Raw genomic sequence first — 144,179 nt, forward strand, 5'->3', positions numbered from 1 at the left:
CTAACTGATAGACTAATGATCTGTGATGTAGGTCATAGGGCTTGAAAAGATGAAGTAATTCGGGTGCTCTGTGTCAGAAATTTGAATCACAGTCCTAAGTGAATTTGCCCAAAATGAGTCTGAAAAAGAAGTTGCGAGGTTTAATTAAGCTGGATACTGACAAGCTGAATGAATGGGAGAGCCGAAAAGATACACAGAGTGAGTGAGGAAGATAGACAATAGAGAATGGACAAATGAGCTCTGAGAAGAATAGAGGCTGGCAGTTAGACCAATTAATTCTTGGAGCTGCCTCAGCACCTAATGACCTTCCATTTTTAATTCACATGCATCTTATATTAAACCCCCTTTCTCAAGGTAACTTAGAAGGATATCTGTCCCTTACATTTGAAGGTTCTATTCAGATCATTTGACATTGATGAATAAGGAAATAAGAATGAAACACAAGTTTATGAATATTAGGGACTAAATTCAGAAAGTAGAATTAATCGCTAACTTCTGCCTCCCTAAATGAGACAAAGTAATTGTCAATAAAAAAAAAATAGGGTTTTACTTCTAACGAGTAGGACATTAGGGAACTGGATGGCAGTCTTGAGAAATGAGGATCCTTCTCCTTTTGTCATACACAGGTGGGGTTGAAAAGTCTGTTTCAATCTAAATTGTACATAACCAAATATCAGTCTACGCTGTAGCATGTGACACTTTTCTGAGAGCTGAGTGTTAAGACTACTTAATTTGATCAATACACACAGACACTTTAGGGTGAAACGGACAACAGCTATTTCCTCTTGCCTTTTATTTTGCACTAATTTAGGGGTCAAAGAACATATATAGAGATTATATGTCTAAGCCAGATCATGTCATTCCCTGATTCCTATCTTACTGAGTAAGCCAAAATCATTTCAGTGGCCTCTAAAGCATATACAATCTGACTGCTGCATTACCGGACTTAATTTTCTAATCTCTTCCTTCCTCAAACCATTCTAGAGGTACTGGGCTCCCACTTCAGAGCCTTTGTACTTTTTACCCTCTGCAAAAAATACTCTTTCCTCTCTTTCCCACTTACATGCTTCAACCACATTGAATGTTCTTCTTAGCAGAAAACACTGACCATTAGGGTGAACAGTCTAATAAACAATGCAATACACGAAAGAGATGAACAATAATGCCTCACTCCTCTTTCAGGTCTGTGCTCAAATACCACTCTCTCGATGAAATCATCCCTGAATTACCCTATTTAAAATTGCAACCCACTTCCACTCTCCCTCCTGTCTCTCTCTAACCACCTCTTCCCCATTTATTTTACTCCATAGCACTTGTCACATTCTAATAGTAAATATGTTTACTAATTTATCTGCTATATTTTCATAATCCTCCACTAGAATGTGAACTTCAAAGGGACAGGGATTTTCAACTGTTTCATTCACTGCATGTAGAACAGTGCCTGACACATCATAGGAATTAAAATATTTGATGAACATGTAATATACATATATATCCAAAATTATTAATACTACTAAATAATTGATGCCATTTACTGATAGCCTGTTAAGTGTCAAACATTGCACAGAGATTTTAGGCACATTTCTGATAATTCTCAAATTAGCCCTGCCCAATAGGTATAATTATGCTTACAGCATATTTCTTAAAATTCAGTTTCTGCCTTGAGAGACTCTTGACTCCAAGAAACAAACTCAGGGTTGTGGAAAGGGAGGTGGGTGGGGGGATGGGGTAACTGGGTGATGGGTATTAAGGAAGGCACGTGATGTGATGAGCACTGAGTGTTATATGCAACTGATGAATCGTTGACTACTACATCAAAAACTAATGATATACTATATGTTGGCTAACTGAATTTTTTTTTAACATACACTGTATTATTTGTTTCAGAGGTACAGGTCTGTGATTCAACAGTCTTACACAATTCACAGTGCTCACCATAGCACATACCCTCCCCAATGTCTATCACCCAGCCACCCCATCCCTCCCACCCCCCACCACTCCAGCAACCCTCAGTTTGTTTCCTGAGATTAAGAATTCCTCATATCAGTGAGGTCATATGATACGTGTCTTATACAATGGAATATTATGCAGCCATCAAAAGGAATGAAATCTTGCCATTTGCAACGACATGGATGGAACTGGAAGGTATTATGCTAAGCGAAATAAGTCAATCAGAGAATTTAAATAAAAAATAAAAATAAAGGCTGTCTATCTTCATGAAAAAAAAATTCAGTTTGTGATTATTTAACACCATAATTGGGATAAGGAAAAGTATCTTGATTCAATGTGTTGAAGATTCCCTCCTATAGAATATGATTGTAAGCACTTTTCCCATTACCATGGCCATTATAAAAGGGAAGCATGAAGTCAGGTCAAATTTTATCACTGAATTGTTTTTAAGTACAAATAAGAAATCTCAGTCCAGTTAGCTTAAGCAAAAAGGTATCTATTAAAAGCTGTTGGGTAATTCACAGAATCTCTAGGAGAGCCAGATAATCAAGACTAGTGGCTCCATAGCCAGAAACAAGGCCCAGCTTAGACTGACAGACTACTCCAGAGGAGGAAACTCAGCTCAAGTGCTACCACAGGGCATAAGTCACATCTTGACTCTGCCACTGCTACCCTTGAAGCTCGCTGCCTCTCCAGCAGACTTCACCATCCCCACTGGAAAACAGATCCTGCTGCTTCTGTGGCTGCTTCTTCACGTTGCTTGTTTCAGAATCCAAGTCTGTGCAGTCGTCAGATGATATGACTACTCCCTAGCTGCGAGAAAGGATGGAAAACTAAACTCTGGTATGATCTTTTTGAGGCAGTGGGATTCAAACGAAAAACTTAACCACACACACAGCAGAGGATTTCCAAAAGATGCTAGCCACAAATGTAAACAATGCCCATTACAGACAGTAACAAAATTTATATTTAAAATAGGTCAAAATCTCTCACTACTAGGTACGACTTGGACAGTTTTTAATTTCTAGTACTGTTCAATGTTTTCTACTTAAACTACAGTAAAGTATTTAAGGCAATGAATAACTGCCCCTCTTCTTCATACAAGTTTTCTGGTAACGGCATCAGTGACATATACTGATACAAGAGGGAGAACTATACCAGTGTTGACCAAGGGAAGACCATGTGAACACAGTGCCTTACCGAGGATAAACAGCTGGTCTAGCATACATGCGGCTCATTCAAAAGGAGTTTTGATTTTATCTGTAGTGAGACATATTAAAAAACAAACCTATTGTTTTAAATTTATAAATTAATTGTTAATTGAACAGTATGTTTCCAAAGAGAATCACCCTTGAGGAATTAGGGTTTAAAATAAAAAATTCCAAATGTTTCTTGTGGGGTTCATATGAGTTTTCCCCAGGAGTCTAAGTTTGGCAATATTAGCAAAAATTTTTTAAACTTACTGATTCTAAAATTATTGTTCTTGACTAAAATAACTACAAGAAAATAAGAAGATAACATTAAACACATTTTAAAGTTTAAAAGATAAGCCTATAGGTAAACATGTGAAAGTGGATGTATTTCAGATATATACATATATATCCCCCTCCAGCTTAACAATAAAGTGGTCTTAAATATTTAGACCAGTTTAGTTTTTATGTTCCGCGAAGTAAAAATTCACTTGCATACCATGGACTCTTCAAATCATATGGGTAATAATTAGAAAGGGGAAAGGGACTATGTTAGAATGTTGTTTGGGGCGCCTGCGTGGCTCAGTCATTAAGTGCCTGCCTTCAGCTCAGGTCATGATCCCGGGGTTCTGGGATCGAGCCCCGCATCAGGCTCCCTGCTCCTTGGGAGCCTGCTTCTCCCTCTCCCACTCCCCCTGCTTGTGTTCCCTCTCTTGCTGTGTCTGTCAAATAAATAAATAAAATCTTTTAAAAAAATGTCCTTTGTATGAAATACAGGAAAAATAATCTCATGAAAATTATACCTGCAGTTAAGATACCTTTCAGCAACCAAGGTATTTATAAAAACAAACTAGCTTAACTTGATCACAAGGGTTACCATCTATATTTTGTGAATGCTACAACATAACTCAAGATGAGGTCGTGACTTTAAACAAACTACTGCTATCACATGCAAGTGATTTGAAAACATAACCCTATTTTTAAAAGATCATTATATATTCATTTAAAAATTAACAGTATAAAAAATATAAAGAAAATATAAAAACATCAAAAATCCTTCTAGTAGAAATAAGTACAATATACTGAGGAATGTATTTCAAGCCTTCATCTGTGCAGTTCTTTACATATGCGCTCTTTTAGACTGTTTGTCTTAGTGGTAAAACATAACATTGTTATACCATTAAAAATTATTTGAAAGTGCTAAACTTACTAAATGATTAATTTTTGTGGTTTCAACTGGTCTTTTATTATTTTTTTATTTTTTATTTAAGTATGGTGGACACACAATATTACATTAGTTTCAGGTGTACAACATAGTGACTCAACTTCTCTATCCATTATGCCATGCTCACCGTAAGTGTAGCTACCGTCTGTCACCGTGCAACACGTCATCACTGACTATATTTCATATGCTGTCCCTTTTATTGCTGTGACTTATTCATTCCATAACTGGAGGCCTAGATCTCCCACTCCCCTTCACCCGTTTTGCCCAACTCCCCACTCCTCTCCCCACTGGCAACTATCAGTGTGTTCTCTGTGTTTATAGGTCAGCTAAATGGTTTAATTTTTGTCACAACAAATAATAGTACTATTAAACACAGTCTGCCTAAGTATTTTTCTGTACTTCAGATTACTTCAAGAATCAGTATGTGTCTTGGAAACAAAATTACTAGGTTATGAGGCATGACTATTTTAAAGGCTTTTAAAAAGGATAAAATTAGTCAACTTTTCAAAAAGTATTATCAATTTTTATTTCCACCATTAGTGGATAAGGGCATTCATCCTGGTGCACCATGAAGTTTTCGGTTTTATTATAATTTAAGATTGTTGATTTGATGAATGAAAATCAGCATTTCATTGTTAAGCATACTCACCACTACTCAGAACTATTGGCAATCTCCAACCTTATCAGCGCAATTCAAAATAGGCATAGAAACAAGTGTTGGAGCAGAGAAAAAAGGACAATGAAAGTGGAGAGTTACGTGAGGTGAGATGAACAGTTGGAATTAGTAATTTTTACTCAGCATCATTTTTCCTCAGTCCTGACAGTCCCCCGTAGTTCACACTTTACATTCCAATAGACCCCACTGCACACACACATCCTTTCCACTGTCACTTGCCTTTTCCCCAGGAAAGGTGGGGAAAGTGCAGCTCTTGGTCCCATTCTACCAGGCCTCCTCCTAAGCATTGGGATAGAGAAGAAAAGAAAAAAAGCAAGAAATGGTCAGCTGTATAACTTGTGGTGATGAGAAGCTCTATCTTCAACATTTCTGCAGTTTTTGTATTACAATAAAATTTCATGAAAATGAATCCTTTTTGTCCTAAGTTGTAATTGTTTGTATGTATATCAGCTTCTCCAAACAAGTTCCATCAAGTTTATAGCATAAGGACTTAATCACATCTTACTTATTGCTCTCAATCCCTAGTTTATCAGAGAAGGAAGAACATGTAAAGTTTTTTTTTTAATATTTGTAAGTATAACGTTTTAGTTTAAAGTATAAAGTAAGTGTAAGTTAAAGTTTAGTTTTGTTTGGTCTAACAACTTACTTAGCTCTTAATTTAAATGGATGTCACTCTCAATCTTTCCATTTGCAACATGGATGGAGTATAATGATCAGCAAAATAAGTCAATCAGAGAAAGACAAGTACCATAGGATTTTGCTCATATGTGGAATTTAAGAAATAAAACAAATGAACAAAGGGGAAAAAAGAGAGAGAAAGAGAGACCAATCAAGAAACAGACTTTTTTTTTTTTTTGAAGATTTTATTTTATTTGACAGAGAGATAGAGAGCACAAGTAAGCAGAGAGGCAGGCAGAGAGGGAGAAGCAGGCTCTCTGCTGAGCAGGGAGCTTGACGCGGGGCTTGATCCCAGGACCCCAGGATCATGACCTGAGTTGAAGGCAACCGCTTAACCGACTGAGCCACCCAGGCGCCCCAAGAAACAGACTCTTAACTATAGAGAATTGATGCTTACCAGAGGGGAGGTGTGGGGGGGGGCAGGTAATGGGTGAAACAAGTGATGGGAATTAAGAAGGGCACATGTGATGAGCACCAGGTGATGTACAGAAGTGTTCAATCCCTCCCTGTATTGTACACCTGAAACTAATATAACATTGTATGTTAACTGGAATTAAAATAAAAACTTAAAAAATAATAAAAAATAAATAAGTAGATGTCACTCTATTAGGTATCATTAGTTAGGTTAAAAGATTGAAAAAAGATCATGAAAACTCTTGTACAGCTAAGATGAAATATTAAAGCAATAGTACAAAGAATATCTGGTAATTGAGTAATATGTTTGAGATGCACAAATTTGCTAACAAAATATTGTGAAGAGTAAGTATTAAACATTTCTATTATTTACTACCACCCTGGTACCCAAAACGAGCTAAAGTTCTTAAAAATCAACATATGAGGGGCGCCTGGGTGGCTCAGTCGTTAAGCATCTGCCTTCGGCTCAGGTCATGATCCCAGGATCCTGGGATCGAGCCCTACATCAGGCTCTCCGCTCTGCGGGAAGCCTGCTTCTCCCTCTCCCACTCCCCCTGCTTGTGTTCCCTCTCTCGCTGTGTCTCTGTCAAATAAATAAATAAAATCTTTAAAAAAAAATCAACCTATGAATTGTTAAAATCACAACAAAATAAACAAAAACAATCCTTTATAAATCTCTGTAAGGTCATGTATATATGCATCTCATACCTACACTGCTGAGAAGCCTTTAAAATAAGAATTGAAAGCTGGTAATATTAAATTATCTAAAAGCACCCTCTAGTGGCAAAAAAAAAAGCAGTTTACCTATAAGACAGACAAAATCATCTATGAGTATCCTGACAGTAATAACCTGAAAACTTTCTAAATGAAAATAAGTGTGGCTATCATTAACTTGGTTTTAATGATTTTTCCACTGCTCTATTCAATAATATAGTCCATTAGAAAAGTTAACCTATCTTAGTACTAAAAATATATCCACCATATAAAATACATATACCTGCAATGCAAATAAAGACAAAAGAGTTCTGCTAACTTTGTAGTTATGTACCTCTTCTATTATTTTTCATTCCCTGAGCTTCTATTCACGGTAAAAGTATTCGTCTCTAGAACAGGGAAGATTGAGTACAAACCAAACATGTCTAATTTGATTGTATTTTTACTAGAGACAGCTACTGTTTAAAATTTTAAATATGATAGTCTAAATCACTAAGTATTGATCACAAACCAATACTATTTGCCATTAAACTGTATATTTCCTAACTAGAAATATCCACAATGTTTCCTATCAACGTTGACTTCACTCATGTTTTCGACTGCCATATTTTATTGGACATAAAGAGAATTTTTCTATGTCTTAGAAATCTTGTAATGAAACATATTTATAATACTTGATGCCATAAAACACTTCAATTCAAAAAATAATAGCACTCTCTTTAAAAGCTGATGGCACAAAAACCCTGCCAGTGAAAAGCTATTATCTCATTTAAAAAATCTGTATTTTAACTTTGAATATTTTCTTCATATTTCAGTGTGCTCTTATCTTTCTATTACCTATGTGTGGCTAAAAGCTAAGACATCAATAAAGACCAATTGAAAATTTTTTTTGCTATATGTCTTTATTGAATTGGTTCAGAAATGAAGACAGTATTTGTAATAAAAAACAGTGAACAAGAGACAACAGCAACCATAATAATCTTACTTATTCAAGCTAATGACTTTCAGAATAATATATAAGCAATTTTTACATTTTTAATTTAAGCTTACAGTCATTTATTTTATTCTACCACACTAGCAAATACTTGTGAAAATAAATAAAAATAAAGTAAATGATGCATAGATCTAGGAAAATTTCTTATTAACTGAACTATTGCACAACAAATCAATGTGAGAATAATATATGTAAGTAATACAAAAATGCATTTAAATACATTGTCACAACATGTTTCATAATTCATAAGTATACTTCACCTACTTACTCTTTATAACAATCTCTGGGTTCTAGAATTGGATGATTTTTTACCAACTCATTTTCCATGTAGTACATTATTAACATTTACTGGCTACTGCAAAATTCTGTGAGGAACAAACATGTGCCACTGCATTTAAGTTCATTTACCTACCCCTTCCTTGGGCAAAAATTATGTGGTTTTAAAAAAAAAAAAACAAAAAACAAAAAACTTGGAAAAAGAAAAATAATGCTGAGTTCCAGGGAAAACAAAGTTTAAAGTTCTTCATATGATTCATAACAGGACAGAGTAACATATATTATTGAAATGAAAATCTAATATGTACATTATTCTAAATTAATTACAGCTTATTCTAGCTAATGGATTCCTTTTTTAGACCAATATGTCTGAATAAAGAAAACCAGATTTTAAAAAGTTAATGAAAAGTCAGGAAAGAAACTATAAGGTAAATAAAACGACAATTCCCATTACCTCAAAGTTTATATCCCCTGCCCGAATGAAAAAACAAAACAAAACAAAACCACAAAAAAACTAATGATACAATTATAAAGTATAAGCGCAAATAAATTTCAGAGAAAATTAAAAGCCACAAATTTCTACATTAACCCTTACAGTTGATCACAATCATAAACGAGAAGCTAAAAATGGCCTACAAAAGATTTGCTTACACCTTTATAATAAGATCAAAGCTCTTTTCTTTCCATTCAACAGAAATTACTAAGGAGTTACTGAACCTGGCTGCACAGGCCATCAAAGATTCTACTACTAAATACTGTCACACTGAAAGTGACAATGATTAAAAGCTATATTTTAGCCAAAGTTAAAGTATAATTTTTTGTGAATGTTTAATTACATAAGTCAGCTGTGCATTAAAGCAGTGCATTTTCAGTGGGTTTTTTTTTACTGTGATGTGAATGGTGTTTCAGTATTAAACACTAAAAAGAAAATATAAGAGGAAACATTAGTCTCTTAACCAACTCATCGTTACATCTAAATATACTTCAAGGGAAATTAAAATTAAAAAATTAAAATACTTTTTACCTGCATTCCCTGTAGTAATTATTAATTATCCAAATTATTTATTAGGGTGAGGTGGTTTATTTTAAAATCCATTAAAATAATTTTTTCTAAATTCAGACACAGAAATAAACATGTAGAATTTTGCAAGGAATTTTGTGCCTCTTATATTAAATAATTATTTTCAAACTTTGCAAAAATAAGGAAGTAGTAAATTAAAACTCCTCAGACATGAGGTTATGAAAAAGAAAAAAGTGAAATGTGGAGACACAGTTAGAAATAGAAAGAATATACATTCAACTAAACACAGAGGTAAAAAAAAAAAACCTTCAGTTATAACTGGAATAAAATACATTTGTATTTTTCAGTCTTGTGTCTCTGAAAAGGAAACTGCATAATTACATTTTGAGGAATGAATAAAGATGTCTAAATTGTATAATTAATGATATACCAAGTAAAGGACATCATAGACCGATAGGGGTTTAATTCCTTTCTTTTTTTAATATTTATAAAATTAATTGTTAAAGAGCTCTACAGGAAAATGACCTTATATAACTGTAACTGAAAATACTCTCTTCATTTCCAAAATTCCAAGCATCCCATCCTATACTATGTGAAAATAGGCACCGATAATAAATATGTTTGTTCTGATTTTTTGCTCAAAGTAATGATCATCCTAAAGCTTGAAGGGCTGAGCACTAGCATTTGATTTTGTGAAGGTATGCTTAATGTGCAATAACAACAGAAACATTAATGATTCCACTTGAAATTATTTTCTGACAGATGAGTATTTCCATAAATGGCACAGTCTAGGGTATCAGGTATTTATTATATACAGTATATGTACACATTTATATACACACACACATTACACAGCCAAAGAACTATGCTCCAAAAATTGCTGAAAAAAGTATTTTGAATAATTTTAGCATAAAATCACTAAAGGAAGTGCTTTAGCTGTCCAAGCTGCAACAGTCATAAAATTCTGGACTTAGCTTTTTCTTTTGGGCTCTATTCACAGAACCATTCTTCGAATGCCACATTCACAGCAAAACTTTGCCCATTCTACAGGGTATTTAGTCCCACACTCATGGCAGAATTTTGGTAAGTGTCCTGTTGAATTTCCTTCCATGCCTTTAACGTTTCCGCCATTAAGTGAAGATGTATAGTCTCCATCTGGCCTGAAGGAGTACAGGAAGAAAAGTAGAAACACAAAGTTCTTGTCAGTAATTTTCATAACCCTTTTCTAAGGGTTACAGTGACATTAAGTATACTTAGGTCTCCCAAGAAAGAGAAACACCTGACACTTCCTGCTTACAGTACTTAAGTATAAGCAAAAACTTGCTTGCAAACCTCAGTTTTAATATTTTTCTAGTTCAGATTTTTAAAATCCCTTTTAGTTAATAATGAAATTCTAAATATTTTCTTTGGCACTATATTTGTCCCTGTTTATGAGAATTTTTCATGGGCAAATACTACCACACTTTCCATTTGTTCAATGTACTAGGCATATACTACAATGGAAATAGAATGGAAATTTATAGTGTCCCTTCTGCAAAACCATTTCTAAGGAGAAAACTAGAACCTCACCCTGAGGAAAGATGGACGTCTTTCCTCCAAATATATACTGTAATAAATATGTACATATTATTGTACATATTATAAAACAACATATACATAACTTCTCCCAATGTGTCATGCTATTTTTCACTGTATCCATGGAGTCTTTTCACTCGAATTCTCATCACTAGCATCAGGCTAAATCTTGTTAGGTCCTTTGCTCTAATTTAGTTATACATACTCAAATTCTCTCATCCTTCATCCCCTGTACTGTAACCCTCATGGCTCTGGACACTCTCCCTGCCACCCTAAATTGTGTCCTCCTTTGCTTTCTTGTTTTCCATCTGACATGCAGTGTATGTCATTTCTGTTATGTCTTGTCTTCTCCATAAGACTGTGAGCTCCCCCAAGTGCAGTGATTTTTATCTGTTTTGTTATGCTCTATGTCTGGGATCAAGAGAAGTACCTGACATAAATTCATCTCTCAGCAAATATTTTTTAATGAGTCAGTGAATGAATGAGTAATATATGAAGAAGATAAACAAAGCAAAATATTTGGTCCTTTTAAAATGATAAACTCTCAAGATTGAGCAAAAGAAAAGGAATAAACAATATTCAGAATGAAAGAAGGCTATAACTACAGATATAGCAGAGATTTAAAATTATAAGCACAAGGGGCGCCTGGGTGGCTCAGTCATTAGGCGTCTGCCTTCGGCTCAGGTCACGGTCCCAGGGCCCTGGGATCAAGCCCCACATCAGGCTCCCTGCTCTGCGGGACGCCTGCTTCTCCCTCTCCCACTCCCTTGGCTTGTGTTTCCTCTCTCACTGTGTCTCTGTCAAATAGATAAAATTAAAAAAAAAAATTACAAGGACAATTCTATGCTAATAATTTGAAACTTAGATGAAATGAAACATTTCCTAGAAAAATATCTTATGAAAACTGATTTCAAACAAACTGTAACACTAAACAGACATAATCATTAAAGTGATTGAATCAGTAATTAACATACTACTCCTTATCACGTGGGCACGTGCAGACACACACACACACACACACACACACACACACAGTGGACTCATGATAATTTTACATCACAAGTTCTAGGGCGCCTGAGTGGCTCAGTCGGTTAAGTGTCTGCCCCCGGCCCAGGTCATGATCCCAGGGTCCTGGGACTGAGCCCAGCATCAGGCTCCCTGCTCAGTGGGGAGTCTGCTTGTCCCTCTTCTTCAGCCCCTCACCCTACTTGGGTTTTCTCTCTATCAAATAAATAAACAAAATATTTTAAAGAAAAAGACATGGTAAGTTCTACTAAACTTTTCCAGCAGAGGGTGGTGAAAAACAACATTCTGCAATTTCTTTTCAAAGGTCAGTAAAACCTTGATATTCAGACTAATAAGAGAATATAAAATTATAATCAATTTTACCTATTAACTTGGAAATACATATAAATCTCCAAGAATTTTAGCAAACACAATCTACAGACATATGCAATTCAAAACACTTTGGATTTATTCCAGAAAGTAAGATTGGTTTAACATTAGAAAATCTACTAATATAATTTAAAACACAAATAGATTAAAGGATTTAAAATACTGGTTTTATATATATGATATCCAGTAAGATTCACACCTATTTTTTATTAAAAAAAAAAACACTTAGAAAATTAGGAATAGAAAGGAATTTCATTGACAAAATGTATTTAACAGAATCCTTTATCAGTCTTCATATTTAATGGTGACATTTAAGAAGCATTTTCTTTAAAAGCAGAAATGTCACAAGAATGTCAGCTATAATCACTTCTATTTTAATAAATAATATAAGGAGAATTCTTTCTCCGTTTCTGTGGACACATCTGACGTTGGGATAACTGCCTAGCTTTCTTTAATGAGAACCTTTAAAAAGGTGGAATGCCAGCTGTGTTTCCAGGCAGCAGTGCTTGTACGCAATCCACGGGAATTAGACATCCCTGAGGACAACCTGAAAGCTATGTCTACGGGGCTGTTACAAGAGAAACTGGTTCCCTTTGGGGACACAGAATTTCCAATTAAAGTATCCTACACCCACCTATTAAGATCTTGTTCTCTCACACCCAAGCTGTCACTTGGACGGCCAAAGAAAATCAGCTCCAGGACCGGGGCAAGGGCTCCCAGGAAAGAGAAACACCTGACACTTCCTGCTTTCATTCCCTATTTCCCATAAATAATCCCACTGTCATATTTTAGCATGTGATTACCTCTAGCCGAGCCCAAGACAACCTCTTGATGGACATTTCAAGAGTACTGGCTTAGAGGAAGAGGCATGAGGAGAGGGGAAGGAAAAGTTGAGTTTCTAAAGCTCCACTCTGTACAAGTCCAAGAAATCACCTCCTCTCTCCCACAGTGACATTAAAATCCAAGCCTTTAAGTAGGGAAGATCAGTCAAAACCTCAAATGTAAGTTCAGTGTCAGGGTTAATTTACCAATCTGACCCCTAGTTTCCTTTATTTACTTACCTGTGGAAGTTTGTCTAACTTTTCTGAGAGCTAAGCTACACATTCAAAAGGATATTTGTTCCATTTTGTGTAGCATTTTTAGGTGTTTTGGGTTGGAAGGACCATCCAGAAAATGTAGTCTATCACACTTCCAGAAAAAGAAATCTGTGAGATTTCTTCATCTGTTATGGTTATAATTATTCCATCTGGGTAGGGTAGTAAGTCAAGTGAACAAGGTTTACTATCACCTATCAACCATTTAAAAAGAAAGAAAAGAAACAAACAAAAAAAGAATTCAAACTCATTTTTAATGTGATTTTTGCCCCTGCACTCCTTTTGTTGTCACTTCTTTGTCTACCTCTTTAGAAAGATAAGATGTGCTTTTTATTCAAGCACATGTATTTATTAAGTTTTCCATTTTGTAAGAGAATGTTAATCCTACATTCAGCATGTATCCAAAACACATGGCTCCACACACATACAACAACATAGTACAGCCAACTTCAGGACTCCAAGAAACATTACTTCTTTAATATTTAAAATGTATCAAAACCTTAGGTGAAACAAACAGTATTCATTAAAGAATCTACCTGCAAAGGTAGCAATTCACCTAGTCTTTTATGGTTCTCACCCCTTGTTATGCATGAGCATCACTCTTAAAATTTTAAAAATCCAAACCAAAGAAATCAAAACCTCTCTGGGAGGCACGTGGACGTGTTCATTTTTAGAAAGTTCCACAGGAGAAAGGGGAACCCTCTTACACTGTTGGTGGGAATGCAAGTTGGTACAGCCACTGTAGAAAACAGCGTGGAGGTGCCTCAAAAGATTAAAAATAGAGCTACCCTATGACCCAGCAATTGCACTCCTGGGTATTTACCCCAAAGACACAGATGTAGTGAAAAGAAGGGCCATATGCACCTCAATGTTCATAGCAGCAATGTCCGCAATAGCCACACTGTGGAAAGAGCTGAGATGCCCTTCAACAGACGAATGGATAAAGATGTGGTCCATATATACAATGGAGTATTACTCAGCCATCAGAAAGGATGAATACCCAACTTTTACATCAACATGGATGGGACTGGAGGAGATGATGCTAAGTGAAATAAGTCAAGCAGAGAAAGTCAATTATCATATGGTTTCACTTATTTGTGGAACATAAGGAATAGCGTGGAGGACATTAGGAGAAGGAAGGGGAAAATGAAGGGGGTGGAAATCGGAGGGGAAGATGAACCATGAGAGACTATGGACTCTGAGAAACAAACTGAGGGTTCTAGAGGGGCGGGGGTGGGGGAATGGGTTAGCCTGGTGATGGGTATTAAAGAGGGCATGTACTGCATGGAGCACTGGGTGTTATATGCAAACAATGAATCATGGAACACTACATCAAAAACTAATGACGTACTGTATGTTGACATAACATAAATAAAGTTAAATTAAATTAAAAAAAAAAGAAAAGAAAACCAAAACTGGTGGTATCACAATTCAGGACATCAAGCTATATTACAAAGCTGTAATCATCAAGACAGTATGGTACGGGCACAAAAACAGACACATAGCTCAAAGAAACAGAATAGAGAGTCCAGAAATGGACCCTCAACTCTATGGTCAACTAATCTTCAAAAAGCAGGAAACAATATCCAATGGAAAAAAGACAGTCTCTTCAACAAATGGTGTTGGGAAAATTGGACAGCCACATGCAGAAGAAGAATGAATCTGGACCATTTCCTTACACCACACACAAAAGTAGACTCAAAATGGATGAAAGACCAAAATGGATAAAAGACCTAAATGTGAGACAGGAATCCATTAAAATCCTAGAGGACAACACAGGCAGCAACCTCTCTGATCTCAGCCATAGCAACTTCTTACTAGACACATCTCTGAAGGCAAGGGAAACAAAGACAAAAATGAACTATTGGGACTTCATCAAGATAAAAAGATTTTGCACAGCAAAGGAAACAGTCGACAAAACCAAAAGACATCCAACAGAATGGGAGAAGATATTTGCAAATGACAAATCAGATAAAGGTCTAGTATCCAAAATCTATAAAGAACTTATCAAACTCAACACCCAAAGAACAAATAATCCAATCAAGAAATGGGCAGATGACATGAACAGACATTTCTCCAAAGAAGACATCCAAATGGCCAACAGACACATGAAAAAGTGCTCCACATCACTCAGCATCAGGGAAATCCAAATCAAAACCACAATGATATATCACCTCACACTGGTCAGGATGGCTAAAATTAACAAGTTAGGAAATGACAGATGTTGGCGGGGATGTGGAGAAAGGGGAACCCTCCCACACTGTTGGTGGGAATGCAAGCTAGTATAACCATTCTGGAAAACAGTATGGAGGTTCCTCAAAAAGCTGAAAATAGAGCTACCCTATGACCCAGCAATTGCACTGCTGGGTATTTACCCCAAAGATACAAATGTAGTGATCTGAAGGGGTACGTGCACCCCGATCTTTATAGCAGCAATGTCCAGAATAGCCAAACTATGGAAAGAGCCCAGAAGTCCAACAACAGGTGAATGGATAAAGAAGATGTGGTGTACACACACACACACACACACACACACACACACACACACACACACACACACACACAATTGGAATATTACTCAGCCATCAAAAAAATGAAATCTTGCTATTTGCAATGATGTGGATGGAACTAGAGGGTATTATGCTAAGTGAAATAAGTCAATCAGAGAGAGACAATTATATGATCTCACTCCTATGTGGAATTTAAGAAACAAAACAGAGGATTATAAAAGAAGAGAGGGAAAAATAAAACAAGATGAAATCAGAGAGGGAGACAAACAATAAGAGACTCTTAATCAAAGGAAACAAACTGAGGGTTGCTGGAGGGGAGGTGGGTAGGGGGATGGAGTAACTGGGTGATGGACATTAGGGAGGGCACAGGATGTAATGAGCACTGGGTGTTATATGAGACTGATGAATCACTGAACTCTACCTCTGAAACTAATAATATACTATATGTTAATTAATTGAAAGTAAATAAAATAAAATTTAAAAAATAGTAATAAATTATCCAGTGACTATGAGAACTCATAGGCAGATTTTTGAAGTCTCAGGACTAGGTGTGCTTTCACAGAGAAATGATTTTTTTTTTTTTTTAATACAACACGAATCATGTAACTAACTACTCTTATCTTCTCCCGTACTCTGGCCACTACAAAGTTTGGATCCAATTTATGGGCAAAGGCTAGCCTATAGACAGCATCTTATGACACGTATTTTGTGGACTACGCATATTTTGTGGACTAACTTCATCCCTTTTTTTCCTTTATCTTTTAATTCTCATTTTTTCTTTTCATATTCATTTTTATAAAATATTGTATCTCACTGTATGTCGTGGATCTCTGTATATTGCCTTATACTTTCTGGAATAAGGATATATGTAAGATCTATAACTAGAATGATTTGTTTTATGCTTAAAAACACAGTGAATGTCAAAGCTGTACAAATACTGTGACAGATAAGAAAGGGAAGTACACGGATAATCACAAGCTCAGCAGGGAATTTAAATATATTTAAATGCTGCTGAAAATTACAATACCAGTTTAAAGGGTCTATTACTCAATTTGCAGAGGTAAAAATAATCATGTTGCACTTAAAATTAAGATATAAAACACAAATGAATGCAGTGAAACTGAACAGTCCTTGAGCATTTACAACAATAATAACTACAAGGTCTAGAAAAATATTATTTATGCCCAAACTATTTAGTGTACAGCTTAAAGCCAAAATAAATCATATAGCAAAGGAAAAATCAGATTTTCTATTAATAAGCCTGATAAATATTTTTGCATTTGGTCCTTAGAAAACTATATACATTATTTTTGTTTTAGTTATTAGAATCTCAGAGCTAAACATACCTGGCTATGTAGCTCTCAGTATATGTTTTTCTTTTGTTTGTAAGCACACCTGAGGAAGGATTTCGTGCCAAACTAGGTGGTGTGGAATTTCGAGGTTTGATGTTAGTTCTAGAAGAGAGAAAGAGATGGCATAATGAAAAGCATACTGAATAGCAAGCATTTATTTCTTATATTGCTTATTTACATGATTAGAATAATAATTTGAAGCTGCAGAAAGGTGAATTCAAAAGAGTAAAATCCAAATAATTATTTTAAATCTGAAAACAACAGTAAACTAAGGATAAACCAAAGCATTTTGCATTTACTAACAAACAATAACCTGATGGTAAATAAAATCAATGAAAAGAAAATATATGCTTTACATGAAATTTTAAGTTAATAATTCTGAAAGGCTTCAGGTTTTTAAAAGTTTAACTCTATAATTCCCTCAAAATAGGTGTTTTGTTAAATGCCTATGAATAACGGTTAAATAATATGTTATACATTATGAGATACGGTTAAAAACAAACAAAAAACATTAGCTAACCACTTCAATAATTTTCAATTTATGAAAGCCTGTTTTTGGAAGTAGCAACTAAAATAAATGAGTTAATATAATCTTCCCTTTTAAGACTTAATCTCAACAACTATACAGCCTGGGCTATCTGCTATCAGTAGAATTGTTCTGGTTGGATCATCACTTAATTCCCTTTATGAAACTTCAGGAATCAAAGAAAGCTTAGAGGGCTGAATGATGGTACAATGGTAAAAGCACAGGATTTGGGATTCAGATGATTCTGGATTCAAATCCCAACTGCTACAGACTAATGTGGAGGTAGTGGCCAAACTGTATCCAAGTGTCCCCATTTCTAAAATATGACTATCATCACTTATCTTAGAGGAAGTTATGGATACCAATTGCAATTTATATAAACATTCAGAATAGTTGATGATGATGATGATATTATTACTATTATGGCTATTGTTACTGTTCCTAGTTAACATTTACAAAATGGTGCTTATTACTACATTTGGTATAGATTTCTAATTGCTTTCATATATAAACTTACTTAATCCTCATAATAATCCAATGGATTAAGTAGTATTAATAACTCCATTTTAGAATGAGGCAATTGAGGCAAAGAGTGGTTAAGTAACTAAACCAAGGTGACATCTAGTATGTTGCGTAACTGAGGGTCATATGGTGAATAAAAAGCTAGTTCCCTCCCCCTTTAGAGATTTAGTCAAATCTTTTCATTTCAGAGATACGCAATATTGTGTTATATGTATAAGCAGAATACTTTTTAAAATTCCTTTAGATTGTAAGTTTTTAAACTATGGCTGAAATTCTTCCTCCTTATAAAGCAAAGTTGGAAAGTCTGAAAATTCTAAATAGCTACCTCCAAAATATATGCAGGTAATAACTACATTTACTATTTTTCAAATGTCAAATATGATGCCAGGTACTACGCATACTTCACTTGGTTTAATCTTCACAGGAATCTAAGAAGATATTATTCCCATTTTAAAGTTGAAGAAGAAAATCATATTAGAGAAATTAAGTAAGCTGAAAATCTATTACAAGGCCACAGTATTTGAAATTAGGTGGGTCATATTACAAATCTTATTATATTCAATATGCAATGCTGTCTGTTGTTCAGAGAGAGGCTGCTTTGAATAGTTACTTTAAATTTGTTCTAAACTTTGACAACAATCACCTTGGTGCATGAATGGGTTACCCTGGCCCTCTTCAAATGGCCACTGACAGTCTAACCATGAGGTATACTCTACTCAACTCTTAAACAGCCCCCCTAGGGATGTTGTTGAATTGCTACGTACTGTTTTAGGAATTCAATCTCTAAAAAATCATTGCCAAACAATGGCGGTTCCTCCAGTAAGAGTCGTTGTTAAGAGGAATAGGAAGGACCCATTTTTTTATTTTTTGGCTCTAAAACAAAGCCTTGTTAGAAATCCTATCACTTTCATTTAACATGTACATGAGATACACGGATAATACAAACACACCTATGGATATACACACATAACCTCACCATATCAATGAAGTTATTCAAATAATTAGAAAATAAAAATTAGAGAAAAATAAGATTGTCAACAGTAACGATCATTACTAAGTATCTATCATGTACTTTTAGTAACAATTTTAAGAGGTGGAATCTGAATGTCAAGAACCATTCTTAAGAGACAGGGAAGAACAGTCTTGATTAGTACTTAAAACATGTTGTCCCATTCTCACATGGTCAACACATTTTTGCTCCTGTTCAGATTTTGAAAAGCGCCACCCTTATTCTGTTATCTGCAATCTGCTTGTTCTAGGTCAAAAACAACAAAAGAAGGTTTAATTTTACTCTACCTTACTGCTAATCAGTGTTTCTTTGAAATACGCTTCAGAGGGAATAGAGAACAACAGTACTAAGAAAAATGGCTCAGGGCACAAATTCTTCCTTCTATGATTTATCACTAACTACTTAAAAATAATGCACAGGTGCTGCTAATATTTTAAAGACTTCTCCCATTTTTATCTTAGATTTAGCTAAATTAATCCTTCTTTTCATATGTGGTAAAGACAATGCCATAGTAGGAGTTGTTTTAAAAGTTAACTAAGTGAACTCTGTTTAATAATATATTTTTCAACTTTAATAAGTAATTTATCTTGATTCAAATTTCATCGTTTTAATCAGAGAGGTAGACTTGGTATTGGAGCCCAATCTAGAAAACCCTGAAGACTTCTGTGGAAGAGTTCCAAGGTGACTGTTATTGCCACTCACCTCTCTTTGCAGCTTTTTGGGCCAGTACAGAGAGGAGAGTGCCCTTGGCAGTATCTTATCCTTTCCCCGTTTTATGTGGAATTTGTAGCAATTTGACCAAAAGACTGAGAATCCCTGGATTGAATATTTTCTAAAAATCTGTTTTCTGCCTTTTTATAATAATTAATCATCTTAACTAAAAAATAATACAGCAATATTACATATTATGTATGGCATAAAATCCCCTACACTCTTCTCTTTAAACATATTACTCCTAAGGGGCGCCTGGGTGGTGCAGTCAGTTAAGCATCCGACTCTTGATTTCAGCTCAGGTTGTGATCTTGGGGTCGTGGGATCAAGAACTGCGTCAGGCTCCATGCAAGGATGGGGTCTGCGTGGGATTCTCTCTCCCTCTTCCTCTGCCCCTTTTGCCCCGTGCTCTCTCTCTCTCAAATAAATAAATCTTTAAAAATATATATACATACACGCCTAAAAGAAAGCTTCATAAAGATAACAATCATTGACGGTGACTGCTATTTCACCCCTCTACAAGTTAAAATTTAATAGAAATAAATGTATGCTAAAAACAGCTTTATTTAGAACAGAAACGTTCATCTAACATCAAAGTGTTTTAAATCCTATAAGATTATTAAGCACTTCTTGGCTTATAAATGATTAAAATAAGATTTTTTTAAAATATAGGAATGTATAAGTTTATAGTATTCAATTATATAAAGCCTTTAAGGAAATACCTGAAAAAGATTAACCAAACTGAGTTACAAATACTTACTTGTAAATGGGTAATAACTCATGTCTTTTGATGGCACTGTCTGATTTTGTATCACTGTCATACAACGTTTGCACATATCTTCCAGTTCGAAGTGGAGGGCCTAACTTGTCCATCTTACTATTAAAATATATAAAGGTGTACCCATAAGGAGATTGCTACTGTTTGTTTCTTTATATTTAAAAAAAAAGTTTTAAACATTATTCTGGTTCTTCAAAAATCTCTCCCCAAGCTCTTAATTATTGGACTGTCAGGGTTAAGCGCTCTCAAAAAGAATCCTAATCCTCAGATAGTTCATACAATGTCCACTATTAGATATGAAAATTCTGACGATGCAGGCACCTGCCAGTTGTAATGAACATCCAAAAAAATGCCACATTTATACACAGCAGGGCAACGGAATCAACAAAGAAACTTAAGGACAACACTGTTTAAAATAAAATTTGTGAAGCTAGAAGCGACCTTAAAGTTATTATCCTGGTAAATAAGACTGATCTGATGTTTCTTCTCATTGAGTTCACAAATAATCTAATTTTTCTCCTTCCCTGATGTCATAGTACCTTTCTCTTTTCTCTTATTATTTTATGATTTCCCCTGCACTAATATAAAGTAAGGAATCAAATAAATGATATTTATATCTTTAACTCTTTCTAACAAAGAATGACTATTTATGAAGTTTATGCAGAGAAATATAAAGCATGATGTATGGAAAAAAACAGCGATGGCAATCTGAAAAATCACATGTAGAAATGTTAAGTGGCCATGCCATCTGAAGTTTTCTTTAAAAAAAACAAAACAAAACAAAACCAAAAAGTATAAAGGAGCTCCATCTGGAGGAAAACAGGAAAAACTGCAGGTCTGTAGAGATGTCATTGTTTTCCATCAACAAAATAACTGAATCCTATATACTATTAACAACCAATATTCATTCATTGTAGGGAGCAGTGAAAATTAAATTAGGAGGGTAGGAGAACTATTTTAAATGACTAGTGAATAACACGACTGCTCATTAACTTAAAAAGGATACTCTTTTTAAGGGATGCTTGTTTGCTCCAATGCATTCTTCCACTAATTCATTAACTCTACAAATCCTGAGCACCTACTATGTATCAGGCACTCTGCTACATTCTGCAGGTATCGTGGTAAATGAAACAGACCTGATGCTTGTTCTTTTGGAATTTAGTGTCTAAAAAGAAGCTGTTCATTGCTCTAGATTATAAGGGTCACTATAGAGGAACACATTTTATTCATTTTTATGTTCTTTCAGTATCCAATACAAAATAGGTATTTTATTACAAAAGTTGTTACTAATACTTTGCAGATGGTGGTGCTTGCATTAGACGTTTACATCACATTATTTAAAACATTTTAAAGTCTTTAAAAAATGCCTTCATTAGGATGTGGTGTATAGACACACACACACACAAGCACGCACACACATGCACATACACACACACACACACAGGAATATTACACAGCCATAAAAAGGATGAGATTGTGCCATTTGGGACAACATGGACCTAGAGGGTATTATGATGCTAAATGAAATAAGTTAGACCAAGAAAGACAAATACCATATCACTTTACTCATATGTGGAATCTAAAAAACAAATGAATGCACAAAGAACAGAATCAAACCTATAAATACAGAAAATGAACTGATGGTTGCCAGAGGGGATAGAGGTGGGGAAAAGGGCAAATGGGTGAAGGAAATTGGGCTCCCAGTTAAGGAATGAATAAGTCATGGGAATAAAAGGCACAGTGTCAGGAATATAGTCACTGGTACTGTAATAGTGTTGCATAGTGACAGATGGTAGCTACACCTGCAGTGAGCATAGTATAACATATTGAGAAGCTGAATCGCTACAATGTACACCTGAAACTAACATAACATTCTGTGTCAACTATACTCAAAAAACTTTTTTAAAAATGCCTTCATTAAATACATGTATTTTATATAATTTCAAAAATATTTGAGATTAAAACTTGATAGGTTTTTATTTGTAAAAGATTACTAGAAATTTTACCTATTGAGTAAAAGTCAGTAAAAATTTAGTAAAAATCAGATTTTTCTTTGAATTGCTTAACAATTATCAAAACACTATTGTTCCAAACAGTGGTTATCTTACAAAAGATATACGTGGCTTTGGAATAAGGAATAAAAATCGTATTTTCTTTTTCAGAAGTGACTGAAAATAAGATTTAGAAAATTTTAAACTACATTTTTAAAACACTTCTCTAATATGATAAGAACTACTCAATCTTACATATGACACAACAAAGTTCAATTTGAGAAAGGAGATGTGTAAAATCTAATAAAAATATAAAAATAATTATCTAATGCAAGTATTACATATTTTCTATATATGAGAGAATTAATCGGTATTTTCAAATTTTGAAAACCTAATTGAACGGCAGGTTCCAAAGATGATGTTTCGTTGTCCATATAGCTGTGTTATAAAATTCAACTCAGATGATCTATCTACCTATGTATAAGTATATGTGATACACATATACACACACAATTCAAATGTTACTTAGGCTAAATGTCAGTAAATGTTATTCTTAATTTCAAATCACTTAAACTATGTTCTTGTATAATTTGCTACTGTTATGCTACATTGTTATCAAGGTGTAACCAAACTAAAACAAAATTTATAAGTCTCAATAATGTAATCAAGATTATATATTCTTTATAAAAATTTATATATAGTATATTTTTATAAGCTAAATATAATTTTTGTATAAATCTATTTATATATAAATTTATATACTTGAATATATCTTTATATATAAAATCCTGATTACATATGTATATATATTTTTTGCCATGCAATAATAATCTACATTGGGGTGTTTATGTAAATTTAAAAATTTTTAGTTTATGAAAGAAGACCGTTCAAATATTTAAATCTTTCCCTAAACTAACCCAGATCATAAGATATGACAGACCATTTCTCATGTACCATCTTCATATTTATTTTAGTGAGCATGAACACTTCCTTGCTCACCATTTCCTTTTCTATCAAATCCCTTCACTTCTGTTCCTCAATCTCCAACAGCATTAAAGATAAAGTCAAAGCAGCAACAAGATGAAGGATATTTGGAAAGAAATTAAAATCTTTGCAAAAGTAGTAAATGTGTTTTCAAAAGGAATTCAAAGGCTTCAATCCAACAGACTGATCCTTGAAGTTTCTTCTCTTTGCCTTTCTTGGTCTTACAAATCATCAGTAACTGACTTAATGAGGGAAATAAAATGAGTATAAGAACCAGGAAGCCTGTGTCTATTTCATGTTTTGTTCAGACCTCAGGGGCAACGGGTGTTTCAAGCTGTGAAAAAAAAAAATCACCTTTACTGATGTTAACATTGAATTTATATACCTGGAGTTACTCTGAGAATTAATAAATTTGGGGAAAGTACAATAAAAAATCTACTTTGTTATGTATTTTTCAATTATTCACGAAGTCTGAGGAAATTATTTCAACCTGGCAGTAATCCATTATGGAACTATCAATATCAATGTTTTTAGAGTGTGCTTCTATGCTATTTTTCTTTTAAAAGTTTCAATTTGGTAATGTTGATTATATACCCAAGTGCTGAAAGAAATTAGGCAGAAATAAATAAATCCATTCAGCAGTAGAAGTAGTCTTGCTACTGCTAAGGAAAACATAAGAGGTTATTTTGAAGTCAACTAAACATATCCACATAGCATACATCTGGTGCAGACTAAGCAATCTGATACACATAATATATGATTTCAATCCATATGAAATTCAAGGATATGTCCTTAAATTGGCACCTAGATTTGGTCAGAGTCAACATCAAAGTTTATTTTTAATTTCTTGCTGTTTTTTTCAATTCAAGCACAGAAATGCACTGGATTAATAAAAGTTTAAAAAGCCTTTGGTTCCATGGACCACTAACCTACAAAGTTTCCAGATACTCCACATGACTTAAAAAAAAAAAAATTTCTATCCTTAAATAAAGAATCCTTAAAATCCATACCTTCAAATTATAATTGTCTAATTCCTATTTTAATTTCCTCATTCTAAAATAGAGAACAGCAAACTTTTTCTGTGAAGGGCCAGACAGTAAGGATTTTAGGCTTTATGGGTTATGCCCTCTCTGTCACAAATACTCATCTGCACCATTGTAGCATGAAAGCAGCCATAGACAATACATAAATACTTGGGTGTGGCCATGTTCCAATAAAACCAGTAGTTGGGCAGGATTTGGCTCTCAGAAGATCACCTGCTCTAAAATATAAAAATTTCATATATGAGAGGATGCCAGTATTTTAAAATTTTGAACAATTTCAGTGATTTCAGTGATGATTTTTAAAGGTTCTCCATATATTAAACAGTTATGATAGATATCACTACATTATCGTGTAATCCCAAATATATATTACTATTTGTCAAGCTAATACAGGTCTACAGATGATAAACTGTAATTCTGACCAAGACTTTTTAATTTAAAATGACTATCGGCAGTTGCATATAATTGCCCCAATATGAACAGTGTATCTAAAAAAAGGAATAATACTTTAGCAAGCTTTCAAAATATTTATAGCTGAGAAGGCATTCACACTTTAAAAGATATCTGGCAATGATATCAACCTACTGGAATAGGTTTTAATTTGAAATAAACTTTAACCTTGGGAAGGTCCTTGTTTATTGTTGATACTGAGAGTGAATTACTCAGGAGCATGCAAGCCACTCAGTCTTGTAAGACTGTAGTGAGCGAAGTAGGTATAATAAAAAGATGACTTCTGAAAGACTATTGGGAAAAATTAACCAGTTCGTATTTTGTATTTTTGTAGACACCCATAGTTATGATGTTCTGAGGCATTCAAAGTTTTGAAATGTGTCATACTTCTATTTTTGATCCTAAACTTATCAAATCCTACACATATGGCAAAACCAATAGCCTCAATCATTGGTATCCATGTAAGAAGCCACACTCTGCAGTTCTAGGTTGTTTTAGACATTTCTGGATCAATAATAAATGATAGAGAAGTTCATAAAAATCTAAACAATGTTCCACATAAATTCAATTCACACACATCAAAAGATTGGCTTATGAGAAAAGCCTGTTTACAGTTACACAAAAATGTACTTAAAAACCAGATATTTGTTTCTTACTTTTGTCAATATAATTAAAGTATGAGAAACCAAATTCAATTTATTATGAAATGCTTCTTAAATTCATTGTTGCTCTAGTTTTGCTATATCCACTGTAGCCTATCTCCAAAGTAAATGTCTGTTTTTCATAATAACTGAACAGAAGTAAATCTTTAATATTTGATATTTTAGCTACTGGAAAATCAGCTAAAATATCCACTTTAGCTGGTAATTAAGCACTAAGAAAACACAAATCTCAAGACATGACTGCGTAAACTCCCCGACACAATTCAAATGTGGTAATGTTTATTTAAAAACTTTGTGCTTCACCATACTTCTAAAATTTCCTAGGATTAAAGATAGTCCTCTTATACATTAAGAGAACATTTTTCCATTGAGGGAATTTTTTGCTTTAAAAAAAATCTGATAAAACTGGTTGACCCACAGGTTATCTAGAAGTTAATCACCAAATAAATGAGAATTTTTCCAAGATAAATTTTTCTGCAGCATGATTCCAACAGATCACTGGTATGCATGATTAAAGCTGGCCACAATAAAGATTATATACACAAGTCTCTAAACAATCCCAAATTACTGAAATGACTCTATTTCACTAATCTCAGAAGGTGATCAATTTCTTGAGCATTACAGCTAACCAGGTATCTTAATTCCACCTTTGCTCAATCCTGAAGCATGTATATCAATAGAAATAATGATTGCCATACAAACTTCAATTATCCCACCAGTACCAGGACTATGGTTCTATGATGTGCCAACAGGTTGACAAATGAGGGATTTGTTAATTCATTATTTGTTTCATTTATTCATCAAAAATTTATTATGTATCTGTATGTCAGGCATTATACTACATTTTATAGTTACATCTGTAAGCAAGGCAGACACACAGAGCTATCACAGAGCTTACAATCCAGCAAAGGAAAAAAAAAACAATATAATTAATAAATAATAAGTCAATACACTCAATAATTCTTTAAAAAAAAAAAGAACTCTGCCACTAAATAGCCATCAATGGTTCTATTTAATATAGTAATATAGTAATGTTCCGGTTAATATGGTAATATACTGGCCATAGGCAAACACCAAGGCTCTTTATAGTAGTTGGAAACATTCTTCTAACACGTAGGGACTCTATATAAAATGTACAATTAGGATTTACACAGTTATGTTTGACAGTTTAATACGATGTGAGACAACCATAAATTTTAAACCTTCATGGCACTGTGAGCAGTGCATAATTTATAAAATTACTGTGCTCAACGTCTTTGCTTGTTAGTAAAAACAAATTTTCTCCTAGGGATTATATAAATGTTGGTCAGATTGTGTTAGATCAGGTGCCGCGGTCTTAGCAGAGTCACAGAATGTTGTGAGTGAGACAAAGGAGATATGCACAAAGTCATATGGCTATTCATTAGCAAAGTAGGATCTAGAAGTCTAATTTTCTAATTCAAAGTCCGTGCCACTTTTCATTACACCAGCCAGCTTAAGACGCCCTATTAAGAGTACAGGGGAAGGTGTGTTGCGAATTGTGTAAGACTGGTGAATCACAGATCTGTACCTCTGAAACAAATAATACATTATATGTTAAAAAAAGAAGAAGAAGAAGAAGAAGAAGATAACAGGAGGGGAAGAATGAAGGGGGGGAAATCGGAAATTGGGAAATCAGACGAACCATGAGAGACTATGGACTCTGAAAAATAAACTGAGGGTTCTAGAGGGGAGGGGGGTGGGGGGATGGGTTAGCCTGGTGATGGGTATTAAAGAGGGCACATTCTGCATGGAGCACTGGGTGTTATATGCAAACAATGAATCATGGAACACTACATCAAAAACTAATGATGTAATGTATGGTGATTAACATAACATTAAAAAAAAAAGAGTACAGGGGAAGGTGTGAGTACAACTTAATATGGCCACCTGATAAAATTACCAGTATGAGAGGAAAGGCACTAAAAAGCATCAGCTTTTAATTCATAATCAACTGTAAATGAAACTATAACATAACATGGAAGGCAATTCTGTGATATGGTAAAAAGGATCTGTAAAAGTTAAAATACAAATTGTCGTCTACACTTTGATTAAAAATGATGAGTCAGCTCAATAAAGAAACTAAAAAAAAATAAAACAAAATCAGTTTTTTACCATTGAAAGATGAGAACATTTTGCTTTTCAACCACCTGTTCTACTGATAATCTGTCTCTTTCTTAAGAATAGCCTGTGTCTTCTTTTTGGAAGCACAACAAAAAGAAAAAACATTTAACTAATCAGATCTTGTTAGTTGATCTTTTTCTTTTTCTGCAATGATAATTACATTAAACTCCTTTCAGATTTTGTACTTTCTGTGTAGTCCAAATTAGGAAACAAGACAGTTGCTCTCACCTCATACAGAACCCTGTGTATATATTTCCTACATTAAAAAAAAGTGATAACCCATATCCGAAAATAATGTGTGCTGTATTTCCTAAATCAACTTTATCAGTATCTGTAAAGTATACACATAAGCCCTCATTCTAAAGATCACATGGTAACCCTTAATTTTCTGATTTACCAAAATGGAAGAGAAAGGGAGTTTTACTGAGATAGGAGGATTTTTTTAAATCTCTAGTATATTACCAACAATTTTTCCCACAATTAAAATAATCGTGGAAAGCTTAATTATGCTACTTTCTTAAAAGCCATGTATATAAAACTGTAGAAAGATTAAAAAGTATTTTTAAAATATTAAGTGGAAAATAATCATCCACTGTTAATATTTCAGCATATTTTGTCTTTTTTGTCTACACACATTTTTATAGTTTCTATCTCAGTATACATGGGAGTTTGTATCCTACATTCTTCTTCTGTTATAGTAGAATCAGCCCTTTAAAAATGTATATACATTTTATGGTTGCCTAACAACCCTGTATAGACTTATAGTTTGCTATTCAAACAAAGCTAGCAATTTAGGTGATTTTATTTTTTTTACATTGTAATAAAACCATGTGAAAGAAACCAATGTTTAGAAGCAAATAGACTCTAATTCGTATCCTGCTTCCAACTCTTAATAGCTGTGTGGCTTTGAGCAAATTTGGTTCTCAGATCCCCTCATCCTATGGTCATGGAGTGGTTTTAATAAAAATATATGAAAAATGTTTAGCACAGTGCCTGATATATAAGGTTTCATAAATAATGGTTATTACAAAAATGTTCTGTATTTCAAATGATTTCCTTAGACTAGATTTCAAGAAGTAAAATTATTCAAAAACTATGAATGTTTTTTGGGCTCCTGATACATGCCACTAGATTTTTTTCCAAAATGGTTATCTTTTCTTTTTAGTTATTATTATGTTACGTTAATCATCATACATTACATCATTAGTTTTTGATGTAGTGTTCTATGATTCATTGTTTGAGTATAACATCCAGTGCTCCATGCAGAACGTGCCCTCTTTAATACCCATCAAAATGGTTATCCTAATTTAGACCCTCAAGAGTAGTAGTGTATGTGCCTCTGACCAGCAATATGTTAAAAGACAAATGAACTTTAGAAAGAAAATCAAGGTTAGTAAAAAAGCTAATTACCTAAATAAAATAAAACCTTAGTATCATTTGCATGTATGTATGTGTGTGTGTGTGTGTGTGTGTGTGTGTGTGTGTGCGTGTCTGTATATCACTAATGAATTAAATTCAAATAGACTTACCCTACATGAGGGGCTGCTACCCCTTTATGCGAGGGAGATAAGGTCTGAAGTTTGTTTCCCAAAGAGCTGCTAACTGAAGACACTTTACCTGAAGGCACACCTTATAATAAAAAAGGTTATTAGTTTTAACGACATTCTGAAAAAGTAAAATCACATAAAACAGAGCATCTGACAAGGAAAACAATGCTTTAGTGGCAATAAATCTTTGTGGCAACAAATCAAAACAAGTTATCAACTAAGAAAAGGTTTTTTAAAAATGGAATTTCCAAAGAACATATAACATCTTTCATTTCTAATTTCCATATTTCTTTATTACAATTTACATATAAATAAAGGTGCACTTCAGTTAGTCAATATCTCCTTCAAGTCATTAAGCATGTGTCTATTAGGACAACTGTCAAGTTCAGAGCAGTATACATGAAAATGAGGGGAAAATACTATGGTCAAAGAATCAAGAAAAGAACTTGGTTGACTACTCTGATATATCAGTAACAACATCAAGGATAGACATTTAAGGTGGGAAAAAAGGACTACGAAGTATCCTAAGTAGAAAGTTATTGAAAGTTACTTTATTTTTACCCAGAAAGAATTACTTAACCTCCACATCTCTTCCTAATTATAAATCTATTTTAATAATCCAAAATACAACACTATCTTCATTTCTGTCTCTAAAAAAAAAAAATCAAGTTATTTGTGGAGCTCATTACCTACAACAGTTTTGCTAGTGCCACTTGGTTGTGGTAATCGTGAAGATCCTGATGGTGCAGTTCCAGGAGAATTTGACTTTTTAAGTGCAGGCGGCTTATACTAAAATAATGAAAATAAAATATTTTATTAACATCACTTTTTGATTATAGGTTGTAAACTAGTATTTCAAAAGCTCACATACCCTTAAATGAGCAATTTTTTTATTAGCTACTGAATTACCCAAATTGAGAAAGTACAGATTAAAATATATTGCCTCAGAGAGAGGTTCCCAAAATATGTTCCATTTCAAAACTAGTGTACTAAGTTTGGCTCAGATGTTCCACTGCTAAAATAAACTAAGAGCAGCTTTGCCCAGTTCACAGAAAAAAAAAAAATAGGTCAAATGGAAAAAATTTCTGCAATGTGAAGATTTTAAATGACGAATATTAATAGAAAAACTTAGAAACACCCAATGATACTCACTTAGCAGTGCAGCTTTAAAGGTCAAATTTTTTACATGTTCCTAGGTATGGTTTTATATTTCATACATATAATCCAGCCATTTTCCTACTGATACTAATTCATAAGATTACAAATAAGTCTGGACAAGTTTTACAATAGCTGCCTTATGGATTTCCTGAATGTGAAGAGAAAGAGCTAATTCTGGCTTCACTATCCTCACCAGATCATGTTAGATGAATATAGAACAAGGGTTGAGGAACGATAGGGTATTTTTTTTTCTCTACTCTCTAGAAAGATATCATTATCAATTTTATTTTACTGTCTCTTACCTGACCAATTTTGCTGTTACTAAATATTAAAGTATCTTATTGATCACCTGCTCCAATATAACAAAATGAATTTGCCTGAGGTTATACCCCAACTTAACAACACAAAAGTAATTAAGACTCATGCCACTTTAGTTCTAGCCCTATGCTTCAACTACAAAGTGATGACTGTACTTGAGATTTAGCCCAATACCATAGTGCGAATGCTTAGGACTTGTGTGAAAAACTGGTTTTAAACATAATCTCCAAAAGTTAAATCAGATTTTATAACCAATAATCAGTATAAAATTTAAGATGCACCACTACTAAAAACTGCTAGCTAAACACAAATTTTAAAGTAAAATATTATGTTATATTTATAAAAAATATTTAACAAAATTTAGTATGTGACCTTTTAAGGAAAATAAATCCTGATAAAAAGGCTTTTCTCTCTCTTTCTTTCTCACACACACACAAATTCCATGCACATTTGGCACTATTATCCCAGAAGTGGAAATTTCTTAAGCACTTGGCAACTAGAAAAACTTCAATAACTGTCTGTCAAATGAACAAGTGACTAGGACCCTTTGGAGATAAGCCATATAGACACTGTTTCTTTGAAAACCTAAGAGGTGTTTCTGGTTTAAAAAGGCAACTAGCAACTGATGAATTACTGAACTCTACCACCAAAACTAGTAACACACTATATGTTAATTGATTTTAAATAAAAATAAATAAATTTTTTAAAAGATTTTATTTATTTGACAGAGAGAGAGATATTGAGAGCAGGAACACAAGCAGGGGGAGTAGGAGAGGGAGAAGCAGACTTCCCGCCGAGCAGAGAGCCCGATGTGGGGCTCAATCCCAGGACCCTGGGATCACGACCTGAGCCGAAGGCAGAGGCTTAACAACTGAGCCACCCAAGCGCCTTATAAATTAATTTTTTTAAAAGGGAAAAAAGTGCATCTGGGGGCACCTGGGTGGCTCAGTAGGTTGAGTGTCAGACTCTTGGTTTTGGCTCAGGTCATGATCTTGGGAATGTGAGATCGCCAGGGTCGGGCTCTGCGCTGAGCAGGGAGTATGCTTGGGGATTCTCTCACTCTGCCCCTTCCCCACTCGCACATCTGTGTGCTGTGTGTCTCTCTCGCTCTCTCTAAAATGAATAAATAAATCTTTAAAAGGGCATCGGATTAATATCAGGGTCTCCCACTAAAATAGCAATGAAGACGTTAGGAAAGATTTTAAAACTAAGAATATGGAAAACAAGCCCTAACAAAGACCTGTTAAAATATCACAGGCATGTCTACTTAAAAATAGGCTCCATAAAACTGGATTAAGAAATAGGATTGGTGAGCCACTCATATTGTGCTAACTACCAAAAAAGAGCAAAATGATTAGCATAAACAAAGAGTGCTGGTACAGCATATATTACATATGCAGAGGTAAAATCTTTAGGCTTTCAGAATGAATCCAGTAATCAACAATTTTGTATAAAGCCATTTTAGTGATCAGAAAAACAAAATCACTTTATTTTTATACAGTTATATTCAATCCATATTTCTTTCATTCATTAAATATGTATTTGTTAGATATTTATTATTTCATGTGCTTTTATATAGATCACAAATCTAATAAATTTCCTTAGTCAAATATTTATGTTTATAAAGACTTTTTCTTGAAATTGGAAAGAGCTTAAAGAACAAGGAGGGCATTCGAGCCACCCAGGCGCCCCGGAGGGCATTCATTTCTGATAAAATAGTAAAAAGGCACTATTTGGACCGACCTTTCAACTAAAAAGTAAAAATGCTCTGGAAAGTATAAAAAATCACTTAAAAGCAATGAATGTCAGATAAGAAGAAAAAAATAAACTGTGGGCCAATAACATTTAAGATTGTAACAATAGACTGGCCATCATGTGGATTTGCTATATAAATCTGCATTACTAGGTGGCCAGGCAAACTAAGCCAAAAATTAAAGTACTTCCAAATTAGTAGTACTCTTAGATACCCGGAAGAAACAAGAAGGCTCTTCACATGAACAATTCTCATGAATAATTTTTTGAGGGCAACAAGTACCAAATGATCAATAATAATTATGTACATAATGATGTAAGAAACCATGATTGAGAAAAAAAAAGCAAGAACGTTATCTACAAAGATCACATGATACAATTATCAGATACATAATATAAAACAATTATGCTTACTAGATTTAAAGAAATAAAAGACAATTTTGAAAATATTAACAGGGAATTAGAAACTATAAAAAGTAACATAGGAAATTAGAAAAATAGACAACCTCAATAAATTAAAAAATGCAGTAAAAGATTACAAACTTAATGGTGGGGGAGTGAAATAGCTGCTTAACTCTCCTATAGACAATACAAAAGGATCCTAAAAAAAAGAAGATTTTAAGAGACTGGAAACCATCCAAAAGCAGTACTTCTAGAAAACTAGTAACTGTGTATTCTGGGTTTAACTGCAGGAAAGAGAAAGAAGGAAGGGGAAGGGTGAGGCAAGGAAAGAAAAGGAAAAAGGAAAGAGAAAAACATGACCTATATTTGGCAGTTATTATGAATATGTTCAAAAAGTAAAGGGATAAATATACAAGAATTAAAGGAAAAGATGGTAATAGTGAATAAACACATAGAAAATCTCAACAGAGAAATAAAGGCAAAATATAGGCATTTTTTTCAGATAACCAAAACTAGAAAATTCCTTGCCAGCAGATCTGCACTCTTAGAAGGCTAAAGAAGCCTCTTCTGATTGAAGGCAAATGACAAAATATGGCAACTGAGATTTAGAAGAAGAAATGAAGAGATATGAAAATGATAATATGGGAGTAAGTAATATGCAAGTAAAATACAAAATACGTGTGTGAGGATGTGGCAGAGGCAGAAGAAAAAAAACCAAAGTATATGTGGGTGTGCATAAACATACATGTGTGTATATGCATGTAAATGATTACATATTTATTTTCTTCTAATTTCTTTAAAAGACAGATGACTTTTAAAGGTGTAAGTATAACACTGTGTAACAACACACATCAAGAATACTGATGGGTTTAGGGGCGCCTGGGTGGCTCAGTCGTTAAGCGACTGCCTTCGGCTCAGGTCATGATCCCAGGGTCTAGGGATCGAGCCCCACATTGGGCTCCCTGCTCAGTGGGAAGCCTGCTTCTCCCTCTCCCACTCCCCCTGCTTGTGTTCCCTCTCTCGCTATGTCTCTCTCTGTCAAATAAATAAAATCTTAAAAAAAAAACGAAAAAAGAATACTGATGGGTTTATAGAGTTACATATATATAACAATAACACTAAGATCGGTGAGAGATATGTGGAAATATCCACAGGTGGGGATAAGTTAAAAAATGCATTTTGTTATTCCTAGAATAACCATTTAAAAAAATATGATGACTGAAAACCAATAGAGAATATAAAATATCTTTTACTAAGACAAAAGAAGCAAGGAAGAAGTATCAAAGGAATAAAAAAAAGACAAAAATAGAAAACAGCAACATGGCCGACTCAACCACAAACATATCAATAAATACACTGAGTGTAAATGCCTAAACACTTCAACCAACAGTTTGAGGTTGTCAGACTGGATTTTAAAAAAGATGAACTAAAAACAGGCTGTCTACAAGAGATGCAAAAACACAAATTTAAGTGAAAGAATTAGAAGGAAATTTAACAGAATTAAGCTGAAATGGTTATTCATTATCAGATGAAACACCTTCTGACAACACAGATTCAAGTTAAAGAACTGAAAGGAAATTAGCATGATCAAACTGAAACAGCAATACACTATCAGATGAAACAACAACACAAAGAATGTTGCCATAGACAAAAAGGCACACTCCATATGATATAAAGGTCAACAAATAGGAAAGATGTAACGAACTGTAAATATAAATACAATTAATAAGAGAAATTCAAAATACTTAAGTGAAAAGCTGGTGAAATTAATGATCCTGAAAAAGTCAACAATCATAGATGAAGATTGTAGGAACATTCACCAAAAAAGACCACATGCTAGGCAATAAAACAAATCTCAAAAGATGAAAGTCTTACCAAGTATGTTCTCAGACCCTAAGAGAATTAAATAAAAAAAAATCAGCAATAAACATCTAGAGGAGCACCAAATATCTGGAAGTAAATGACTCACATTTGAACAAACTATGAGTAAAAGAAGAAATCACACCAATAGGCATTATTTTGCTGTATGCTTTTGATAACTGTTGAGGTAGGTACATATTATCCCCATTTTATAGATGCGAATGTGAAGGAGACCAATTTATCCCTCATCAGGGTGTATTTTAGAGCATGGAGGGAACTAAGTCAGCTGGAAGGGAAGGAAGGTATGGATTACGGAGGGTCGGGAAGATCAGGCAGAGAATATCATACTCCAGTTAAAAAATAAAAACAGGTGCGCCTGCGTGGCTCAGTCGCTAAGCGTCTGCCTTCGGCTCAGGTCATGATCCCAGGACCCCAGGTCCTGATCGAGCCCCACATTGGGCTCCCTGCTTGGCAGGAAGCCTCCTTCTCCCTTTCCCACTCCCCCTGCTTATGTTCTCTCTCTGTGTGTGTCTCTCTCTGTCAAATAAATAAAAAAAAATCTTTAAAATAAATGAATAAATAAATAAATACAAAATAAATACAAACATACAAAAAATACAAAGATAAAAACACCAAAAAAAAAAAATAAAGAAGAAATCACAAATTAGAAAATATTTTCAACTATTTTCAAGTGAGAGAAAATGGAGGAGAAAATAACTACAAATCCATCATGACATCAAGATTTATAAAGCCATAGTAAATAAAAGTGCAATTATGGTCTGGAGACTATATAAAAGGCAAAAACTGATTTATATGTAAAATCAGAATAGTGACTATTTTATGGGGTGAGGGTCTAAGAAGGAGAGAACATTACAATTCTGGGAGTGAAACAGGATAGTAGAGGCTTTATGAGATTGATAATACCCTATTTCTTAACCTTTTTGTGGTTATGCACGTATGTGTATTTTGTGTTTTTTTTTTTACATGTATAATTTACAATAAAATAATTGAGGAAAATAAGGAGGAAAAAATCAGAATAAAAGTGTTGTATAAAATAAGAGGGGCACCTGGGTGGCTCAGTCAGTTAAGCATCTTGACTCTTGATTTCAGCTCAGGTCATGATCTCACTATCATGAGAACGAGCCCTGCACTGGGCTCCACATTGGGTGTGGAGCCTGCTTGGGATTCTCTCTCTCCCTCTGTCCCTCCCTTTCTCTAATAAAAATAAATAAAATTTAAAAATTAAATAAAAGCACAAAATTAAATTTTTTAAATATCAACTAAGATGACTTTTAAAAATTTTTTTTTCAAATTTTCCATAAGGAACAGGAATGCCTTTAATAAGAAAAAAATTCATTAAAAACTGAACACCATCTTTCCAGATTTAAACCTTATTACTTTAGAATGAATAGGGTAATTATCAATCAGAATACTGAAAATTCCTAAATCACAAAATACATACTGAATTGGTTTAAGCTCATAAGGTAACTGAGCCAAGGTGAGAAAAGAATACTTCAGAACCTAAGTTACAAACAGACTATTTCAATATAATATGTTCTTTTAAAATAATAAAATGTTTTAATTTAGTATATACTAGGTAACATTTTGGGTTTTCTATTCTTCATGAGTCGACTTTAATATGCCATGATGGAACTTGATAAAATTCCTAATGAAGAAGAATGATGGAAATTTAACTAAATGGGGGAACTTCTTGGTTTTACCAATAGGAAATAGATCTTCATTATATTTTTTTCATTATTTTGATCAGAGCAGGGTCAAAAAGTGGACTGTAACTGGGTTAGATTATAGTTGCTAAATATAATAAGGATGCATTTTAAGCATCTTTTGGAAAAATATTCTATTTAGTTTACTAATATAGACTCAGTACTTGGTACAGTAGTGCCTCATTCAGAGAGGGTACTCAATAAAATTTTCTTGAATGAATAAAAATGAGAAAATATGGGCTTACATTAAAATGAATATATATGACTGGGCATACAATCAGAACTGATACAGTTTAAAGTGGTAACCATCAGCTACCTGGATTTTACATTTACAATCATTTGGCACCAAGTTGATGGAATATAAACATTCTATTTCTTTTACTCTAATTCTTTTATTATGACAAAAGAAAAATCATATAAATGATCTTAACCATTTAAGTAAAAGATAAATGTTTTTGACATCTGTTTTAGAAATTCTTCAAAATGAATTTTCTTCATTCTTTCCCCACAATGATGATGATCCAATAATATTAACAAAAATTCAATATGGATCCTCTCAAGAAGGCTCCAATTGTAATGGAGTCTTTTAATCCAATATTTGATTCATAAGTAACAAGTGAAATGGATTTGATTATTATTGCCTGCTAGATTTACAGTACTAAAAAAACTGTAAATGAAAGTCTTCTGAAAAATGAAGTTTGCTGAAAAGTATTACATTATCAGGGCCCCTGGGTGGCAACAGTCAGTTAAGCCTCTGACTCTTGGTTTTGGATCAGGTCATGATCTCAGGGTCGTGATCTCAGGGTCCTGAGATGGAGCCCCACGTCGGGCTCCTCACTCAGTGGGGAATCTGCTTGAGAGTTTCTCTCCCTCTCCCTCTGCCCCTCCCACTCGTGTTCTCTTCTCTCTCTCTCACTCTAAAATAAATTTTTTTTAAAAAGTACGAAAGTATCAAAGTTTTTGTGTCACAATATGCTCAATGAAAAACAACAGTACTGTAAAAATTTCATATAACAAAATCCATATATGGTTTATGGCTCTTGAAGTGCTTTCACATATACCATCTCATTTGCTTCTCACAAAAATCATATAGACTACTTCACGGATGAAGAAATAAAGGCTCTCATACATGAAATGTTACTTGCCTAAAAGTTCAGAAGTAACAGTTGGACTTAACCCCAGGATTTCATTCCCTTGGGCGTATGGTCATATGTACCATGGAAACATTCAGGACTTATCTGATTTTCAAATTTGGATTTTTACTGCCATTTTCTCACTCTTCCAAACCCTCTGATTTCCTCTGAATCTGCTTCACCTACTTTTTAACTAGTTTTCTTACCTTTTCCTAATACCTTCTTCAACCTGCATTATTTTCAAGACTCTACTAACTCAAGTCCATTCAATTATTTGTTCTCAATTAAACATTCAAATTTCTTACTAAATCCCTGAACAATATAAAACTTTAAGAAGGTAAGAAAGCTGTAGCTAAATGTTCTGTAAACCAGAAGCAAAAAATTGTGCACCTGAGTCATTTTCTCCTTTATTTGTAGAAATAATTGAACATTTCACCTGTGTCCGAGAAGTCGCCTTTCCTTTGGTATCAGTAGAAAATTTGCCTTTATTACTAATACGTGCTGCCTGTTCTTTACAGAAATTAATATGTCTATCAGCTGCATTTTCATTAAATCTCCTCTGGCAATATGGACACTGAATATAATCTAAAACAGAAAAAAGGAACAGATTAATAACATAATTCTTGAAGTGAAACAAAGAATTATAAGTTTTTATGAACAGTAATTGAAGATGTATGACAAAGTAATAACATTTGATAAGCAAAACTTGTCATTTCCTTATAACCACCCAACCTGACTACTAAATTTAGTAAAGACATTTAAGAAAAAAGTTTGCTAGTATATGATAAATTCCAATTTTCTGCCAGCCTAGAATCAAATTTGAGGGGGGGAAAAAAAAACCCAAAAGATAAATCCTTAGTACAAAAGATGGAATACAGAGAGGAAAAACAGGATTTCTTCTTTGCCTTTATAATATACCATATGTTTTCACCATATCTACATACTTTTATACTAGAGACTAAGTTAAGCAGTAATAACACATTACATTAAAAATGAATTTTAAAATTTGGGCTAATCTGTTAAAATCTTTTATTTTAATTAGAGGAAAACCGTCAAGAAATAGTTTAATCAACTTTATACAGTTGTATTTTCTCTTAGATGAAAAAAAAGATAAAAATATACCTTATTAACTAAGATACTTACTATCTGGGCCTTTATAGAAATAGTTTGTCAACCTCTCTACTACAATAAAATGTTAAAAATGATCGTATCTAGATTTTCTAAAGGATTTATTTTTTTTTAAAAATTACTGAAGTATAGCTGACATACAATGTTACACTAGTTTCAGGTATACAACATGGTGATGCGCCAATTCTATACAATATTCAATCCACACCACCAATCTGTCACCAATGTAATTATAATATTATTGACTATATTCCTTATGCCATGCTTTTCATCTCCCTGACTTATTTTATATAAGAACTTCCCTTTACTAAGAAATAAATCTCAGTCAAGAATAGTAACACAATTTTAGTGCTGCAGCTAACTTCTTTTTTTAATTTTTTTAATTTTTTATTGTTATGTTAATCACCATATATTACATCATTAGTTTTTGATGTAGTGTTCCATGATTCATTGTTTGTGCTACAGCTAACTTCTTATATTAAAATAACTACCTCTTTAAACTACTCTCCTAGCCAATGTCAAATTGTCAATTGTGTATATTTTAAATCTTTCAGTATTTCAGTATCTCATATTGGGTTTCCAGCATCTTGCCTTGCTTTTGGTAATAAATAAGCAACTTTTATACACCTAATGAAGAAACTATATTAACACATGAATTTAAAGCATAATTTAGGTAAATCAATCTATATGGTGGTTTCCCCACATAAACAGGTACCTTTTAGAAACAATATGAGATGTATTTTCCCGGATGAGAAAATACCAAAGAACTAGGCAACAAAACAATCTGAATCTTACCAAATGACTACATTTCAAATGATAGTGAGCTTCTTCAAATATTTCCTGGGATATATTACAATGATTTTTCAAATGATATTAAAATCTTTTATGTTTAAATAAAGTATTGAGATAAAAAGATAAAGTATTTCTATGTTCAACACCAGTGTGTCTTTATAAACCTAAATGCCTAGATTAGCACCATTATTTTATAGTTAAACTTTTTAAAGATTATGTTTCATCAGTTTCCATTATTATAAATTAATTTTATTAACAACTTAAAATTAATAAAAATTCTATCAATATTTTCTCTCCATATGAAGATTCCTGTCAACAATATTCTACATACCAGGATCATAAGAAGGTGGAGGAGGAGGAGGAAGTTTTCCACCCTCTTTCAGTGCCTGATCAAGGCCTTTAGCTGCTCTTATGGTGGCAATGAATTCTTCATGTTTTCTTCTCCAATTAGATGGTTTCTTTGGTGGTTCAGGCTACAAACAAATAAAGAAAAGCCCATTTCAAAACATTTTTATTTTTATTTATTTATTTTTAAAGATTTTATCTATTTATTTGACAGAGAGCAAGAGCAGGAACACAAGTAGGTGGAGTGGGAGAGGGAGAAGAAGGCTTCCCGTGGAGCAGGGAGCCCAATGTGGGGCTTGATCCCAGGACCCTGGGATCAGGACCTGAGCCGAAGGTAGATGCTTAACTGACTGAGCCACCCAGGCATCCCTCAAAACATTTAAAAAAAATTAATTGAAATAGGGCGCCTCAGTGGCTCAGCTGGTAAGCATCTGCTGTTGGCTCAGGTCATGATCTCAGGATCCTGGGATTGAGTCCTGTGTCAGACTCCCTGCTCAGGGGGAAGCTGCTTCTCCCTCTGCCTCTCCCCCCTGCTCGTGCTCTATCTCAAATAAATAAATAAAATCTTTTAAAAAATTAATTGAAATAAAACTTGAGGAAATGCTATATTGTTTTAAATGTTCTCTTATTAGGAGTCCTTAAATTGCTTTCCTTAATTAAAATTTATAATTTTAAAAAGAAACTTCAGGTAATTGTATTATATGCTATTTTTAAAATGCAATTATAATTGGATAAACACTGCTAAATTAACTTCTGTAGATGCTGCATCCATGTAAGCCTCCACTAACCTGGTGTAATTTCCCTATTTTACTACACTTTCTCCAACAGAGTATGTTGGAAAACAAAAAACTTTTGTCTTTTTAACTAACTGGAGAGGTGAAAAATAGTTCTCTCTCTGGTTTTAACCAGCTTTCCTCTTAATAATTAGTTGAGCATCTTTTTGTATCATTAAGAATCATCTGCATTGGGGTGCCTGGGTGGCTCAGTCGTTAAGCATCTGCCTTCGGCTCAGATCATGATCCCAGAGTCCTGGTATCGAGCCCTGCATCCAGCTCCCTGCTCCGCGGGGAGCCTGATTCTCCCTCTTCCACTCCCCCTGCTTGTGTTCCCTCTCTCGCTGTGTCTCTGTCAAATAAATAAAATCTTAAAAAAAAAAAAAAAAGAATCATCTAATGCATTGCCTTTTTTTTTGTGAACTTTTTATGTGCCTGGTCAACTTACCTGTTGGTTACTGGTCTTAATTTTAGCAATTTCTGGTTAATTCTTTATAGACTAGCCTCAGCCCTCCCCTACAATATGGCTGTCTTATAACCTTGTCTAAGGATCTTCTGATATGAAGAATTATTTTTAAAATATAGGTTAATTTACTTGTTTCTTTTATGGTCTGCCGATTTGTAGTCACTGTTAGCAAGGCCCAACCTCACACGACGGTAAAATGGAATTTTCCCATGTTTCCCCCTAGAATTTTCATGGTTTCATTTTAAAATTTTAAAACTTTTATTCATTTGGAATTTATGAGTTATAGTGTGACATATAGATTCAACTTTATTTTTTGTTTTTAACATGGCTATGCAGCTATCTCAGCTCTTTACTGACTTTACTCCCCACTGAACTGTTAACACCTTTACCATATTCTCTTTTGTATTTGGGCCTATTTCTGAACATTCTCTTCTGTTCCACTGTTCTGACTATCCTTGTGTTAGTACCAGTGTTTTAAATATTGAGACTTTATAATAATATTTTAATATCTGATAGGATAACCCTACTTTATGCTGCTTCTTTTTCAATTTCTGGTTATTCTTGTATGTACATTTTTCCATATGAACTTTAGAATCAGCCTAATTTTTTAAACTATATTTTAACTGGAAAACTTAAACATTACATTCATAAACAACTTAAGGAACTTAGTATCTTTATTTTGTTGAATCTACCTATCCAAAAATATATAATATTTCCATTTGAAGAAGTATTTGTGTCCATTTTTTTAAGTATTCTTTGTGAAAGTTTTATACCTTTAAAAGGTTTATCTTTAAATGTTTTTTATTTTGTGTTGTTCTTTTATAAAGAGTCTTTTCTTCTTTTTTGTTTCAAGGGGTTTGTTGAAATATGAAACCTAGTAATTTCTGTATATTATCATTATATCTCATTATTTCACTGGCTTCTCTTATTGTTTGTAATAATTTAGCAGTTGATTATCTTGGGTTTTCCAGGTATATCATCTCCTAATAATGATACCTTTACCTCCACTTTTCTAATTCCTATGCATCTAATATCTAACTGTATCAGTTACAGCAATTACTATATTGCTTGGAGCTTAATCTTGTTCCTGTTTTTAATGGCTACCTCTAAGTATCTTTCCACTACAAATAATGCTGACTCCTGTGCTACCATACATTTATTTTGTTGTATTATTCAAATACCCAACTATCCTTATTATGTCTTTATTTTTTAAATCAAGAATATACGCTGAATCAGCAAAGTCAAAAGATGATTCTTTAAAAACACTAATAAGGCAGGACTAATAAGGGAAAAAAAGAAAACACAAAATGTGGATGGAAAATAGTACATGATACAGTTCTTACAAACATGAGGAAAAAAGAAGACACTATAATGGACCTTTATGCTAATAAATCTGACAACAGTAAGTGGACAATATCCTTGACAAACACCACAAAACAGATACCAGAAGAAACAAAATCCCAAGTCTTAATTTTTTTTTAGTGAACCTATTTTTTAAAAACCTGAAGAAAATTGGCCCAGATGCCTTTACTGTTGAATTCTTGCAGACATTTAGGAAGAAATGGCATCATTTTTTAAAAACCCTTTCAAAAAAAAAAAGAGCAACTTTTTTTTTTTTAAGATTTTATTTATTTATTTGAGAGAGAGAGAGAGAGCACAGTAGGGGGAGCAGCAGAGGGAGAGGGAGAAGCAGGCTTCCCGCCGAGCAGGGAGCCTGATGTGGGGCTCGATCTCAGGACCCTGGGATCATGACCTGAGCTGAAGGCAGACGCTTAAGTGACTGAGCCACCCAGGCACCCCGAGAACAACTTTCTAACTAGTCTTAAGAGAGCAACGAACGTTTGATAAAAAGAAAAATTACAAGTTTACCTCTCGTAAATAGAGATACAAAATCTTAACTAAACACAAGCAAATTCAGATGTTGAATGTGACTGTTTATAGTTTCTTATTTTATGGTGAAAGGTCTGATCACAACATTCATCTGCTCCATAAGTATAACTCATCTACTGATAGGGTCTGCTGCTCTCATCCATCTTTCTTCTCACTGCATCCTTGTGTCAATGCTAAATTAATGCTTTTTTTATTACTCATCATTGAATAAATTAGGTTTTCCTATTACAGCTATTTATAGGAGGTTCTGGGGAGAAGGAGTGGTGCACAGTCCCTGGCCAGGCTACACAAACCGACAGCTAGCTCTCCAGCACTGTACCAAATTCAGATGCAAATAAGGCCTCTCTGTGATCACAGGGACAAACCTCTCGTGCTTCTCTAAAGCAACGTGGGTCCAGGAAGGCTCCTACTGCCAACCATGCTTCCCTCAGTAACCACACTAACCACTTCCAAAAAAAAAAAAAAAAAAAAAAAAGGACCTAGCCCTTTAGATGGGCCCCTTACCTTCAGAAAGGGTATTTTCTTTTCGTTAGTGCTTTTTGGAGAGCTTCTGCCATTGGGCCCCTTCAACTCTCTGTGCCTTACTTATCTCCCTACTTCCTCCTTCCTGGTTTTTGTCCAATTTCAGCCAGGCTCATTCCAATTCCTGGCATTCCAAGTTCTTATACTCACCCCAATTCCTGCATTGGCTGTAGTAAATAAGGGATCTATAATTCCTGATTAGACCCCTCACATTTAAGGAGTCACTTTAAGGCGAGGAGACCCTTCACCTTTAAGGTGACAGGTTCCCATTCTGGGCCATGGGTCCTTCAACTTTCTGCACTTCCTCTGTGGGTAGGTTCTTCTGGAACTCAGTTGCTTTGGGCAGCCATTACATATATTTTGTACTCTGTGGATTAGGCCTGCCTTTAGTTTTTCCCCAAATGGAGTTCGCATCTGCTTTACTCCACTCTGCTTGTGATTTTGTAGGATTTCCTTGACACAGATAGAGAAAATTTCACTATGTTAAAATCTTCTAATACAGGGGCACCTGGTGGCTCAGTCAGTTAAGCAACTGCCTTCAGCTCAGGTCATGATCCCCAGGGTCCTGGGATGGAGCCCTGTGTCAGGCTCCATACTCAGTGGGGAGTCTGCTTTTCCCTCTCCCTCTGCTCCTCCCCCTGCCAATGCTCTCTCTCTCTCTCACTCATTCATTCTCTCTCTCAAATAAATAAATAAAATCTAAAAAAATAAATAAATAAAAATAAATGTTTGGGATCCCTGGGTGGCTCAGTTGGTTAAGCGTCTGCCTTTGGCTCAGGTTATGATCCCAGGATCCTGGGATCGAGTTCTCCATCAGGCTCCTTGCTCAGTGGGGAGCCTGCTTCTCCCTCTGCCTGCTACCCCCCCTGTTTGTGCTCGCTCGCTCTCTGACAAATAAATAAATAAAAGCTTTTTAAAAAAATCTTCTAGGGGTGCCTGGGTGGCTCAGTCGTTAAGCATCTGCCTTCGGCTCGGGTCATGATCCCAGGGTCCTGGGATCGAGCCCCGTGTTGGGCTCCCTGCTCGGCGGGAAGCCTGCTTCTCCCTCTTCCACTCCCCCTGCTTGTGTTCCCTCTCTTGCTGTGTCTCTGTCAGATAAATAAATAAAATCTTTAATTAAATAAAAATTAAAAAATCTTCTAATACACAGTTTTTCAAACTTTAAGGTGCATATGACTCGCCCAAGGATTTTGTTAAAATGCAGATTCTAACTCAGCATTTCTGGGTGGGACCTGAGATTCTGCATTTCTAACAAGTTGCCAAATAGTGCTGGTATTACTGCTCTATGAACCACACTTTTAAGTACCAAGAAATTAAACTACTTCATGCAAAGCAATGGTTTTTACTTTGCTTTTATCTGAAGATTAATTTTTTTCACTATTAGAACCTTTCTCCCTTAGAAAGAAATAGGATAGAGGCACCAGGGTGGCTTAGTTGGTTAAGTGCCCGACTCTTGATGTCAGCCCAGGTCATGATCCCAGGGATGTGGGATCGAGCCCACCCTCAGGCTCTATGCTCAGCACAGAGTCTGCTTGAGATTCTCTCCCCCTTTCCTTCTGCCCCTACCCCTGCTCGTGCACACTCTCTCTCTAATAAGTAAATAAATAAATCTTTTAAAAAAAATAGTATAACTAACATTTATTGACAGATCACTGTGGATAAATTCAATAAGAACCCACAAGACAGACACTACCATTACTACACCATTTTACAGATAAAGAGATGTATAGGTTAAGTAACTTGCCCAACACAGCATGGTAAGTAACAGAGCAAGGGTTAAATCCAGGCAATATGACTCTTGAGCCAGCTGTCATTTTCATACCCACTATATTACACTGTCGAAAAATTTCAATAGTTTATCTCTTGGCTAATTAAAGCCAATATAATCATATATCTGCAGATGTACTAAGAAAAATATCAAATAATGGTTTCTGTACATTATTCAAATTTCACCATCCTTCACTTATACATAGGCTGAAAAAAAAGATGCACATTCGACTTTTCTATTATCAAATGATTTTATTAGTAAGATTAATTACCCCACAGGGAAATGTTTTCCCGTAGCACTGGGAGAAGTTATTATCACTGACGCAGGGTTTATTTCAAAAACCTATTCAATGAGGTACTCAAATTTCGACTATTTCACTGAACTCTTTAAAACTATGTCGAACAAAGTATGTGCTTTATTCTTAGCAATATAACACACCACAGGTAGTATTAAAGAGATTATTAAAGGAGATTCACTGCTTTCAAAGAAAACAAACTGACAACAGCTATACAGGGACAGCTGAGTAACTGACCAAACTTCCCCAGAAAGCCTAAGATCACAATTACTGACAATCAATCAAGCTAATCAATATCTATTATGCTGAGGTATCTGTAAATTATAGCTTTGCTTTTGTAGAGAGGGACTATAGTACTGATAAGAGGCTTAAACTTATACACTACACTTAAATTAGGCTTCAATAATTAACAATGAGTTAAAAAGAACATGTGAGGACTTTTTAATTCTTGCCAGCCTACAGCTAAGCAATTGGCTATCCAATGCTACAAAAACCTCATTATAATAGGTTTTGAGACAGTAGTTTGGTTTCCCCTTAGCAGAAGTTTAAAAATAAACAAGTTTCTGATTGTTTCTAAACTGAAAACACGAAGCAGAATTCTCATTATTCTTCAATCTTAGAACAGATAATTTTTTTTCAATATATATAGCAGCAAAGTTCATACTATTCAAAAAGCTATATAATTACCCTAGGTTTAAGAGGCTTTACTGTTGGAATATCAGTTCCTTCAGCTCTCTGTCTGCTTGAATCAAAAGTCTTCCGTTTTTTAGTGGCAGTTTTCTGGCAAATGGGTCCATGTTTTTTCTGTTAAGATAAAGAAATGCAATGTATCATTTTCTTTTCCATAGAAAGGAAGTCTATAAAACTTCAAATTGTCATCTGAGACCAATTTAAAAACTAGAAGATGAAATAGTAATATATAAGAATATTTTGCTTTAACTAAAATCGTTAGAAAGTATATATAATGCATGCTATAAGTTATCTTTCTCAAGAAAGTATGAATACTATATACAAGAAAGTATAGATAAATACTCTTCCAGTTTTCACACTGCTAAGAATAAGGAAAATAATGTAACCAAGTCAAAGTTATTTGAGTGAAAAAAAGTTATCTTCATTACCAAATACATGAAAACAGATATTGGAAAAAATGTAAACAGAGACTGCATTAGTGTGAGGATTACAAAAGTTAACATAATAGTAGTAGTCTGGGTTACTAAAGTTATTAACATAACCGTAGCATGTTACCATAAAGTTAACATAAAATAATAGGACTTGGTGGTCCGATTTGTGTCCTTCCTCCACAATCATCTCTTTCTTCCCTCCTGGAACAAGTTTACCTTTCTTTACCCATGATTTTTCTTGAGCTATCTAGTGTTCCACTTCTATAGGCTTTTTAAATATGGCTGCCAACTCATTCATTCAATCATTCATGTATTCATTTTAAGGACATTACAATGGACGCTCTCATAACTGACCTCCAATTAACCTACTGGATAAATAATCATTCTCCTTCTTCCAAATAAAACATGTTAATGGATGACCTAAGTGCACTATATGCACTTTTTTCTTTTGTATTTTGATAACACTGAACAAGCTACAACTGTTAAACTTTATCTGAGAAAAGAGGAAACCTCATAACTGGTTGGTTTGATATCATGCAAACTCTTATATTTTCAATACACACTTAGAAATTAATTGTTTTACATACTTGTTTTCAGTTTTCATTTTATTTTTAATTTTTTTAAAGATTTCATTTATTTATTTGACAGAGAGAGACACAGAGAGAGAAAGAGGGAACACAAGCAGGGGGAGTGGGGGAGGGAGAAGCAGGCTTCCCGCCCAGGAGGGAGCCCGATGCAGGGCTCAATCCCAGGACCCTGGGTCCATGACCTGAGCTGAAGGCAGACGCTTAACGACTGAGCCACCCAGGCGCCCCCTTGTTTTCAGTTTTCATTTTAATAAGCAAGTACTATTAATTATAGCTATTAGAATAAAAATCTCTTAAATACAAAAAAAAATTAGAAGTGTGGCTAACAGGCAACTTTCTAATAGATGTCTGTTCTTACAATGAGTTGTGTCAAAAGTATGTAGTACTTGTTCCCAAATCTGATGTATTATATAAGTTGTAGCTGTATAGTGATTACATTATTTAATTAAATATTAAATAAATAAGGGCAAAAGAAGGCATTTTCTTTCCTATGTAAACTGAGCTCAATATTTTGAACATGGTTTGGAAAATAGTGAGATGACATGAAAACAAAAAAAAATCACTGAGTTAAATGTGGGCAAGATGTTTTTAAAGGACAAAGGAAAAAAGCTGTCATTATTTAAAAGGAGTTGATAGTCCAACAGACACTTTGGATCATTAAATCCTTGCTTTGTTTTAAAGAAACAAACTGGAAATAGTAACATGCATTCTGGATAGTGACAGAACTCTAATCAGCATTCATATTCAAAGAAAAGTCTTTATTCTACATCAAAATATTAATAAATGTATTTTTATAATTAAAGTAAGAATAAAATACTATAGGTACATGGGCATTTTTTCCCTTATTCTCTAGTTAGTTGGCTAGTTTATATTAAAATCAATTAAGAGTACTTCTATTTGTGTTACTAAATAAAAGTATCTAAAGAATGCATAATATGTTTTTGGTACACTTTTATTTTTTTTTTTTTAAAGATTTTATTTATTTGACAGAGAGAGCACAAGCAGAAGGAGGGAGAGGGAGAAGCAGGCTCCCTGCTGAGCAAGGAGCCCGATGTGGGACTCGATCCCAGGACCCTGGGATCATGACCCAGGCCGAAGGCAGCCGCTTAACCGACTGAGCCACCCAGGCGTCCCTTAGGTACACTTTTAATTGAACACAATTTTTCTTTGAATATTTCAAATATACATAAGAATTAAGAGAATAGTGTCATGCACTCCCATCTACTCATCAACAATTATCAACAATTTAGCAAACTTGTCATCTATCCCAGCTTTTTTTCCTGAGGTACTTTAAAGCAAATCCCAGACACATACCATTCTTTATCTTTAAATACATAATTATGCATTTCTGAGTTTTTGTTTCATTTTTGTTAATATTCCCACAGAGAAACACTTTAACACTTTAACAGAGTAGTTCTGAAGACCAAACTATGAAGGAAAGAGACCACTCTAGAAGAAAGACATAGATGGAACTGATGCTCTTGAACAAAGAACACTGGTCAGTATCTCTTTAAATTATTCCACAGAGGTTCTTTCCATGAGAGTTGTCCTGAAGTATCAAATAATTATAGATCTAACATAATCCAAAGGAAAAAGGTACTCACTAATGCCACCGGAAAGAACGTTCTTCCACAAATCTTGCAAGGTAACAATTCTCCCACTTGGACACTTCCATTTTCTAAAACAGGAAAGAATTTAATTAATAAATTCTTTGCTCAAATTGTGAAATTTCCGAATTTTAATGTCTTCATATGTAAGTTGTCAGTTCTTGTGGAAAATGTCTTGTTTCATTTTGGAATAAGCAATATTATTAAAATAGGCACAAGACTTAGAGTTACCAGTGGTCAAAAAGGACATGCCAAATACTGAAGTCATGATTTAAGTATCACCAAACTGATATTGTTGGAAATCTTTTGTTTTCTTTAATTTTAACCAAACCAATTTATTATATTCTCTGAACTTATACCCTCTCTCTACTGTAAATTACCAAACTTTAAAACACCAAGTTTACCTTAAGGTTAATATTATATATTATTAATCTTCAAAGCATTAAGATATAACATTGGTGATCAGTGAGATGGCTTCCTGAGATGATCTAAGGATTCTAAGATAAAAAGAATCTTGTTCTGTTTAACAGCAGACAATAGGAAGTATAATGCCTTAAAGAAAGAATCACTTAGTTACTAAGCTACCTTTATTATATGAATTGTTCATTATTTTATACATATAATATTATATAAGAATTCAATGGACCAGCAAACTGAGATATTATGTGCTATGGCACAATTCATTAAATAAGGGACAAGCAGCTGAAACTTTTACTCAGTCAAAACTTAATGCACCTATCATACATTTTCATACAACACATTTTGTTACTAAATTGATTTAAAAGAAACAACTACATTCTTTGGAATTCTACATAGCTGAGTCAATTTGTCATTTTGTTATCTAGCCAATTATCAAACTAAATTTATTTCCATACCTGTAAGTTTCTAAAAATGATACTTGAATCTATACCTTAAACATATTTTCTACTGAATATTTTACTGTTAAAATTCCTTTATCACATGAAAGACAAATAGAAAGCCACTTTGTTTTATAAGTAACCTAAAGAAACTCATGAGAAAAGTACAATTATGACTTCATATAATTTGTTCCAAAGCAATTAGTGAGTTCAAGAAAACTGAAAGAAAAATCAGAATAAACATGGGTGGGAATACAATCCAACCGTAACAGAAAAACTGTTTTGTTCTCTCATTCTCTTAGTACTCCACTGCCCTATTTTAATGGTAGATAGTGACTATCTGTCATCTTAGATGGAGGCAATGTCTCTATGGTGGCAGTTAAGCAGTGGGCACTACAAAAGCAAAGATTTGCCTGAATTGTTCTTCTCCAATACCAGAGGGTAGGTTATTTAGGGAGAGCAACCTCATTTATACGGACTTAATTCCACTACTAAAAAGTTGAGGCAATTGCTGGATAGAATCTGTAGCATACATTAAGAATGTCTTCATATGGGGTGCCTGGGTGGTTCAGTCGTTAAGCGTCTGCCTTCGGCTCAGGTCATGATCCCAGGGTCCTGGGATGGAGCCCTGCATCGGGCTCCCTGCTCCGCGGGAAGCCTGCTCTCCCTCTCCCACTCCCCCTACTTGTGTTCCTTCTCTCCCTCTCTCTCTCTCTGTCAAATAAATAAATAAAATCTTAAAAAAAAAAAAAGAATGTCTTCATAATGACGGGCAAAGTGATGCCACATGATACATAATGTATTGTTTGTTTATTTATAATTTTCATATATTCCTTTAAATTCTAAGAAATGATTTAAAAATTCATCAATACAAAATGTTAAAGAGTATCACATATTTTACTTACACTAAAGTATATTTCAGTTGAATGAATGACAAAGCAAAATTTTATAAAAATTAACTATTGAGAAAAATATTTTCAACCCATGGAAATAAAGTGAGTGCTTGGGCCCCTACCACTTGCCAAGCACATATCAAGTAATAATAATACTAGAGTGGAATAACACAATCATTGTTCTTATAAAGCTAACAGTCTACATAATTTACTTCTTCACTATATATCTAAGAACCAAATCATCTCCCAGTTTTTACTGTAATAGCAACTACAATACCAGCATATAATAAAATCCAATTCTTGGTATTAATTCCTACAAGTCATCAAATATGTTCAAATTGTCTTTAAAAGAAAAAACAATCTTTATCACTAAAAGGCATAAAAAAAAGGAAACAGCATTAAAGAGAAAGCATTTAAGAACAATTATCTCAAAAAAGAAAAAAATAAGTCATTACTTCATTCAAAATAAATAAAGATATAAATTTATAGTCCCCTCCCTCTTATATTAGCTGGTCATACAGTATAGCCCTATAATTCACAAAATATGTGCATGTATGTTAGTGTCAACACCCCCTTCTACCAATAGGTCATGATAAGCAGCTTAGGTTCAGAATCACAAAGGTACATTTTGGTTGTAATGTATTCATGAAAAGACATGAAAGCTTAGCAAAAAAGGCACTGAAATTTGTCTCATAAGTCCCAGCTCTATCACATAGAACTATAAACTCCCTGGGCAAGACATTTAACCTGACTAAGGTTCAGCTTCCTCTTGTATAAAATTTGGAAGGAAGTTAGGTTAAATAACCTACAGGGCCCCCTTCTATCTCTAACACGCCATAATAAATATACTATATGTATTTAATAAAATCTACCTTAAGATCACATTAGCAAGAAAAGTACATGAATGATAACATACCACTCTTACTGGTATTAAATTAAACAAAAATTTGGTCATATATAAGGATGATTAAACCTGTTGACCAATTGCGGTTGGTGGAACGAATGCTTCAGGTAGCATGTAGAATGTTGACAAAATCACTTCCACTTGACTACATACAGAACTGAGAATCTGCAAGGAACTATAGCAAAGAACAAGATGTCTCTCTCCTTGTTGGTAAAGTCTTCACTACATGAATTAGAAGAAAATGTATGACTAATCATATAAATAGCCTCAGTTTAACATTTGTTAAATGAGGATATTATCTGCTCAATCTACCTTAAAATTTAAGGGATCACCTGAGATGTTATACATGAAAATGCTTTTACAACCAATGAAATAAGAAAATACTACTCTCCAGCACATGCAGGCAAACTCCACTAATCTCTCCTGTGTGGCAAAAGCTAGCAAATTGTGAGGCTTATAAAAATATAGTAGAGACAATACGCAAAGGGCTGACTATTGTAGTAGAGAGCAAGCACTGTTGAAAGAAGCACTCAAATTAATGGACAAAACCACATAAATAAAGTACATTAATATTCTAAAACTTTCCAGAAGCTAACCTCTCCTGATAAAATTTATCTCACACACAGTGTTGATTCTGTTACGCATTACTGTATTTAGCAACTTCAAAACCTGCACCATAGGCTTGAAATGGTATCTTTACATAATACTATTATATGTATCTATTATATATAGATGTGAAATAATATGCTGTTATCTAAATAGTTATGACATTCTAAAATGGATATATTTAAGAAATAGGAAAGAACATTTTTTTCTTTTAAGATTTTATTTATTTATTTGACAGAGAGAGACAGCGAGAGAGGGAACACAAGCAGGGGGAGTGGAAGAGGGAGAAAGAAGCAGGCTTCCCGCCGAGCAGGGAGCCCGATGTGGGACTCGATCCCAGGACCCTGGGATCATGACCTGAGCCGAAGGCAGACGCTTAACAACTGAGCCACCCAGGCGCCCAAGAAATAGGAAAGAACATTTTCAAAAGAAAAGAAATCTTAGAAATTAAGAACAGTTCTGGCCTCTGTGTAGCATGTGTATTTCTTCACCACGGGTCACCGCTCATCTGACTTCAACCTTTAAAACAAACCTTCATTTTGAAGCATATAGCATATATTATACCATCCTCTTCCAACAATCCTTTTCAGAATCTAATTACTTTCAGGTCAACAATCCCTAATAATCTCAAAAGATTTTCCTCTTTCAGCTCATCCTAGATTTCAACATTCACACTTAACCTACTCAACACATAGCCTTCACACTCCACTCCTCTTTAGTCTATCACTCCAGTTCAACAAAAATAACGACTGTTAAAATAATTTAGTAACAGTCCACCTTTGGACTCTTAAAATACCCAAGCACCTTCTCTGACCACTTACTTCTACCTCCTACCTCTCTTTAAATCACTTTATTGATCTCAAAATGATTTGCATCTTCTTGATAACCCATTCCTGGTTGCGCTTTCCTTCCTACTCAGTCTGAACCTGACTAGTCATTTCCACTTTTGCCAATCATCCTCAAATCCCTTGCTCTATGGTCACATGTTTGGCAAATGTTAGATTAAACGAATGGATTTTCTTAGAGCAGAACTTCCTCAGTCTTAAAAAAGAGATTTAGTATATTATTATTTCCCGAACATAAATCCTGACCCTAGGACCACCATGAATCTGCCAAATCCAGAGGCACCTGGCTGGCTCTATTGGTAGAGCATATGACTCATAATCTCAGGGTCATGAGTTCAAGCTGTATGCTGGGCATGGAGTCTACTTAAAAATAAATTAATAATAATAATAGCCAAATCCAAAGCCCTCTTTTGAATCCTCATCTACTAGACCTTTCTATAGCATGAGGCACTACTGATCAATCCCTTCCACCTTTAAAGTGCTTTTTCTCTCGGCTTCAATGACATTTCTCCCTCCTAAGCCCAAGTTTTTCACATCTCAGAAGGTAAGCAGCATTTGACCTGGTATTTAGACCTCCAGGTATACCTGGTGCTATAGGCTTTTTCTGACACATATTCACTACTCAGTAAATATTTTCTCATCACTTTCCTTTCTTGATAATTTTTAAAACCCTTTACAGACTTCTTCCTGCTCAACCCTAAAGCATCAATTCCTCCCAAGCTTCTTTTCTCATTTTATTACATAAAACTTTCCTAGGTGAAAGTATCCACTTGCTGTCACTTTTATGTCATGACTACCAAGCTAAAACTCCACATAAACATTTACAAGTAGCTATGAGACATTTCTATTAGATAGCCCCCAAACTGTACAAACACATTTCTAAAGCCAAACTCGTTACCCCTTCTCCCACACTTGGTCTTCCTTCTTGGTTAAAAATATTAATATTACCTCTTAGTCAAAGCTAGACAGCCCTTTATCTTTGATTCTTTTTCTCTCTTATATCCAACAGTCATATCTCACCTCTCTAACTCAGAAATATCTTCTAAATCTATCTTCCCTTTTTAATTCCCACTATCTGTGCCTCAGTTCAAATCCTCATCCCATATATGTATTTCCAGTCTCTTCTCTCTCCAGCCTATCCTGCTGCCATAGCCATCTAGTAAGACTGCCCACAATCCCTTCCAAGCATGCTGTTTTACCTCTATTGAATCACTCCTAAGCTCCTAACACACTTCCTATGAGTTTCCCCATCCAATAAACAAGTACTGAGGGGGCCTCCTATGCACTAGGCACTTTACTGAATGCTTTATATATGTGACATCATTTAGCTCCAGTTTTTATAGCTGAGGAAACTGAAGTTCAGATTTACCAAATCACAGAGCTAAAAAGAAACAAAACAATGATCCAAACATAGGCCTCTCCAACACACTGGCTTTTAAAATAACCTAGCATCCAACTCAGCACCAACAAACAATGAATGCTAGATAAATCAATAAAGATGAAGAATTATTCAGTAAACTAGCAAGTGTTTGGATTAGAGAAAAACAAAACAAAAAGGAAACCCTAATGGGACAGGAATGCTTTCTTCAACTAAATCGAGGGTACACTAGAGAAGAGCAATTAGACTTCCAATGAGGTTTTAGAGGGCAGTATACTAAGATCTGCTAATTTAGTAAACCAAAAAAGGAATGGGCAGCCTGAATCTGTTACAACTGTTAATAACCATTATTAAGATGTTATGAAAGAAATGACAACAGTGTATTTATTAAATCTGCTTAAAGTTTATCATCTCTCCATTTTACAGATGAAAAGCTTAAGAGAGATTAGAACTCTCCCAAGTCTAGAACTAATTCTACTGGCCTTGGTATACCTACAGGGCACAAGAGTTAGGTGAAAAGGAATTAAAGGTTTTGCTCCAATTACACACAGAACACAGAAGTGCTCAAAAATAGGTTACACAAAATCATGAGCGATAATTTATATTTAGTTTTTTTTTTTTTTTAAGATTTCATTTATTTATTTGACAGAGGGAGACATAGCGAGAGAGGGAACACAAGCAGGGGGAGTGGGAGAGGGAGAAGCAGGCTTCCTGCTGAGCAGGGAGCCCGATGCGGAGCTCGATCTCAGGACCATGGGATCATGACCTGAGTGGATGGCAGACGCTTAACGACTGAGCCACCCAGGTGCCCCTATATTTAGTTTTGAAATACAGTGTTCAGCCTAATACCTCATCTCTTAATGACCAGGAAACATGAAAAGCCCCAGAAGACCAAAAATAATACAAGTGGTACATGCTTTATACACAAATAATTTTTAAAAGAGTATGATAATCTTCAATAGAATTTTTTAGGGGTCCATGTATTTTCTGGTTTTGTAATCAAGATTAGTCCAGTAACTGGTTTCAACTAGAAACATGGGTCTAACAACAAACAGTACAACATTTGCTCAATTACTATGATACGGTGAGCAAATTCCTGGAGATTTTCTACTGGACACTGCAATATAAGCAATATAACATTTATTAGAGACTTCAAAGTGCTAGACTTTAGGGGCACCTGGGTGGCTAAGTCGGTTAAAGCCTCTGCCTTTGGCTCAGGCCATGATCCTGGAATCCTGGGATGGAGCCCCTGCATCTGGCTCCCTGCTCCCAGTGGGGATCTGCTTCTCCCTCCCCCTCCCCCACCCCTTGCTCTCTCTCACTCTCTAATAGATAAATAAAATCTTTAAAAAAAAAAAAGTGCTAGACTTTAACTTCCAATAAGGGTAAAACTTTATCTTATTTATCATTGTATCTATGTTTATTAAATGAAGGCATGGGTGAATGAATTAATGAATGGAACCTTAAGATTCAAACTTTTGATCTTTGCAAAACGTGACCTAACAGGGACTGATTTTAAAAAAGAAGAAAGGAAAGAAAGAAAGGCACTGTTCTAACTTCAACAAAAACTCTAGGAGCTTTTATTTTATTAGTTTAAACCACTTGAAATTACTAATATTCAATTGTTTTGCCCTACAAAAAAAACAATTTCATATATTTTAACCTAACCTAATTAGAACTAAACACATTACAGTTAATGATAGTAACTCATTTTGTTAAAAACAAACAAACAATAAAAAAAAAACTGAAAAGTAAGGAGCAAGTACTGTTTACCATGATACATCACAAGCTGGGTCCATAAAACATACCCCTCATAACATATCATATTATATCAGAATACATGTATTTTTCCACCCATGTAATTGAATACTATACAAGGTTTTCATTATATTTTAAAAGCATTCTTAGTAAGATTTCAATAGTAATGTCTTAGTATTGCTAGAATATAAGATTCACTATAACACAGACTCAATGAGAGCAGGGCTTTTGACTTTATTTTTTTTGCTACGTCCCCAGGGCCTAGAATGGTGCCCATCATAGTCAAAGTCATTCATCTAAAAACAAATATTTATTAAGTACCTACTCTGTGTCAGACACTTTTAGGTGCTTAGCATACATAAGTAAAAAAAATGAAGATCTTTGCCTTAATTACAAATGTTAAATAAAATAATATATATCTGCAGAAAAGTTGTGTTAAAGCACTTAATGTGTGTTATGATAACTTCACAAGAATTCCAGAACACATGATCCTACCTACTATGCTACAAGACCACCACACATTTTAAAATTTATTTAAAAAGTAAGGTGCCTCCCGGAGTCCTCTAAAAAACAGTATCTTGAAAGTAAGGAGTACGATCATTACAATTCCTATTTCGTGGAAACTTAATGATCTCCCTGAAATAAATGAAATGATCAGAGAACAGGACCTTCATTTGTCATTATACTACAGCTGCCCACAAATGGAAAATTATCAGAATTCTTACCTACCATTCTCCAGCTCTTTACTATGAGAATAAAAGGGTAAAAAACTATCATATTCATCATTACATTTATTTTTTGGTATGCTTTGGTACCTGCAGAAGTTACCAGTTATTACTTTTCACTTCATAACACAACCTGAAATAATCTGCTCTCTGGCATGCAACAATACAAGGCTCGATGCTTCTGTTTATTTTTAATTCCACCTGAATCTCTGTAAAATAGGAGGGGGAAAAAAAGAGCTAAACCAAAGCAACACGATCTTTCATAGGAAGGATTAACCACAATTTGAAAAATAACCTTGAAACTGTTGTTGCCAATGTTAGCTGGGTTTTTTTTTCCTTTGTTGTTTTTAGGCAAATGTTATACTACAGAGGATAAAATGGACAAAAATAATAGAGAAGTGCAAGAACTGGGAACAAAGCAAAATCTGGAGTCATGGTTACAGCACAAGGATTAACTCAAGATAAGGAATCAATGCCGGCTCTTCCTTACTGAGTCGTCATTAATAAGCTCTTAAATCCTTCTGTTAATCTATTGTCCCGGCTCTGAAGCTGGCCAGTGACTCCTCCTTGGGAGATGCTCTTGGCATCCCTCTGACAGAAGATGCGGTAGAAATAGAAAAACGGTTACCTAGGGAAACTGGCCAAGGAAAGTGTCAGGAGCTAGAGGCTGAAAACACACCCCGGGGCCCCAGCAGAGGCTGGCAGTAGGGAGGCCATGGACATTAACGAAGAGTCCACTTTGCAAGAAAAATGAAATCTGCCCGGAGACTGTGATTACCAAAAGGACACTCAGGAGTCAGGCAAGACCAAAAGATGGTAGGAAGAGAGCTGCAGGCAAATGCCAAAGGCAGTAACAGGCTCGCGCGGGGGGAACCGCAGCTGAAGACCGTCCGAGGCGGGGCAGCCAGAGGATCATTAGCTCCACGGTGTTGGGGGCTGTAAGGGTACTGCCCTCCAGGGCCTCCCGAGGAGCGGCGGGGTCCACCACTTCAGTCCAGCCCTCGCCTCCCCGGCACCGCTGTCCTGGGCACCCCGGGTGCTCCAAGGCCCGCTCTAACCGCCCGGCCCACACCTCTTCACCTCCTCACCTTCCAGTCCCTCCATTGCGCCACCACCTCTGGTTCCGCGAGATTCCTCCCCCAGCACCCGCCGCCACCGCCGCCACCGCCGCCACCGCCGCCGCCACCGCCGCCGCCACCGCCCAGCTCCGGCTGTAGCAACCCGGCCGCACCTCCCACCCGCTAACATCCCGGACTCCCATTGGCCCGATGTTGGTGGGGCGGGGCTCAGGAGAGGCGGGGCTCACCGGGGGGCGAGCCTCCTGCAGCAGCCGCACGGCGGCTTCCCGACTGTGAGCTCTCCTGGTCGTCCTCCCGGTAAGCCTAAACCGCTTCAGGTTGCCTACCGTAGCTAAACGACGCCTTTGTTCTACTGACTGCCGACTTGTTTCCCTCACACACTATCCTTTCATTTAGAATGTCTCAGCACCTCATGGGCATCCCTTCACCAGTCCCTCAGTGAGTCAGTGCAGTTCTGTCTTCTCGTCTCTACCTCTCTGAGGGCTCTAAGCAAACAAGCAAACCAAACACACGCCCTACATGCGTATATGCAGCGCACTCTCCATTTTCCGCTAGTCGGTCACGCGACGTTACCTGAGTGTATGCCCTAGACCTGATAGTCACACACACAGATTTAGGAGTTAAGGCACTCCCCCGCCCCCCAAAATCATACTTTGCGTCTGGGATTGTAGAACGGAGATCGCTCTAAACACTTGGAAACAATTTTCTCAGCATGAAAGCTTGGGCGGAAAATTACAAGTGAAACCCAGCCCTCCCTTCATCTTCATCTACACTGGGCCTACCCAGACCCTATACTTTATCATCCTTTAACTAAAATAGTCTGCTGGCTTCATAACTTATGTACTAATACCAAAATTATGTTTGATCAAGGAGTTTAAGGGCGGAACTAAGTTACGGAATGAGGCCTATTTCTGTCAGAGTAAAAACCTTTTGGGGATGAAGGTAACTTCAAAACTAGCTAAAACTTTTATTTAACAGTCTAACACATTTCACTAGAAGCAAATTTCTTTGAAAGTTTGATTTAGCAGTGATAAACCGTATTTGTTAACTCTAGTAGATCTACTGGCAAGTTATCGGTATTAATATGATTTCGGTAACAAATCTTATAGTAATTTTCTCATTTATCTGTTCAGTTGCAGAGTTTTCACATTATATTTAACTTTGTCTACTGCTAAAAGTATGTATCTTACAAAGCAGTAGGCTTTAGGAAGCAATGGTGAAGGTGTTACGCTTCATCACTCAGATGAAGGTATTACAGTTGACCCTTGAATAACATGGGGGTTGGGGTACTGACACCTGCACAGTGGAAAGTCCACGTATAACTCTTGACTCCTCAAAAACTTAGTAGCCTGCTATTGACCGGAAGCCTTACCAATAGCATAAACAGTCAATTAACACCTATTTTGTCTATTATATGTATTATATACTCTTCTTACAGTAAAGTAAGCTAGAGAAAAAATGTTATTGGGAAAATCATAAGAAAGAAAATACATTTACAATACTGTATTTATACAAAAAAATCCACATGTAAGTGGACTCTCACAGTTCAAACCTGTTCTTTTCAAGGGTCAACTATATAAACTAGAAACAAACACTAGAGGGGGACATCACCTCTCCTTGGGAAAGTTATCTAAGTACAGTTGAATGTGGTATGGTTCATCTCTTACACAGAGTCATGTGAAGGAAAACTTCAACCAGGCCTGTTTCTATTCCTGCCCTTCCCATGGTTCTGCTCTGACTTTTCTGTTCCTCTAACATCTGAGATCCTAGGCCTTAATGGCCAGACCACAGCCACCTCCCACTTAGCCTCCCTGGCCTAAGTGGAAAGGTCCTTTTTCCTTGGTGCTGCTAAAACAAAGCTAGAATTGTGGGGGGCGGGGGGGGGAGTGGATGGGGAGGACTTTTAAAAGAGCACAAAGGAGGAAAAAAATCACACTTGGAAGAAAACCCAAAAATAAAGAAGCAATACTTGGGCACCTGGGTGGCTCAGTCGTTAAGCGTCTGCCTTCGGCTCAGGTCATGATCCCAGGGTCCTGGGTTCGAGCCCCGCATCAGGTTCCCTGCTCGGCAGGAAGCCTGCTTCTCCCTCTCCCGCTCCCCCTGCTTGTGTTCCTGCTCTCGCTGTGTCTCTCTCTCTGTCAAATAAATAAATAAAATAAAAATAATAATAAAGAAGCAATACTTTACAAATTACAAGTTCTTGAACTGAAGTCAAGCCAAAGAGTGAGTTGGCTAATACATACTCTATTATGTATAATAACTATAGTAACAACAAAAACAGTAAGGCAATAATAATGATAATAATACAATTTTAAAAATCATGTTAGGCATATTTTAAGTCCTTTTCATATGTTCACTTATTTACTCTTCAAAACAGTTCTTCAGAGTAGATACTATAATTTTCATTTTTCAGAATTCTTTATTTTCTAGACGTCTCAGATTAATTTTTTTACCATATTTATACTACTAGTGTATGTCTGATTTTACCTATGGCAATTTCATGGGACTCCTCACTTCCCTTCCTCACCTTGCCTTCTAGCTGCCTTAAATATAATTCTAATTGTTCAGACATGTTGTTGAAGGTATACTTGGGTGGGCATTACTACTGTGAATCTTAATTCTTTAAAACATGCCTGCTAATCTCCTGTATAGATAATAGGCTCTCAGCACTTTTATGCTACAGCTATCCTGGCTCCTGCAGCTTTTTTCCTGGTCCTGACCTCTGGGCAAAGAGGCCATTTTCTTATCTGCCTTCCTAAATTCCATCCTCTGCCTCCTATATGCCTGGCCTGAGAGTCTGGTCTTGGTGTTCTCTTCTGACTTTACTTCCTCTTGATTTATTCCATTTTTCTGATGCATCCATTCAACAAATATTTGTTGAGTACCTACTATATTTCAGGCCCATTTCTTTATTAGCCAGTTACTAAAATGATTACTAGCCAGTTATTAAAATGAATGGAGCTCAGTTCCTTCTCTTATGTTCCTTATCTGTTCATATTTTTTTAGCTGCCAAGTGATCTTTTTAGCTGATGGTAACATTCATAGATGAATACAAAATAAAGATTTTCTCACCTCTTTCTCATACAAAAAAGAAAGCAAAGGTTCAGAGATGTTTGTTGACTCAATACAGGTGACAAAATTAGTAAGTAGCTGAAATAGATATCGGACCCTGTCTTATTACATCATATCCCTGATTCTTTATGCCTTGCATTACTTTCTCTTCAACCATTATTTCCTGGAGCCAATCCACTTATCTTTTGCACCTTCCAAAGGGCTGAGCAAGCCACATATATCTTCTTGTTTCAAAGCTCCAACCTCCTGTTGGATCTTACCCAAAGATCAATTTCCCTTTCAGAGACATTTGGCTCTCACTGAAATCATTTTCAGAGAATAGCTAAATGTGATTCTAAATTTCAGTGAGAATCCAACTCAGTTTATCAACTCCCACTATGTAAGGCATTTCTTCTCTCCACAGCCTCCAGAGGAATGGCTCACTATAATTTAGTAATTCACACATTTAGTAATCATAACAAAATGATAATTTTCATCAAAAACAAACGAAGCATATTTCCCCTAAAAGGGGAGAAGGAGCTGTTGAAGTTTTCTAGATTGAGGAAGCACATCCTGAGTTGGCTCTTACTAGTTTTATTTTGTAGATTGAAGTAAAAACAAATTTCTTTAAGTTTTCAGGGAAAAATATAGTGATAGTCCTAAATAAGGAAACACTGAGAAGAGGGGGGAGAAAAAAGGAGGAACTTAAAGCAAGCTTCATCTCCTTCATTGATTGGAAGGCTACTCCATTCACAGTATGATAGTGATTATTCTACTCTTTCTCCTCTAGTTCCAAAAGAATCTCCAGTTCTGAAAGGAATCTCTATTCTCTCCACCTTCAAAATTAATTCTCAGCAGCAATAAGATACATTTTTTCAACCTTCAGTTAGGATCCCATCTATCCATCCCTTGCCACCACAATCCCAAATCTTATCTGAAAATTTGTTAATCCAAATACTCTCACATATACAACTCTGTTCTCGGCACAGAGGGGGACAATGGCATAAGACTTAAAAAATTAATGGAAGTCTGGCATGTTCTGGGATAGTCAGTAAAGAAACAAGAGTAATTAAATATATTTATTCATGATGTAATATTTTTTCCTAACTTACAAAGCATAGGCACTATAGTTATATAATTCATATATTTTTAATCTCAGATGCAGGGTGTTGAGTTAATAATACTTACCAGTGTACAACACATGTGTCAACTGCCTACACAAAGGCATCTTTCTTCCCCCATTTTATTACTTAGACTTTCATCCACCATTTTAACTCTATTTACCAACCTCCTCACTATAAGCACCATTATATTGCATTTAAGTTCCAAAGCTCACAGGTATCTTTGGGTATATGTGGTTCCTTGAAACATATGTGGTATTGTTTTATATGTGCATCTGTTCTTAATTTATATACATGACAGTATACTGTAGCCTTCATTCAATTTGTAATTTTTAAATAAATATTCATTTAGAGATTCACCCATGCTCCTGTATATAGCTAGTTTATTGCTTCTGCATGCTGAATTACTGTATGTATACACCACATTTTGTTTACCCATTTCTATAGTGATGGACACCCAGTTGCCTCTAACCTGCTGCTACAATGAACATCTTTGTGCCTGTCCCCCTATGAACCTGGGCTCAAGTTTCTCTGGGATGCATTCCTGGAATGGATTACTGGATCATATTCATTTCTAGTAAGTATGCCCAGATTGTTCTCTACAATGGCTGTACCAGTATTCACTGCCATTAGCCATGTGCAAGAGCACTCATCTTGCTATAACTCATTAATAGCTGGCTTACCTCAAATTTTTACCAATCTGTTGAAAGTCAAGACTTGGGCATCTCTTTATATACTTGCTAATTCAGATTTGATTTTCAGTGAACTGCCTAGTTTTATCCATATTTTATATTGGGATTCTCATTTATTCTTATGGATTTGTAAATTCCTTGTATATTTTAGATGTTAGCGTCTTGCTGTTTTGGTTATTTTGATAATCTTTTTCCAGTTTGTGACATATTTGATAACTTTGTCTATTATACCTTTCATTGAACGGAAATTTTTAACTTTAATTCTGTCAAGTCCATCAATATATTTTTTCTTATGAATTGTACACTTGAGTTTTTATTAAAGTTCTCTTCATCTCTAGATTATGAGAGTATTTGCTTACACATTTTTCTATTAGTGTAACCAAATCTAATCCTAAAAAAACAGAGACAATGTAGCTACAGATTAGGGAGGACAGCAAAAACATTTTTTTTCCTAGTGTCCTGTGTGTTATGGAATAACTCTAAAAATTCAAATAAGAACCAATGCCTAGAACTGTTTTGACAATTGTGAACTTGAGCTTTTTGCCTATTGTTGCCAGTAGAACCAAGGTTTTTTAGGTGCTCCTTTTCCCACCTGGAGGAACAGAAAAAAAGAAAAAAAAATCATGAGTCCTTTCCCCCTTGCCTTATTATTAATCGTAGCAGCTTCCTAGGACCTTAAAAATGCTGTAACGTATTGCAAATAAATATTATGTAATGTTAATAATGATGTTAGGATATTTATACTAAGGACAGAAAAGGAAAAGTTTCCCACTATAAATCACATAAGTGAGTATCTTGGTACTTCTTTATGATTTTAAAAGCCTATGAGTCTGCTTCTTAAAGCAATTATTAGGTACTATAGTTTCTCCAGCTACCTTTTAATGGAAACAGCTGTATGAGAATTCACCCTATGAATACGTGTAATTACTAATATAATTGATTACTTGGTTTTAAGAACAAACAGGTAAAAGTGAAAAACTAAAGCTCTAATTTTCATTGTAGCTATGCATGTTATTAGTTATCTGCCATTAACTATTTATACAAATGTCCACATTTGCAAACCTATCTTTCTAGAAAAATTGCTTATTACAGTTTTACATTAAAAGTACACTATTCTATTTACTTCTTACTTAGAATGAATTTGGTATATTGTCTATCTAATTTTGTAATATGAATCCAACAGTTGTTTGCTTGCTGTTTCTAAGAAACGGAATTGCTTAAGCCTTAAGTACACTTGGGTCTCTTAGCAGCTAACAGATAATCAAGAAAACAGAAATAAGGATTTCCTCTGGCTCTGTTTTCAAAAGAAAATGGAGTTTATATTTTCATAAGAAAGAGAAATTCCAGATAATAAAATAATAGTATTCATAGGAACTTAATTTATATGTAATTCAAGAAAGGACCAGTTTTCCAAAACTGTAAAAGACTACAGTGAATGTCAGGTCTTTTTTCTTTTTTCTTTTTTTTTTTTTTTTTTGAGAGTTCAGAGAGCTCTTAACACCTTTGCAGTGCCTCTGTTATTATGAACATCCCTGTCCTTTTGTAGCAGAGGTTGTTGTTGCCAGTTTCAAATTCCCTTTACTGCAAGTTGCATCCAGCCCAGCTGTTAAGAATGTTGGCTAATAACCCATAGCTACTTCCTTCTCTAAAGAATTGCCTTCCTTATGAAGAGTACTGCCGTACCTAAGAGGTTATGGCCTTCATCATCAGAAGTGCATCCCACAGCCAAAGACAGACTCTTGGGTACAACAAGCTAGCCTTTGATTCAAGGTGAGCTGAAGCCGGTCTTCATACAGGACCATATCTTGCTTACTTATCTTGTTCTTACTGCCATAACCTGTTTCTCTCACTCAAGAGGAGTCATCTCTAACAAATCACTTATAGGAGAATTCCCCTCTTGGTCCCTGCTTCTAGGGAACCTAACCTAAGATCCCTTTATAGGTATATAGTAATGCCAATTTAATGACCTAGTGCTATTACTAAAAGTTATTCCATCCCATGCCTAGCTGTACTTGAGTCGATAATAACTATACAGAATATTAACTATTCAGTGTTTTTGATAATCTACATTTTCATACGGTATTGTTGTTTTTGAGAAGCCTAGTGTAATACTACAGTCATTGGTATTCAATAAATATTTGCTAAATGACTGAATAGATATGAGTGAATGGTATAGTTTTCAAAATAGTTCTTTTAAGTAGGCAGAGAGATTTTATTTAACACATAATGGTTAGGGTTAATATGTTACTATGCTTACCATTTTCCACAAACTCTCATGTTGTCCTCATAACCTACCTGTGAGGTAGATGTTATTCTTCCCATTTTCATGTTGAAGACACTGAGATTCAATAAGACTAAGTGACTTTTTCAAAGTTACAGTGAATAGTAGTGGGGTTGGAATATGTAAATAGATTATCTGACTTGAGATCCATATACTATAGCAAAACTGCTTTTTCTTAGTAAGAATAGTGAGCCTACTGAGAACGACAAGGGAAGGCATTGGATGTCTACTCTCTCAAGTTTCAGATCAGGAAGGAGAGGACTGATAAACTGTCCGTGGAATGAAATAAAAGCAAATCATATGAATTACTCTTTATTTCTCTTAAGGACAGAATCTATGTGTGATGGTTAATTTTATGTGTCAACTTGGCTAGGCCAGTTTCTGGATAATTGGTCAGAAATTATTCTGGATGTTTCTGTGAAGGTGTTTTCTGGATGAGATTAACATTTAAATTGGTAATCTTTGAATAAGGCAGATTGTCTTCCATATTGTGGGTGGGCCTCATCCAGTCAGTTGAACAAAGACTGTCTTTCCCTGAACAGGAAGGAATTCTGCCTTTGGACTCAAACTATAACTCTACCCTGGATTTCCAACCTTATGGCATAACCCTGCAGATTTTGAACTTGAAACCTTCCACAATCATGTGAGCCAATTGCTTAAAATAAACCTTTCGCTCCATATATATGTATATACACACTCCATATAGACATGTGTTTATGCACATGTATACATACACACATGTACATATGTATTACATAAGTATGTACTATACATATATGTATAGATCATGTATAGGATGGTTCTGTTTCTCTGAAGAACTCTGATTAATACCTCAATATGATTGACCCACATAGGTGGGTAACCAACACCTAAAAAGCAACAAAGTAAAACCAAGAATATTCTCTGGAAGGATTCATAATCTTTATATAACCTTTGCCATATTCACAAACTCCATTGGCTGCTTCTAGTTGTTAGAGGTCTCCTTTGTTCCCATCCTCTTTTTAAAGAGATACGTAATTCATCTCTTAGTGTATCAGTTTGGACTGATACACATAGAGGCAAACTATGGCCCAATTTCAAAAAAGAAATTTTTAAAGATCTTAACAATCTCCTCCCACTACAACTTTATTTTAGAAAGACTCAGAAAGATTTATTAAAAGACTTCTAACATGGGTGGTTGGTTAGCTAAACCAAGGACTAGAACTGAGGTCTTCTGTCTTCTAGCCCTTTGCCCTCCAGGCTATAATTTTATGTCTCACATACACAAAATTTTACATAGTTTAGTTCTAGACTTTAAATGAATAAAAGCCTATGACCTCAAGGGATTTAAAATGTAGTTAATAGAGCAAGAGCATGTGAAGAATATAATAACACATGACAGATAGCAAATTAATAGCATATTAGATATAATTAATGGCCAAATGAAAACTATAGGAAATTCGTACTAGATATTCAAAGTAGAGAGATTATCTGGGGCTGAGTTTCCAGGGAAGGATTGATGAAGAGTACTGGGTATAGAGAATGGAAGCCCTATAGATGTTTACAATCTAGATGAGGTGATAAGATAATTTAAAAAATGCTACAAATACATGCTCACATACCCGATGCATACACTGCTAGAATGAAAAGTTTAGATCAAAAGAAAAGTTTAGGTCAGAGCAATTATAGGGGAAAATGTCCACGTGGTTTGGAATTGGAAAAGTTTCTTGTAAGAAATACATTTTGTATTTGTTCTTGGAAGATGTGTAGGATTATGACAGGCATTTTGGGTAGTGAGTCGATCACAGGATGAACAAAGGGAAAATGCAGGAATGATAATGTCAAGATCAAGGGACAGTGAGAACATGTTGAAAAAGGAAAATTAATTAGATAAGTATTTACTGAGCACTTATTATATGTGGGAAATTTAAATTAGGCCCAGATTATAGAGGATCATGAGCTTTCAAACTAAAACATTTATTTTTTATTTTATTTATTTATTTGACAGAGAGAGACACAGCAAGAGAGGGAACACAAGCAGGGGGAGCAGGAGAAGGGAGAAGCAGGCTTCCTGCCGAGCAGGGAGCCTGATGTGGGGCTCGATCCCAGGACCCCGGGACCACGACCTGAGCCGAAGGCAGATGCCCAATGACTGAGCCACCCAGACACCCCCAGGGTAAAATATTTTTTTAAAAGTATAATTTAAGTTGAATATGTCTGGTAGAGACAGTGAATAAGGTAATCTCTTGGAAGGACCCTGAAATGACCCAAACCTAAAAGGATAATGGTCCGGCCTATTGTAGTAACAGAGTTGGTAGATATAGGGGTATAGTTTTATAATATTTAATATTACTCATCTCCAGGGTACAAGTGCACACATCTTCTCTTGCTAATTACACTAGCCACCAAAGGGTGCCTTTAAGTAGATCACCCACAAAAAATGGTAGCAAAATGTGAAACAAAATGCTACTTTTTTTATTATTGGTCGGGTTACTATCCAATACTTCCATTGTTAGAACTACAATAAAGCATAGTTGGGCTATATAACATAAGTTATTTAGTCAGCTTGGGCTGCCATAGCAAAGTACTGTAGATTAGGCTTAAAGAACAGAATCTTATTTTCTCACAAGTCTGGAGGCTGAAATCTGAGATCAGGGTGCCAGCATAGTCGGGTTCTGGTAAGGCTCTCTTTGTGGCTTATAAAGAATAAATTTATTGCTGTGTTCTTCCACTGGTAGAAAGAGAAAGATCGAGGCGCCTGGGTGGCTCAGATGGTTAAGCGTCTGCCTTCAGCTCAGGTCATGATCCCAGGGGCCTGGGATCGAGCTGCTTAGTGGGGACCCTACTTCTTCCTCTCCCTCTGCCATTCCCTCCACTTATGCTCTCTGGCTCTCTCTATCTTTCTGTCAAATAAACAAATAAAATCTTAAAAAAAAAAAAAAGATCTCTCTCTCTTCTTCTAAGGTCACCAATCCTATTGAAGTAGGACTCCCACCCTTATAACTTCATTAACCTTTGCTACCTTCTAAAGGACCTATATCCACATACAGTCACATTGAGGGTTAGGGCTTCAACATATGAATTTTGGGAGAACACAATTCAGTCCATAGCAGCATTTATTTAGACATAGTATTGGAAAACTAAAAAGTGACATACAATGTGTATGGCAGTGTAACTTATAGTGACTTACTGTTAAATGTCACCCAAAAAGAGTGTGTGTGCACAGGTTGACAGGATGAGGCAGAGTGTGTCTTTCCTTAATATTAGTATGGAAATCAAAAAGGATATAATAAATATTTCAAAGAGAATTCATAGGCCTTGTCAATGGGTCAGATGCATTTTTTTCATGTCATCTGCATGCATTTATCTACTTCCAGTATTAAAACAACTTCTAATAACATCATTAAAATATAATCTTACCATAAAAATCATGGATAGGGCCGCCTGGGTGGCTTAGTGGGTTAAGCGTCTGCCTTTAGCTCAGGTCATGATCCCAGGGTCCTGGGATCAAGTCCCGCATCGGGTTCCTTGCTCAGCAGGGAGCCTGCTTCTCCCTCTCCCTCTGCTGCTCCCCTGCTTGTGCTCTCTCTCTCTCTGTCTTTCTGTCAAATAAATAAATAAAATCTTAAAAAAATAAAATCACAGACATAGAAATAAAATTATAATAAAAACTAGTTTTAACTTATTACATATAATACATGCTCATTAGGTATTTGTTGAATAATAATTTATCTGTCAGTTTTACACAAACTAGATAAAATGGCTATTATAATTGAGGATTAACCATAACTCTATGGCTTTCTGGCAGTTAAGGTTACCCAAACTAAGAAGAAACAAACTGAGTCACAAGATCTTTTTTTATCAGTTATTAGGAAGTATTCTGATTCCTCAGGAATTCTCTCCTAAAACTGAATTATAAAAGCAATTTATGGTGAGACCATCGAATTGAAGGCAAATTAGAAAAATTAAGATGACCAGTCTGGACGATTAGAAGAATGGAAATGCTAATGGAAGAAATAGGAAATTGGCAAAGAAGTTCATTTGAAACAAAAATATGCATTTGGTAATTTATAATAATGGGAAACTTCAAGACAAAATATAAAGCTAAATATGGTATTTTCAATAATGCATAAGATGTATTTTGTCAAAGAAAGACGGATTTGTGTTTCTTTTTAGAGATTATTAAAGTTGTGTTTTTTACAGATATTTCTGTAGCAAGATATGAAGAACTAAAATTTGGGTGACTTACTAACAAGTCAAATCATTTGTATATGGGAAATTACAGAATAAAGATAATGAGTTAACTATCACAAGATCGGGGGTAAATTTAATCATCTTCAACTTAAGATTCAGCGTTAAGTGAACCAACACACATTTCCAAACCAAGTGAAATTCCCTATAACTGTCATTGCCTCAAAGTTATAAGTGAAAATTCCTTAAAACTATAAATAATAGTATTTTCACTGTTTTATGAAAGCACTTTGACTCTCTTAGCAAATAGATAAAAATTAAATGGTAAATAATGGTAAATTAAAAAAACAACTTATGGTAAAAAAGATACAGAACAAAATAGATATAACATAAATTTTTTTGATGTGGAATTATAAATACCCATAAACTTTATCTATCTAGCAAATATAATGACTCTGTTTTTTCAAAAGCAAATATGGCAATTGTCTTTCATTCTTTCAAGATTTGTCATTAAATTCCTAATGGAGGCTTATAGATTCTGGCTTTGATATATCTTTGCAGCCAGAGTTGAAATAATTAATATAGGGTTTATACTTTCTACTTCCACATGGTAAAAAATAAATAAACATGATTGGGTCTGTATTGAGCTATGTGGTATATAAATATGAAGTCTAAATATTTGAGGTTTCAATACTTTTTTTTTTACTATTTTTATTTACAGAGATCTAGTAGTACCAGTGTAGCCAAGAAATTTAAGGTAAATTTATTTTGAAATTAAAAATGAAGTTTTCATTATGTATCCTTTACAAATGGACCTTAGAAATGCAAAAATGGAAAAGAATATTCTATGTTGGAATTTTTGGGTTTTTACACAATGAAGCATCTTTATAGCAAACACTTTATAGTTCTTCCTTAGAGACAACAGAGAGAAATTACAAAATTACATTTTGTGCTCCAACTGATGAGCACTGTTGCCCAAAAATTCTGTGAAGTCTGGCTAAAAATTGCAGCAGCATCACAGTGTTAACACAAGTCTAGAACAGAATTGACCTAGTTGAGGTCAGTCTGTCCTTCGGAAGTTTATTTAAATTGAACACTCTTTTTTTCCCCAAGAACTTTGCCAGTTTATATTTTTATGTTCTCTTGGTCATATCTGACTCCAAGGACATAGTTTTGCTGAATTATCAACTTTATCCCTGGTGCTTGGTCCTCCTTGCCCACACTCAATGATGATCCCAATGTGGAAGTCAGACCCAATTCTTTTTTATTCCCTTAATGCCATTCCCATAAACATCTACATGTATAGTAGATTTGTGAAAACTTAGCATTAAGAACAATACGTTGAAACCACAGGTTTGATTATGATACTTAGAAACTAAAATATCAAAGATATAGTTAAAGTCTCTTATATAAGCTTCTCCAGTTTGCATTAACACAGATACTAAATTTTGGTTCTAAATACCAATTTTTAACAAACATACTACACAGGTGAACTTACTCTTAGGTGAAATTAAAACAGCTAAGCCATATCATAAATTAATAACATTTTTTTATCATTGGAAATTTCCATTTTAAGTTAAATCACTTCTTCAAATTTTGAAAATGAGATGAAGAACTTATCAAACTCAACACTCAAAAAACAAATAATCTAATCAAGAAATGGGCAGAAGACATGAACAGACATTTCTCCAAAGAAGACATACAGATGGCCAACAGCATGAAAAAATGCTCTACATCACTCAGCATCAGGGAAATACAAATCAAAACCACAATAAGGCACCACCTCATACCAGTCAGAATGGCTAAAATTAACAAGTCAGGAAATGACAGATGTTGGTGCAGATGCAGAGAAAGGGGAACCCTCTCACACTGTTGGTGGGAATGCAAGCTGGTACAGCCACTCTGGAAAACAGTATGGAGATGCCTCAAAATTTGAAACAGAGCTACCCTACAACCCAGCAATTGCACTACTAGGGATTTACCCCAAAGATACAAATGTAGTGATCCAAAGGGACACCTACAGCCCAGTATTTATAGCAGCAATGTCCACAATAGCCAAACTATGGAAAGAGCCCAGATGTCCATTGACAGGTGAATGGATAAAGAAGATGTGGTGTGTGTATATGTGTGTGTGTGTGTGTGTGTATACATATACATATATATATATTTAATGAAATATTAGCCATCAAAAAAATGATATCTTGCCATTTGCAACAATGTGGATGGAACTAGAAGGTGTTATGCTAAACAAATTAAGTCAGTCAGAGAAAGACAATTATCATATGATTTCACTCCTATGTGGAATTTAAGAAACAAAACAGAGGATCATAGGGGAAAGGAGGGAAAAAAAAACCAAGATGAAACCAGAAAGGGAGACAAATGATAAGAGACTCTTAATCAAAGGAAACAAACGGGTTTGCTGGAGGGGAGGGGGGTGATGGGGTAACTGGGTGATGGACATTAAGAAGGCCACGTGATGTAATGAGCACTAGGTATTATATAAGACTGATGTATTACTGAATTCTACCTCTGAAACTAATAATACACTATATGTTAATTAATTGATTTTAAATTTAAAATTTTTTTAAAAAATTGAAAATGAGAAGGTATGTTCTTTTTATTATTTTATATGTATTTCCATATAGGAACTTTCAAAATATCCAAATGATTTTTCACATTTTTTCACATCTCAGTCTAATGTTTCACTCTTAAACAGCAGTATCTTTATCCTTACTTTTAGTAATATGGGATATGAAATTGAATAAAATGTAATATGTTTTCTAAGTAAAAAGGTGACCATGAGGAAGACAGACTAATATGTTAAAGTTTAATATATTTTGTGAATGCTAGGATGCTAAAAATCCATAAATTGATAGAATTAGATTGAATACCATATTGAAAATAATAGAATTTAGAAAAACTTAAAAAGAATTAAGTCAGATAATGTTTCATGCTATTTTCTCCAGGGAAAGAAATGTTGAATTCACTTTTTTTCCCTCTTCCATAAATTATTTTTACCATTTCGTAATCCCTCAATTCCCTTTGCCATTTCTGTTTCTCAAGGCAGAAATTCTATTTGGCTACTTGTCCAACTGCAGCTTCCAATGTAATTTTGTATTGATGTTAAGAAGCATTGCCTAAAATCTCAGAAGGTAACAGAGTCAGTGACCATTTTTGCATAATATATTCTGGCTGGCTATGTTTTTCTACAGAGGTACTTGACGGACTAGAAATTCATCTCATTCAGTAAATTATGGGAATTGATTTAACAAAAATAAATAGTGAAAAACAACAAAATAATGACAAATCTCAAATTAAAAAAGTCACTCTGACTTTAAAAAGTACATGTATTTCTAATAACATAATAATGTAATCACAACTAATTCTAGTTTTTTGTCATAAAGGAAAAAGGTCAAGTTCATAGAGCTGGCTGGTAGAAAGATGATTGTGTGGGAAAAGAAATAGTGCAGAATAGTGATTAGACCTTTGGTCTCTAGAGCAGGAGTTGGCAAACTACAGTCCATGGTTCAGTTGCCTGTTTTTATAAATAAAGTTTTATTGGAATATGGCCACCCACATTTATTTACAAATAGTTTTTTTTCCCCAATATAATGGCAGAGTTGAGTATTTACAACAGAGACTGAATGGCCTGCAAAGCCTAAAATATTTACTTTCTGGCCCTTTAAGGAAAAGTTTATCAATCCACCCCTGCATAACAAACCTTGATTTGTACCCTTCCTTTCCTTGAAAAATGGATTGAGCTTCTCTGAGCCACCCATTCCACACTTGTAAGATGTGGATAACAGTAGCTAATTTACAAGGTTACTATGAAGATTAAATGTGGAAGTTCAGGTGAAGCACATAGTACATAGTACGGTGTTAACAAATAGCTGGAATTATGAGCTTGTGTTAGGGCATGTTTTGTTCTGTATTATCTCACAGATCTATTTATAGATACTACAATTATTCGCCAACATAATTCATAATCTTTACTAATGTTATAATGGCTAAATTGTTAGCCTAAGTAGAATATTTTAAAATACCAAAAATATGCCATATTTATTCATAAAATTTAATGTACAATACATAATTGTGTTTCTTAACACAAGTAGTTTTATTCTGATTTAAAATATTGTGAAGTGCCTCCAGTACTGATTAAGGACTTTCTCCCCTGTCTCTCCCACCTAATGCAACTAAAATCCTTGTACAGAGGTATGGAGCAGCTATCTGAAGACTCTGAAAAATAAATGGTAGCAGTGAGACTGGGAAAGAAAGGCACTACTCGGAGTATTTACAATTTGGCAGTGAGTTTCCTGTTATTATTTTTGTTTTTTTTTAACCTCCCAGCCCAAACTGAAAGGCAGTCCAAATCTCAGAACTGTGCACCAACATGGACAAAAAAAAGAGCTTTCGGTAGAAGTGCTATCTATCTGGTTTGAGGAGTGAGAAGGGGAAGGTCCATGGAATAGAGAGAGAAGGGGAATCCGCTGGATGTTTTCTCTTCTGGCCCTGCCATCAGGCAAGCTCCAGTCTTGAAGCTACAGTCTCATGGTGGCAGGGCAGTTGCAGAGGCCCAGAAAGCCCTAAATCTGTGAAAGAGGCCAATCCTTGTCTCTGACTCGAGAGAGTATGGTCAGAAGACTGTGGAAAGACTCCCCATTGCTTTTATTTTTTCTCTCTATCCCCTTGCACTGGACCTGGAGGTCAGCTCAAGTCACAGGATGAATGTGGTAGAGTAGAGAGACTGAAGCCAAGATTACTCAACATAAAAAAAAAAACAAGGAAATTTCAAGAAACTTAAAGGGAAAAGTCTACAGACCAACTCTGAGATGACCTAGATGTTGAAAATAATCAAAGACTTTAAAGCAACTACTATGACCATGCTCCAAGAAGTAAGGAAAATTTCTATTGAATAGAAACATGGAAAGTCTCAGTAGAGATAAAGAAGCTATAGAAAAAATATCAACCTTATATTTTAGAAGGGAAAAAATAAATCACAATCAAACTGCTAAAAGTCAAACAAAGAAAGAGTCTTGAAAGCAGTCAGAGAAAAATATGAACTACTATAGGGGAATCATGACTTGAATGACTGGATTTTTCATCAGAAACCATTGGAGGTCATAAAGCAGTAGAAAAACAATTTTAACATGCTGCAAGAAATTACCTAGGGTGGTTTGAAATTCTCTAGGAGCTACTTGGGTATAATCTGAAATTGGCCCCCAAAAGTGGAGTGCAGGGAAGGACCAAAGAAAGAGGCAGGCCACTCCAGGTTGGGAGGTGGCTGTTTTAATAAGCGAAGGAAACCTGCATACAAGGCTTATCTTGGATGACAGCAAGATGAATGGATCATCAAATCTTAAAAATTTATGAAGAGGCCTTAGTCACATATGCTGTGTAGGTGTTCTCAACACCACATCACTATCTCAACGTATGTCCTTGGAGCAGCCTCTGAGAACAAGAAAGGCAAGTGAAATCTGCATTCCAGGGACAGGGAATGGGGGTGAAGAGGCTCCAAGTGCTCCTGTCCAGCTCATGGGTCAGTTGGTGGTCACGTCTTTTCGATGACATTCCTCAACAGCCTGTCAGCCTAAAATTCCATATTCAGCAAAAATATTCTTCTTCAGGAGCAAAAGAAAAAATCACGTGTGAACGAAAACTAATAAAAGAATTTGTTATCAACAGACCTGCTCTAGCAGAAATGCTAAAGAAAGTTTTTTCAGGTGGAAGGAAAAGATATTAGAGGGAAAGTTGGAAGCTCAGAATTGCAGGAAAAGCAACAGATATGATAAATCTCTGGGTAAGTATAACAATAGAGTAATTGTTTCCTTTTAATGTCTTTAAAATATGTATGATGATTAAGAACAAAAAATTATGGGTGCCTGGGTGGCTCAATCATTAAGTGTCTGCCCTTGGTTCAGGTCATGATCCTGGGGTCCTGGGATCGAGCCCCTCATTGGGCTCCCTGCTCTGCGGGAAGCCTGCTTCTCCCTCTCCCTCTCCCTCTCCCCCTACTTGTGCTCCCTCTCTCGCTGTGTCTCTCTGTCAAGTAAATAAATAAAATCTTAAAAAATTATGACGGTTTTCAGTGTTTATAGGTGAAATAATACAACAATTACAATATTAGGGGGGAGTTAAGGGATCTCTCTAGTGACAAGATTTCTACATTCCACTTGAAAGTGGTAAAATATTAATTTTAATTATAATGTAAAAAGGAAGTATATACATTATTATCCCTAGAACAACTACTAAAATAGCTGTACAAATATAGTCAAACCCCAAAATAAATTAAAATGGATTACTAAAAAATATTCAAATAATCCAAAAAAGCAGGAAATGGAAAACAGAATAACTTAACAAATAATAGAGGAAACAAGCATAAATAATAAAGCAATAGACATAAATCCAAACAGATAATTACATTAAATGCAAGTGGTTTCAAGCTACCACTTATGAGATTGACTTAGAGTCAACAAAAAAGAGAACCAACTATATGCTGCTTACAAGAAATCTGCTTATGATTGGTGGTTTAAAAATAAAAAATTGAGAAAAGATACCCATGCAAACAATAATCACAAGAAAGTTTGAGTGCTGTATTAACAACAGGCAGAGAACACTTTGCAGCAAGAAAAATTAGAAGGAATTGAGTGACATTACATAATCATTGGAAGGGTTAGCTCAACCAAGAAGACATAACATTTAGATTATATAACTAACAACAGAGCTTCAAAATGCACAAAGCAAATGCTGATAGAACTAAAGAAACAAAAACTCAAAATTAGTCTGGAGATTCCAACTTTCCTCTGTTAGTCAATAGAACAAATAGACAAAACAATAATCAGAAATGTTTAAAAAATCAAACAGTTGAATCAATTGACATTTGTAGATACTCCCCTCAACAACAACAGAAATACAAATTCTTTTCAAGGCAGTTGGAGCATTCGGTGAGATAAAGGATAACGTTAAGAGTTTGGAAGAATTGTAATCACCAAAGTATATCTTTGACCATAATGAGATTAAAGTAGAAATCAGTAAATATGGTACATGGAAAATCTCCCCATAGTTGGAAATTAAACGATACATTTCTGAATAGCCCACAGGGCAAATGCAAATAAAACCACAATGAGATACCACTACACAATATTATACATTTTTTAGAATGGCTAAAACAAAAACAAATAGACAATTCTAAGGGCTAGCATGCATACAAAGCAACTTTAAATCTCATATTTTGTTGATGTGAATGCAGAATGCTACAGCCACTCTGGAAAAACAGTTTGACAGTCTCTTACAATGTTAAATACAGATTTAACCATTTGATCTAGCCATTCCTAAGTATTTATCCTAGATAATTGAAAAGTTATGTTCACACAAACCCTTTGCATAAGTCTTATAGTTTTATTCATAATTGCCGGAACTGGAAACAACTCAAAAGTCCTTCAACCACTTAATAGATAAAGAAACTGGCATATCCATACAATGGAATACTACTCACCAATATAAAAGAGCAATGATAGATACACTCAACAATATAAGTGGATCTCAAAGGCATTATACTGAGTGAAAGAAATCAGTCTCAAAACGTTATATTCTAGGGGCGCCTGGGTGGCTCAGTCGTTAAACATCTGCCTTCAGCTCAGGTCATGATCCCAAGGTCCTGGGATCAAGCCCCGCATCGGGCTCCCTGCTCCACAGGAAGCCTGCTTCTCCCTCTCCCACTTCCCCTGCTTGTATTCCCTCTCTTGCTGTGTCTCTGTCTGTCAAATAAATAAATAAAATCTTTAAAAAAAAGGTTATATTCTATATTATTTCATGTTTTTGACATAGAAAAGTCAAGTTTACAGGGACAGAGAATGGATTAGTGGTTGGTTTGGAGTAAGGGTAGAAGAGGGAGAATGTATGACTATAAATGGATGGCACAAGGGAGTATTTTATGGTGATAGAAATACAGAATATTCTTTATCCTGATTATTATGGTGGTTACATGAGTCTGTACATTTGTTAAAACCTGAGGAACTATACCAAACAAACAGTTTGCATTTAAGTTTTTAAAAAATTGTTACAGTAAACCAAAATGGCAGTTTGGGATTTATTTACTTCATTAATTAGAATAGAAATAACTAGTCAGCAGGCAGAAATTAGGTCAAAGATGAACTTATTGTTTATTCAAGCAGATTAACACAACTAGTTGGTTGGCCATTTGACAACATATTGGAACTAAGAATGCATTTTTTAAATTGTTGTAATGGATCCAAAGACGAAAACCAAACGTGAATAACTTCTTGATAAAATTTTTCTCTCTCGTGGTAATATTTGAGATCTCTTGGTATGTATGATATTCCTCTAATGCAAATATTATTTTATAATAATTTTAGGAAAAATCTGTTTATAAATGTGAGGTTCATTTCATAGTTTAGACTTAACTTTTTAAAAATGTATTCAAAGAGGTCTGACATTAGTGTTCTTGATCCTTTTGAATTCCTATACTTTTAGCCCAGTTCTTTCACTAACTAGCCATGCAGTCCTTGAGCAAATCAATGACCATCTCCACCCTGAGTTTCTTCTTTCATAAAACAAGGATTTTATACTAACTCTAGGACCCATTCCATCTGAAAACATCAACATTTCATTATTCTATTAGTATTCTTTACCCATTTATGGAAGGAATAGCTCTGGGTAGGCCTGCTTCACCAAAAATATCTTTGCATTGCTTGATGCATCACTACATTAGACAATATAAAGCCAATCTCAAATATTATTAGTAATACCTGACTCAGCCAAACTGTTAAGGATAAGGCAGATTATCTACTTAAAAAGGCTATTTTGATTAAATGCTAAGTCTCTGGACAAGGACAGATGTATGTTAGAATCATGATCCTATCTCCTATCTCCAGTGACTTTTGACAACTTTTACAAACTCCATTAGAGGTAATAGTAGCTCCTCAAAAGGTTGTTGTGAAGACTAAGTCAAGTAATACATGAACATACCTAACAGAATGTCTGGCACATAAGAATTTACTATTATTAGACTCAGGTAGGGATGCCTGGGTGGCTCAGTTGGTTAAGCGTCTGCCTTTGGCTCAGGTTGTGATCTCAGGGTCATGGGATCCAGTCCCCGCATCATGTCAGGCTCCTTGCTCAGTGGGGAGCCTGTTTCTCCCCCTGCCTGCCACTCCCCCTGGCTTGTGTGCTCTCACTCGCTCTCTGACAAATAAATAAATCTTAAAAAAAAAAGACTTGTAAACTCCAATTTCTATTTTTCTCTTGAAGTTAAGTAATTGAAAACTCAACAATACTCTGTATTTTCACTAGTCAAGAGTGATAAGCATAACATCAAAGACTCATCAGGAAACACATGTACTACTGCCTCAACATTTGTGGGAGGAGGAGGCCAAGACAAACGTGTGTCAGAAATGCAGAACAGTGAGAAAAACCAGGTGAACAAATCAGTCCCTTAAATAGGAAACTACTCACTTGTTCTGTAGCACCAAGGGTGGACATAAAAATAAAAATCCAGGAGTACTTTGGAAAACTCAGCTGTCACTAATACTTCAATTAGAACATCTCTATCCAATTGCAAAATTTTGCATTACTCAGAACACACATTTCTTGCATAAATCTTTCCATTTCCTAGCTATAATTATTTATGTATTCTTTCTTGATAACTGTGATGATTTGAAAAGAGGTTCCTCTTTCCTAGAGCTGCTGTAAAAAATTCCCACAAACTGGGTGGCTTAAAACAACAGAAATTTAGTTTCCTTCCCCACTTCCTTTATCTTCCCCTCCCTTGCACTCCCATTAACTACACTAGCTCATTCTTATCTTTAAGTGTAGAGATCATGGTTTTATATTTTATTTCAGTCCCTCATTAAATCCAGCATAGTGCCAGGCCCTAAGCATGAATTTATAATCATTACAATTCTATTTTATAGTTCCAGAAAATTTTGTTGAATTGAATTAAACATCTAAATCCTTGAAATGGGATATTTTGAGGAACCTGTAAGGGAGAATTTGAAAGCTAAGAGAGGTGGGAGTGGTATAAAACAATAATGATTCTGTCCAAGGGACAATGTTAGGGGTATTGTGAAGATGATGCATTCTGTCCAACTTATTCATCAAGATGCAGAGCTTCCCATATAATAATAACTCTACATTTATTGAGAGGGAGATTTGTGCCAGGCATGCTTCTTAATACGTTATATATAGTATCTCAGCTAATCTGCTGAGCAGTCCCATGAGATAGGAACTATTTATTTTCCCAACTGTGGCTTAGAGAGGTTAACTAGTTTTCTCAAAGTTACACAGTTAGCAAATGACAGAACCTGATTCATTGATTTCAAAGCTCAGTAGTTTGACTCCAGAAGCACACTTCATCTGGAAAATAAAATAGTATTGACTTGCTTACTTATACTAGCCTGCTTCCTTGTCCAAAGGCTGGGAGAGTTGACAGGTAAGTACTTTTTTTAGCCACTTCTCTTTCTGTTGTCATTGATTTAAATAAATATTTATTCCATTTTTGTAAATAAAAGAATTCTTTATTGTGTACTTGCTCATAGTTTCAGAAATGTCAATAGATATTTTAATTTTAATTTTCCCAAATTTCTTGTTAAGCTTCAGACCTTTGAGAGTTAAAAGTATTAAAACTATTTCTTTTTAAGTTAAGACCATTATAATTTTTATTAAAGTTTCTCAAGGTAAACTTCAGGAAAAAATAGAATAAAACAAATTTAACTCTGTGCAAACCAATTGATTACTTCTCTCAAAACAGACTTACCATTTCTTATAGTTCATTTTCTTTATGTTAGCATATAATTTTTCAAATGCTCTCAAGAATCATTGTTTTCAAATTACATATTAAATTTTCAGGCTTGTTAATTTATGTAATACATAATATCAGAGGGAACACAAAATTCACTTCTGATGGAGTAAACAATTCATAGTTTACATTTGGCCTTTAGTCAGATTTTAAGAGGATTGCAATCGCTTAGTCAAAGATTTGTTTAAGACTGAACAACATGGGGTGTTTTGAAGTACTTAAACTTCTTGTGAATAATTTATATTGAATTCAGTTTTGTTCAGACATTTCTAGTAGCTTGGAAAATCTTCATGAATACCAATGAATTAATTGATAGTAAAACATTTACACAATGTTAGTATTATCTAAATAATATTAGTAACCAGAGCAAGAGAAGAAAAGGAAATGATGCTTGGTCACCCCCTAGTGGTTTTTTCATTGGGAATTAGTATTGATTAGCCTATGCACAGAAAGAACTGTGAAAGATTCCATACAAAGTTGACAATTTGTGTTCTGCTATGATTTAGAGCTTCCATGGTCTATAAAAATACTCTGTTGTTTCAAAATCTGAGAACTTTCTGTGAAATGGAGATTTGGTGAAAGAAAGAACAGAAAGAGGAAGGAAGGAAGGAAGGAAGGAAGGAAGGAAGGAAGGAAAGAGAAAGAAGGAGTGAGTATCCTAGATACTAGGATAGAGTAGTAGACATATAATCTTTGCCAATATATATAATAAAAGACAGAAGGTAGGGAAATTAAATGGTATAAAATTATTATTCTATTCATTACTCATTAGAGCAAGAAAACTGGAGCATGGAGTTAACAAGAATATAGATAGATCTTAGAAGAATATTTCTGTACTATATTTTTAGTATAGAAATCCACTGGTGGCACAAAAGGTATTTAAGAAATATGTGCCCAGTTCTCATGGTTATGTGATGAGTAATCATAATGCTAGTAACATAGCTGTTGACAGAGCTCTAGGCATTCCCATTTCTGATGGCCTATAAAATGTTTTCTCTTGTGTTGGCTAACTGAACATCATAAAAAATAAAAAAATAAGATGTTTTCTCTTGAACATACTGTCATGATCCTAAATAAAATATATAGTATTTAAATCTATCAACATCCCCTAAAAGTCTTTCTTCCTTCAGAGCTTCCCCAGTTTCTGTCAGTGATTAGTGCCATTCTTCAGGGGTAGAGGCCATGATTAACTTCAATCTATTCTTTTTTTTTTCTTGTGGTAAAATTATTTTGAAAATAAAATTTCATATCTGTGAAGGGTTTTGACTATGTATTTTAAAAGCCCCACTTAACACAAACTTGCATCTATAACAAAAAGACCATTTGATTCAGAAAACATATATAGCTGACACTATATCAGATGGGTATTAGGGATAATTCAGGTTTCTAAGTAAATCAGTTTGAAGTACTAAGAAACACTGTAACTAGCACTAAAATTCATACCAGGAAAGGAGAGTTGGCTTCTATACACAGATAGTCAAAAATTGTGTGTTAAAATTTTAAAAAATAAAAATCTAATCATGTTTCCATAATCCCTTTCTCCTAATACATGGAAGAAAGCTAGAAGGCAGAATCTTTTAGAATAATATGACAGACTTAGAGCTTTTCCTCCATACTGAAGTTTTCTCCCTTTTAATCATACGTACCATAAGCATAGCTTTGAGGATAGCTTCAGGAACTTTAATTAAAAAACATATCAGAAAAATTGAGTGGATCTGGGACAGTTCAATACTGAAAAGCCTGAGAAAGAGAAAGAAACAGAAAAAGCCAGGGCTGTGTTGCTAAGAGCTCTACAAAGGTAAAAGGGCACACAGCATACCTTATAGGAGATTATGATAAGGAGGATAATGCTAAATTGTATTCAGTTGTGTTTTTAAAAATATTTTGCTTTATCCATAATATTTCTAGATAAAAATGCTTTTTCTTTTCTTTTTTTTTTTTGTCATTATGTCCAAGATGTGAAGGTATATCTGGTCCCTCTTGCTCTATCTTGGTCAAAAGTGAAGTCTATATTAACAATTTGATTTTTAAAATATGTAACAAATTTTATGAACCAATGTGATAGAGATTTATTTATCTAAATTTAGAATAATAGGTAGTGAAGAGGCCCTTATTATTTGTTTAATATACAGTCAGTGCACATGAATATTCTTTGAAGTATCCAGACCCGATCTCTTCCTGTTCATGTTACAGAACCATCTTGTCATGTTTTTATTTCACATTTATTGTGAAATGTGCCGTTCTTTGTTAATGTCATGTCTCCCATAGCAATAATTGTTATGACAATGCCTTGGCTGTTTGAAAATTGTATTGAAAATATAACAGATCTTCTTGCCTATATTTCCCAAATATAATTTTAAAACCATTACATCATTACTCATGATGCTGTATCACTCATCTTGCTACGTGTGAATGAATATTTGCTATTATATCTCTCAAAGTTTGTTGCTATGCTTCATTGATAATGCTACAAATTCAAGGCTTAATCAGAATATGCAGGAAAATGTAAGCCATATTCATTTTTTGTCATGTTAAATTTAACATGTTTTTAATTTTATAATATATACTAAGCACCATGTCTTCTGACCTTGTCTTCTCTTAAACTCTTTGCACTGAAATCAGTGCATTCCTAAAATATGATCTCTTTCAACGTTGACTATACTTCTGCCTTCTACACATCATCACCAGTGGTGAATATGTTCAGATTTAGAAGAGCATTTTCATTTGCACAAAATAAAGGTTCATTCTTTCTCTGTCAGTATGATGTCACACATTAGTCAGAGACAAGAGAGGACTTCAAATTAGTAGACAGTTTTCAGGTCATATGTTATAGTCAACAAAGTATGTATAAAGCTGAATATCAAAACTTTTGAAGAAATAAAAATTGAAATACTAAACCCTACTAGCTTTTTAAGAGAGCTACTCCTATCGTCTTACTGAATAAAATTAGATCAGTAAATATTTGAAGTGTCATGTGTGCAGGGCACCTGGCTGATTCAGTCAGTAGAACATGTGACTTTTGATCTAAGGGTTGTTAAGTTCGAGCCCCATGTTAGGTGTAGAGATTACTTAAAAGTAAATTTTTTTTTAAAGTGTCATGTGTGCTCTGTGTGTGTGTGTGTGTGTGTGTGCGCAGCCATAGCAAGCAATATGTTAAGACATTTTTTCCAGGAGAAATTAGGTATTACAGTTGCTCTCCTCAAAGAAGTTTACAAGTTAGAAGATACATATGTGTATACAAATACACAAATCATGTGTTTACATGCTAACAGTGGGAAGAGGAGGGTTTGAGTAGGCTGTCTTCCTAAGATGCTTTAGACTGTCAAAGCAAGATATACTTACTACAAAAATATGAATTGTTCATGAGTAAGTAATAGATCATAAACTAGATATCATGTTAGTTTCCTATTACCAAAATTACTGCTGTTCTATGGCATGTTTAAGTGTTCTCCCTGCATTTCTTGTTATAGGGCCTATAATGGAAACTCAGTGGGGGAACTGAGTTGAAGAAACAATTGGTAACAGTTGCTGCTAAATATAAACCTGATGCTCATGCAGCCATCATACTAAGGATAGGGGTAGCAGTTTAATTCCTTTCTGTGGAGCGTGTACAAAAATATTTCTAACAGAATGGGGCACGTGGATGTCTCAGTCAGTTAAGGTTAAGCTTCTAACTCTTGATTTCAGCTCAGGTCATGATCTCAGGATCCTGGGACCAAGCCCTGCATTGGGCTGCTTGCTCACTGCAAAGTCTGCTTGAGATTCTCTCTCCCTCTTCCCCTCCCCCATGCTTGCTCACTCTAAATAAATAAATAAATCTTAATATATATATATATTTATATATATTTCTAACAGAATGACCTGAATATGAACATGCAATAGACCATTCATAATTGATAGCTTTGGAAAAAGAGATAATTCTATGCATCTTAATCCCCTCCTAGATGAAAGGGGTAAAGAGCCTTCAACATTCAAGGACCAGGTGCAGAGACCTTTAATCCATATCGGTCCCTCCCCGCTTCCTGACTCTAAATTATCCATTTGTAACACACTTATTCTCTTCAAGTTGTCCTTGATATTTCATTTTACTGTAATTCTATCTGTATAAACTTCTGGGGCTGGAGAGTATACCCCATAATTTGCCTAGCGACACTCACTGGATGGCTTTTTTTATTCTCAAATTTTGTAGTCCACAAAACTTGCAAAATATTTAATCTGTGACAATTCCAGAGCAATGTGACAGGGTATGTTAAACCACAATTGAAATCAAAATAATTGCCTCAAACTGTTAATATTATTTTATCCCATATCCTTAGGATAGTAAATCTTTTGAGGCAACTGTAGATAGGAGTTTATTTCCTGGGGAAAGTATTCTCTGTGGATTTGTAACAGAAGCTTTGTTACTAAACTCTGATGTTATTCTCAATCATATTTTTTGTTATTTTTTTAGAAAATAAATGTGTTCTCTCTCAACCAAGGTTAGGAAAGAATAATAATTCTGTTATTCTTTAAATTAAACTGCTTTCTAAACAAATAGCCTATCCTAAGGGGCAAACTGGGAAATAAAGAGGCCATTTGGTGGTTTGCTTAACAGACAAAGGCAACTGCAGGACACCCAGAAGACACATTTAAATTCTGTTAAGAATAGCAGCAAGTATTTTGGTTCTCAGCAGTATAGCACCACTTGTGGTTTCCTTGAGCACATGAAATAAGTCAGCGCAAGCTTGTGAATTTTTTGGGTGAATGGAAACAACTCCCCTCTGTCCTTGTTCCTTACTGGAATGTTGATATGTGCAGTGCTTGAAAATTCAGATCATTGATGGGAATGAGCCAGAGTTTACCCTGGCACTTGAAAAGGAGAAACGATTTCAATAGTACAGCAGTGTCAATTTTTTTCGTTAGCAGAACATGTATATAATAATATTCAGAAAGGCAGGATTTGCTGGTTATGTTGCCTTTGGGGTAATACAAATACAGTACGGTAGGTGAAGAGATGAGTAATCTTGGTTAGCTGTTACATTTCTTAGACTTGGTGGAAGTAGTAGACAAGAACAATCATTGAAATACCACCCCTTTTACTAAAATTCTAGAATGTAAAAAACTTACGAATCTTAGATTAAAATTTTTCATAAATTTTACTAGTACTCCGCAAATTTAAACCTTTCCAAGTCACTATGTATGTGGTTTGGTTTTTCAAGTGCTTATGGGTTCTATTTGTGTTGGCTGCCATGAGCACAAATGCTACCCAATAAAAAAATCAAGTGGAAAATGGAGGTATAACTGGCAGTTACAATAAGAATAAAAATTTATTGAGAACTGGGGAGTGGGTTTATGTTCAGTCAAGTTAGTGTTAGGGTTAGTGATGGTAATTAAGAATTGTATATCCTATAATCAGAGTCACTCCCAAAGATAGCCCAAAGAAAGAACCAACAAACTGCATGTCCCAGGCAATCAAAGAGCCAAACTCAGTTATGCGAATGAGAAAAGCAAGAAGACAATAGATACCTTTGGGCGAGAAAAGATCACTGGATTTGGAAAGGAAGGGACAACATGAAATTTTGTTTTCCTCTTTCAACTGGCCACTGCAGACAGATTTGGCAGAGCTGATTCTGCAGAGCTGATTCTGGGAAGAGTTTTCGCCCCCTGCTGGTTTTGGTATTTACCCGAATTTTCCCTTGGCTCTATAAGGGAATAACAGCAGTTTACCAGAAAATCCCTCATTTTGATAACTTTGAAAGGGGCCCATATGGAGGCCCTCCTTTGAAGGTAGATATGGGGGTGTCTCTAAGGCCATTAACTTGACAGACTTTTGTTTATGGTTGTAGTCTTTTTAGAATGGAAAGAGATGAGTACTTAATGGAGGAAAAAGGGAAGAGGTAGGAGTTAAATCAATTTTACAGTCTTGTTTTAGGTACCTCTTACATTTCTAATTTCTCATTAACCTTTTGTAATGACTCTTTTAATGAGAACTATTTTGGAATTTTAAAAACCTTTTGGAGATTTCTGCTTGCCCATTAAAACAGGTATCACATTCTGTTTAGTTTGGCAACTCCTGGTGTTTTTTGTTTGTTCCTTTGTTTTGTTTTTAGAGGGGGCAGGCAGAGGGAGAGGAAGAGAGAGAATCCCAGGCAGGCCCTTCTCCCAGTGTGGAGCCCAACATGGTGCTGAATCTCACAACCCCGAGATCATGACCTGAGCTGAAATCAAGAATTGGATACTCAACCGACTGAGCCACCCAGACGCCCCAGGGAATTCCTGTTTTTAAATGTACTTCTTAAATTTTATCAAATTGGAACATTTTCCATAATGGTCATTATATTTCTAGGCTGTAATTCCCCTGACGGCTGACAACAGTTTGGTAGGACCCTGGCTACAAATGGAGTTAACCCACATTTTTGTCCAGCCATATCTAGCCACAAATGGAGTACAACTCACATTTCTGTGTGGCCTTATTTTGGGACCCCTGACCTGATAGTTACCAAGCCAAGAACCTCAAAACACAAAAAAAGCTTAAGATTTTGCCGTTTTTGATAGATATCTGCAACTTCCTGGACATAAAATAAGCTGGTGTGCTGAAGGTGGTATATGTGACTCTAGAATTTAAGGATCGCATTAGCTAAGCCTTTGGGTTTTTCAGAGCCAAAATAATAGCTAAAAGGGACATGCTGCTGGGTTGGGCATTGTGTGTGTTTTACAGTGTACCTCACTTCATGGAAGTTGTCTTGAGTTTGGTGGGTAACCTAGTGTCAGTCTAACCTGTTCCAAGACTAACATCCTATCATGGGAGTCCTCTGGAGGTGGTGAGTGCTCTAACAGCCTTTAAATGCTCTACCCATGCCTACCAATTTTTGAGACTTTTTGGCCTCCAAGATCCCCCTGCCCCAGCAGTAGCCTTTATTTACATAAAACAAAACAAAGAAACATGCAACTCAGTGTATCAGCAGTAACCAAGAGATGTTACTGAGTCCTGGCCATGAGAAGGCCTTGTGTGCACCATCACCAATTCTGTGGAAACTTGCTGAGGTTTTCTACCCAGGAAATTGTGGTCTGAAAGGCTAGGAACTTGGCTCTGGGCATATCCTTCTGTCAGCTCAGTCGGGCTCCAGGCAAAACTACCAGCTCAGTTTGCTCTGGGCAGAACCACCTGCCAACTCAAGCTGACCTGTGTGTAAAGGAAAGCCAATTAGATAGGGAACTCAAATGCACAAAGAGTGGAACTCAGAACCCAGAGGAGTTTACCCACAGCCCTCAGAAATGGCATGAAAGACCATGAAGTCAGGGTTCCAGGGTACCATGTCTGTGTTTCTCGTTGTCCCCAAATGCTACTGGACATTCACTTCAGATCCCATCACTGCCACCAAATCTGTTAAATAACAAAAAATCCAACTGAGTAAATTTTAAAGATCTAATTGGTTTTATTAATGAATTCATGAACCATCAGCACCTTCTCTAGCAAATAGGAGCTCCAAAGGACTACAGAAAAGGAAAGGTTTTTAAAGGTAGAGAAGGAAGAGAAAAAAGGAAATTATTAGCAAAGACTCCATTGTTTTAGGCAAAGTTACCCTTCTAAGGGGAATGGAGAGGGTCTATCAGTAAATTTCTTGGTGCTGACCAGAAAATTCTCATGTTCACTGGTTAAAGTTCACATTTGTGGGGGATTGAAACTACCTTCAGTTTAGGTATTAAGTCTTGGTTTACTGACTTGGGGTCTTAACCTAAGAGATGCCATTTTGGACCTGTAGTTTTCTTTTTAACAAGCTAAAACTATCTTTGCAGGTTATACCATCATATCATTAAAAACCAAGAAGTATCATGGAAAAAGTACAGCAATTAATTCAATATATAATAATCAGTGGCCTTCATACATATAAACAAAATTTAATGAAGAAAAGATCCTATACACTATAGTAAAAACAAAAATCAACCAACCACTGCCCACCAAAAAAAATCTCAAAACTTGGCATGAACCCAAAAAGAAATGCCCAAACCTATCTAGCAAAAGCTATAAACTACTCTTTGAAGACACAAAAGTAGGATTAAGTGAATGGAAAACAAATCATGTTCTTGAAGAGAAAAACTGAGTATCAAAATGATGTCAACAAGTTCATGTATTAATTTTACATGATTCCAATGAAAATACCATCAGAATTTTTTTCTGGAGTTTAAATTTTGATTGTAAAGTTAACTTGGAAAAACAAATAAGCAACAAGTAGTCACGAATAAAATTGGGTGAACAGGTGCAATGGTGTATATGATAGACTCCTGGCCTTAGCAGATGTTAAAGCATATTATAAGATCACTATAATTAAAAGGGTATAGGATGTGAATATAAGATGTGGTATATGTAGACACAATGGAATACTACTCAGCTATCCCAAAGAAAGAAAAATGAAATCTTGCCATTTGTTATGATGTAGATGGAACTAGAGGGTATTATGCTAAGTGAAATAAGTCAATCAGAGAAAGACAATTATCATATGTTCTCACTCATATGTGGAATTTAAGAAACAAAACAGAGGATCATAGGGGAAGAGAGGAAAAAATAAAACAAGATGAAATCAGAGAGGGAGACAAACCATAAGAGACTCTTAATCAAGGGAAACAAACTGAAAGTTGCTGCAGGGGAGGGGGTTGGGGGGAATGGGGTAACTGGGTGGTGGGCATTAAGGAGGGCACATGATGTAATGAGCACTGTGTATAATATAAGACTGATGAATCACTGACCTCCACCTCTGAAAACAATAATACATTATGTGTTAATTAATTGAATTTAAATTAAAAAATAGGTAAAAAAATAAAAAATAAAGTTTGCATAAAACAAGTAAAAAAAATAAAAGGGTACAGGATTCTTCCTTGTATAGACATACTAAAAGTAGAAGACAATATAAATTCCAGAAATAGACTCAATTGTATATGAATATTTAATATATGGTAATGGTGGGCATTCCAAATGTATGAAGTATTATCTTCAAAAAGATAGACTTTTTAATAAGTAGTGTTGGATACCTGGGAAGCTACATGAAAGAAGATAAAATTTTATTTGTTCTATCATGATACATTCCAAATGTGCTAGATATTTAAATATTTAAAAAATGAAATCACAAAATAACCATAAAAAGCATTAATTCATCTACAAATTGGGAATGGGAAAAACTCTCCTGTGACTCAACATTCAGAAGTAATAGTGAAAAGGACTGATACATTTTACTACATAAAGTAGAGAATATTTTTGTGTGGTAAAAACACCAAAATAAAAATGTTTTAAATGACATTGGGAAAAATATTATACATTAAATATGTTTAACTTAGGTCATAAACAAAATATTAACACTAATATATAAAAAGATTCTCAAAGAATAAAGTAAAGTATTTATTCATGAGAAACAGAGAGAGAAATGCAGAGGGAGAAGCAGGCTTCCTGCTGAGCGGGGAGCCCGATGCAGGACTAATCCCAGGACCCTGAGATCATGACCTGAGCTGAAGGCAGACGCTTAACCAACTGAGCCACCCAGGTGCCCGGAATCTATATACTTATAAGAAGAGAAAGTGCAAGTGGCATATATCACTTAATGAAACACAAATTAAAGCTGTACTGGGATACCATTTCTCATCTAAAATACTCTGTTTGCAGTCTGAGGGAAAATAGGCACTCAAACATTGCTGGTGGAAATGCAAAATATTTCACTCCTATTGAGGTGAATTTGTCATTATCAGGCAACATTACATATGCAGTTACATTCAGATCCAGAAATCCTATTTATAGGAATCTATCTCTAAGATGCATTGGAAAAAAATATAAAAACATGTATCCACAGTGATATTTATTGCTGTACTATTTGTAAGAGCAAAATATAGGAAACAATGCAGATGTCCATCAATGGAGGGCTGGTTCATAAATTGAATGATTTATCCAAAAAAAGGAACTCTGCAAATATGAAAAAGAAGGAAAAATATTTTTATATGCTGCTATGAAGTGATCTCCAACAAGTACTGTCAAGTGGAAAAAGCAAGGTGGAAAAAAAAGGTGTTTAAGTGTCCAAATAAAAATATGCATTAGGGGCGCCTGAGTGGCGCAGTTGGTTAGGCGTCTGCCTTCGGCTCAGGTCATGAACACAGGGCCCTGGGATCAAGTCCCACATCAGGCTTCTTGCTCAGCGGAGAGCCTGCTTCTCCCTCTGCCTCTGCCACTCTGCCTATTTGTGCTCTCTATCTCTCTGTCAAATAAATAAAACCTTTAAAAAATATACACATCAGGCTCCCTGCTCGGCGGGAAGCCTGCTTCTCCCTCTCCCACTCCCCCTGCTTGTGTTCCCTCTCTCGCTGTGTCTCTCTCTGTCAAATAAATAAATAAAATCTTTAAAAAAATGCATTTATTTAGAGTAAAATTTTAAAAATACTAAAAAAAATCTATCATCTATCCTCTATCTATCTATCTATCTTATAGGTTACCTAAGGGAAAGAGAGAAAATTGTATGAAGAGCACAAAGTTAGAGTCTTGATTTCTTTAAATGTACTTTGTTTTAGAAACATGTAAACAAAATGAAATCATTATTAAAATTAAAGCAACATAAATAAATGAACCTAATTGTGTATGTAGTTGATGACATAATTACACAGAGAAGAAATAATTTCAAGTTATTTTATAAGACATTAACAGTACATTCATAGTAAGCAATACGCAAAGGATAAAAAGACTTGTACAATCCTACGTTTTTGATAATCATATTGTGTCTGTATGATTTTGTGTGTATACATACACCTGTATATATTCTAAATATATGAAAAATTATTTGTTTTGATATGTTATATATAAAATATCATTAAGAAAGAAAAATTTGGGTGTGCCTGGGTGGCTCAGTAGGTTAGGCATCTGCCTTCAGCTCAGGTCATGATCCCAGGGTGCTCTCCACTCAGCATTAAGTCCGCTTCTCCCTCTCTCTGTGTGATCTCTCTCACTTTTGCTCTCTCTCAAATAAATAAATAAAATCTTTAAAGAAAGAAAAATTTAATATAAAAATACAAATATCAAAGAGATTAAGTAAACACTATAATTCTAAATTTGAAATGTGAATACCAATATGAATTTATGATATACTATCTTTATTTAGTTATTTCTTGCCTCTTTTCACTGAAACCCCTATGAAATTATGCCTAACCCAGTAGCAGTGAGCATCCCTAGGCATTTAGCACTCAGATTGTGGTCTTTAAATAGAGAAATGGCTAATTCAAGATCTTAGCACAGAAGGGGAAGCCTGCAACATCTTGTCAATGGAAAACAAAAATTTAACAAAGATGATGGAGTCTTGGTAAAAAGAACTCTGAAGCCACTAAGGAAGAATAAATGCACTGTCTGAAGACATATTCCAATACTTATATATTTATAATGTCATTTAAATATAAAAGGGTATAGAAAAGAAAAATTTCCTGGTCACTTGTACATGGGAGACCAGCCGACATAGTTTGTTTGAAATACTCTCAGTTCAATCTGATGTCCCACTGTAAAAATGAGGCAGAATTGTCCAGAATGTTGTCTATCTTGGTCAAAGATCATGTGATTTTGAGAAGAATATGTATTTTGTTGTTGGATGAAGTAGTCTATAGATGTCAATTACATCCAGTTGTTTGATGATGTTGAGTTCCAATACGTCCTTACTGATTTTTTGACTACTGGATCTGTTCATTTCTGATAGAGGGGAAGTCTCAAACAATGATAGTGGATTCACCTATTTCTCCTTTCAGTTCTGTTAGTTTTTGCCTTTCATAGTTTGATGACCTGTTGTTAGGATCATACATATTAAGAATTTTAGGTCTTCTTGGAAAATTGATCTCATTATGATTATGCAATGCCCTTCTTTATCCCTGATAACTTTCTTTGATTTGAAATCCACTCTGTCCAAAATTAATACAAATACAGTTGACCCTTGAACAACACAGGTTTGAACTGTGCAGGTCCACTTTTATACAGATTTTTTTACAATACAATATTGTAAATGTAGTTTCTCTTTATGGTTTTCTAATAACATTTTCTTTAGCTTACTTTATTGTAAGAATAAAATATATGTGTATCTGTAAATATATATTTTATATCTATTATATATTATATTATATTAATTATATGTTAATATATGTGATATGTTATATATAAGTATATGTGTGTATATAATACATATAATATATACATGTAATATATATGTATATAATACACATAGCATACTGAATATGTTTTAATTGACTGTTTATGTTATTGGTAAGGCTTCCAATCAACACTAGGCTATTAGTTGTTAAGTTTTGGGGGAGTTAAAAGTTATGTGTGGATTTTTGACTGTGTGGGCAGTCGGTGCCCTTAACCTCCACATTGTTCAAGGGTCAACTGTATTTCTGCTTTCTTTTGATTAGTGTTAGTATGGTATATTTTTCTCCATTCATTTACTTTTAAGCTATATATGTCTTTATACGTAATGTGGGTTTCTTATAAACAACATATATTTGGGTCTTGATTCTTGATTTACTCTGAAAATCTCTATTATTTGGTCCATTTAGAGCATTAACATCCAAAGTGATAATTGATTTAATTGAATTAATAACTATTATTACTGCTTTCTATTTCTTGCCCTTATTCTCTGTTTCCATTTTGTCTTCCACACTTTTTCTGCCTTTTGTGGTTTTTAATTGACCTATTCATCTGATTCCATTTACTCCTTTCTTGGCATATCAGTTTCTTCTTCATTTTTTTTTTTTCTCTTTTTACCTTTTTTAGTGGTTGGCCTAGAGTTTGCAATATACATTTACAACTAATCCAAGTCCACTTTAAAATAACACTATGTCACTTCCTGGGTAGTGTGAGTATATTATAGTAACAAATAATTCTAATTCCTCTTTCTTGTCCCTTGTATCATTGTTGCCAAATCAAATATATTGTTGCTATTTTTTTTTATTTTAAACAAGCTGTTATCTGTTAGATTGATTAAAAATAAGAAAAATAGGGGCCCTGAGGTGGTTCAGTCCCTGGGATGGAGCTCTGCCTCAGGCTCCATGCTTGGCAGGAATCTGCTTGAGGATTCTCTCTCTCCTTCTGCCCCTGCCCCCGCTTAGGTGCTCACTCTCTCTCTCTTTCCCTCTCTCTCTCAAATAAATAAGTTAAAAAAAAAAAAGAAGAAAATAAAATTTTTATTTTACCTTCACTGATTCCTTCTTTGATGCTCTTTCTTTCTTTGTGTAGATCCCAATTTCTGATCTTTATCATTTTCCTTCTCTCTAAAGAACTTTTAACATTTCTTGCAAGACATGTCTACTGGCAACAAATTACCCCATTTTTATTTATGTGAGAAAGTCTTTATTTCCCTTTCCTCCTTGAAGGATAATTTTAGTTATTTTTGTCAGGTTTCTCCTTGGTAAAGTTATTCTTTTGCTTTCCCCTTTCCATGTCATGAATAAATGAATGTTTGTCCTTGGTAGTCAAATATATTATTTCTTTTAATAAATTCATTATTTCTTAAATTATTTAAGAGGGCACTTTTCTATGATAATACAGCTCTTCTATTCTCAACAATAGTAAAAATAGTTCAGTGATTTTGGTTCAGTTAACTTTATTATGTTTATTAGTTGCATTAAAATAATATATATTCAATCTTTTCCTTTCTGCGGAACAACACCAATCAAAGGAACATTGTGAGATATGTGGAATAACTCATAAATATTTTCTGTATCACTTTCCCACCTAAATCCTCATATTACAATCAAAAGTCTTCTAAGTACTTAGTCTTGAGTTAATTCATCAACAATCTCAAAATTACAGATTTTATCAAATTAATCTTAGTCACTAAGATTGTCTGTTGAAACATGGGACTTCTCTTCAAAAATTATTCTGTATCATAAGCTTGTAAGTGCTTAAGTTAAATATTTATTAGTGACATGACATATAACATATATTACTATTATTTCTACTGAGTTAACCCTTTGGAAACTGACTCAGATTTTGATAAATCATAGTTTTTTAAAATTGCCTTAATAAATTATTTTGACAAAACCTCCTGCATTTCTGATATATGGTTTTAGTAAGCAATTCTATGTTCCTGTCAAAGCATGTTTGATACTTCCCAAAAGGTTTTATTCTATTGCCAAGTAAAGGTACCTAAACAAAGAAGCATACATTTCTATGGCCATATCAGATTGACACAAGTGACCTTACATCAGGAGGTGTGTCAGGAAGTAATAAATATTATGAAGAATATTCTGTTTGGAATAGAGAGCCCAGAAATGGACCCTCAACTCTATGGTCAACTAATCTTCGACAAAGCAGGAAAGAATGTCCAATGGAAAAAAGACAGTCTCTTCAACAAATGGTGTTGGGAAAATTGAACAGCCACATGCAGAAGAATGAAACTGGACCATTTCCTTACACCACACACAAAAATAGACTCAAAATGGATGAAAGACCTAAATGTGGGACAGGAGTCCATCAAAATCCTAGAGGAGAAATTGGCAGCAACCTTTTCGACCTCAGCCACGGCAACTTCTTCCTAGAAACATCGCCAAAAGCAAGGGAAGCAAGGGCAAAAATGAACTATTGGAACTTCATCAAGATAAAGAGCTTTTGCACAGCAGAGGAAACAGTCAACAAAATCAAAAGACAACCGACAGAATGGGAGAAGATATTTGCAAATGGCATATCAAATAAAGGGCTAGTATCCAAAATCTATAAAGAACTTATCAAACTCAACACCCAAAGAACAATGATCCACTCAAGAAATGGGCAGAAGACATGAACAGACATTTTTCCAAAGAAGACATTCAAATGGCCAGCAGACACATGACAAAGTGCTCATCCTCGCTCGGCATCAGGGAAATCCAAATCAAAACTTCAGTGAGATACCACCTCACACCAGTAAGAATGGCTAAAATGAACAAGTCAGGAAATGACAGATGTTGGCGAGGATGCAGAGAAAGGGGAACCATCCTACACTGTTGGTGGGAATGCAAACTGGTGCAGCCACTCTGGAAGACAGTATGGAAGTTCCTCAAAAAGTTGAAAATAGAGCTACTATATGACCCAGCAATTGCACTACTGGGTATTTACCCCAAAGATACAAATATAGTGATAGAAAGGGGCATGTGCACCCCAATGTTTATAGCAGCAATGTCCACAATAGCCAAACTATGGAAAGAGCCAAGATGTCCATCAACAGATGAATGGATAAAGAAGACGTAATACACACACACACACGCACGCGCGCACACACACACACACACACACACACACACACACACACACACAATGGAATATTATGCAGCCATCAAAAAAACCAAAATCTTGCCGTTTGCAATGAATGGGTTGGAACTAGAGGGTATTATGCTAAGTGAAATAAGTCAGTCAGAGAAAGACATGTATCATTATGATCTCACTGATGTGAGGAATTCTTAATCTCAGGAAACAAACTGAGGGTTGCTGGAGTGGTGGGGGGTGGGAGGGATGGGGTGGCTGGGTGACAGACATTGGGGAGGGTATGTGCTATGGTGAGTGCTGTGAATTGTGTAAGACTTATGAATCACAGACGTGTACCTCTGAAACAAATAATACATTATATGTTTAAAAAAAAGAAGAAGAAGAAGAAGATAGCAGGAAGGGAAAAATGAAGGGGGGGTATCGGGGCGGGGGGGAGATGAACCATGAGAGACTATGGACACTGAGAAACAAACTGAGGGTTCTAGAGGGGAGGGGGTTGGGCGGATGGGCTATCCTGGTGATGGGTATTAAGGAGGGCATGTACTGCATGGAGCACTGGGTGTTATATGAAAACAGTGAATCGTGGATCACTACATCAAAAACTAATGATGTAATGTATGGTGATTAACATAACATAATAAAATAAAATTTAAAAAAAAGAATATTCTGTTTGGCTAAAGGTAATAAAGGCATGTTGCACTGTAACCTTAGGACCTTGAGGCTAAGGGAAGATATTTGTAATAAACATATCACAATTACCAGCTAAACTTTTTAATTTTATCACAACTGGTTTTAATGAGGACTCTTTAGAGTTTATGTGCATATATTTATGGCTTCCAAGCCAATGGAGTCTAAAAGGGAACTGTTGGGTTCCACAGTGTCCTTGGAAAGCACTGATGTTGGCTGCTGTTTCTGCTTTTCCCCTTCTTGGTACCAAGCTGACCCACCATTGCTTTCCAGAGTGAACAGCTTTCTAAAAAAAAATTCCAAAATAAAATCGGTGTTTTAAGAGACAGGGTATTTTTGCTTTTAGGACTGCATATGACCACAAGGAGGCAGATATCTATTACTTATTATTTATCAATATTTACAGAAATACAAAGTAGAAAATAGAAGTATAGAAAAATGTAGAAACATAAAAAAGTATAAAGGTATATTTTTATTTTTCACTTGAGATATGTACAAGAAAAGACTGGTTTAACTACTGCTAAATAACTTGCAAGGGGAACCAAGAGAATGGGCTTTTGTCTGTCCTTGAATCAGAAGCCTAAAAAAAGAAAACAGCTCTCAGAGGTGCCAGAAAGAGATAACAGAGGAAATCAGTATCATCAAATGACTAAGCCTGTCCAGTGGTTTCCGCGCCGCCCCCCACCCCCCTGCCCCGTCCTGGTGCCAATCCCTCATGGCTTTGCATTTTATTTTGTTATGAGAACTTATGTCTCCTTCTACTATTTATTGACATTGTGAAACTGCAAAGGTAACAGTTGTAAGAAAAAATCAGAGATGAACTTGAATTGACTCCAAGACAGTCCTGAAATGGTTTCCCTGTCTCTCTTTCCTCTTGATGGGAATTTTGCTCTTCACAATTTGGCTTTCCTACAATAGACTAGAGGAAATGCTCTAAGTATTTCATTTGCTAGGATCCAACTAAGCCAGGCTTTACGAGTCTGTGAGCTTTACATGGCTGGAGATCATTCCTGTGGTTAAATCATTGTTTAGTTATCATCCTGTAAGTACCTGCCACATAGAAGGAAATCATTCATATTTGTTCAATAAATGAAAAAGTTAAACCTTTGTGCCATTAGGTGGCACTACTCATTTAGAGGTTAAAGGGGGTGCCTGGGTGGCTCAGTTGGTTAAGCATCCCACTCTTGATTTTGGCTCAGGTCATGATCTCAGGGTCGAGATGGAGTCCCACATCAGGCTCCGTGCTCAGTGCAGTCTGCTTGTTCCTCTCCCACCCCAGCTTGAGTGTGCTCTCGCTCCCTCTTTCTCTATAAGTAAATAAGTAAAATCTTTAAAAAAAAATAGGTAAAAGCCATTTGACTATGCTCTCTAAGTAATCTAAGACTGTATATCTCATATAACAACACAACAACAATAACATTAATAGCTAACATCTATACTAAGTGCCCAGCACTGTTCTCAGTACTTTATACGTATTAACTAATCTCAACCTTTTTTTTTTAAGATTTTATTTATTTATTTGACAGAGAGAGAGACAGCAAGAAGGGGAACACAAGCAGGGGCAGTGGGAGAGGGAGAAGCAGGCTTCCCGCTGAGCAGGGAGCCCGATGCGGGGCTCAATACCAGGACCCTGGGATCATGACCTAAGCCGAAGGCAGATGCTTAACTGACTGAGCCACCCAGGTGCCCCTCACCTAAACCTGTTAACATTCTTCTTAATATTATTCACAGTTCCTAAGAGATGCTATTATTATTTCCTTTTACAGACAAGAAACTGATACCCAGAGTAGTTGAGTAAATTGGGAACAATGATACATTGAATTAGTAAGGAATCTTGATTTGGAGACAATTTTATTAAATTCAGTCTCTCCTGAATATATTTTCCATGTGTTTCCTAAAATTATCAATCATTTGGAGTTTCAGTGAATGGACAGATGAAAAATTAAGGTGTCTCTCTGATATTTGGCAAATTTGTGCAAAACTTGTAGTGGTGGCAGTTAGTGGCACTGGGTATCCTCTACCCCCTCTCCTAGAGTTGATAAATGGCTTAGTGGAAATCTATTGTAACAGAGGTGAAAATTGCCCTTGCCGCCAGTGTTATGCCTTTTTCCCCTTCATTTTTTCTTATGCTTCTCTTCCTCCCCAATACCTAGGGTTTATTTCCATATTTCCAGCACACTTCAGATTGATCTTAGAAGCCTCAATATGGAACTTCTTTCCTTTTTCTCTTTTTCCCACATAAGTTAGGTAGGGCTGAGTAGAGTGCAGAAAGTGTGAGGCAGAGGGCTTAAGGGAGAAAGCTGGATTTGGGAAGATGGAGACTGGAAAGCAATTGAGTATTCTTGAGGGTTGTAAGAATTATGAAGCAATAAAATGGAGGAAAGTAGTGGTATGTGAGCAGGAGGAGAGGAAGATGGAAACAGTGAAAGTGAAGAAGTTCAAATGGGAAACTCTTGGAATGAGGCAAGTGGGCCGAGAAGAATGGAGTCAAGGAGGAAGACAACTGTGTTAGGATGTTGTCAGATTGAACCATGAAGGGAGAGAACAGATGGTCATGTTTTGCTATTTTCAGCTGCAAATGCTGTCTTTGCAAGTCAGACTCATTCAAAATATTCTTGTATGGGCTGGAAGTACAGCAAGGCAGTGTTCTGAGAGCAGGGGAAAAAAAAAACAATACTGTGAAGCAATTGTAATTCTGACAAATGGCAGGCTGAATATTGCTGGATATTTAATGCTTTAAGAAGTTCTTTACTTAGGAATTACTGTAGCATGGAACTCACAGATTCAATCCACTTTTATATTTGCTCAGGTTGGCTTGAGCTAGGAAATGTCTTAATTGTGTGCGTGTGTGTGTGTGTGTGTGTGTGTGTGTGTGTTTCTGATGAAGCCCATGAGGGAACACCTGTTGCAGACACAGTTTAACTTTTCTTAGAACTGCACTTTAAATCACTTAGATCTGGGGCAGGTAAAAGACCAGCGGAGAGAAAAAAATTCTGTTTCCAAAGAATTGAATTTATAAGACCAGAGGCTCTGTGTGGTAATGAGAAGGCCTGGAGCAGAAGGTTGGGCAATTAAGTACAAAGGAAAAGGGCATTAACTTGGGACTTAATATTAAAGCCTGTTCAGCAGGAAATTGAAATCTCTATTACTGGCTTCACAAAACTGTTGTCCATGTGATCTGTTGCTAATGAGGGAGGTAAAACTCGGGTGAGAAAATAGGTGGATTGTGCAGGAAGGAGGGAAGAAGTCCAAATCTTTGGGATCATGCAACTAAGAAGGGCTGAATGAAGACAGAGCCAGTGGTTCAAGACTGAGTGGAGATGACCTGCGTGGACCAGGGGATATAGTAGTTTGAAGGACCTGTGTTTCCTTGGGTAGAGATCCTCTAGAAGATAGATGAGTTGGCATAGAGTTTATTATTTCTGGGGCTACAAACTGACCTGAGAAACCTGAGCATAGGACCCTGCAGAAGAGCAACCTGCAGGAGCATTAATGTATTAGGTGACAGTTTTGGGCTGAACTCCAGGGCCTGCTCTGTAAGAACAGATGGAGATTCACCATTTTATCAGTCTCAGGGGATGTAGCCCTTTGCAGGGGTGGTGACTAGAAGAGAACCTGACGAGGACTTCTAGGGTATTGGAATACCTTGATCTTTGATCTGGATGATGGTTACCTGCGTGTGTTCATTTTATGGAAATACATAAAACCGCACACTTATGAGCACTTTTTAATATTTATTATACTTCAACAAAGTTAAAAAATAGTTGATGCCTTACCCTGCAATAAAACCAAAATCCATAGAAATGAGGCCAAGTTCTTAATATGATTAAAATTTCCTGGGGCGCCTGGGTGGCTCAGTTGGTTAAGCAACTGCCTTCGGCTCAGGTCATGATCCTGGAGTCCCGGGATGGAGTCCCACATCGGGCTCCCTGCTCGGCAAGGAGTCTGCTTCTCTCTCTGACCCTCTTCCCTCTCGTGCTCTCTATTTCTCATTCTCTCTCTCTCAAATAAATAAATAAAATCTTTAAAAAAATAAATAAATAAAAACCATTAAGCTTTCAACTAATTTAAAAAAAAAATAAAAATAAATAAATAAATAAATAAAATTTCCTGGTGATTCTGACAGGAAGCCAAAGTTGAGAATCATTGAGAAAGAAGTAAACCCAAACATGCACACTCTACACCCCCTTGCCCCAAAAGTGAATCCCTTCTCTGCTAAATTCTTGGAAAACAGAATAAGGCATATAGTTTGTGGCCTATGATATGTGCCCTTTGGTATGGATGTGCCAAATGGTAGCCAGACCATTTGAAATGTAGGTAGCCTGAATTAAGATATCAGTATAAAACAGACACTGGATTTTGAAGAATTGGTACCAAAAAAAGAGAATATGTATTAATTTTTATTGATTGTATATTAATGTCAATCTTTTCAATATATTGGGTTATTTATTGCTTTCTTATTTTGACGTGGCTACTAGAAAATGTAAAAATGCATGTTTGGCATGTAAAGTTGTTCTATTGGACAGCTCTGGTGTAGTTGATGGAGCATGGGAAATTGTCATCAGAGAAACTGAACATAGGTTTCCGTCCTGGCTTTGCAACACAAAAACTGCATGACCTTGGACAAGCCACTTAACTTCTCTGCACCTTAGGTTGGTCATTTATAAGGAGAGAAGTATATTCATATTTTAGAGTAATTGTGAGAAATAGAGGCAGTTTAATCAAGTGTCCAATGCATATTCAGAACCTGATAGCTATTATGTCCCTGAGAAAAGGTCACCTATTGGGGCGCCTGGGTGGCTCAGTTGTTAGGCGTCTGCCTTCGGCTCAAGTCATGGTCCCAGGGTCCTTGGATAGAGCCCCGCATCGGGCTCCCTGCTCGCCGGGAAGCCTGCTTCTCCCTCTTCCACTCACCCTGCTTGTGTTCCTTCTCTCACTGTGTCTCTCTCTCTGTCAAATAAATAAATAAAATCTTAAAAAAAGAAAAAGAAAAGAGAAAGAAAAGGTCACCTACCTATGGTGCTATATAAAAAGACCTCTTCCTTTTGTACTTACACCACATGTCAGCAGAGAAGTATGGTGCCTTTAATAAAACTGAGGAGTGTATCAGGGCACGAGTGGAAAGCATGGACAAAGGACAGCAGCAGCTGCTCTGCCAGGCAGGATCCTGTCTGTGCCTCTTGTGTGCATCTCGGCAACTTCTCACTTTTCCTCTGACATTTGGTTTTTTCAGCCACTGGATTCTTAACCTTGGAATACATCCTACTTTCATCTCCAAGCCCTTAGCCTATCTTCAAAAACTTAACTCCCACTTTCAGAATTCTTTCGATTCTATGTTGGGCTCCTTGACATGGATGCCCTCTGTATTTCAGATCTGTGTGCCTGAGACATGCTCTAATGCCCACACTCTTCCCTCTGCATGACCTCATGGAGCTTGTTTGTCAGCCACACCTCAGTGTCTCACCTCAGACTTAACACATATACTGTGCTCTAGCAAACTGGGATTATTTAAAAAATATATGACCCCATGTTTTCCTACCTGTGTACCGCAGTTTGTATCATTTTTTCCTATGTAGAATGTCTAATCTCTTTTTCTTCAATGAAATAAATATTTCAGGGAATCATTCTATCACATCCTTCTCCGTGATCTTTCCTGTTGAGAGACATTTCTCCCCCAGCATATGCATGGGATATTCCATGTTCATCTGTTATTGCTCATCATATGCAGACATTTATTATAAATATATATGTACTTGTCTTGCCATTACTATTAAATGAGTATACTTAATAAACCTTAGGGTCTCATGTGGCCCTGTCTTTGCATGGAGTCACATTAAAAAAAAGTCTCACCCAAAAACCAGAGATAATTGAAAAGTATTCTCAATCTTTACATATATCTCTTAGAAAGTCTAGTTCACAGCCTATAGAAATACTTTTTATTCTAATTTTCTTTGACTGTTTCTTCATTGAAACCTCTTGTCAACCCTCCCTCCGGAACTTTCTTTTAGAAACCCCAGTTTCATTGCTTTTCTAATGGTCTCCCTAATTCTTAGCTTTTTATTATGCAAATTGACTTAAATGAGTTAGCTTAAATTTTTTTTGTCTACTTCAACAATTACTTGATTTATTTTCAGCAAAGAACAACCTTTGTATTAATTCTTCATGAAAAAAATCTTTTTCCTCTTACTGCTCTAAGCTGTGTCTAGAGCGCATTGGACTTCTAGATCTGTTCTTCCAATTCTGTTACAAAGTCCTGGGAATCAGCTGAGCAAAAAGGAAATTCTCATTACACGGTGGGATTGAACGAAAATTCCTTATAATGAAGGATTGGAGTGGCATTGGGAAAAGGCTGGGAATACTGACAGAAGAGCTTTAGGCTCACTATCACATATTCCAGTTTCTATTAGTCAAAGATTTTTGTGGTATTTTTTTTTTAATTTTACTCCTCACTGCACCTAACGCAGCAACTTAAAATCACTAAATGCCCAACAAATATTTCCTAAATAAAATTGATGATTTACTAGATTTTGCTTAAGACCATCCAGGAAGGTAGGTTCTGTTTGTTGTCACTCCCTAGCTATAGCTATTTTTACATAATTTTTGCCCTTAAAATTCACAGTTACATATTGTTTTATGGATTTTAAAGAACATGTGGGATAAAAGAAAACTTAAAAATTCAACAAGCGAGTCATAATAGTCACACCATCCTACTCAAGGGAAATGTGTAAAATTAATCATGGTAGCCAAAGTGCAAACATGTGTTCTGTTAGGAGTAACCTACATCATTTCCTTGGCCACTCTTATTTCTTAGTTTCAGAGTCAAAAAGTACACAATGCTTCTTTAGTTAGTCCTGCCAGATTTCCAGTGTTAATTTGATTACTACTATTTTTCTGTGTTTTCGAAAAGATACAATATTCAGGAAAAAGACCTTAAGGTTTTGTACATCTGTATCAGTGTCCTTTCCTTCTTGAGTGTATAGACATGTCTCTTGGTCCCTTTGTATTATTTTCTCCTTTTTTTCTGTGAATTCCTGCCATTTTGAAGTTCATCATATTCTATCAAAACTCTCATTTCTTTAGCCTATTAGAGTACATTAGATTTTATTTCTGTGAAGCATATTCTTAGAAACTTCAGTGTCCCCTTGTTTAAGGACCAAGTCTGCTTAGAGATCTTGCTCTCTGAATAATGTGTTGTTTAGGCTAGGAGACTATGATATAATCTCTCTCTCTCTCTTTTTTTTCTTTTTGGTCTATTCTCAATTCTGGCAAATTGAAGGGGATTTGTACCACGGAATGCCAAATACCTTTACCAGGTTTAGCTGGATGGCTTACTCTAATTTGCTCATTTATTTATACGTTATCCTATTGGATATTTCATCTCTGTATGTCATATCAAATCTGTGTGTGTGTGTGTGTGTGTAAATGTGCAGCATACAGTTTGAGAATCAAATTTAAAAATAGTTACATTAATAGGGCACCTGGGTTGCTCAGTCGGTTAAACATCTGACTCTTGATTTTGGCTCAGGTCATGATCTCAGGGTCGTGAGATGGAGCCAGCTCAGGCTCCCTGCTGGGCGTGGAACCTGCTTAAGATTCTCTCTCTCCTTCTGCCCCTCCCCATTCCCTCTTTTAAAAAAATAAAATTAAATTAAAAAATAAAAGTAGTTACACTATTTCATAAACTGGAAAAAAATTAAGCTTTTACCTTCTGTAAGGTGGTATTATACAGGCTTTACTATTTTCAACTATCAACTTTATCTCTGTATTGCATTTTTCCCTAATCAATCTGTGTGTAAATTTTGTTTGTTAACTACCTTGTGAGCTTCAGCAGGTCAGACATTCATTTACAAATTTATTGAATTTTAATAGACAATGAGGAGACAGAGATGAACAAAACAGGGCTTTTTCCCTGAAAGAGCTCATATTCTAGTTGGAGAGATACACATGTAAACAAATAGCTATGATCTAACAAGATACATTTGCAAATCAAGTGTTAGGGGATCAAGGAGTATAGAATAGCTAATTACCTAGGGTGGGGCTTGGGAATGAGGATGCAAGTCAAAAAGGCTCTAAAGGGTTAAATGGGACACAATCTGAAAGGACCAATGAGAACTTGCTGTCAAGCATGAAGAAGAACATCTCAGGAACAGGAAAACAGCTAACACAGAACAAGGCATTATATAAAAACAAAATGTGGCACTTATACCAAAAAGTTTTTTGTCTGGCTAAATTTAAGAATTTTTTTAAATTAGGGGAGTGAAGCAATCAGACTTATGTGTTAGAAAGAGACATCTGGTTGAGAGAATGCCAGATAAGGCAGGTCCTGATGAGCAGATTATTGCATTATATTAAATAAGTGATGATTTAAAGTGTTGTAATTCAGACAAAAAGAAGTGGGAAGTTTCAAGAAGTAAGTAATAATTAGAATTGATGGACTGAAAAACAAATTGGAGGAACAAGAGTTAAGAGAACTGTAAGAATTTTGATTTAAGTTTGCTGAGAAACCAGTGCTTCCATTATATGAGATCTGCAGCATATGAAGAAAAGCAGTTTTGGGAATGGATTTAGTGTTGGAACGTTGAATTTTAAGATGTTTTTGGGAAATCCATATGGAGCTGTCCAATAAGTCCGGTGGTCAGGAATGACCTCTGGGATTCATCAGAGTAAAAGTGATTGATGACGTTGGCCTAGAAGAGGTCGTGTGAACACTGGGATTGCAGAAGAGTGAAGACAGAATCCCAGGGAACCACAGTACTTAGTGGGGTGGTAGAGAAGGAGGGATTTGTCAAGAAAAGTGAGGAGTTGCCAGAAAAAAGGAACAAAGGATTGAATACATACATATATACACCTGGGGGTGAGGGATAGGGTAGGAAAGTAAAGGAAGCATCTCAAAAGATTCCATGGTGAACGGGATTAAATGCCATAAGATAGGCTTGTAAAACATACATAAACTATCCATTATATTTGACCACTGGAATTGATATACTCACTTAGGTCTAATTCAGAGAACTAGAATGGGACTGGGTACAAAGAAGTTGAGTGGTTTTGCTTGTACATGGCTGCTTTGAGAGAAACTAGTGATACTGCTGGCAGTCATCCTGGAGTGGAATGGAATACAGAACTCTAAAACATCACAAGCTAATCTTGCCCATCTCTGGATGTCCAGGCTCCAGGTTAGCACCTACATATGTGCAACCATCCCTATAAAGAAATGAGTACTGTAGGACCTGGGGATGTAGCAAACATTATGGGGAGAATGTGGTGGAAGAGAAAAGGCACATCCATATTTGATGGAAGATGTGAACCTGGAGAATCTATGGGATACAGAGATTCCATCCTTAATTATGTAGCTACACCCTGGCAAACTATCAATTAGAATTACAGAACCATTAAATTTTATTTTAAGAGAAGCTTGAGTCCTCTGGAATATCATCATTTTTTAATTTCCACATTGACTGGGATTTTAGTGACAATACTAGGAGTCCAGAAACTACTGAAGATGTTGTTGGTAATAAGAAAAATTTAATTGGAAGTCAAACTGCAAAAGGATAAGAAATGAGGAGAAACATGAAAACAAGAGCAAAGATTACTATTTTGAGAAATACAAGTAGTGAAGTTAAGAGTGGAACTGAGAACTTGAATACATTTGTAGGAAAGGGTAAAGTCAGTAAAGAAAAAAGGATAATTAACAGACCTCCTGAAAGAAAATGGTTTAAAAATGTCAAAGATGACTTGGGAGACCTGGGTGGCTCAGTCGGTTAGGCGTCTGCCTTCAGTTCAGGTCATGATCCCAGGGTCCTGGGATGGAACCTTGTGTCGGGTGCCTGTTTCTACCTCTCCCTCTGCCCGTCTCCCCTGCTCATGCACTATCTCTCTCTCTCTCAAATAAATAAATAAAATCTTTTAAAAAATAAAAATAAAAAATGTCAGATAAAAACCTACATCTTAGACAGTAGTGGGAAACTTCTTCTATCCTTCGGGATATGATGCAAAAATCTGTACAGTACTCATGTCTAAAATGCAGTTGCAGACAATGAATAAGCATTGTTAGAAACTTTACAGTCATTGTGAAGACAACTAGAGTGAAATCAGATGGTTTGATGGGTTTTCATTGGGCGGAGATGGCAGAAAAACAAGAAAGTGAGCAATCAGGAGCACTGAGGAGGTTAACAGTGGATTCAGACTGGGAGGAGAGTTGCTACAGAAACATCCATCTTGATATAAACAGAAAGTAGATGTGGTGCAAACTAGAAAGTTAAACCAGTTATAGTCAGAAAGTTTTGTTGATTTTGACTTTATAGTGAGAGATGGCCAGGATCCCAAATCCCCACATTCTGGCCTACATAGAGGCAACAAATATACAAAAAGAAGAAACACCAGAGACAATACAAACTTGTTTTGCACTGGCTAGCATTTTGTTCCAAATCCCTGTGTAGTGTTTCATCCGTGTGACCAAAAAACATGAACTTAAAGATCTACATCCTCTTTTACCCTGTCTGCTTAAGACCTTGCCTGAACTCAGGGTGTTATTCGATGCTTACTTTCTCCTGGGTCCCACCTTGGATTCTGCTTGGTCTTTCCTGCCTTTATCTGATAAAAATAATATAATGAAAAGAGAGCAACACCAAAATAAAAGAAGTTAAACTCTCTGCTTTTTTCTATCCCAAGATGTTATTCCTTAATATAGTAAAACCATGGGTGTTTGTGAACACTCCATTTTGTTATTGACTCATTTTAAAGCTTTTTAGTGGCATAAACAGAGCTGGTGCATCTGGAAACTTTGCATTTTTTTCTAAATCAGTGGTTCTCAGATTGTGAGTGTGAAGGTGGGAGCAGGAAAGATGCCAAAGTTGCAGAGGGAGTGTTTTCAAGGAGCAAGTGTGTTTGTGTATGTGTGTGTGAGAGCAAGAGAGAGAATGTATATGGGTGGAGGAAGGAGTGTTGTAAAATTTTCAGGGGATTCTGATAAACATTGGTCTTTCTTCTGATTGAAAATCACTGCCCTGCAGATGAGCAAGTAAGAACCATAAGAGCATAGTGTTTGTGGGGCTTACAATTAATTTACGAGTTGACTCTGGTAGATGATGAAGTCAAGGAAGTGGGCTATGGAATGGTGGTGAAAATTACTGGAGTAAAGGCCCCGAAAAAGTGAGGCCAGAATGCTGGTATGTCCACCACAGGATGGCTGAGGCTTTGAATTTCTCCTTTCTCACTCGAAGCACTTTCTCAAGCACCAAATACATAGTGTAATAAATACTCTTAATAGACTGTGCACATTTCAGAAAAAATGTATTACTTTTAATACCAATTATGTGAGCATGCAACATTACTAAATACAAAAGTCATACAAGCTCACAAATGACTTCAGAGACTGCCACTCTTTAATTAAAGAACAATCTAGGGCCTATTAAGACATCATAAGTCATAGATGCTTTCCTCTGTTTACTTGATAACTATACATTGTCTTCCTATTGCTACAAGCTTTACTCAGAAGCTAGGCTACCTGGCAGTTACATTCTTTACCCGTTATTGCTTCTCTGAAGAGAAAGAGCAACATCATTCATCTTATAAAATGGTGCATCTTCACTGTGTCTGAGTAAAACTCAAGTGTAGGGCATTTACAATGGGCAGTTCTTGGGATGTTGCCTAAAAATTGAAGACTGCCTGTTATATATTGGAAAAACATTTCTATGAATTATGAGAACAATATATTGGCATAGGATGTTTACAATTGATAAAAGGTAAATTTGACAAGTTCATACTTATTGCAAATGAGTAAAACTGAAATTTTCATATTTCTAGTTAATTAAATAAAACAAGTAGCATGGAACATAAAAAAAAATCTGAACCATGCCAAATTTATAGACTTCATGACAGAAAAATATTTGGGGGAACGTATAACACAAAAAAATAAATTCTAATTGAATTTCTTTTTTTTTTTTTCCAAAGTGTACTTTCTATGATCTAGTCACATCTGTGTCATTACTTATCTAGGTAACCTTGAGAAAGACAATTCCCTGTTCTGAGACTCAGTTTCCCTCTATAAAATATGGAGGTTGAACCAGTTCATGTCTAAATGTTCCCTTACAGATAAAGATGCTCTATAATTGGCTTTAATTTTATGGTCATGTGCAGTAGAAAGCTCCTTGGAAAAAGACAAAGATAGGTTCAAATCTTAATTTCAACATTTATTAGCTTTTTAAACTTGGAAAAGTTATACCTTATTGAGCCTTAATTTCTTAATCTGTGAAATGGGATAACACTACCTCTTTAATCAAATTCTCTGAGGAGGAACTATTAAATGGGAGAAAATGTGCTGGGAAGTGATTAGCATAAGTTATTGGTTAGTGGGCATTCAATGCATAGTCTCAAACCTAACGCCTTAGTTTTCTACCTTTTCCTTTTGTCTTTAAAAATTCAATTCCATGTACATTATTGACTTGCAAGTAAAAGATATGACAATACAATTTGGAAGACACTGTGGACTTTTGCTGAGCAACATTGTAGGATGTGGACATTTTGGAAAGTAGATTTTTATCTTCTAGCTTGGGAATGCCTCTGGGTTTGAATATAGCAGACAAAGTAGCAGTAAGAGGTCAAAATAATTCAAAAGCTCCATATGACTTTGCAATTTAGCACTATTATATATTCAAAGACAAGCATGACACCACATGCATTAATAATAATATATCACATAGGAATATAAACTCTCCACATACACTCAGCACTAGTCCTAAACTTTACAAAATCACGTAACCAGTTTGGAATTCCACAACTTTAAGGATGGAGAGAACTTTACCTAGATTCACAAGAAAGCTATGAGGATAGCAAATGAGGATACTGAAAAAGTGATTTTATGGGTTGGATATTTTAAATGGACTACCAGAGATTGTCTAAAAATGCCTCAGGAACCTCTCTTCCCACTTGTGAGTCTATTAATAGGTGGGTTTCTTTGAATTTTAATAGGGCATTTGGGACCCTAACTGGTTAGAATGAAGTACTCTAATATTTACTATTTTCTGAGAGACTTACACTATTAACATTTTTTCTAGTAACGTATGATTGAGGACTGAATGATACCCTTGCCCTTATCCTACTCATTTGGAAAGTATTGTAAGGGGGGATGAGGGAAGATTGACCTTTCTTAGGGCTGAGTTCCCCATATATCCATGGAGATTATCTGTGGAAATGCTGCTTAACCTACCTCAAATGGGACTGTATCTAAGACCTTGAGGATAATTTAAGTGGGTCCTGTATTGTAAAGGGTCTTCCTGTTATCTGCTATTTGTCCAGTAACCCATGAGCCATTGGCATATTACCGGTTCCTTATTTATTACTACTGATAAATGATTTTATAATACTGACCAGTGGGATTACACAGCTCACAGAAACTTTCCATATAAGAATCATGAGATGTCAAAACACAGCAGAGGCTATCAACAGTATTAATGAGGATTTTGTTAGCTTCTAATGATAATTATTATTGTATCAGAATGCAATTCACACTAATTATTAGTAAAAGTTTACAAACATTAAAAAGTGCATAATAACATTTGTATCTGATAGGGCTGAAAAAAGACATGAAAAAACACAATGCAAGGGCTTTACTTTTGTGATTGGTGTCCACATGATTGCAAGATAATTTTTTCCATCTGTTACAGCTCCATCCAGATAAGCTGTCCTCTAAATTTAAATAGTAGCATACAGCACTGAGTAATTTGATTCCATAAGAACAAAATGTTTCCTGTTCTTAATATTATCTTATCTTTCCCACCATCCTGATTCTCCAAAATCCTCATAATTAAAAACTTAAAAAAATATATTAATTGGGGAAAGTTCTCCAATTGAAAATAAAACAAAATTTGCATATTGAATTCTGGTCTGTGCAGACACCAAACAGACTGAATTTCAAGTAAAATTCACATTAGCGGATATTTTCAAATGCCTCTATAATAAAGCAAAAAAGTCTTGATGAATTAGTTAGACTTAATTCATCAACAGTGAATCAAGGGTAAAGGTTAAGTTAAAAAAAAGTGTGATCTATCCTGTGTACACCACCACACTGTGGAGAAGGAAAAAGGCAGCCCTTTTAAAAATGAGTGGTATAAAAATTCACAGTCACATACATTATTTTTGTTTCTCATAAGCGATCAAAGAAGGGGGCAGTGCTGAGCGTCTATTTTGTACAATACAAAACAGTGTAAATAACACAGCAGGAACACACAGATACATAATGCTAAAAACAGTGCTTTCTGGATGGTTCTTTTACTGGGTGAATACTTAGACCAGAGATATTTAAACTCTGGGGTTCAACCAACCCTTTGCAATTAGACACAATTAAATCCTCTGACATTGTGAGGGGCCAGATGCTACAGGAAGAATCATCTAGGTCAGTGCTACTCTCTACAAGCATTTTATCATATGGTCAAGTGAAAGGATCCATATAAAAATGACATCCAAACACAAGTCACATGATTTCAACCATTGCTAATGACAGAGGTAGAGAAAAGTCTGTCTGCAGCCACAGCCTCTGCCCCCATTTTTAACATGATAATGAGCAGATTCCTACAATGCAGCACAGCTATTTTTCCCACCCCCTTTTCACTCTTGGAAACAAATTCATTCCAGCCAGGCCTGGAGATTTGAGACATTGTCAGATGTTGCTGAAGTTATCAAAGTGGGGTGTTAGCTTTCAGATTTTGCTGCTTCCCCCTGGGCTTCCCCACTTTGTTCTGTAGAAGTCCGTTGTGCATCTTCTTCACCTTCTGTAAGAGACAATAAAAAAAGGATAAAGGCAAAATAAAAAACTATTGCCTATATTTACTGACTCTTAACATATCATATTGGAAATTTCAGAAATACTCAAAAAGTCTGAAATTCTCATAGAGACAAGTGTATTTTTTTGGTAATCAATTCCTCAATTAGTGTTTCAAGGGCTGGCTAATTATGGTTCTATGAACTTGGGACAGCATGGCTCAAAAACAAAATAATAACAATTTTACAATGGTTAGTGATAATTTATGCTAGGAAATCTCAAGGCCAGGTCATGGCACTTATAGTTTCACAGGTTGCAGAAATCAGAAGTGATTTTAGGCAGAAATAAAAAATGGGAAGCAAGTTTACCGTTTCACTCCTGTCTTATTTTAAGAAATATTTAAAAATTGCATTTTATATTATTTATAGTACTTGTTGATAATCCACCTGATTTTTTAGAGGTTTAGTTAATTTAAATTAAAAGCAACAGTGGAAGATGAAAGGACATTATGTTAGCTCATTGGTCCCTTGCCAGATAGTTATGATGGCCTCTGGTCTGCCCTTAAAGAACATATGCACAATGCTAATAAAACCACTCTCATAATTGCATACTCAGCAGCAATCTCAGCTTGTGACATAGCAAACACTGAAATTAAACAACGCTTTCTTCCCATATTAGGTCACTTTATCTACAGTTCAATACTTGCAAGCTGTAGGCCAATCCTTGATTCAAAGATTCATATATCTGCATGTATTAGTTCATTATTAAGCAACCGATATAGCTTAGTGGACAAAATATTTTTGGATGTTCAATAACGTAAACTATATCAATGTTTGCTGATTGTTTGTTACCAACATTCAAATGGATAGAGGTGAGTGGGCCGTTCCATTCTTTAAATGAAAATGTTGAAAGGCAATTTCTCCTTTACTCTTAACAAGTATACACAAAACATTTCACCAGATACCATACTTTAGGGAAATTAAAAGCAGTTCTACATAAATATATATATATTCTGCTCCTAAAGGAGTTCTCAGGGTATGACTATATATATATATATATATATATATATGACTATACATATATATATATACACCCATACACACACACACACACACACACACACACACACATATAATGCTCATAAACTATTTTTGTTATTACTGCAATGAACAACCTCCCAAGATGTGTAGATGGCCTGAATCTGAGGTGTGGAGATTCGCATGCAACAAAAACGTGATAAATAAGAAAAGCTCTTGATAAAAGAATGAAGTCAAATTAGGGCAGATATAAGACAGCAGAATATATAAGGATGAAACTGACTGCTTAAATATAAGATGAGGAATTTGACTCCCATGAGGCTTGGGACTTTCTAGGTGTCTGGTAACACTTCTCAGGGCTTAGCATAATGCTGCAATTGCAGACCCGTTGCTAAAGAGATGCTTGTTAACAAGTCAAGGTAAACATGGGACAGCAATATTGAGTATAAACTAAAAAGAAGTTGAAACACTCATGAGTTACAGAGGAAGTCCTTCACAATACTCAGCTATTGATATTTCATTTGTCATTATATGTTTGTCAGTATTGCAGTTACTATTTTTAGTTCTTTATACTTAGAATAATAAAAAAGTTACTATTATTTATATTTTGGCTGGCTCTGGACTTTAGGTTTTGAAGACAAACAAAAATTTTCAGGGGCCTGGAGAATGGCAATTAAAATGTAGAAATGTTTAGAAAAGAAGGCATTTGGTGGCATAAAGGTATTTTAATTATTTTAAATTGTTTAATAATACCATTTGTATAAAATATAAAATTATTTTCTTATATTTATTAATATAAAATATCAATTTCAATTGTTATATAATAATTTAATATATTGTGTAAGATAGGTCTTGATGCTGATGAGTCTCAATTTTGGTGAAGACAAAAAAAGAAGAAATGAAACTGCTCTATTAATAATATTAGGGGTGTCTAAAATTAATGCAGATTATTTAAAATAGAATATTAACATATAAATAAAAATATAAATCTTATAAAAGAAATTAGCAAACTCTCAAAGACTACAGAAGAACTTTACTTACCTCATGCCACCAAATAGCAGTAATTCTCTAAGTCCCTTCTGAGAGCTGCTTTGATAAGTAACTTCTGGTAATTAATAATAGGGAAACAACAAAAGCTAAAATATATGTTAAGTCTGTATATTTCAAGGTGGTGATGTTAAAGTTTTATTTTCAATTTGAATTTGAAAAGACCAATCTATGACCTGCTGACCTTTAGCCACTGAATAAAGTACTATCCCTAGTACTTAGGGTAATATTGTTAAGCTGTTTCATTAACCTATACTCTGACTCAGTTTTCCAATAACTGGAAAGCTTTGTCATAAAAACTCTAATAGCAAAGAAGTACTGAGCGGTTACCATGAGCCAGAAACTGGTAAGTGCTTTTCATGTACACAACACTGTGGTTCCTTAATCATGAACTCCTTTTTTTCACTTTTAAAGGTTATTTTTATACAAGATTTGTTAGGGAAATACATCCAGTTTTAAATCTTGCAAAAGTATGGATGAAAGAACTATTGGGATTCATTTAAGTACTCAGAAGTACTTTGATATTACAAACTTGTTTTACTTTTCCATTGGTACTTGGGTAAGAAGAGTACAAAGCCCAATAATAAGACAAATTTTCCAAAAACCCATTCTATCATGAAAAGAAAACTGAAAGACCTTTTTACCTAAGACATTGATGTAACAAATTGTTTTACTTCCATTTTCAATAGAGACCTAGAGACCCTTTTCCTTCAAAATAGTTATTGAAATGTTATAGGTGGCCAATGTTACTGAAGGTAGGAGCTCCAACTTTGTTAAATATTCTCTGTAGAAATTTCAGAGCTTTTATGGAGATTAGAATTTTTTTAAAACCCATGTGCTTTATTGATTGCATTAGTAAAATAAAATTAAGAATTCTGCATTTGAGTGGGAAACCCTGTAAAGAGAAGTCACTGAAAATGGCGTAGTCCTTGACTTTCATCTTGCCTTAGACTGTTCTAACTCTACCAAATTACTTTCAAAGGTGGTTTTTCATGTTTTAATCCTCCTCAGTGAAATGCTACAAATAATCCCATGTTCACAGAGAGATGTGTGTCAAACAACTCACCTGTCTTGTTGATATCAAGACCTGCTAATTTCAAGGCTAATTCATTGCTGTTGCCACTTGCAGAGGAAACCAGGATATCATGTATTGCATTTCTTCTACCTGTTCTTCCTGAAGCAATGAAATCTGCATATGTAGTTTCCACATCAGTCATTGCTAACAAATATCCACATAGCAGGGACTACAAAACAAAGAAAAACTAATAGGTAAATATAATGTTGGTCAATGGTAACATTTAACAAAGACACTTGTTCAATTACTGGTCTAATATATGAATGTGAAATAATTGTCTTGCTGACGTGTTTGCAAAGCAAGTAATGCTTTAATCGTTGATCAAAGGTCAGCGAATTTTTTCTGTAAAGGCCTGGTAGTAAATAAATTAGGCTTTGAGGGCTATATGGTCTCTATTCCAATTACTCAATTTTGTGGTTATAGTGCAAAAGTAGTCCAAGTAAAATATGTTAAATAAATGTAATAAACTGTATTTGGAAAAATAGTAATAGGACCAGATTTGACCTGAATACTATAATTTGAGGAAACCTGATTAGGTCATAAAATTCTCCTTTTCTAATATCATTTTAGTCAGTCTTCAACCTCAGAGATAAGAACTTGAGAGCAGTAGCATACCAAGGTTGGGGTTGGAATGGAAGTGGTCCATCCTAGAGATAAGCAGAATGCAAGTACATTGTCTGCAGAGTCTAAGAACAATAATGAAATTGGACCAAAATTCAGTTTGCTTTTTATTATCACCATGTACCAGCAATTCTTTTTTTAATTTAATTTAATTTATTTATTTGAGAGAGAGAGGGAGTGCACGAGCATGAGTTGGAGGCAGAGGCAGAGGGAGAGGGAGAAGCAGACTCCCCGCTGGCAGGGACCCTGATGCAGGGGCTGATCCCAGGACCCCGAGATCATGACCTGAGCCAAAGGCAGATACTTAACTGACTGAGCCACCCAGGTGCCCCCCAGCAATTCTAAGCAATGTCAGTGACCAAATAACTGCTCCCAGTCCAGGAGGATGGTTCCCTGTGGCCCCTTTGTTAAGTCATTGCTTGAGAGGAATAACAATCCTTCTTGACTGAATCTTTGAAATAAAATGTTCAGGTTTAAAAAGGAGTCAATTAGGAGTGCCTGGGTAGCTCAGTTGGTTAAGTCAGACTCTTGATTTCAGCTTAAGTCATGATCTCAGGGTTGTAAGATCAAGCCCTTTGTTGGGCTCCATGCTGGGCATGGAGCTTGCTTTAGGGTGTCTCTCTTCTCTCCCTCTGCCCACCCCCAAAAAGGAGCCAATGAAAGTGAGTTTTCTAAAAAAAATATTTTCAAGGTAAAATATGATATATGTATTAACAAAAGACCACCAAATACAAATCTTTGGTTTTTTCTATGTTTAAATTTATGTCCTTCCTGGGGCACCTGGGTGGTTCAGTTGTTAATGTCTGCCTTCGGCTCAGGTCATGATCCCAGTGTTCTGGGATTGAGCCCTGCATCGGGCTCCCTGCTCAGCAGGAAGCCTGCTTCTCCCTCTCCCACTCCCCCTGCTTGTGTTCCCTCTCTCGCTTTGTCTCTCCCTGTCAAATAAATAAATAAAATCTTAAAAAAAAATAAAATCAATTTATGTCCTTCCCTAAAAGTCAAAAGAAGGATGGTAAGATAAGAAACAATAAATTTCTGTTGCATTAATTTGTTTAAACAGAACTTTAAAATAATTTCCCTCCTATTCCTAAATATTCCAATTACATTTTATTATAGTTTAAGATTAAAAACATATCAATAATCAAGAGAAAGGAATCTTTTCAAAGTGTAAGAAATAGGGGGGAAGCAAAAATGGTGGAACCTATACATCATCATGGGCATGCACACTTGCACTCTGAAATAACTTGATGCCATCTACACTGCAATTTAGGATGGCAGTCAGTTGCACATCCTTTTAGGCTGAGTTGCCCCAATGCATATTGATGAGGGAGCTATTAATTCAATCTGGAGAAAACTTTTATGTTTTCTCTTCTTTAAGAGGAAGCTGAAACAGGAATGAGGGAGGAATAGCATAATACACTTTTGAAATAGGAAATATATGTATGTACATGCTTACTGTGACTATATTATGAGTAACTTGGTTTCCATTCACTCAACTATATCTACCATTATTTTTTAAGGGAATATGATTTAATGGCTATTATTTTATTTAAAATTTTAAAATGCTCTTCAGAAGATCCTGGGTTTAGTCATGGAGTGACTTTTGGAAAATCACTTGACCTCCTGTTCTTCCATTTTCTAATATGTAAGGGGAGAGCTGAAAGGCATGATGATTAATCGCACTTCAAGTGAAGATGTAAAAACAATGATCACTTAAAACGATCTCATTTCTAAAATTCTGAATTTGGAGATTCCTTTCATGGCCATAACCACCTATTCTTTTTTTCCCCTCTTCCTCTTAATGAATCTGTTCTTCGCACTGGTTATATTTTTAATTCCTTTAACCCTTTCTCAGCTTCCTCCAGGTTCAGTCTGGATCAATCGCCAACCAATTTCATGTAACTTCTTTTTGGCATCAAGAAGGCCCTTTGACCTACTGTCACCTTGATCTTCCTAAGCCTCACCTAGGAAAACAGCATGGTGCACTTTCTCTGATCTCATTAACTGGGTAGCTTAGTGTTACCAGAAAAAGTCACAAAATTGTGCCAATTGGCTCAACTAGAAATTTTTTACTCTATTATTAGTATACACTCTGAGTTGTTCAGAAATTCTTTTGTTCACCTCTAGTTGACTCTTCCTTATGCTTTTCTCTGTGGGAAGGATTCCAAATGCTTTACAGGCCACACAACCAGATACCACCTGCCTTAAGATATGACTTTGCATCTTCCTTCTCTGAGAAGATATAGGACATCTGCTTCAAATTCTCTTAAATTTCTTCCTCTCTCAAACATATTTCTCTGTAAAACACTATTCTTTCTTTCCTAGATGAACTGGTTTCTTTCTTTCTAAGGCATGCTATTGATTCTATTTCCTGTCGCCTCCTATAGGACCTTGCTCCATTCATTCTTTGTTTTCCTCAATAATTTGAGTCTTCTTTCTCCTCTGCATTTCTCCCATAAGTCTGTAAGCATGTTCAAGTCCTCTTACTAAAAAAAAAAAAAAAAAAAAAAAACAAAACCAGAAAACAACAACAAAAAACCCAATCATTTAACCAAATATTCTTCCTCAACCTTCATACATCTTTACACAACCATCTCTTTCCTTTTTTAAATTTCTCAGAAAGGGTCAGCTACTTTTATTTTCTCACTTTCCTTGAACAAATCTTTAAAATGTCTGTATTCCATTGGCTTTTATGTAGTATGTTTTATGGAGATTACGTTCTTATGGATCACTAAAATGATTTGTATTAACATTAAGTTACTGCTTAATTATTACATTTCTTGTGAATGCCCATCCTGGTTTGATCTCTCTACAATACATGACATTGACAATTACATTCTCCTTGAAACTCTCCCCCAGCGCATACTGCAAGCTACAGAGGCAAGATTATTACAGGTAGTATTATAGATATTATAGCTATCTGGATTTGAACCTAGACTTTCCATTAAGTTGTTATGCTATATCTAATATTTCTGTACTCATTGTTTCATCTATAAATTGTCATAAATATACTTAGTTCTCAAGGCAGCTATGAGAATTTATTTGGATTACATATCCAAAGAGCCTAATACAATGTTAAGCACATGGTAGGTCCTGATAAAAAAACAAAAACAAAACAAAACAAAACACCACAGCTATCACCTTACCATCCTGGTTCCATCCTATTTGACTTTTGTATTCTTCACAGATTTCTCTTCCTAGGGAACATTTTGTAGGAATTTAAGGTCAGTCCTTGACCTTTTTTTCTTCTTTCCTGTCTAACTTGAAAAACTCATCTAATCCATGGCTTCTAATTCCTCACAATGGATAATGCAAAAGTATGCATCTCCTGTTTAGACTGTTTTAACAGGCACCTCACACACAAGGGCAACTGCTTGCTACATAGATATTTTCACCTGGTTTTGCATAAGCATTTCAAATTCAATAAAACAAAATAAGATGACAACAAAACATAGAATAAACTGGCCTTACTAATACACTATGTTGAAGCATACTTTTGCTTATTTCTTTCACTTGATAGCCATGTCTAATCACTTGCCAGGTCATGTTGATTTTTATTTGATGTCACTCATATTTGCTCCCTGTAAAACACAGGGCAAGCTCTTCCCAGGATTATTGCTGAGCTTTTCCACAATCTGGAAAGAACCCACTTTTGTTGCTTTAACTTCAATCCCTAACTCTCATACTTGGTACGTTGCAGAATAATGCAAAATATTTTTCCAGAGCTTCTCTGCTGCTCTATTGCTGAAGTCTGTGATTCTCCCTGGAATGCCTTCCTCTAACAAACTTGCTTGTTGAATTGCTTGTTGAAATGGACTTAGCCCTCAGAATTCAGCCAAATAAATGCCATCTTCTCTTTGTCTTCTTTTCCCTGTCTTTTCAGCTGGCACTCCCACTTGGGCCTTGATTTGTGCATTATAGGGCACTTAAATTCTAACTAGCATTTTAGTACCTCTCCTTCTAGACCGAACATAAGCTCTGACTTATGTTCGGTCAGGAAAATGTAGTTCCTGTCTTAGGAACTACATTTTAATGTTTTAGTTACATACAATTTCTAGTAGAGTCCTTTGCATACCGTCAGTGCTAAATAAAAGTATGTTGAATAAAACTAAACAATGAAGAAAAAATATATTACATCCTTCATCAGTAGCCACAGAGAACTTCCCTCTTCCCTGTTTATACTAAATTACCAAATCCTAAAAATCCAGAAATTTTTACAGGTGAGGAATCTGAGGACTAGACAATTCTATGATCTGCCCATCTTCACACATTTAATTAAGTGTCTGGAATGAAGGTCTAAAAGTCTCACTTCATTTTTCTACTTTACCAGCTTGCCTGTCTGTGAGTAAGTTGTAAGTTTGAATAAAGGTTTGACCTTGGAGTAATTCAGTGTTATTAGTTATAAAGATATTTTCATTATCTATTCTACCACCATTAACCAACACAGTATCTAATTTCTATGTTACTTTGACGATTTAGAATTGGACATGCATATCAACCTAATAAATATTATCTCATAAAAGTTAAGGAAAGGTGGAGTTACAGGAATAAGTTTGTCTAACAATCACTGTTACTGTCTCTCACTCTCAGTCTCTTTATGGCTTTTTAAAACACAAGCTTTTTTTTTTTTTTTTAAAGCACAACCGCTATCATTTCTCATCTGATAGCAATGCTATGGAGTAGGCTAAAATATCCTTATTTTCAGATGAAGAAAATAAATCTCAGAGATACTAAGTGACTGCTAAATAACACACAGAACTCTGACTTACCCAGGTCTATGGGTTTTGCATAGAAAGCATTGTATTTTGCAATAGAAGTTTTCCCTTTTTTGCCATTATCATTTTTATACATAGACTCATAATAATACATGTGACTGTGGGGGTTTAATATCTAATTCACTTTGCTTTTAATAGTTTTAAGGAGATTTTAATAGTTTTAAGGAGATTTGAAACAGATAAAAGTGGTGACATTTTCCATGACAAGATATGAATTAAAAGAATGTGTGCTGTGTTATGATTTGTATATCTGGGAATGTTAAAAGATCCTGGCAGTAATTCTGCTTATAAAGAGGGGAGCCAACAACTTAATTTGAATTTTCGCTTAGTGTTCTCTTAAGTAACAAGAACATGGAATAAGAAAGAAGGTTTTGACAGATGTAAGTGTATATTGTGTTCACCTTTAAAATGTGTATATATGGTTTTCAATTGGCTTGAAAGACACTAATGGCATTTGTGAGAAGAGCTCATTCCTATAAACTTCTCTCCTTAAGTACTTACAAAACATAGTTACTAGATTGCTGTGCTGAGTACTGGGCATTCAATTATGGTCCATTATAATTATTATTATAATAATAGTTATCATAAAAGTAGTATTTCATTTTTATTACATTTTTTTTCTCTGAACAATAGACTTATTTTTCACTAAAAAGAAAAATAGCTGACAAATAGCGCACATGTAAACACATGAATGAGGAAGAATACAATTACATTTTTAGACAAAATATATAGATGCTATGAACTCTTTTTTTTTTCCCCTCTCTTTCCATGATTATAGTTCTTTTAGTGAATTCCCATTAGGTGCTGAAAAAAGAGTTATTTTTACATGCATGGCAGCTATGTTATTTTTTCTTTCAGTTAAACAGACACAGCTCTTCAGTTTAGTGATATGACTACCAGAGACCGGAAATATCTTTGACACCAAATACACCACTGTATAATGACTTTGTAATTTTGCTTAGATATTCTGGGACGCTATTGCCAAATGATTATGTCTAATAGATACTCACCAAAAAATGATAAAAGTTAAAAAAAAAATCTAATGTCAGCAGCTGGTAGAGGTTTAATAGAGTAGTAGCAATTAGCACACATTCTGGCCTTATAAAAATAATTAGAATAAAACCTGCAAAATTTACCAAAAGTGGGCTCCACTAAAGTTTCCTGTTTATGTTGCTATAATTAGAATTTTGTAGATAAAGCAAAATGGTAGTACTAGATATAAACAAGATAAAATGGTTTTTTATTTTTTGTATCCAGTTAGAGAAAAAAAGCAAATTATACTAATATTCAGTCTGATTAGAGAGAAAGAAACACATTTCATTATTTAAGTACTGTACCATTTAAAGTTAGGTTAAATTTTAAACCATAAATCTCCAAATATTGATATCTAAAAAGCCAATCAAAATTCAGGACTAAGGAACAAGCTTGCTCTTTCTTTTCCCCCTTTTTAAAAAAATCTCACTTTCTCACTCTAACAAAAGAAACAGTATACTGGTATTCTAAAAATTCTTCATTTGTATAATGGATTTCTAAACTGAGATTCATGTTGGTCTTTCCCTTGTTTATGTCATTATCTTTTTAAATATCATATATACAAATTATTTGAGACTAAACCAAAAGATTTTACCCTTGTAGATTTCACAGATTTGAATAGATTGCAAGAGGCTAGGAAAAGTATGTACTTACGTCTCCTATATTAAATAAGTTGAAGCATTCCACATAGATGTGTATCTTAAAAGAAGTTGGGCGTATGAAGCTGCTAAAATGATTTTTATAGTGACATTGAGTCATGAGCCAAATGGTGACTAGATAACATGCTAATTTTACTCCTGTAAATGGGGACACATGAAATGAGACTCACAGACTTGGAAGAAAGAATGAAGAGAATGCCATCAGCAGGCACTGAAGTCTTCTCTCTAGTATGAATGGTATGATTTCTTTTAAGTTTAAAAGAGAAGGAAAATTCTTCCTGTCCTATATTACAAATGCAATTATATAACTTCTCAAAAGTGTGTTAAAAGCTTCTGAGTAGTTTACTATGTGCTTAGGGCTTGGTCTACATTAGTGTTTCTGGAGCATTTTGGTCTCAGATATCCATTACATTCTCAAAAATTATTGAAAACACTAGTGAGCTTTTGTTTATGTAGTTATAGCTGCTAATATTTATCATATGAGAAATTAAAACCGAAATATTTTAAAATATTTATTAATCCACTTAAAAATGTAAATAATAATCCTATTACATGTTTCCATAAATAATATATTTTTAATGAAATGAAATATATTTCCAAAGCAAAAAAAAAAAATAGTGACAAGAATGACACTGTTTTACATTTTGCAATTCTCTGGCTTAATTTTGTAAATGTCTGGCTTTATAAAAGACATCTGGTTTCTCATATCTGCTTCTGCATTCAATCTGTCTCAATATGCTGTTTTAGTTGAAGTATATGAGGAAAATCTGGACTCACACAGATTTTTTAGTTGGAAATGTTAGGAGAGTTTAAATAGCCTTTTCAGATGATTGTGGATTTTTTTTTTTTTTGCAATGTGGAATCTACAACCATATCAATATGCTTTCCATACTCTGTTTTATTAAAATCTATTGTCTGTCTTGTACTTTAAATGGACCTTTTGCTTATGCATATATATATACATATGCATACATATATGTGTGTGTGTGTGTGTGTGTGTGTGTGTGTGCACGCACACATTTAGTATCAAGCATTGGTCATTTGGAAGATACTGCTCACTGGGTTATGCAAAAATTCCAAATGGTACTGTATTATACAATATCACATATGTTAGTTACACCACCTATCTCATCAGAAAAGTCTTTAAGGATTAGGAAACTGACAAGTTCACAGGGGCAGATAGTAAGTTTTCCAAAATTGTAACTTTTGTTTGAAAGCTCAGATTTAATCATTGCCAATAGATACAGTTGGGTTTTGCTTCCCTTGAAGTGACAAGCTCATTTTGTTCATTTTTAAGAAAATCTCTGCCAAATATCCAAGTTTGAAAAAAAACACAGTTTGCCTGTCAGTTGTTCTTTCAAGTAAAAATGGTGACTTATGAAAAAGTGGCTAGTTCAGCTCTCAACCCCAGTAGTCACCCAAGTAGTTTACTGGAGACAACTATTCACTTTGGTACCTGGCAGAAGTGCTTCATGTGACTTCCTAGTTCATCACAAAGAGGTTAAACAGATCTGTCCTCAGGGGACAAGATTTGACACAATATTTGTTACTGCTTCATCAAGTATATCTGTAGGCAAATCTAGCATTTTAAAAATATTAACTGTGAGTGTGTGATGGTGAAGAATACCAGGGTTACAGGAGAGTTTGGTGTTGCAACTTGATAAGTGCTGAGGTGCTAGCAGTTTTTCCCACCAGGCTTCTGCACCATTAGTACAAATGACAGCCAAGTAAAAAAGGCAAGTATCATCAGTATTATTATGAAAATTATTTTGAACTTATGAACGCAGTGAAAGTATCTCAGAGACTGAATGAAAGAGTTTGGGGGACCTGAATTGTTGATATCATAGTAACAGGAAACTGATAAACGCTACAGATTGTAGAAGGAAACTCTTTGGTAAATAATTTAAGCAAATTTTTGATTCCTAAAATATTCTGGAAATATCAGCTGCTCTATTTCCAGGCGAAGGACTATCCATCTTTTTCTCCTCTTTTCCTGTTATAATTTCTTCTTGTTTATGTAATTCAAGCTTAAGAATCTAGTAGCTTATTTAAAAAAAAGCCCTTAATCTCACAAATCAGAGGGCTTCACACTAAGTGTGAAGCTCAGAGCAAAGTTCTAGAACTCGAAGCTACCTCAATTCCCTTTTTCCTTGAATTGAGCTATATTCTAGTCGCACTTTGGAGTTAGTGACAGCAAAGAAGAAATAAAAACCACAACCCTATTAATAGCCACAACTTAAAAAATTCTACAAAAGTTTCTTCTGTTAAGGTATAATTATAATTCCTGCACCAGGTGATGACATTGCATGCTCTAGAGTATTATTTAGTATAAAAAGAACAGGTATTACACTTCTGAAGAGTTTGGATAGTGTCCCATCAAAAGCATTCTTTCAAAAAGCAATCTCATATACTGAGTTATATCACACAGAGAGATGGCAATTTTTATTAACTAGGTGAAGTCAAATCTTTTTTTATTCTGAATCCAGGGCATTGACCTCTCTATCACAAAAACATTGCTAGAATCAATTCTGCTGAATATGAGAAAAAAAGTAGAATGTCTTTTTGATGGTTGTTTTTTTTTTAAGATTTTATTTATTTATTTGACAGAGAGAGACACAATGAGAGAGGGAACACAAGCAAGGGGAGTGGGAGAGGGAGAAGCAGGCTTCCCGCCAAGCAGGGAGCCCAATGCGGGGCCTGATCCCAGGACCCTGGGATCATGACCTGAGCCGAAGGCAGATGCTTAATGACTGAGCCACCCAGGCGCCCCTGATGGTTTTTACAATAAGATTTTGACTAATACTATTAAACATGGTATCCCATCTGGCTTGGCTGAAGGAAGTACTTTACTTTCTCCCTGATTTTCAGTGTATATAAAAAATTCTCAGGTTCAAAAAAGTTTCAATGTTTGATACTAATGATTATTCTTCTCAATCTTTTCTCTTTTTCTCTATTCATCAATTCATCTCTGATCCCAGTGATGTGATAACTGTGACCCTTATGTCTTCATTCAAGGTTTTATATATAGATATCTACCTAGATATATATCTCTATCAATCTATCATCTATCTATCTATCTATCTATCTATCTATCTATCTATCTATCTATCATCTATCTATCTGCATATATATTTCCTTTTTTTGACACGGGCCCATTTTCACACTGGTTTTTATAAACTCATAATCTAGTCATTTGTATCATTACATAACTTCTCTGAAACTTCCTTTAGCTCAGATTCAAATCTTTTTTTCCTTTCCACAATGCTTAACAAATCAAAACTTTGTAATGAGAAAGTCAAGCCTAAAAATGTTATAAAGCCAGAAGTACAGGCTATATTCTGTTAGGAAATAATTTCACTGTTGATAATCTCTTCTACCCCATAGTCTTAACTGCCACCTGTATATAGAGGACTATCAAATTAATAATTTGATATTTTTCTGAAGTATAGGCTGAGAAGTTTTTTTTTAAGATTTTATTTATTTATTTGTTTGCACACACAGGAGTGAGCAGGGAGAGGGACGGGGGGAGAAAATCTGAAGCAGACTCCTTGTTGAGCCTGGAGCCCAATGTAGGGTTGGATCTCACCACCGGGAGATCATGACCTGAGTCAGACACTTAACCCACTGAGCCACCCAGGTGCCCCTAGCTCAGAATTTTTATTGCCTACTAAATATTCCACCATTGATTGTCCTCAAAAACTCAAATTTGGTAAGTTCAAAACGGAATCTCTTTGCTGTATCTCCACCTCCACCCACAAACTATTCATTATTCTCATTATTTTAATGTATATTACTACTATTTTCTCAGGTACCTATTATAGAAATCTTAGAATTGTCTTCAATTACTCCATTCCCATAATTATTCACATTTCATCTTTACATCTAATCATTTCTCAAACCTCATTGTTTTATTTCTATCTATTCAATGTCCATTTTATATTCTTCATTTCCATTTTTCCTCTGGTCACTGGTTTCATCATCTCTTTCTTGACTACTGCAATTATATGCTAACTACTTACTTAACTAAATGTATTGTTCTCCAACTTACCCTTTACACTATCACCAGAATTAACTTTATAAAACATAAAGAACTTAAAAATCTTCAGTGGCTCCTGGAAACCCACCAAACATAGTTCAATTTTTTTTGCATGGCCTTCTAGAATTTGAAACCAACTTACTTTACTAGTATCTTTCCCTAAACTATCCCTCTCATGCATACTAAGGATCATTCATAGCTAACACTTGCAATATATGTTGTATTCAACTGGTTTTCTAATGCTGTTTTCTCAACCTAGAATGCCCTTCTCTCCCAATGACAACAAAATCCTAGTCATCTCTCAAGCCGAATTTATAAACCACACCCTCTTTCCATCTCCAGATATAATGAATAACTTTAAGAGTGTTCATTTAATTTGGCACTGTGCAAGAACTATTTTCCTGTTGTTCTTCTCTTACATTTTCCTTGAGATTTGGGTCTTTAATTTTTTAGTCCTTTACAGAGGTTGGCACAGGATTTTTATGTTGTTTGTACATCTATAAAAAGCATTTTGTAGATTTGTTTTCAATTATCTTACTCAAACTCCTTATTGGTTAAGTAAATTTGTCAGGGTTATACCATTGTTAATAGTAAAGGTAGTCTGAGAAAGTGTGTTTCCTTATTTTTATTCAGTTCTTTTCCTTCCTTGAAGAATTTTCATCAATTTAGGGAGGTAACCTATAATCATTTCCTCTAATATACTTTTTGTTCTATATATTCGTAATTATAAGAGGATTTTTTTTAAAATAACAGCAACAAAAAGCACTCTAGAATTCCTAGTAATCTATCCTATTTTCACTGTACTGAGGGCTACCTCTTTCTAGGGTGTTTTTTGTTTTTTTTTTTTAATAAACTATATATGATTAAGTAGCAAATTAATTCATGGAATGATTTGTTCTGTCCTCTTGTTAGAGCTTTTTACATCACTTATTTAATATTTCAAGGGGTTTATAAATCATTTATCAGCTAATCTTTGCAACATCCCTGCTGAGACAATTAGCTGAAGAAGTACTGCTGGTTGGCAAGTGGTAACTAATATTACTTGCACTTTACAGATGAAGAAACTAAAGCAGAGAGAGGTTAATTGACTTGACCATGTCTTAACACAGTCTGTGGTAGTACTGATGTTAGAATGGGAGCCTGGGGTTATTCACATCAAAATTAAAAAAGCATTAAAAGCCTGGGGCTGGTGCTGTTCTTTGTTATATAATACTTTCTAAATCCTTTGTCTTATCTTCTTTTCTGGGTCTGTATGAGTCTAAGGAGGAGAGATACTTTTAAAATCTATACCTTCTCATTGAACTAAGATTATTTTTTTCTATATCAAGTAAATAATTTAGCTTTTGAAAGGATGTTAGAACACTGACACATTTCAAAATAATTCATTATTAACTTTTCCATCTTTAAAATAACAATGAATGGTCAAATCAAGCTCAGTAGTATTGTCTGGTCTGCTCCAAGTTGTAACAATAACCATAAGAATAATGAAACAGTTATTGTTTACTAGTGCTTTATCAATAATAACAAAATATTGCCTATATGCCAGATTCCACACTAAACAGTTTATGAGAATTATGTAATTTAAATTTAACAATTCTATCAAATAAGTATTCTCATTATCTCACTTTTAAAGATGAAATAATAAGGATTTGGAAACATTAAGTCATGAAGCTAGTAGGTGATTTAACCACTTATAAAACCAGCTGCCATTTTCCAACATTTGTTTTGGAGCATACTAAACTTCATTTTCTTTTGATTGTTTGTCAGCAATATTTCTTTTTAAGTATGTACGAAGTTCACATACTGTTTTAAGACATTATTCGATGATATTTTATTGACATCCCTACAGTACCTAGCTTTTTAATATTATCATCTGATATACAACATAATTGACACCACCATCTCTTTCTTGATTTCTGTATTTGTTCTAGAAACATGTTGCATTCCAACTCCCACAGATCTGGTCTACTCATCCAGGTGATGGTCCCCATCTTTAGATGCCTCAGTCAGGGCTGTTCAGCCTCTGACAGTAAAAGCACACTCACCAGGGACTAGGAATTTGAGAAGGACTTACTAAATTGACATCTAAAAAAAAATGGTTTCAAATATGAAAAAAAAATCTGCAAAACTGAGATAAAAACTTGTTTAAGTAATTTTTTCAAACACTATTGTATAACTCATCAGCTGCTACGTTGCTCAATTCTCATAGAGTTATCTATAAATTACATTGACTATGTGATATGGATACATTTTTAATACATCTGATAAGATGTCATGTAAAGCTTCCGAAAGTACAGTTGCCTAGGACTGAGGAAGGTTTAAAAATGATCCTGCTCACAGTGAACTAGAAGCAACTTCAGTAGGAGGCTGAGGCAGAGATGTTGGGCCTACAGAGTGAAAGTGCAGGCATACATTGGAGAGAGCTGTCTGGTATAGGAGGGCCAGGAATTTGTGACCTATGGAGTGGGGAACATGAAGGTAGAAGGCCCTTCAGTGAGAATGCTGGGATTGCTTCTACATCTCTAACTTGGATGAATGATAAGATGGCATTTTTGGGTGAATGCTAAAGGAAAAGCAGCAGCAGAAAAAAGTCTAATAAAAGGCACTTTTAACATTTCACAATGTCACATTTAAGGTAAATCTGGCATTCTTTTCTTAGTGAACGAAAATGCATTAATTGAAAACACACATTCACACACATGCTAATATCTGCTCTTCAAGTATTTTCTGCATAATGTCTAAATATCTATTCCAGTTGAAATAGTGCTTAAGCACTCCAATATGCCTCTTTTCAGCCAAAAAGAAAAACAGTTGCTATGATTATGTTTTCACATATTTTAATATATGTATTATCATTGCCAATTATCTGCTTTGCAGATACGAGTTTTCTATGTAATATTTAATATCCCCCTTTACTGAAAATGAGGGGCACCTCAGTGGTTCGGTTGGTTAAGTATCTGCCTCTGGCTCAGGTTCTGATCCTGGAGTCCTGGGATTGAGCCTCCTGTCAGGCTCCCTGCTCAGCAGGGAATCAGCTTCTCCCTTTCCCTCTGCCCCTGCCCCCCACTTGTGCTCTCTCTCTGTCTCAAATAAATATTTTTTAAAAAAATGAAAAAAAAGAAAATGGCATTGTTCAGTATTATAATGTTTTTCATGTTTATTGTAGGTCTGAATGTTAGAATTACTGATTAATCTCTTTATTCAATGTTTCTTCAGCACAATGCTTAATACTCTCTTTCTCCACTATCATTATATTTTAAGATTTTCCAACCATCACTTTATATGGGATTTTCAGATTTCTCAGGCTTTTTGAAGTCAGTAGGATAGGCTCCAGAGAGAAAAAGGAATGCTGAAGAATGGCAACATAAATTAAATAAATACTTTAAGAAATTAAGAATGTATTATTCTAGCCATTGAGAAATATATATGAATATTTACATAAAATATAGTAGCTATATAAATAATATATATAATATATATAAATAAGTTTTAAAATGAGATAATCACAAAGCAACTATATTAAAATATGAATTTTAAAATGTGGTAAAATCACTATGAATAAGAAGCTTTTTAAAAGGTGAGAAGACAAATAAGTGCCTTTTTGTCTAGCAGACAAGTTGTTATTCTGAAAAACCTCAGGACATTTTATAGATTGTCAAAATCGCTTTGCTATCAATATCGAGCATCTCTATTATTAACTCTATTATCAGTATTGAAAATTATCATTATGACACAATTTCATTACTAGGAACATTTAAGAAACAGTTAAAGTGGTAAACAATGATTTTAATAAATAGAAAAACAACTTATATGATGAAGTTCCAGTAAACTGAGGAATTAAAAGATCTCAAAATAGAGAGATTTCATTGACCAAAGTATAAACTACTTGAGGGTGGAGCGTTTGAATTTTTCTTGTTTGTCCTCCAATTTTCAGAAAAGGGTTATAAGTACAGTGCAGGGTACTAAATATATATTTAACAAATAACATTTTTTGAGTTCATAACCTTTGGTGGTACAAATCAGGATTTCTTTTGTACTGACATAACCAGAAGATTTTTATTTCAGCACTATGAGTTATTAATGTCTTTATTTAATTTCCATAATGTCTGTGTCAACCAAACTTATTTGAGTGATAATTAGAAGACCGCATGCTTATCCTATCTTCTAGGCTTTCGTTTTTGCATATCACTTCATTAATTCACACCGACTTTTGGGAGTTTTATAGCATAACTAAAGAGTATAAAAACACATAGAAGCATTTGCCAAAGAACTCTAAATAAAACAGATCTCAGATATGAAATTAGAGCCATGCTTGCTTATACTCCCATCTAAGTGCTTCAGCTGAAGCAAGACTTGCAATCTCGCTGCACGTATAAATCACCTAGGATGGCTTTAAACTTACCAATGCCTGGCCCCACTATCATATCTAGATGACAATAATAATTTTTTGACTGAAAACTTTATTTCATTGTTTGCAAAGTCAGCAGAGCAGCTGATAGGAAATGTGTTTATATCTGTTTATGCACATACATACAATCCCTATTGCTTTTAAAATTATGGGACAGGGTTAATCATAAATATTCAGCTAAATTCCATTTATCAGCTTATTAAAGTGCAAGGAAGCAGGGAAATGATTCAAAGACAAGTCTTTTGGTTTTTATTTAAAAAAAAGTCTTGTAGAAATCTTTAGGAAATTAATACAAAATGGTGGAACACAAAATATCTTGTTTTGTTTACTCCCTAGTCTACAGCAATGCAAACAAGAGAAGTTAATCTGGAATTTAAATTAAGTCAGGCTATATTGTATTAAGTATAGACAATAGCCAAACATGAACTTGCCATTAATTTTCTCCAAACAACTCACATTTTTGTTCTCTTCCTTCTCTCTCCATCTCCCTTTAAGTCATGTCAACTGTACTCTTTACCATGTTGCCCTAACACTTATCTCCTCTACTAGAATGTGTTTCTGTACTTATTACTATTCAATAATTCAACAGTAAAAAATCATAAATGCAGGCAGAGGCATTTCAAGAAGGAAAGAAAATGTCCTCACATATTTTTAACAGAAAAATAGCAGTTCAAAGTAAGTTATAAAACAGCAAAAATTTTAAAATTTAGTAATAGCTAAATTTTGCAGTTAGTTATCATCCCTCTTAAAGAAGCAAGAAGGGTAAGGCATAGAAGGAATGTGCTAGGGGCACCTGGGTGGCTCAATTGGTTGGGCAACTGCCTTCGGCTCAGGTCATGATCCTGGAGTCCCTGGATCGAGTCCCGCATCGGGCTCCCTGCTCAGCGAGGAGCCTGCTTCTCCCTCTAACCCTCCCCCCTCTCATGTACTCTCTTTCTCTCTCTCTCATTCTCACTCTCTCAAATAAATAAATAAATCTTAAAAAAAAAAAAAAAAGAAGGAATGTGTTGTTGAGGGCAATGAAAATAAGCAGGTATTACAAGCTACTCCATGCCATCCATGTTCAATGGATTTAGAAGACAGAGGTTTGAGTGCCATCATTATTACTTGTTTTACCATTTGATGCTGAGCAAAATATTGAGTTTCTTGGGCCTCAGTTTTCATGCCTTCAAAATGTGGGTTCCCAAACTAAGAAAATACTTCAGAGCTTTTTTAGGCCTAAAAGTCACTGACCTGAGTGTCCATGTGCCCTTTACAAAGGCCAAGTTTTCACAAAAGATAGCACATTTCTAAAAGCTTTTAGAGAAAGAAAAAGCTATATTTAGAGTCTGTTCAGTGTCCACAGGTGTTCTTAAGTCTTACTACTATTTTTAGCCAGGTGTAGAACAGCAGGACAACACATTTGCTTTAACTAATAACTGCCCAGATTTCTTGGAGTTAAAGATACGTTTTTCATTATTCCCAATGTTGACTTAGGAAATTGTTGAAAACAAGAACTGTTTTAATTTATTTACTGAATTGCCTCACTGTTACATGGCCTGACCCGAAATGTGATTTTCAAGGTTGCATTTTGGTTTGGACATGCAGTCTTTATCCTTCTCTTTCATTATAGACCTCTTACAGGATAAACATGTGCAACCATTTTGAGTTCCTGAGTATGAGTGTTCCTTACAGTTTTTTGTTTTGTTGTTTTGTTTATGAATTTCAGGCTGATTTACTCCAATTTGAATGCAGGTAGGAGGTTATAAATTTCTCAAGAACCTAATTTCATTCTTATGAATCCTGTTGATTTTATTTTAATACAAATAAGACTTTACCAGATTCAAAGACATTTGATAGAGTTAAAAAAAAAAAAAAGAACAGTAACAGCATTAGGAAAAAACCCAAAAACCTCAAATGGAAAATGATACAACTGGCAGAAGTTTATGGTGTTAGTAAGAGATACCAGCACAAATAGACTGAGAAGCAGACTACCATTATAAACTTTTAACTATGCTAGTCTAGGAGGAGGATTAACTATGCTAATCCAGGAGGATTACCTGAATTCAGTAGTTCTGCTTTTTGTTATTTATGGTTAAAACACATCTTGCACATGTGTACCAGGAAACATTAAAATAAGTGTTCATGTAAGTGCTGTTCAAAATATGTCCACAACAACCCAAATATCGTCAACAGAGTAATAAACACATTTTCTTATATTTACAGTGAAATATTATATAGTAGTAAAAATTAATGAACACTAACACAACATGGATGAACCTTAGAAACATAAATGGTGAGTGAAAAAAAGCAAGCACAGAAGACTACATAAAATATGAAATCAGGGGTGCCTAGGTGGCTCAGTCATTAAGCGCCTGCCTTCGGCTCAGGTCATGATCCCAAGGTCCTGGGATCGAGCCCTGCATCGGGCTCCCTGCTCGGCAGGAAGCCTGCTTCTCCCTCTCCCACTCCCCCTGCTTGTGTTCCCTCTCTCACTGTGTTTCTCTGTCAAATAAATAAGTAAAATCTTTAAAAAGTATATGAAATCAATTTTACAAAAGTCAATAATAAGCAAAATCACATATATAGTTTAAAAAATACATAAAAATTAAGTGAATGTTGAACATAAAATCAAGGTTAGTTATTTCTTTGATGAAAGCAGGAAGGTATGATCAGAGTAGAGCAGAATGATTCAGCAGTTTAGATTCTAGTTCTTAGTTTTAGTGGTGTATTTATATTTATTTTATTATTATATCTCATAACCTAATATATTTGAATATATTCTTTTGTGTGTATTAAGTATATATAATAGTATTTTTAAAGTTAAAATCCCCTACATACCAAAGATAACCCCTAGTCATTAATTATAGAGAAGGGAGTCGGCTTTGACACACATATATATTTACTCTTTAATCTTTTAAAGTTGAAATCATTCAACTATGAAAGTTTTCCCTCTTCATATGAAGACGTTATTTTCCATAAAGAGACCTCCTACTTTGGGACAATTTGCTGTCTTTATTTAAGTGACAACTAGTCCTGTGGCTGCTTAGGAAATTTAAAAACAACTGATAACTACAATCTCCTACCCCAAGAGAATTCAGAAAAAGGATAGAGTGGTGGAGGTAATTCCATACATTATTGATAAATACAAAGACAAAAATGTTACGAAGCTATTTCCCCATCTAGCAACTTAGTTTTCATTAATAAGTATATTAGAATATCAGACATTAATAAAAGAACAAAATAATCAAATATGGATGGATTTCCTCTTATTTTGCAGTGAGATCCAGGGTGCTATTTTAGATTGTTACTTCATCTTCATATCTGAGAGAGAAACAGAGAAACAGAGAGACACAGAGTTGTATGTGTGTGTGCTTGGTTTTATGGACGCTGCATTATGCAAAAACTTACATTTCTTTCTTTAATTAAACTGCTTTGGTTGTCCCTTGGGAAAGCAAAAGAAGGCAACAGCAGATTACAGAGAAATAGCTGATGCAGTACTATGGCTATACCTATGGAAAAGTATAAATAACTTTAGAATTTAATGATTCTGAAATTGCCCTTACCTTGTCATTATAAAAATGCTCCAAAAATCATGTTTTGCAAACAATATGGCACAGAAGTTTATCGGGATTTTCTTTCCATATGTGAGTCATTTAATAGTATGGCTAATGTAGGTACTATGCCTAAATGTAAGGGGATGATATGTAAATGATTAAAACTAGATAGATTCTCTACAAAGCTGTAGTAATCAAAACAGTATGGTACTAGCACAAAAACAGACATATAGATCAGTGGAACAGAACAGAGAGCCCAGAAATAAACCCACACTTATTTGGTCAATTAATCTTTGACAAAGAAAGCAAGAATATGCAATGGGAAAAAGACTGTCTCTTCAATAAATGGTGCTGGGAATTGGACAGCTACACGTAAAAGAATGAAACTGGACCACTGTCTTATACCATATACAAATATAAACTCAAAATGGATTGTAGACCTAAATGTGAGACCTGAAACCCTAAGAATCCTAGAAGAGAACACAAGCAGTAATTTCTCTGACAGCTGCAGCAACAGTTTTCTAGATATGTCTCCTAAGGCAAGGGAACAAAAGCAAAAATAAACTATTGGAACTACATCAAAATAAAAAGCTTTTGCACAGCAAAGGAAACCATCACCAAAATAAACAGGCAACCTACTGAATGGGAGAAGATATTTGCAAATGATATATCCAACAAAGGGTTAATATCCAAATTGTATAAAGAACTTATACAACTCAATACCAAAAAAACAACAATCCAATCAAAAAATGGGCAGAGGACTAAATAGACATTTTTTCAAAGAAGACATACAGATAGCCAACTAACACATGAAAAGATGTTCAACAATCATAATCATCAGGGAAGTGTAAATCAAAACCACAATGAGCTATCCCCTTACACCTGTCAGAATAGCTAAAATCAAAGACAAGAAATCCCAAATGCCGGTGAGGATGTGGAGAAAAATGAACGCTTGTGCACTGTTGGTGGAAATGTAAATTGGTACAGCTACTGTGGAAAACAGTATAGAGGTTCCTCAAAAAATTAAAAATACAAATACCATATGATCCAATAATTCCACTACTGGGTATTTACCTAAAGAAAACAAAAACACTAATTTGAAAAGATGTGCATCCTATGTTTACTGCATCGTTTTTTCCAAAACCAATTATGGAAGCAATCTTAGTATCCATGACTAGACAAATGAATAAGAAAGATGTGGTGTGCACACACGAAGGAATATTACACAATTATCAAAAAGGATGAGATCATGCCATTTGTTAACTTCTTTCATTCATTCATCCATAAGTCATTCCCCAGGGGTCTTACATTGAGTACTGAGTAGGGATCAAGTGGTGTGCTAAATACTGAATATATAAGTGCAAATGAAATGGATAGGCCCTGATTTTGATGTCTCTACTGCCTTTTGTCTTACCATATAATGAGACATCTTTATTCTTTTTGCCTTAAGTTTTTATCGCAAATTTTGCTAGTGAAAAATAAAATTGTTAGTGGGATTTTGACATGCATAGGTAAATAAGGTCCCCTTTTCCATGCCCCATTTTCCTCCCTTTTAACTCTCTGTGTGTACTCACTTTTTGCCAAGACCAAAAATAGATGTGCCCCAACAAGAACCAACTGATTTCTTCACAACACTGACTGGAGCTACTCCTCACTTAAAAGACTACTTGAGGGCGCCTGGGTGGCTCAGTCATTAAGCATCTGCCTTGGGCTCAGGTCATGTCCCAGGGTCCTGGGATCAAGCCCTGCATCGGGCTCCCCGCTCAGCGGGAAGCCTGCTTCTCCATCTCCCACTCCCCCTGCTTGTGTTCCCTCTCTCACTATGTCTCTCTCTGTCAAATAAATAAATAAAATCTTAAAAAAAAAAAAAGACTACTTGATGTCATCATGGCTATTAATTTTAATAAGCAACTAGAAGATCATGAAGATAACCTAGAAAATGATTTGTGTTAGGAGAAAGTAACAAAAAGATTAATCTGCTGCTCCACATGTCTAACCTCCTAGGATTAAGCCAGTCACCAAGATCACTACATGTACTAGGCAACAAAGAGCTAAAAATGGAAAAAAAAATCATACTGTTATTGTATTCATTTTCCTCCAAGGTACTCGCTGATAAACACCACAACCGCCAAGGGAATTGCAAACAGCATCCTTGTAGGTTATATATCTATCTTTTTCCAAGTAGTTATATCCAGCCATCAGCACACTTTATTTAAGGTGGTTGAATGTGTGAGATTAAGTGTTCCTACCTGATTGGAAACCTTCTTGTCCTTAATTCATTGGCTATACTTGATTTTTTTTCGTGATCACACTTTCGGACTTCTACCAGAAACTGCTCTTTTGGGAAAACCAGGCCTTCCAGAAAGTCAAGAAACTGAAATGGAGACAGCAAGAGAGAGGGACATTATCTATATTTATAAATCTCAATTTTAAAATTTTAAGTAAATGTCCAAACCTAGATCTCCTAAACAGTATAATAACTTAAAGGAAATCCACAGTTTATAAATTTGAATACTCACAAGTGAACATATTATGACAAGAGTACAGGTTGCATTTTGGGCCTTCAAGCCAAGCCAAGCCAAGCCAAAAAAAAAAAAAAAAGCCATTATCCTTTGTCCATTACAACACAAAGGGTAAAAAAAAATAAGTTTTCTATCTTTTTGTTTAAAATTTACTTCCTTTCTTCAGTCTTCATCTAGATCTTCAGTAAATTATTAATTTGACTAAACTAAATTTTTCATAAAATAAACATAGAAACTTAACAGAAATATATTTCACAGAGACCCTTAATATGTAATATCCATTGCACACATGCACCATGAGCTTGTCTTTTCAAGCACTGATGCATACAAAAGTGTCTGTGTCTCAGGGGAAGCACACACATGTGTCTCTTTGTGATGGGGTGGTAGGGAGAGAATAAATCTGTTGACTGCTGGTCAATGATTTAGAAAAACAGATATTAAGGTAAAAGGAAAGACTGCAAGTAAAGAAATAAAGTCCTGAAGCTGTGCTTCCAAAATAACAGCAGTTTTCTGAGTAGCTGAGGAAGCAGTCTCCTCAAATTATAGTCACACCTGTTACAGACCATCTGCCCATAAATTCCACAGCATCATTAATGGAAAACAAATGGCACTATATTACCTTCCCTTTATCCATTGGCCATTCTCATATGAATTATTTTTCTCTTCAAAGTCATGTTCTTTCCTATATGTTTACATTAGGATCTAGGAAGAGTGACACATAATGGGCCATGCCTTGGTACTTTTACAGTGATGGCTCTGCAAGGAGCACTGGATTATTAATAGGCTATATACATTGTTGAAATTGTTTCAAGTTGAGTTCCCTTAGAATCAGAACCTGAGAAGAGAATTTGAATGCAAACTGTTTCTCTGGGCGGTAGTCCCAGGAAACTCAAAAGTGGAGTGGAAACTGAGAATAGAGGCATGGAAGGAGGCCACTAGTGGTGCATTACTATACAGATTACTCTGGGGGGACTACTGTCAGTCCTTCAGGGGAGTTCCATGAGACTACAGAGTATGACTCAGAGTTATCCCAAAAATGGGTGAGAAACTTGAAGTACTTATCTTCCAACCCCCATCTGTCATAGTTGAAAGCCACACCCAGATACATTAACTCTTAGACACTCCTGGCCTGCCCTAAGGTAGATAATGACAGGTGACAGCATGATTCTATCAGTCTATACATAATGATGAGTGCTGAGGGAGATATGACAGGAGCACCGACAGCATCTGATACTGCAGACAGATGGAATAGAAATTCAGCTCTCCTCTTGCCTTGCTGATACCTGCCCCCCAAAGTGGGACCATTCATATCATCTTGTTGCCTATAAGTGGGACTGGAGGTTCAGCTCCCCAGCAGGTTCCCTGACGTTAGGGGAGGTGGAAGTGAAGTGTTAATTTTCCTTCTTCACACCATCTCATTCCATTTCGTTGATGCTGGTTGTGGGTAGAGGCTCAGCTCTCTGCTGACACCAGGGTGGGAAGAAGAGAACTGCGCACTAGCCCTACTTTGTGCTACCTCATTCTATCTTATTGCTTCAGGATAGATACAGGTATTCAGCACCCTACTGGGTCTCACTTACACCAGGTATCAGGGAAAAGCAGAGTGCCTACTAGTTCCAATTTGCAATGTTCTGTTATTGATTTCAAGTAGAGGTGGAGGCTATGCTCCCAAACTGGACCCTAAGACTGTGTGAGGGCAGTTGAGTGTTTATTAGCCCCATCTTACGTCTCTTTGCTGATGGATAGCTGTGGAGCCTCAGCTCACTGATGGACCACACTGAAATAACCCTCGTAGGAGAATCAGAGTGTTGCCTGCTTTTGGAGGGCAGGAGTGGGATGGTGTGGAAGATCAGTTCTTCACTTGGTCCCACTGAAACCAGGGGGTATAAGTGGTAGGTGCAATTTTTCCATTGGATTTTGGCTTGGGCACAATATGTATTGCCAAAATGGTTTTCTGTTGTTAGCAACACTTTTCCTCATACTTTGGCTGGGGAGACCAGATTTTCCTTTAAGCTTTTTTTGTCTCTTGTTCTGTTAGTGGTTATGGATTGGAGGCTCCTGCAGTGCATTCTGCAGGATAAATGAGAAGCAGTAGGAAACAGGAAGTCATCACCATATCATTCAAGTCCCAAGGTTCTTAGTAAATCCGCCTTCTTATTTCCATCATTCAGTGTCTTCCTATTCTTGTTTGTTATGTTATGTTCAGGGTTTTAGTTTTAAGTGTGAGGACCTGGGAGAAATGAGCTACTCTATCTTGTTGGAAGCAGATGTCTGGAAGTCTATTGGTGTTGGAAGTGCAAATTTTCACACTTTTAGGGAGCCTGGGTGGCTCAATTGGTTAAGTGTCCAACTCTTGATTTTGACTCAGGTCTTGATCTCAGGATTGAGCTCTGCGTCAGGCTCCATGCTCAGCAGGGAGTCTCCTTAGGATTCTCTTTCCCTCTCCCTCTGCACCCCCACCCCACTCTATTTCTAAAAATAGATAAATCTTTTTTTTAGAAGTACTGATTTTTACACTTTTAAAAGTCAAGTGTTTTGTTGGATTTGAAATTAAAAAATAAGCAAGGAATGAGGCAAGAATGACTTATATGGTAATAGATCAGAGTTGGAAACTTCAGTATACATTCATAATTAGATTAATATTGACACACATGGTTATATACAGAAATGTTTATGGATATGTGTATATACATGGTTAGTACCACACATATGTCTCTTTGTTCAGTCAGCTAAAAAGATCTAAAAACAATGACATCCCAGCAGCAATGAGCATACCTTCCACCCAGATCTTAGTATCTAATACCATTCTCCAATAAAAGGATCTAGGAAAAATGACTGATGCTAGGGCTGGGACTGTAAATATACAAGATGAGCCTAGACTATCTTTCGGAAAAAAAAGAAATATTAAAAAATACAAACCTATATGGATCAGGACATATCAAAGTAGAAGAACCAATTGAAAGAGTTCAAATTGGTCACAATTAGAACAATTTGAGCAACAAAGTAAATAAAGTAGTATTACATTATAACCCAAAGTATAAAATAAAAGTCTGTGAGTTCTTGCTGATAAAATAATTGAATACATAATTAAATGGGGATGAACAGACAAATCTCCAATGCAGAATTCCAAATAGCTTATATAGATACTCTACCTTAAGCATAACTCCCCATTCCTTAGTTGTAGGCCAAGCATAATGACTTTCCTCCAAAGTGTACAGTACGGAATTGGGAAAAAGAGTAACTTTATAATAGTAACTGAAAAACCCTACCTCAGCCAGGTGACCAAGGTCACCCTCAGCAGTCATAAATCAAGTTGATAGCATGTACACTTGATGTGATCTGACAAAATGGCCCTTCTACTCTGCGGTCTTTCCCCACAAACACATAATCCCAATCTTATCATGAGAAATGCGTCAAACAAATTCCACTAGTGGTATTGTACAAAAATCTGATTTATACCACTTAAAATTGTCAAGGTCATCAAAACCAGGAAAGTCTGAGAAACTATCAAAATCAAGAGGAGCCTAAGGAGATATGGCAACTAAATGTAGTGTATTATCCTGGATAGAATCCTGGAACAGAAAAAGGCCATTAGGTAAAAACTAAAGAAATCACGGGTGCCTGGGTGGCTCAGTCGTTAAGCATCTGCCTTCGGCTCAGGTCATGATCCCAGGGTCCTGGGATGAGCCCCGCATTGGGCTCCCTGCTCCGTGGGAAGCCTGCTTCTCCCTCTCCCTCTCCCCCTGCTTGTGTCCCTCTCTCGCTGTGTCTTTCTCTGTCAAATAAATAAAAATAAAATCTTTAAAAAAAAAACTAAAGAAATCAGACTGAAGTACGGACTTTAGTAAATGATAATGTATTAATATTTGCTAATTAATTGTAACAAATGTAACATACTAATATAAGTTGTTAGTAGTAGAGGAGAATGGGTATAGTGTAGTGTATATGGAAACACTATACTATCTTCTCAAATTTTCTATAAAATTAAAACTGTTGTAAAAAATAAAGTCTATAAAAAAGTTGTTTTCTTATTTTATAATTGTGTGCCTGTATTTCTTAATAAATATGTAAATTTGTTTTACTTTCATTGATATTGGGATAAAAGAAAAAAACTATCTCTGAAAGGATCTAAATTCCAATTCAATAAGCAATGATTCTTGGTATCATCTTCTGCAAGAAGCACGGCATAAATCAAAGCAAATTCTCTTTAAATGCTGAATTCTTTTCAGTGCTTCACCTTTTATATGACTAATGTGTACCATGGGCATGATTCCACTTCAGAGGGCAGCGGAATTGCCTCTGAAGTTACAATCATAAACACTGATTGTAGGCAAAGTCTAAAGTACAGTGAAATATTAATGGAAGATATAACAACTTTGGTTAATGTATTTTATGTTTTCAAAATGATGTATTATTATTTCAGTCTATAAAGCCTTCGCTGTTATATATTTCCTACCCACCTTTTCCCAAAAAACATAAGAAAATGATACTATCATTTGATTGTATGTTCATCAATTTAAATTGAAGTTTGTTGGCACTTGTAGCTGCCAGTGGTACTGGCATGTGTGGTACTTTTGTAAATCCATTCCGTGGCAAAATATGACCTTCACAAGGGAAATCTTTGACACAGTAGGTACCTGAAAGTCATATGACATATAGCTTTGTAGTGAGATTACCAAACGTTTTACTTAGAGGCAAAATAGAATGTAGAAAAGGCCATCAGAAACGCTCCATAAATTTAGAGTACATAATGTCATTTAATGTGATTGTACCTCAGCATTCTATCTCTAATATGGCTAATCCCACATTATTTTTATTGGTGCCAAATACAAAAATCATCAGGGAATTTTATGCTTAACTTTTAAAAATAAAGTAAATTATTTAACACGTTCTCTTTTTTGTGTGTGTGTTTTTAAGATTTATTTATTTATTTTAGAGAGAGAGAGTGAGCACAAGCAGGGGGGAGTGGCAGAGGGAGAGGGAGAGAGAATCCTCAAGCAGACTCCCTGCTGAGTATAGAGCCCAATGCAGGACTTGGTCCCAGGACCCCGAGATCATGACCTGAGCTGAAATCAAGAGTTGGATACTCTGGGCACCTGGGTGGCTCGGTTGGTTAAGCAACTGCCTTCAGCTCAGGTCATGATCTTGGAGTCCCGGGATCGAGTCCCACATCGGAATCCCTGCTCAGCAGGGAGTCTGCTTCTCCCTCAGACCCTCTTCTCTCTTGTGCTCTCTATCTCTCATTCTGTCTCTCTCAAATAAATAAATAAAATCTTTTAAAAAAAAAAAAAGAGTTGGATACTCAACCAAGCCACCCAGGCACCCTTCTCTTTTGCATTTTTCAAAACAGAGTTCTTTTTAGTCTGACCCTGGACACAAAAGTGAGTTGGCCATGTTTTTTCCCATGGATCATTTTCTCACCTGTTCCACTGTGTCATGTGTTCTACCTTCTCAAGAAATAGCATTTAATCATTCATCCATGCACTCATCTAGTCATTCAATTATTTATTAAATGAATCTTTATTGAACACCTACATAAAGCAAAAAAAAAAAAAGGAAGAAAACTAATCTGGGTTGCATTGAAAAGTAATGAACTCAGTTAAAATCTTTGCTGATAACAAGAGTTACTCAATTTACTGGAAACTGCATTTCATTATGGAGACTGAGAGACTCAGGGGAAAGCAAGACCTACATAATAAAAAAGGTAATAAAAATCAGCCATATATGGAGTGCCTGCTTTGTATCTGACTCTGTAAAAGAAACTCTAAAATGATTAGGGATGAAAAAAAAATGATTAGGGATGTTTTGAAGATTGTCTGTTATAACTGGAATCCCCATTTTACAGATGAAAATAAAAAGGCCCACAGAGTAGGTTATTCACCTAAAATGAAATGGCCCAATAACAGCAGAATTGGAATTATAACTTTAGACTTTATAATGCCAGAGCCTGTGCTCCTAAGTATAATACGTGTGTGTGTGTGAGAGAGAGAGAGGCAGAGAGACAGAGAGGAGACCGAGAAAGAGTTTAATAGGGAACTTCTGAGAAATGACAAGAGTACTGCCAGATATCCGTCAACCAATAATTTAGGAACTCCTAACTATGCAAATAATTGTTAATCATAAGGCTGAATTAAGGATCTCTCACTTTTGAACTAAGAAATTAAAAGACTTCCAGAAGTTGAGTCCAAATTTACATTACATAAGATACTTATTACAGAGAGTCAAAGTATAATTCAGTAACTGAAGAGCTCTGAAAATACTGGAAGCATTCATATCAGTGTGGTTTCATAATGTGGATAATAGAGGATTTAAGAAATTGGCAGATGTACCTGTAGACTCATCTGTTATCATTTCTGTGAATATAAGTGAATAAAAATGAGAAAAGTGGAAATGAGTGGCTAGCAATTTTAAGTAGTCTTCTTAATATCCACACTAGGAAAGACTAAGCACCAAAAAAAAAAAAAAATGGATCTTGAAATATTTTTAAAGCACTTACAAGTGCATCAGGTCTTTTTATATCAAATAACTTGGAAATATGAACTATAAAATAAATCTAGTTTTTGATGATAGAATTGTTGACTTTTTTGAAGCTATGTAATGTAACATGATGTGATAACTAGAAAGTCTTAAGAAAAAGGTAGAAAACCACTACTCCTCTTAAAAAGCAAAATTATAAAAAGAACCATGTTAAAAAATATTTTGAAACAAATAGAAAATTCCCATACTGTTACAGAGCTTTTAAATTTTTATTTTGGTTTAATTTATAATAAATATTCATATGTTTACATAGTTGTCACAAGGTAGACACAATTTTGAAATCAGTTTTCTTCATTCTTTCATCATTAAACCTCCTAGTTTGCTGCACAGTCTTGTAATTATAATAACTATAATTTTCTACAAAGGAGATATAATTAACTAAAACATTCCCCTATTGTTGACTATTAAAGATGTTTCAAATTTTGTTATTAGAAATGACATGACATGGGGCGCCTGGGTGGCTCAGTCATTGGGCGCCTGGGTGGCTCAGTTGTTAGGCGTCTGCCTTCAGCTCAGGTCATGATCCTGGGGTCCTGGGATCGAGCCCCGCATCAGGCTCCCTGCTTAGGGGAAGCCTGCTTCTCCCTCTCCCACTCCCCCTGCTTGTGTTCCCTCTCTCGCTGTCTCTCCCTCTGTCAAATAAATAAAATCTTTAAAAAAAAAAAAAGAAATGACATGACAATGAACACCTTTATTTATATAATAATTTTCTAAATACGAATTATTTTTTAGAGTATTTCCAGAATTAGAATTAATGTCTAAAACCTATAACATTTTTACCTTGCTAGACATTACCAAATTACTTTTCAAGATCAAATCAAATTATATTGCCAAGAACTTTGCCAACATAAGATATTATATAAAATTTTTGATTTTGCTAAATTAATAAACCAAATCCTCATGTTCCATTTCTTTGACTTTTTTGATAACTACCAAGGTTGAACATCACATATGTATTTAAAATACTAATTGTGGGCACCTGAGTGGCTCAGTCGGTAAAGTGTCTGCCTTCAGCTCAGGTCATGATCCCAGGGCCCTGCTGAGCAGGGAGCCTGTTTCTCCCTCTCCCTCTGCCTGCCACACCCCTGCCTGTGCTCTATCTCTCTGTCAAACAAATAAATAAAATCTTTAAAAAAATACCAATTATATTTTTTCTTGACTGTCACCTCTAACATTGTTGTCTCTTCATAACTTATAACCAGGTAGCTAGAGAAAAAAAATCACATGGCAGGGCAAATTGGTATTACAATAAGCTAGATTACTAATTTCAGAAATTTTTTTTTTTAAGATTTTATTTATTTATTTGACAGAGAGAGAGACAGCGAGAGAGGGAACACAAGCAGGGGGAGTGGGAGAGGGAGAAGCAGGCTTCCCACTGAGCAGGAAGCCCAATGTGGGGCTCGATCCCAGGACCCAGGGATCATGACCTGAGCCAAAGGCAGATGCTTAACTGACTGAGCCACCTAGGCGCCCCTCAAATGCATTTTTCAAGACTGGAAATATGACTCTGACTTAACAGTAAGTTTTTTCTAGTTCTTAAAGGTCTTCTTTTTTTTTTTACAAATCTTCTCCAGTCTCCTCAAATGTCCCTCTATCCTCTCTACCTCCCTTGTTCTCAGCAGATGAGTTACCTCCTATCTCATTAAGCAAATAGAAGTCAGGAAATAACTTACTGTCAAATCCATTAATTCATTAGCCTTTGCACTGATCCTTGCACTCCTTTTTGTTTTAAGAGTTAAAGTTAAAAAGCCATTCACAGTACACATGGCGGGTATTCCATTTTCTCTCATCTTCTCAAGTACTTCACAGCACTGCATTTTCTACAACTCAAATACTCCTTATGAATTATTCCCATCAAAATTCAACTTATTCTAGACTAGAAACTCCTACTTAAAATGTTAAAAAGTATACATGCAACATCATCCCTTGATCCCTGCCTACCTTCTTTATCCAATTCACGGCTCAGCTTTTCAAAATTATCTTCAT

The 144,179-nt window shown here is 35.2% G+C and overlaps 2 protein-coding genes across 2 annotated transcripts; both read right to left on the reverse strand.

Moving 5' to 3' along the window:
* Positions 1-10,089: 10,089 nt before the first annotated feature.
* On the reverse strand, positions 10,090-58,284 carry ZC2HC1A (zinc finger C2HC-type containing 1A). The gene is made up of 9 exons (XM_028112270.2): positions 58,125-58,284; positions 49,068-49,141; positions 46,443-46,559; positions 40,028-40,169; positions 38,213-38,361; positions 30,119-30,218; positions 29,412-29,511; positions 17,059-17,166; positions 10,090-10,298 (listed from the first exon to the last, which is right to left on the reverse strand). Exons 1-9 carry the CDS (start codon positions 58,282-58,284, stop codon positions 10,133-10,135), a joined length of 1,116 nt encoding a protein of 371 aa, XP_027968071.2. The 3' UTR covers positions 10,090-10,132.
* Positions 58,285-110,838: 52,554 nt separating this feature from the next.
* On the reverse strand, positions 110,839-121,254 carry PKIA (cAMP-dependent protein kinase inhibitor alpha). Its single transcript, XM_028111625.2, has 3 exons — positions 121,150-121,254; positions 114,059-114,236; positions 110,839-110,918 (listed from the first exon to the last, which is right to left on the reverse strand). The coding sequence occupies exons 1-3, from the start codon at positions 121,252-121,254 to the stop codon at positions 110,839-110,841; spliced, it is 363 nt and encodes a 120-aa protein (XP_027967426.2).
* Positions 121,255-144,179: the final 22,925 nt, after the last annotated feature.

The sequence above is a fragment of the Eumetopias jubatus genome, unplaced genomic scaffold (assembly GCF_037043125.1).
Source record: "Eumetopias jubatus isolate StellerSeaLion01/CBP00866 unplaced genomic scaffold, mEumJub1_p1.0 scaffold_4, whole genome shotgun sequence".
Classification (NCBI taxonomy): domain Eukaryota; kingdom Metazoa; phylum Chordata; class Mammalia; order Carnivora; family Otariidae; genus Eumetopias; species Eumetopias jubatus.

Excerpts from the sequence above, each read along its gene's own strand:
- ZC2HC1A (XM_028112270.2), bottom strand. The coding sequence starts at position 58,284 with ATGTTAGCGGGTGGGAGGTGCGGCCGGGTTGCTACAGCCGGAGCTGGG. Across the intron at positions 29,512-30,118 it reads CACTAGCAAAACTGTTGTAG|GTGTGCCTTCAGGTAAAGTG; the intron begins GTAATGAGCTCC and ends TTTTATTATAAG. Across the intron at positions 17,167-29,411 it reads GTAGCAGCCCCTCATGTAGG|AACTAACATCAAACCTCGAA; the intron begins GTAAGTCTATTT and ends TCTCTCTTCTAG.
- PKIA (XM_028111625.2), bottom strand. The coding sequence starts at position 121,254 with ATGACTCAATGTCACTATAAAAATCATTTTAGCAGCTTCATACGCCCA. Across the intron at positions 114,237-121,149 it reads ACTTATTTAATATAGGAGAC|TCCCTGCTATGTGGATATTT; the intron begins GTAAGTACATAC and ends TTTGTTTTGTAG. Across the intron at positions 110,919-114,058 it reads TCTTGATATCAACAAGACAG|AAGGTGAAGAAGATGCACAA; the intron begins GTGAGTTGTTTG and ends TGTCTCTTACAG.